This window comes from Uranotaenia lowii, chromosome 2, assembly GCF_029784155.1.
Source record: "Uranotaenia lowii strain MFRU-FL chromosome 2, ASM2978415v1, whole genome shotgun sequence".
Lineage (NCBI taxonomy): Eukaryota > Metazoa > Arthropoda > Insecta > Diptera > Culicidae > Uranotaenia > Uranotaenia lowii.
The window spans coordinates 326,015,535-326,159,713 of record NC_073692.1 but is presented as its reverse complement, the minus strand read 5'-3'; the positions used below and the strand labels follow the sequence as shown (position 1 = coordinate 326,159,713).

The 144,179-nt window shown below is 34.7% G+C and overlaps 4 protein-coding genes and 2 long non-coding RNA genes across 13 annotated transcripts in view; 1 reads left to right on the top strand and 5 right to left on the bottom strand.

Moving 5' to 3' along the window:
• LOC129746608 (uncharacterized) overlaps positions 1-33,704 on the bottom strand; it is a 372,164-nt gene extending 338,460 nt beyond the window's left edge. The window contains exons 1-3 of one of the 3 annotated variants that reach the window (XM_055740345.1): positions 33,567-33,704; positions 32,793-33,125; positions 32,270-32,583 (exon numbers count right to left, since the gene is read on the bottom strand). The gene's annotated coding sequence lies outside the window, so the exon portion shown is untranslated. The remainder of the gene's footprint in view (positions 1-32,269; positions 32,584-32,792; positions 33,126-33,566) is intronic. The other 2 variants (XM_055740346.1, XM_055740348.1) reach the window with 2 other exon arrangements.
• LOC129742940 (uncharacterized) lies at positions 318-1,037 on the bottom strand. The gene has a single exon (XM_055734878.1). It carries the CDS (start codon positions 1,035-1,037, stop codon positions 318-320), a length of 720 nt encoding a protein of 239 aa, XP_055590853.1.
• Positions 33,705-50,887: 17,183 nt separating the features above from the next.
• LOC129744131 (uncharacterized) lies at positions 50,888-135,976 on the bottom strand. Of its 6 annotated transcripts, none has more exons than XR_008736827.1 (8): positions 135,624-135,976; positions 86,094-86,166; positions 76,236-76,433; positions 75,589-75,702; positions 66,619-66,878; positions 66,412-66,532; positions 58,096-59,666; positions 50,888-52,290 (listed from the first exon to the last, which is right to left on the bottom strand). XR_008736827.1 is itself a non-coding variant. In XM_055736526.1 (6 exons), exons 1-6 carry the CDS (start codon positions 86,676-86,678, stop codon positions 58,290-58,292), a joined length of 2,655 nt encoding a protein of 884 aa, XP_055592501.1. In that variant the 5' UTR covers positions 86,679-87,625; the 3' UTR covers positions 58,095-58,289. The 6 variants fall into 6 exon arrangements, 1 of the variants encoding a protein (XP_055592501.1); XR_008736824.1 differs by lacking the exon at positions 135,624-135,976 and adding an exon at positions 101,855-101,940 and having other exon boundaries at positions 86,094-86,670; XR_008736826.1 differs by lacking the exon at positions 135,624-135,976 and adding an exon at positions 101,855-101,939 and having other exon boundaries at positions 86,094-86,618.
• LOC129744132 (uncharacterized) lies at positions 98,733-99,907 on the bottom strand. The gene is made up of 3 exons (XR_008736828.1): positions 99,336-99,907; positions 99,142-99,272; positions 98,733-99,085 (listed from the first exon to the last, which is right to left on the bottom strand). It is a non-coding gene; the product is annotated as an uncharacterized LOC129744132 (long non-coding RNA).
• On the top strand, positions 130,592-131,052 carry LOC129744133 (uncharacterized). Its single transcript, XR_008736829.1, has 3 exons — positions 130,592-130,716; positions 130,821-130,916; positions 130,986-131,052. It is a non-coding gene; the product is annotated as an uncharacterized LOC129744133 (long non-coding RNA).
• A 6,573-nt stretch (positions 135,977-142,549) lies between the features above and the next one.
• LOC129747043 (baculoviral IAP repeat-containing protein 7-A-like) overlaps positions 142,550-144,179 on the bottom strand; it is a 3,229-nt gene continuing 1,599 nt past the window's right edge. Inside the window, exons 3-4 of the mRNA XM_055741056.1 lie at positions 143,227-144,179; positions 142,550-143,159 (exon numbers count right to left, since the gene is read on the bottom strand). The exon at positions 143,227-144,179 is cut by the window's right edge and continues 380 nt beyond it. Of these exons, the coding sequence (XP_055597031.1) occupies positions 143,071-143,159; positions 143,227-144,179 (1,042 nt within the window). The 3' untranslated portion in view covers positions 142,550-143,070. The remainder of the gene's footprint in view (positions 143,160-143,226) is intronic.

The following is a 144,179-nucleotide window of genomic DNA, read 5'->3' as shown; positions in this document are numbered from 1 at the left end:
GCTTGCATGCGAGGCATCCTGGACGAAAACCATCAGTGGCCGAAAAGATGTTAACCCGAGAGGAGGATGGGATTTGGGAGTGTTTTGTTGTTTTTTCTTGTGAAAATGGTTTTGATTGCATTACCGACGTCTGTTCTGAAGATATTGCCAACGATTCTAAGGTGCGTATTTCTTGTAAGAAAATCAACCAAATTTTCAAAAGTGGGTTCCTTTCCCTCCGAAATTACTTCCTCCCAATCCTTCTGTGTTTGATCATCAACCCGATAAAGAAGAAGTTGAACAAGAAGACTACTCCAATGCATAGTAGGTTCTTCTAACTACTGTAAGATTTTTACGTGACGTTGGAAATCTTCGACCACCGCTCGTAGTGTTGAGGTTGATTTGCAGATGACCTTCGGAAAAGATGTTATAGCCTGCAGGTGTTTTTTCTTTAGAAGATATTTGTTGGAATACCTGGACAGCAGTGATTCCCAAGCCACCACGTAATTGGCAGAAGTTATTGTAAGCGATTCTACCAAAGCCAATGCGTCGCCTTTTAGTGCCGAGCGTAAATATTGGAATTTTTGGATGCTCGGAATTTCAGTGGAGGAATGTATGAGGGAGTTAAAGGAATCGTGGAACGTGAGCCAGTCGTTCAGATCACCATCGAAAGTTGGGAGAGAGATTGTGGGAAGTTTTACCGAAGGAATATTTACCGCCATTTGTGTTGTGTGTTGCGATGGGGAATTAGAGGTTGTTGGAGGAACTTTCGAGACCAATCCACCCTTTGTTCGGAAATATTGCTCTTCAATTTTTGCCCTGAGCAGTGAATTAGCCGCAATAAACGCATCAGAATCATCCATACCTTCATAGTCCGCTTGCACCTCTTCGAAGCTCTCCATTTTTAGGACCAAAGTGTGAATCCGTATGGGTAGCTCGTTCACGTCGCGTTCCGGTTCGAAGTTGTGCAAGAAATCCTCAATTCGTTGAATCGATGCTATAATATTGCGCCTTTTCAGCTCCGTTTTGGCTAGCCTCTTCTCCACAGTTGTCGCCATGTCGACTCGTGATGAACCGTACAACACTAAAACGGTATGGGAAAACCAGGAAGCACCTTTTGCTAACGGTGTAAAATATTGGACAGACACTCACCTGTGCCTAACCAAAGACAGGCCTTGTATTTTTATGATAATCCGGAACCAGGAACCAGGAATGTGATAAATATCACGGAAAATTGTTGAGTTTGGAAATGAGGTTAGGTTTTTTGGAAAACCCGCCAAAATTGTTGTCCGTCCACAGCCTTATGGGAAACCAATTCTTTTATGCGCAGGGGTACCGTAGAAAGCAGGAAATTTATCCCAATCGGGATAACCACTTGGTATTGGAGACACGTGGTAGCACTAGATCGATCCTATATCGACCTTGTCCGATGTCAGTTTTTCTAGGAAAGTAATTAAAGGAACACAGGAAGCACCTCAAAAATGTCGGGAATTTGTTGGAATGGTACTCACATGTACCCGTAATAAAACAGGCCTTGTATATTATAAAAATCCTGGAGGATTGTTCCGATTGTCCAAGTGTGGTTATGGATCCTGAGTTTTGTTCCGTCGGTTTTTAGGGACCAATCCTGGTCACGGCACCAAATTATGATACGTCTAGTTGTGGTATAGTCTTTCCCGAAACTTATTAAAAACTCCGACCACTTATTTTAATCAAAAACCAAATTTTATTGTAACAAAAAAACTGACTACTTTTATTTTAGTAAACCACGATGTTAGAGGAAACTTTTTATTATGTCCGTATTGTTGGATGGTTGGAACGGAAGAGAGGCTTACTTCTTTGCTCTCGATTTCTTTTTGACTTCTACATTGACATTTCGAGTAATTCAAATCTAGATCAAAGCATAACTGAACATAATTGGAGCACTTGAATTTCAAAGCTATTAGAACAGTTCAAATTGTGGGAAAATATAAAGTTAAGAATTAACAAGTAGAATTGTGGACTTGGGATAAAATTGTAAGGTTTTAGCTTCAGTTCTGAATCGAGATTATTTTTCTTGAATCATTTTGGTCGTTTATCAAAATTTGATAAAAAATTTGAAATTTTGAGTTTAGTGAATAAAATTTTGCTGGCATTTTTAAAACCCTCATGTTAACCCAACCCTCCCCCCTGTTCTTACGGCCATGTATTGAAATGAATTCGGATGACAAAAAATCGTTTTAAAATTGTAAAATTATTTGTATCAATGAATAAGAAACAAAATTAAAAAATAAATAAATTCGGTCCCTCAAAGAATAAACTTGAATAAAAATTTTAAAAACAGTAGTATCGACTTTTTTTGGACAATTTATTAGTGTATTATTTTTAAACATCGAATTGTTTTGTTTTTTCTACGGAATCTTTTCGAATGGATAGCATGGAATCACAAAGTGAATACTCCAAATCGAATTATGTAGGATTAGCAACTTTTTTCCAAATCTAAAAAGTGTTGATAAAAGTTACAATCATGTTTGCTAATGCAAAAATCATGAAGACTACACGCTCCTTTTTTGGTACTTAAAATTAAGTGGTTCGAAACATAGTTTAATTCTATAAACTTTAAATTGAGTTTAATTTTTCCTTATGGCGATGGTTCAAAACGGAGTTCAAACTGCTTACTCAATACTAATCCGATTTGTGCTATTATTGCCCTTCTGCATTTCGAGTAGCTGCGAATAAAGGCATAAAAATGTTCAAATTGGAGTTCGATTGTCGAACTTAGTTTTGAGAATGCCTGTCAATGCCTGTAAATCGATCTAATGAAATAAAAATTGAACTCTCTTTGTGTAAATTGAGCTGAAAGCACTTAGCGAGTTCGGCTGCCGAACTGCATTTTGAGTAGCTACGAAAAAAGGCATGAACAAATTCTAATTGGAATTCCGCTGTCGAACTAAGTTTTGTATATGCAAGTCAAAACTTAGTTTGCGGCTGCCCAGTAGACTGAGTCGATTTGGGGTCATTTTTAAATTTCTCAAACCCTGGGGTCTAAAAAGCTTCGTTTTGGTCCAACATTCATCCATAATTTTTTGCAGAATTTTTAAGTAAATTTGAACTTCTAGGTTTGTATGGGAAAATTGAATATTTTGTACTGAAAAATCACCTTAATTTTTGCTTCTTCTGTGGAACCGAGCCTGCTAATGGTTTTTGTGCCAATTTCTAAATTTCTTACAGGAAATTTTTCGCTGAACAACTTTGTCGAATATCATCACTTCGTATCTTTTTAGACAAAAAAGTTATTAGCTGTTTAACAGGTGTATGTCTTTTTGGAATGATAAACCATGAATTCAAATGACACCACTGCTTGTGCCCCACTAAGTATGGCATGAAAAGTGGTCTTGTAATACTTTGCTAAGCACCCAGCAGTGGTGTGAATTGAATTTCTTGTTTATCAATGCCAAAACACATACACCTGTTTAAGAGCTAATAACTTTTTTGTCTAAAAAGATATGAAGTTATGATATTCGACAAAGGTGTTTAGCGGAAAATTTCTTGTAAGAAATTTATAAATTGGCACAAAAACCATTAGCAGGCTCGGTTCCACAGAAGAAACAAAAATGATGTTGATTTTTTAGTAAAAAATATTCAATTTTCCCATACAAACCTAAAAGTTCAGATTCACTCATGTAAACGTTACTTAAAAATTCTGCAAAAAATCATGGATCATGGAAAACGAAGCTTTTTAGACTCCAGGGTTTGAGGAATTCAAAAATGACCCCAAATCGACTAAGTCTACTGCTACAGTCAAACTCAAAGTTAAGGGCTTCCACTGAAGTGTTGTTTTGAACAAAAACTACTTAATTTTGAGTTTGAAAAAGGAACGTGTGAGAAAGTTCTTGCCCGATCCTGTCACTTTTATTGTCCAGAAGTTATCAGTTTCTACAAAAAAAAAAACAAAATTTGAAAAACAATTTATATTAACTGCTGTACATATTAAAAACCAGCTATCATACACGGTAAAATTTACCGAGTAACTGGGGTAATTATGTCCCCCCCCCCTCTTTCGAGGTAAATACTACTTTTTTTAATTCCTCTAGCAAAAAGGTGCCGTTTTTCTTTCCACCAGATAAAAGGTAAATTTTACCTTCTTGGGATTTACTGAGCAAAGAAGTACATTCTACCGGACTCACATTAACTGTCTAAAATGGGGTTCTTAACTGTTCTGGTTCTTCCTCGAATAAGAAGAAAGTATCTTTTTTGGGGCTACCTTTTTTTTCTAGGTGATTTCTACCTTTTTTGTCTGCTCGATTCAGATAAACTTTACCTTGTTGTGAGGTGAGTTTCGGTGAGGTAAAAGTTACATTTTGATTTTTCATAAGAATTCACCTTGTTATCCATTAAATTTCAATTTTTTATTATTTTCGTGTATCACCCTTTTGAAAGTTCCGTTATTGAGAATCAGTTGGCGCTGCATGTCAAATAGTTTTGCTGAAAATCGTCAACTGATTTTAATTAGGCCGAAACAAATTTCAAATCCTTCTTTTGTCACTCGGAGCTGGAACATCGCAGGGGGGGGGGGGGGGACAATAAAAAATAATGCGAAAAACAAATAAATTGGAATAAATCGCACAAAAGCTTGTATGCAACAAAATTGCATACTATATCATTGCACAAAACCTATAAATCAAGTACTTTTTTTATCGAATAATTCAATAAAATCAAACTTGTAAAAGGTGGAAAAACTCCCAGCTCCCTAAATTTGTATTTTGGACTTGCAATCTTGCGTATATTTGAATTTTTTGTCGAAATTAACATAAAATACTTCGAACTTTATTTTTCCCCCCTTTAGGTTTTTGGAAATTTCGAAGGAGGGGGGGGGGGGTGACAAAAGAAGAAATTGATATTTGTTCCAGCCTTATTTCATTAATAAAAACCGGCCAAAATCCGCTCCGAAATGATTCGACTCAGTCGTCGAGAAAAGGGCTGTAAGTCAGGTCTTAGTAAATACCGTTCAGTCAAAACTGAGTAGGTGGGGTTTTGTCGAAACTGAGTAACTGGCGACTCAGAACTCAGAGTAGCTGAAAGTTAGCGAGAAGGCTAACAGTTGAGTGTTAAATTTCGTGATATATTTCCATTACCTGAAGTTGAGAAATTGGGCTTTGAAAGATTTCCGGGATCCTTTAAAAATGAAGTTGCCAGAATTTTTTCAGCATGTATCTGGGTCACACAAATCCAGGCTATTTTATTTGAAAACCTGATAAAATCCGGGCATTTGATTTCAAAACCCAGGAATAACTCAACAAAAATGAAAAAAAACTTAACAAAATAATTTTTCATCAAAATCTATCAGCAGATTTTCAATTGTATTTCTTTTCTAAACACCATTCATAAATTATTTTTATAAAAACTTGCTCAAAAAATTTTGATATGGTCGAATAAATAAAAAAAATATTAACACAATTTGGTTTTTCTTGTTTGATTTGCCAAATAAAGTGAATAAATCCGGGCAAAATCCGGGCTCTTTCATGATATCCTGGAAACCTGGCCGGACCGGACTTTTCCCAAATTCGGTTTCAAATAACCAGGCAATCTCGAATAGAACCGGGCAATCTGGCAAGCTTATTTTATAATAGTATTTAAATTAGAATTAATTTTTTATCATTTTTCGCTACTTAAAATGCTTCATCGCAACATTCAATTAGAACTTTCGAACAAAACATTAAAAAAAAAGTCATATTTTAATGCTTTTTAAATTATCCATACCAAACGCATTCTTTAATGAAATCTTTTTGACAAACTTTTTTTGAACAAAATATCAAATAAGATTCTGATAAACAGTTAGGATCGTTTGGTATTAATGATTTTAAAGTTTAGGTATCAACTTCCGGTTTTAACAGCAGTTAAAAGTTGGCATTACAGACAAACCTTCATCACCAATATGGTATTTTGAAATTATAATTGCCTCTACTCAACATTTAATAAATAAAATTTCATCTTATTTGTCATATCATGTTAGTTTAAATCCTGAATAAAATTTCCAATTATTTATCAAGGCTAGATGGAATTTTCAAAAAAAAAACTTGTGATGTGAGTTATTCCAGACAACAATTACGCTAAATTGTTTTACAGCCAATTTTGTGGATTTTAATAGCATTCACTAATTTAAATGATATAATGATACAATAAGCGAAGAAAACTTGGCAATTAACGATGCCAGACACTACAAACTAGCAAAAGTTAATTGCCAAAAAGTCACAAATTGTCTCTTATTGATTTATGAATTTTATACTACAAATAACCACCAACCACAAATAACCGAAATACAATATCATTTGGTTTTCTTTTGAATTTGATCCGAAAAAGCGATTACCATGTTGATGCTCCTGTTTACCGCCTGCCCATATACATTTTCCAAATCAAACGCTCAGATTCAATCCGAACACCAATCAACCGATCAAACAACTTGTTGCGAATCAGCTCCTGATTCGAACGGTTTCCCGCGGAGACTTCATCATAATCAAGCGACGAACCTTTCTCCTCGTTTATGTGCAATTTCATATGCCATTAAAATCCGATGCGCTCTGTCTTGTGGATGTGTGGAGGTATGTTTGTGAGGATGGCAAATCATCTCAGTCTCGATGATCCAGCAATGGGTTTGGGAGAAAATATAAACAGTTGTATTTTTTTTTATCTCGTTTCTCACGACTTTCCGTGTCTCTTGCCGTCTGTGGGCAGTCTCCGACTGAATACAGGAAAAACTGATTGTGGGTCAAACTTATCAAGAACCTGGTGATAGCATCGTGATTTGCATCCATTAGTGGTGATCACTCTAATTAGCAAACACTGACGGACTGTGCCTTGGACGGAACGATAAATCTGATGTCCCGGACTCAGACTGACTTTAATGATCACCCGGAGTCAAATTAGCGTCATTTTGTGGTAATTTGTCCTATCGCCGTGTTTGCTGAAGATCTATCAATTATTATCGGAAATAATCATATGGTTTTTGCAAATCTCCGAGAAACATATGTTAAACGGTAAATGATGTTTCATGTTGAGTGCCTTTGTGACCTTCTATGAAGCTTATTCATATTTTCAATTGTATTCCGGATTTGAAAATTTACATCTCAATTTTATATATTTTCTATAAATGCAATTTACTTAAATTTTTTTAGGAAAACTCTACGCATTTACTGTAATTAGCTTCGTTTCACTCTTTTGGAAAAATGATATAGATGCCTCCATCAATAAAAAACGGTTTGAAGGGAAGTGGTAAAAAGCATCGCCAATTAGTTGAAGCTCGTTAAGAAGAAACGCGCAGAAAGCAGACTACTGAAATTAATCGTGGAGAACATAATCTGCTCGAAACGTAATAATCATTTCAATATTTCGGTTTCTGGTTCAGGTGCCATGAAAGTCAGTAATCTTCAACTTTATGATTGCGACATGTGCACCTTTTATCATAAATTCCAGGAAAAATTGTGTTGCCAAAAATTGCAACCCGCGCCTTAATACAGCCATAAACAGCTTAGAGCCGACTCGAGGGAGAAAGATTAAAATAAGTATGATACACTTTTGCACTGCTGAGTCTGAGCGAAAGGTGATAGGAAGGTTGACCGAAAATGGACGGATTTAGCTCTCCGGCGGATATCACTTCCTCGTTTGTAGGTCAGTTGTGAAACTGGTTACATTACTTGATTTCGAAGGAAATAAGTGTCTTGACAGATGAATTGAAGCTGATTGGATTATGCAATGATTTTGTCTGTGTTCGCCTTCGATACAATCAATATCATATACGATATGATTTCATATATAGCAGTCGATATGGCCGCTGGATAATTATTTAAATTGAATTTATTATTTCAAAGTAGAGCGCATGTTTTTGATATAGCAGCTTCTCATGCTAATAAGTTGACGTGTTAGTGTTTCATCTTTTTGATACATCAAGTTGAGTGCCAGCGAAAATGGTTATGACGAAATTTAAAACCCGAAAAAGTTGATCTGTTCATACTTTCAGCTCAATTGGACATGATTATAGGGTGCTCAACTTAAGTTCCTCACATAAGAGAAGAAATTGCGGAGATTGAAAATTTTTGTGTGATTCCAATTGTCAAAAAATTCATAAAACGTTGAGATCTACACTGCATTTAAAGATCGATGTTATATGAAACAGAGTTCAAGTACCGGTGCGTTCGTAAAAATTTCATTCACAATTTTAAGAGAGATGAGGCGTTCCAAGATTTAGATGAGTTCCCATTCGAACTTAATTTCAATTCAGCAGTTTTTCTGTAATACGGAGAACCATGTTCCCGAGCGGGATAAAGTAATCTTATGTGAAGGTACTTAAAAAAACTTTCTCTAATAAGTTTACAATTGCTCTGAAATAAAAATCATTGTAAAAATCTTTGTATTCTCAAACGATTCATATAATGGAATAAAAATTTAAAGCATTTTTCATGTCGAAAACATTTGATAAAAACGAAAAATAATCTTCCGGTCACATTCTGTAAAATTAATCACCATACAATTTTTAATTAAAAAAAACTATGTTTTTAATCAGGGGTGAGCAACTTTTTGAACCCACGGGCCAATATGAATTCTAAATTTTGCGGCCCGCATACAAAATAAAATTCATTAATTACTAACAGAGTTTAACATATAAACAATTTTTGACAAATATAATTCTGAAAATAGATAGATTATACGATAAGGTTTAAGAAAACTTTAATTTTACATACATACATTTTATGCAATCGGACAAAACCAGCCAAATTTAATAGCTTCATCAATCTTGATCACTTTATATTAGTCTTAATTTTCAAATTAATTTGAACGTCTCCGGAATATTCGTATTTCCAAATAGAGACACATTAATAACGAAAATTTTTGATACCCAAGTAACATTTCAAGTTTAATTGCATACTACTAAACCAAGTTAAGGTTTCATAAGAGGCTAAAAAAGTCTTACAAATCAATCGGTGTTACTTGGGTATAGTTCATTAAAAAAGTTTGGAACCATTTATTGACAAAATCCTGGTTTTCTCATACCGTTGTAACTATTTGTCATCACATCCCTTAAAAAGTTCGCTGAAACGATATCACAGCGATAGCTCATAGTGAGAATAGTATATTCCAAGGATACCACTGTCTTCTCAAGGTTGAATAGTTATTGAACATTTATTCCTTTTTTGTGTGAGTATTGTCGTGGAGTTCTTCTACAATATAAATTTTTTACTTACAAATGGTGAAAAAATTGTGTTTTAAAATTAGAATTTTCGTATATGATTTTGCATTGAGATGTTAAGCAACATTTTCAAAATCATAGAAAATTACAGTTAGAATTCTAAATTTTTGATTTTTTTTCACAGATTCCGTGGATTTTTCAATACAATTTAAAAGACTTTGGGATAGGATTTAAAACGTTGATTTATGAAAGTCTCATGATTTTGGTCATGTGGATTTCCAATTTTTAAGTAAAATGACTAAATTGATCACATTTTGTCAAGATTTTTCTATATATTTTTTTAAACAGCATCACAAAAATGATCACAGACTTTTTTAGCAGAACCACAGAATTATAGGTTTATTTTGTCAAGGACCCAGAACTTTTGATGCTGGGTCATGCCAATAAGAACTCTATTTTTTTCACTCAGGCTTTATTATTAAACTTTTTTCTTTACCGTCATTATTCAAAAACAAAAATAACTTACTTGTCAATTTTTATTGCCAGTATTTGAGTGCTAACAGAACTAGACTTTTGACGAAATTTTTTCAATCCTAACTCAAATTGAAAAAAACTCTATGTGCTGAACATTTCTATCGTGCAATATTATCATTGCTTGGAATGAAAAAAATACTGACTTTACCAACAGATTCAAGAATGTCTTCCAGTTCTCGTTTGCTATTCTAACTCGCATTTTGAGATTTTCATTTTGAAAGTGGTAGTTTCAATTTTATATCAAGCAAGTATAAATAATATAAGAACACAATAAATGCTCAAAGGGGCAAATGCAGCTCCAAACAATTTTTATTCAAATTTTAAATTTATTCAAATCACTGACAAACCATTTTTTTGGTTACGTACCTATATGTACTATTGTGTCATGCTAATTAACAATCTATCATAGAAGAAGTTAAATTTAGAAAGTAAAAAAGGAAATAAATTCAATCAGAAAAAAGCTTCGCGGGCCGCACTAGAAGGTTTCGAGGGCAACGGATCGCTCATACCTGTTTAAAATCAACGTTAAATGTTTTGCATTTTTTTTTATCATTTGGGCTTTGCCAGAGATTGATGCTTCAAGGTTAAGCTTGCCAGATTTCCCAGATTAATCTGGGGTCGTTCGTAGTTGCCCGGGTATTTAATACAAAATTTTGTGTAAAAAAGTCTGGTCCGGCCCGGTTTACCGGATTCCAATAAAAAAGGCCGGATATTGCATGAATTAATTCACGATATTTTCCAAACCAAACAAAACAAAACAAATAGTGTTGTAAAAAGATTTCATTTATACGGAACAACAGAATATTTTTGATCAAGTTTTAAGAAAACAATCATGAAAGGTGTTTTGGAAGTCTAAAATACGTTTTAAATTCTGCTGATCAATTTTTATGAAAAAGAGTTTATTTCAAGTTATTTTTCTTGATTTCTGTAGAGTGATTCCAGCGTTGTCACAAAAGCGCCGATGTGGTCAAGCGGATAGGCTGGCGCGAGTCTGGTTTCGGTATGCCAGGCGTACTGGGTTCGATTCCCAGTATCAGCAAGAAAACTTTTGGGTTTTCTCTTATAACTGTCTTTATAATCAGAATGTTTAAAAAAAATTGCGAGCTAGCCATGTATATACACGGATGCCGGAGTAACTTTAAGCAAATTAGTGCACTTGATTGACTCGTTCTTTCAAAATGAACCTTCATATATTGCCCGGATTTTTGGTTGCCAATTTTGAAATAAAAAGCCCGGATTTTGCCAGGTTATTAGATCAAATAGCCCAGATTTGACCGACCTGGATAAGTGCTGGAAAATTCCGGCAACCATATAAATAGAAATGACTGTTTGTCTTTCTAACTGCCTGTCTTTTCCTTACAGACTCGAAAACTACTGAACCGATCAATATGATATTTTATATGTAAGAGTTTACGGAGTCGGAGACGGTTTCTAAAATACTTTCAAACTGCTCCAACTTAAAGAAAAAGGGGCTCCCATACAAAATTTAAAAAAATTGACACAATTCGAACATTTTTTGGATATTTCTGAATTGATTGAGGTGAAATTTGGTGTGTAGCATTTTAAAGACTAAAAATGGTTTCTATAATAACTTTAAACCTCTTAAAATCTGAAAAGAGAGAGTTTCCATACAAAATTAACAAAAAATTGACACAATTTGAACAGTTTTCGGAAATTAACCGATCATCTAGAAATTTCAGATGTTGCCGTTTCCAAGACCAGAAAGGCTTTTTATAAAACTTTTAAGCTTCTTCAAATCCAAAGAGTGGGCTCCCATAGAAAATTAACAAAATTTTACAAAATTCGAACAGTTTTCGGATTACTGAACCGATCAAGATGAAATTTGGTGTGTAGCCGATTTCAAGACTAGGAATAGTTTCTGAAATACTTTAAAATATCGTACGACGGCAGTAAAAGAAACACGTGGAAAACAAGTTTTTTCTGAGGATGGCTGAAATTCAGTAAGCCGAAACGTTAAAAACTGCAGTTATATTTATCGTCGTAAATCACCGAAAAATATCAATCAAAGAAAACCACAAGAAAGTGCGGTAATCAAAACCAAACAAAAAAAAAACTTTTAAACCTTTCCAAATTCGAAAAGTAAGGGCTCCCATACAAAATCAACAGAAATTTGACACAACTCGAACAATTTTCGGAAAATACTGAAATGGTCTACATGAAATTTGGTGTGTTACAATTTTCAAGACCGGGAATAGTTTCTTTAATATTTTCAAACACTTCCAAATCGAAAAAGGGAGGGCTCCCATACAAATTGAACAAAAATTGATAAAATTATAACAATTCTCGAAGGATTTTGGTCAAAAATTGATAAACGTAAGCGTTTTACTACAATAAGATGATTAATTGAATTGACAAAAACATTTAAATAAAATTTGCTAATACATATATTGTATTGATAAACGCTTCCCATTTTCATAAATGAAAACTCTCATATTCAATAAATGTAACATACATATCATTGACAAAACCAATTCTTTCTGTGATTTTACCCAAAAATTCTGTGATGGTTTTCTGTGATGGAAACAGCATAAATTTATTTGAAAACTAATAAAAAATGTGTCTTTTTTACATTTCACTTAAGAAAAATCAACTATCGTTACCAAACTTAGCATAATTTTCCAAAATTAAGTTAAAAATCCTAAAAAAAACTTAAGTTGACATAAAATTTTTAATTTTGGAAATTCGTACAAAATTTTAAAATAAACTTAAAATCTGTGAATAATACGCTTTTGAATAATGTTGAAGTTTGTTTTTCAAAGATTTTTATTAAAACTATAAAATAATTTTAAAGATCTTATTTTTTCCATAAAAGGAGTAGCAAATCACACCGGGTCAGCTGATTCTAGATAAAGCTGAGTAATCAAGTCACTACGTGGATCAAATGTCCCTATTTCCAATTGACTTTTAAACATAACTCACTTTCAACACTATATATACGTCAGTGACAAAAGTAACCAAGACCAATTTCCACTAATATTTTGCTCTTGTTCCATATATAATGGATGTTTAATAAAATAAACTGTACTAACTGAAACTAGGTATTTGAGTAGTCTAAAACATTAAAGTTGTTTTTGAAAAAAAAAACTAACGTGATACACCCATTTAACTTTTTATAATCTGATTTTTACGGGATAAAATTAAGTAACCGTATGAGGGAAAAGAGATGAATTTATCATAATTCAGAAGTAAAATATAGTCTACTTAAAATAGCAAAACTTATCAAATCAATCATCGAGGACGACCACCTTTGGTATCCAAACAATCCAATTGGGACATCGCATCGTTGAGTTGGAAAACTCCATGTTTCAAAATCTAAAGGCCTCTTATGCATTTATAAGTCATAACATTCCCCATTTCCCCAAAGAAAATGTAAGAAATAAATTGAAACGGTCACTTGGGCCCACGTTAATGATTTAAAAAATATCCCAAACAAGTTTCTACCCATGTTGAGAGTTAGAAATAATCTTTAAGCATAGGAAATTTGGCAAACATTATGTAGAAAACCTGTAACTGGACTTCAAAAAATCATTCGACTTCGCTTCAAAAGGTAAAAATATTTTTAAAAAAGAGATTTTGAGTGTTTGATATGCCTTAAGATCCTACTTAAAACTTGAAGTTTCTCAACTCAACGATATTTCAAGTGGATTGTTGGACCATTCTTAAACATAACCTGTAACTTTTCGTGAAGAAATTTTGTTTGCCTTGTGCGAATTCCTTCCAATATGGTATTGAAGCTTAGAAAATCGGTCGTTTCGTACGAGATTAATATCGCTAAACGCCTTAAGATACTCCCAAATCGTCAAATTTCTACTCAATCGAGCATTTTAGAGGTAGGTCAAGAATCCTCTGAAAACATTAAATAAAAGGATAAATTTCAGGAGAAAAGAAAACCGGAAAATAAAAGTTCAGAAGATCTGAGAGCGCACTCTATCACTTTGTCCAGAAACCTTAATAATAGGTGTTGCGACGATCACATGCAATCGAGACTACCAAAGGTGGTCATCCTCGATGGTTGATTTGATAATTTTTGCTATTTTTAGTACATAGCATAGCATAGCATAGCATAGCATAGCATTGGGTGACTACACACATCTTGCATTGGCTGATACATGCGGTACAACTAATTATCAAGAACAATACAAGATGCCAAAATGAGTATCTGGATTCAAAACTCATTTCAAGTGTTGCCATTGAAAATCAGTGTAGTACTACAATGCACACCTCGACAAGTCAATGTAATCATAGTGGGGATAATCTGAAACAGCTAAAGAAACTTTTTAGGTGCAGAGAACTCATACGACCCAGGATGCTGTTTTCAGATAGAGAGGGGAAAGGTTGTTTTATAGGAAATCCTACTTGGCAGATAGGATTGATGAAGAATTTAAATACAATTGCTAAATTATATAAGCTTATAAAAAAAGAGAAAACAGGAACGAGCTCACCAATCTGTAGACAATTGTAGATGGACATCGTACTATGCAAGATGCGCTGCGATACACTTTTAGTGAACCTACATCCACCGGCTTCTGATTTAATGAATGCAGATCGCATTGCCAAAAAAAATCTTCAGAGGGTAGCAGTAGTTAGAGTCAAAAAACACACTGGCGATGGCTGCGTGGAAGCACTACAGCAATTCATCTGAAGATAACAATTTTTGTATTGTTAATAATTAACTTATTTTTCGCGGTATACATTCAAATTTATTAAATGAACATTTTAAAGCTGGAATTTTCCACTACACTAAGTTTGTGATTTTCTTCGTTTCATAGTCTCGTCTGTTCAAACAACACTTCCGGTCATTTTGCTCTCACAAAACACGTGCATCGTTTTTTTTAAGACTCACATACGGCATAAAAAGCACTTTTACATCCCGTTAACACTGAATTCTGATGATAACACAAAACAAAATAAACGCTTTGCTTTCCGGAGCTAGCGGTAAGATCCGCTAATTGAAATAAATGCTCCTATTTTCCTTTCAATTTCCCGAACAACTTGCGAACTTTTTTTCTCTGCATCTTTGTTGTTAATAGCTTCACCACGTTTCACCATTATTTTGTACTTGAAACTAAAAATTGATTAGATTTTTAATCGAATTCACCAAAATTTTTTATTCGCGAAAAAACGGACGAAAAAACGCGACGTCGGAAAAACCACCATTTTTGCTATTTTAAGTACATATAATTTATTTGACGATTGAATTTTGATGAATTCATCTTCTCTTTCCTATACGGTTGCTAACTTTTGACCCATAAAATTCTGATTATAAATAATGATTGTTTATTATTTTTCCAAAGTTCAAATTGTACCAGTCAGTTTAATCTATTTCATAAAACAACCACGGCACAAGAGCAATATAATGGTGGAAAATGTTCTAGGATCCTATCTTTAGTAACTTACTGTTCATAGGTAGGCATTAAAACTTGAGTTTGAATAATCTTTTTTTATTAGCACTAGAATAAGTGGTCCTTGAATTAAAAAAGCTGAAAATTCAGCAATTGCTTCAACTATAAAAATTATCATTTTAGATACCAAAATGACAGAAAAAAAATACCAACACGTTTGACTTCTTTAGAATTCTTGTATCTTCGGAGAATTTAATGATTTTTTTAAATTTTGTAACTTCTGTTATGTATATTTGTAATTTTTTTTACTTTAGATTTTTTTTTTGTCTGTATTGTCATTTTTGTCATTTTTGTCATTTTTGTCATTTTTGTCATTTTTAGTCATTTTAGTTATTTTCGTCATTTTTGTCATTTTTGTCATTTTTGTCATTTTTGTCATTTTTGTCATTTTTGTCATTTTTGTCATTTTTGTCATTTTTGTCATTTTTGTCATTTTTGTCATTTTTGGCATTTTTGTCATTTTTGTCATTTTTTTCATTTTTGTCATTTTTGTCATTTTTGTCATTTTTGTCATTTTTGTCATTTTTGTCATTTTTGTCATTTTTGTCATTTTTGTCATTTTTGTCATTTTTGTCATTTTTGTCATTTTTGTCATTTTTGTCATTTTTGTCATTTTTGTCATTTTTGTCATTTTTGTCATTTTTGTCATTTTTGTCATTTCTGTCATTTTTGTCATTTTTGTCATTTTTGTCATTTTTGTCATTTTTGTCATTTATGTCATTTTTGTCATTTTTGTCATTTTTGTCATTTTTGTCATTTTTGTCATTTTTATTATTTTTGTCATTTTTGTCATTTTTGTCTTTTTTGTCATTTTTGTCATTTTTGTCATTTTTGTCATTTTTGTCATTTTTGTCATTTTTATTATTTTTGTCATTTTTGTCATTTGTTCATGAATTTTTTATTTCTTTTTTTCTTTTATAAAATTCCACTATCTGAATTTCAACTATGAAATAGGAACTTGGCAATTCCCTAATTTTTGACATTTTTAGATTGTAATGATATTTTTTTTGCGATACGTCCATCATCCAGTTAAATTTCAAACTTTTTTAGTTCTAGAAGTGTAAATTTCAAACCAATATCGCTGTATCTTGTTTTAAAACTTTACCTGAACAAAACTTGTAGGTTGAAAGTTTTTAGAGGTTTTTAAGAATTTTTTTTTGCTTTATTATATTTTGCTAAAGAATTTGAAGCTTAAAACTTGATTTATGGATTTCTCAGGTGCTGGCAACAAGCATTGTTTTGATTCTAAACCCATTCATGATTATTTGCAGAATGTTAAAGTATCGTTTACATGAGTAAATCTTAACTTTAAGATTTGTATAGGAAAAATTTACATTCTGTTCTGAACATTTATTCAAAAGTGGCGTAAAAAGAGAAAAAAACCATATATGATATTTTTCTATTCAAAATTAAAACCAAAATAAAATTAAGATCTAGGTACTACAAATCCCTAGTATTAGAAAGATGTACAAGAATCGTGTTTTAAATCAATCCATTGATTTATTTAAGTTGAGTCACAGTTCTTGTTTCTGTTGTTCGTGTACAGAATTTATAGATATATTTTGAAATGATCTTATTCCATAGTCGTACATGAGGATATTATCAATAATATGTGTCAAATTCATCAAAATAATAATTTATCTTCCCTATTAAACCGAATCATTGCTGTATAACATGTTTAAAAAAAAACCGGATTAGCTTCAAAAATCCTACATTTAAACTTTGGTTCTCACGAGGCAACACTGTAAGTCAGCTCATTCAGTCATTAGAAAGTAGCCAAACATTTCAAGTTTGATGGAATGTTTTGCTGACCCCAGGTTCATGTGCAAACGGCACCGGAATAAGCCTATTATTTGAAGGGGAGCCACGCCATGCCATGCGTGGCTCAGTCCAGAAAAAAAAAACGGTTCCACTATTTTTGAGAGGACCACTTATTTGAGTCGTTTGATGAATTTATCAAACCCGAAAGACAAAGTTACGGTGGCTTTTGTCGAACGGTAATTGTTTCACACTCCCCTTTGCCCAAACCATCATTAAGGCAGCGCTAATCTGATGAATCTAATGTTTCTAAACAATGTGCCAAGTGGTCTTTTCTTTTCGTTTCATTTGTTCCTCCAAATGTAAGCCGTGGGCAGTTTTCATGGTCAACGCCATTACTTGTTTACTTCTTAGTAAATAGTGGCCGGGGATTGTTAGACCTGTTTAGGAAATGTACCTTCGTTGCACTTTTTTCCAGTCTTGTAACATAAACTAGCCGTTGGGCGATTTGTTCCTTCTTTATGGACTCATAATTTGTCTGTAAGTCGCGGTTTATGACTACTAGTGTACGTTTGTTGTGCTTTTTTAATTATCGAAAAAAGCCACTGAGCTACTTTCCGGTTGTTGTTTTCCGTCTAAGACTTTTTTTTTCTACTGCTAAGGAAGAAATTACTTGGACTGGAACTAGTCCGTTTCGAGGTGACTGCTCGTTGATAACGAGAATCGATTAAACACGGTTGTGGACACTGGTTTTTGTTGATCTGAGCTACGAAATAAAAGCAGCACATTACAAGTACTCATCCGAAAAGAAACAAAGAAAACGGGTTCGTTAAAGAAAGGAATGGCGAGAATAGAATAACTTCTTGCCAGTTCGAAGCAGTTAGAAAGATAATCAAGCTTAGATTACGAGCTGGTGTGTCAACACAACACGAATTCATGAGCTCAATTCAGTCAGTTGATGTACCTACACTGTACAGTTTTTTCTTTGGACCAATTCGATATCAATTTTTGAAAAGGGCCAATGACCTCTGTTTTGAATGAAAAAAAACGCATTCAAAGTTTCAGAAAATATAATCAACTACCTATTTCGCTGTTTCTAATCATTCTCCTAACAAAGTACTTAAACTTCTTGAAAACTAGAATGATTTCATTCCGTGATAGATCTTTTCCATTATTTTTACGTGAAAAAAGAATAATTTGAATTTTGTGCCCTTTTGTTTTCTCTTTTTGTTTATTCGCAAAAATTCGAGTGCCCTTTTGAAATCCAAGATGACTGTTCGCCTTTTGGAAATATGAGAATGCCATTTTCGATCCCTAAATTGGCTGTTTTGTCCGTGATGAAATTTGAAGGGGAAAAATCTCTCCAGATGAAAATAAACAAAAATTACTTTTTGGGATGGAGATGGCAAAAAGCATTGTTATAACACACTCATGGAAAAAACTATTATCCTTATTTGAAAACCCAAATTACTATAGTGAAATAAAAAAATAAAAAAGAGGATCTTATATTCTTAGATGTCAAACAGAAAGTTCAATACGTTTATGCAAGTACCTAACTGGGTAAAAATCGATATCGAAATGTTTTGGAAGATCGGTTCTTAGCTAATTGGTGGCATTGATTGTGTCGCGGTCATTTACAGTAATTTTGTTCTACAAATTTGGCGAGCTAAGTTATTATGTTTCAAAGTTTTGCATAAACTTCTAAAGAATCAGCTATGTATGCAATGCGTGTTAGAAGATAATGTTTGGTCCAAATACCGAACTGAAAATTTTATTTTGGTTATAACTTCAATTGTGATGCGGTCTTCGGATGAAATATTTGCCTTAATTCAGAAAAAGAATTGTAAAAACAAATCGGCCAGGGAAAAAATAGTTATCCTTATAAAACCAGTATTTTTTTGCTTCTTCCGAGCAAACTATCTCAAAATCCCAATCACGCTTAAGCCTTAAGAAAACATCTTTCCATGGTCAGATCTCGCTTAAATTTGACATGCGACCTTCTGGTAATCTAATGATCAATTTTAGCTTGAGGCGTTTGGGATTTATCATGTCTAATTCTTCCAATACTAAGAATGTTCACTCTACTGTACACTGTGGTTCATTAGAATATTAAAAAAAGCAAACATTGCTGCTGTAGTAAAGTAACCATATCTTCAACGATTTTAACCTTCCAAAGCCGTTCACTAGATATCCGTTTCGGGGAAATATGAGTTGTAATTTGATTTCGTTCTCCTGGCTGTAAATGTGAACCGATTTTGATGATATTATATTCATTGTGTAGGTAATTTATTCTAATTACTCAACATTTCAAAATAAAGTCGATATGTATTACCAGATTATCAGAAACTGGTTCAGAAAGTAAAAAGGCCGAAAAATCAATTTTATTTTTAAAATACTCATAACTTCTGACAGCTTTTCTGTATTTAATTATTTCATTGATGTTTGAAATTGTCAAGAATCCATCAATGTATATGACAATGTATAGATATGTTGGGGTCCAATGAAAGATTTTACCGCTATGACAGATCTTCCGGTAGAAAAAAGTCTTACTTTAAAAAAACGACATCCAGTTTTGGCTTTGCTTAGCTGTATTTCATTTCTCAATGAACCGATTTTAAAAACTCAAATTTTAATTTTTTGGCGTTAGTTTGATCATTATTTTCATAGAACATACTTGGTCTGTTAAAACTACCAGTTCATCAGTATATTGGAATGATGATAAAGATGTTTGAAATGTGCGCTTCGGGTCATATTGACCCGAACGGCTTTGGAGGGTTAAACCGATTTTCATAAACAACCACTTGATATATTCGTTTTGTATTGATATTAAAGATCCATAGAAAATCGGATCTTTTTAAATGTTACCATCAAATCTTGAACTGTCAAAAAAAAATCCCTAAAAATGGGATTTTCACCGTTTATAATCAAAAAAATTTACAAATATCAACAATACTGTTAAACGCAGGGAAAATGAAGTTTAAATGATTGATAGCAAGATTATTTGGATTCGATATTCAAAAAACAGATTTTAAGGATCCCGCCGCTTTTTGGTCGTTTGTTCGAGGCCAAAAATATTCGAGTAGGATCCCAGCTGATGTCGCTTACTCTGGCAGAAATGCGGAATCATTCGAGGATTGTGCTAATCTGTTCGCCGACTTTTTCTAAAGTGCCTCACAGGTTACTAATAGAGAAACTCCGACGCTTGAGACTACCTGAATGGATTACAACTTGGTTTGCGTCGTCCTTGAACTCCCGCACAGCATATGTCAGAGTGAACTCCTACTGCTCTTCGAATTTTGAAATACCGTCTGGTGTACCACAAGGTAGTCATCTTGGACCGTTACTATTCATTCTTTTCGTGAATGATTTGTGCGATCGAATGACTTCATATAAACTACTCTACGCAGATGATTTGAAACTTTTTCGGTCAATTACGTCACCGCTAGACGATATTCTACTACAGAATTATCTGAACGCTGTTACGAGATGGTGCATGACAAACGGTATGCTGGTAAATGTTGAAAAATGTAAATAGTGAGTTTCTCAAGATCACGCAACTTACTTCGTCATGATTACTCTATGAGCAACCATTCCCTCGAAAGGATTGAATCAATCAAGGACCTAGCAGTTACATTTGATAATCGGTTGAGATTCCACACGTACATTACTACCATAACTGCAAAGGCTTATGCAATGCTTGGTTTCCTTCGTCGAAATACAATTCATTTCAACGATGTATACACCCACAAAACGCTTTATTGCTCGATCGTCAGAAGCATTCTTGAGTACGCAGCTCCTGTTTGGGCCCCGTACCAATCGACGCTAAGTCAATCCATTGAAGGTGTTCAACGAGCCTTTATCCGCTTCGCTCTTCGGAAACTTAGATGGAATCCTGAAATCGCTACTCCATATGAACATCGCTGCAACCTTATACATTTGGATACGCTTGCCAGGAGAAGAAAATTTTTACAGTGTTTGTTCACATACGACATATTGAGCGGAAACATCGACAATGACGAACTCTTACAAAATGTTAGTTTGTCCGTCCCTACACGGCCACTCCGACATCAGCAGTTCCTCTGGATTCTCGGTCATCGGACTACTTATGGTTTCTACAATCCTTTAGACACTTGCAACCGCTACTTCAATAAATGTGCTAGCATCTTCGATTTTGGAATCTCTAAACAGGTGTACAAAAATAGATTAAGGCAACTATTATTATAATAAGTCTGTGCGAAACATTTTTTCTCGAAGACAATAAATAAATAAAAAAATAAATAAATAAATAAATAAATAAATAAGTAAATAAATAAATAAATAAATAAAATTGATGAATAATCTGATGAACAATCTTAAATGTTTGAATCTAAATACAAGTACTTTTTATATTATTCCACAATTTTATATTTGGAGCATAACTCAACAAGTATTCTACTGAGATTTTACAGACATCATTTGATATTTTAATTTTAAGTTGAAATGTTAAACAGAAACGTAAATTTTGATAGCTGGAATGATCAAAGCTAGAGCGCTTATGGAAGAAGAAACCAAACAAGAGGTGAAAATGTGGGCAGGGGCGATTTTATTATGAACAGCTTTACTTTGTCACACTAGTGTGACTTCTTTGTCACTACTGACTGTCCTTAGTTTTGTTTAAAAGTCAATACCAGATTTGGGAAATGCTGGGCCTTTTTCTAATCGGCCAAAATGTTTTAAGCCTTAGAAAACATCATAAAATTTCTCTTTTTTTACACTTTCTTGTTAACCTGTAATAATGAAAAATATTTTAAAAAGAAGCTTAAAAACTTTTCAACGATTAATTGGAATTTGGTGTAACTTTTTTGTATAGGATTAATATTGATTTGAATATCATCGGATCTGCAGAAATTTTTTTGAATTTTCTAAGTCTTATGGTCTTATGGCTGGGGAACGATAAGTACTTATGGTAATGATCTGAATCATTGAGAACATCTTAGTTTAATATAAAGCCACAAACAAGTAAATGACAATTTTCATTACAATAAAGATTATTTTTGATTTTTGCCGCTTCAAACCCCATAGTGCGGTGATTTAATGTTTCAGTTTCAAATCAGTTTAACAGTTAGTAGAACACGAGTGGAAGTAAATATACAGGGTTCTGTATTTTTGCAAGCTTCATTGTTATTTTGGGAGGTCTCGTCTAAAGCTTTCAACAAAGTCCTTGCTTTTCTGAGGATGGCCAAAAAAGTAGACCGAAAACGTTAAAAACAGTGTATAAATTTCCTGTTACGATCACCGAAAATATCAATAAAAAATGATTATAGTTTCAAGATCACTAAATTTGACAAAGTCACATTTTATTTTGGGAACAATATTAAATATCTTTTTTTTACAGGAAAAGTTTTATCCTATTTTCTAGACCATAAACAACACAGTATTAAAAAATCTTGTACTTTAACATGTTTTAACTTGCAAATAATTAGAACAAGTTGCTTCAACTAAATTTATATGACTTATTTTAAATTCCCGATGATTTTTTTATTTAAAAAAAATAAATTTGTATTATTATTTTATCAACGTCCAGCCATCAGCCTTATAATCAAACATTTCAATGATTAAAAAGTCTTTCATAATGTTTATGTTTTCTTGAAATCAACGAGCTCCAGATTTGAATCACTATTCCTCTGGAGCATCAAATCGAACCTGCTGCTTACTCGTCGGCCTTTAGGTGTTTGTTTGTAAAACTATTCTGCTGAACATCGTTTTTGCCAAAATCATGAAAAATTACAGCAAATTTACCCGAATGAGAAAACATGGTATCTCCAGGGCTGCTTTATAATAAAGCAAATTATACAACACATTTGACCGAATTTTGAAAACATGAAAAATGTTAAGCTCAGATTTTTTGTGTGAAAATTGCATGAAAAAAACGAACTGCGCGAGAAATGCCAGTGGGTCAAACCGCTACAAATCACGTGAACAAGAGCAATTTTACAAATAAGTTGTTGCTTATTTTTTTTGTATAGTTTATGTAACATTATTGATCGCTACATAAGGTTGTCGATAAATTTCCGAAAATTGCTGAATTTTGTGGTTTTTGGTCAAAATATTGGAATAAAATTTTGTGATTTTAAGTTAAATTAAATTAGCGAAATCTAGAATCAATTTAAATGCAGTTCTACTAATTATGAGCCTGTGAGTACACTCTTAAGTATGTTTTAAATGAGCTCAAACTTGTTACTCTTTAACCTTTCCGAACTGATGCTGGTCGTTCTTGCGGTTATATTGAAAAAGTTTGTGTTGATTTTTGATTGTTATTTTATTTGATTTGTTGCAAGAAATCGTCTGCTATTTTCCCAACTTTTTTACTATTTTTTACGATTTTTTTTATTTATAGGTTCTTTCAATTAATAGGAATTTTTTAACGTAAATTAATGCGATTTGCTCTTTCCATTAATGGAGTGCCAAAATGAATGATTTCAAAAGCTTTAAAAAAGTTTAGGTAAGTCCAGCTTCTTCTGAACTGGAAAAGTAGATTTTCTGCATTTGACTCTCATGCTGAAAAACGTCAACATTCAAGACAGTTATTGTTTGTGATGCTTACGAAGAGATTGATTAACATCAGACTGAGATTCAAAAAATAATAATTTCACTCTAGAGATTTTCAACCTCATGAGCTTTCCCAAACTGAGTACCTGGCAGTTAAAACGTGGAGATTTTTTTTTTCAAAAATATGTTAAATCTGTTAAATTTTTCATTAATGTCTTGAGACTCATATTCTGCGAGGAAAATTTTGAGAAATTTCAGATTTTCTGTGATTTGACAACGTCAATCACCAAATTTCCTCTTCCTGAAATTAAACTTGTTCGTTGTCGTAGCTTTTTATATTAAGTAAAAATGCACATCTCATTCAATTTTCTACTATCATCAAATTCCACCAACCAACCCCAATCTACCTTTGCTAACAATTCCCCAATTTGGCAGATGCAATTTTCCAGCAGCAGCCATATTATCGCATCTCGAAAGCGAAAGCTGAACCAGAGTGGATAAGTAGGTAGCTAATTTAATGTTGGAATCAAGTGTGAAACCAAACCAATAACAATCGGTCAAACGGTCATCACCCGGTCAGCATCGATTGCAGCAGAAAGTTCAGAGCGAAGGTGAGAAAGGCACTCCATTCAAATGCGAAGGGATTTTGTTTCATTTGATGCTTTTCTACCATTACTCAAGGGTACCATACTAGGGAGTGACTCTGAGTTGGGTCGAGAATATTGATAAAACAAATTTTAGAAACAGCAACTTTTAAATTTTTTTGATGATGATAGATTAATTATTTTATTCATAGTCTATTTGAAAAGACTTGTAATAACATGCATATGCCAGAAACTGACGGTCGCCTTATGTTTTTTTTTCCAAAACATAACTTGTTTTGCCTACCTATAGGCAATTTAAACTATTAGGATGCGCGGCACACTTCTTAACAATTTTGCTTCAATTTTATGCAGAAACAAACAATTGCACGCAGATGATTAATGCTGTAGGCCCAAAGGGAAGAATAATTCACATTGCTCAACGGTACACACCCCGGCAAAAGTACTCGTGAACCCTACAACAAGTGATTTTGTTTGGTTCCCGCATTTGCTAATGGCAGAAACGCAGATGATTGATGTTTTGAGTGAGAGTTTTAATGGCATTTCGCCACTATTTGAAATGTGGGAACAACATTTGCCCATCATTGGCAAACCAAAACGCTCGCTGTTGAGGCTACTTCTGATGCATTCGATAGAGTTTCCCCGCGGGAGGTGTCGCGGAAAATGAAACAAGGCGGCCTTTTTGGACAATCCTCCTTGCACTATTTTCCCTCAATCAGTGCGGAAGGGGGGAGCCACGAGTTTCGGGTTTGAATCATTTAACCATCAATGGCTTGAGGTGCGGTGAATTGCAATTGAGCTATCGCCCTCCCAATGGGCAACCAGTGTCTATTCAGGTACGGTAAAGCAATTTCCTGAGGGCATTTTGAAATTGTTTTGTGTTCGCCATTCGGTAGGAAGCGATCTCGGACGGGTGGATCTTGATGGGAGTGCTAATGGAGTGAAAATGGGCTGTTATTGTTTTGAATGGGCGACAAATGTCTGCTCGGTGAAGTAATGAGATTATCATGCTATCAAGCAACAAATTAGAGGTAGAGGTGTGAAACGTTGGCTGTCATTGTTTTACAGCAAAGAAACGGGTAACAAAATTTAATTTAATTTGATCTTAGATAATGACAGTTAACCTTACGCTGTTGGTACTCATAATTTTGTAAGACGATGAAGATCATATCTCGAATATTGTCCATCATACTGTAAGACAGATATTGATTCTCTCATAGTAGATCAATCAAGGGAATTTGAAACTTTAGAAAACAAATAATAGGTATAGACGTTTTAACATTTTTGTGTCATCCACGACAGTTGGTGTACAGTTATTGAAAAATTTATCCCGTACATCTGCGATCCTTAAGGAAAATAAAAAAAATTTACGGGATCCACTAGTTATTTTTGCTGCTCTTTAAGGGCCTCATATTACATTCTGGCAAACATACACTGATGGACATAAGTAGAGAGGTTGGGAATACCTGATCCCTTTTTCTTATTTTCATCAAAGCTTTTTGAAAAAAAAAATTGTAGATCGCCTTTTGTTTTTTTTCGACAGCGTGTAACTTCAAGTTAATAAAGTGCAGAAGTAAGATCGATACATGAACCCGTAGATGAACTAGAAGCGTTATCGTGGGACTAAAAAAATTAGGATGTTTTGAAAATTAAAGTAGATTTGATCTTTTAATCAGGGTGCCCAAGCTTTGGAACAAAATCATGCAAAATCTAAAGAAAAAAGTTCCATTTTTCCACATTTAAGAGTCATATTTGTTTTCAATTCATTTGTTTTCAGTGTTAGACAAACAAAATCTAAAAGTTTGTCTTCTATCCTCTAGTCATTGCATACTTAAAGGCGCATTTTTTTTATTTTTAGATAAAAGCACATTTTCGAGTTCTTTTTATGAAGAAGTTATTGAATAAAATATAATCATTGGATGAATAGTTATAATTGCGTGCTTAGCAATGATCAACATACATTCAGAAGAAAAATATATCTTTTTCGACTCGAGGGATCAAGTGGACTCATAAAATACATTTTGGAAAACTTTTTCCTAAAAAAATTGCTTTGAAAATATGACATTAAGAAGTTCATATCATAATCTAACGATTAACATGTCCATACATTTTCTTGAACATTTGATTTTTGTAATACATTCCAGTTTTAAAATATAGCTGAGAAATCAAGTATAAACAGGGATTAAGTATCCTCAGTCTCCCCTACATATTCGATCTTTTTAGTGTTCTATTGAAGTTTTAGTAGTGTCAACTATAGACACTATAATTTCATATAGTCTGGAAAAAAAAAGAATGACGGGAGCCAATCGAACTGTCATTCGCGCGGAGCCAATCGAGCATTCTATGATAATGTTCAAACTCTTCATAACTCTCTTCAGCTGCAAAATATAACACAGCTTTTTAGATTCGTGAACTAAATGCTATTTAAATTTATTGAATTCTAAATCGTATTTGAAAAATATATTATTATCTATAGGTGAAAAAATAGTGAAAATTATGTTAAACAACTATAGTTAATGTAACTAAAAAGCCAAAAAAGCTTTGTGAGTCACAATACTTCAACTAAGATTTTCAATATTTACAAAGTTTGCTCGATTGGCTCCCGCGAATGACAGTTCGGTTGGCTCCCGCCATTCTCTTTTCCAGACTATATGAAACTATAGTGTCTATAGTTTTAACATATTCCTTCCAATGTTATGAAGAACAGCATTGGAAACTTTATAATTCACATAAGAAATGTTAATATCATAAACTATTTAGAGTAATTTTAAATTTTTAAAAAGTGTTGATACATAAGCGACGGCTTATGTCGAAAACTTATGTCCATCACTTAAATATGTAGAGTCATATGCACAATTGATACTAAGTGTCGATGTCATTCAGTTATGCAATCTTCTCTCAAATTGATATACCTAATGTACTCATTATTTTTCATTCCCATCATGTCAGTTTACAAATGAGGCCCTTGGAATCCAAAAGTACTAAAAAGCTAATATCTAGAAAATGCACTTTTAAGCTGTTGTGTTTGGTAATTTTTAATACATTTTTCGAAATGTTTTATTTCGAATTTAAAAGTTTGTAGAAAAAATTTAAAATATCTGACAAAATCACCAAATATAGTTAGACATATGAAAAATCGTTTGGCATTATAAACTCAAAATCAATCAATTGTGCGCTTATAGCCCTTTGGCTCTGAGGGCCTCCTATTAAAAATGTTTAGCGGTCGAAATACAAACTCTCATATTTCAGAAATGACCGACAATTTCTCATATTAAAAGTGCTAGTACCAAATTTGCTTGATTTTAAAGGATCTTCATACAATCACTAAGTATCACTAAGAAGTATAAGTGTATAAATGATGGTTTCGAGAAAACACGCTTTTAAGTTGTTGTGTTTGACCATTTTTCCATATATTTTTCAAAAATCTTTTCAAATTTTAGAAGTTGGAAGTTATTCCACCTTTTTGGATTCTTGATTTTATTGAATTTTTCGATAAAAAATTACTTGATTTATAGGTTTTGTGCAATGATACAGTATGCTTTTTTATTTGCATACAAGGTTTCGTGCAATTTATTCCAATTTATTTGTTTTTCGCATTATTTTTTATTACCCCCTCGCGATTTTCCAACTCCAAGTGACAAAAGAAGGATTTGAAATTTGTTACGGCCATATTCTCATTTTAAAAATTGAACATAAAAAAACACTAAACCACATATGATTATTGAACATGATAGAACGAATCTTCGAATTAAATATCACGTCATCTGTTTCTAGAGTGCAGTTTACGTTTGAATCGGTAATCTCTAAAATATTATTTTGACGTTGAATTTATTATAAGGCAGCATCCAAATGTAATGATGCGCTTAGCCCGCACAATAGTAAAATTTTATCGCGTCAACAGAGTTTTGAATACTCCTTCTTTATATTTTTGTCGTATACTATAGTTTAACCTTATCAGTGGTTTAACATAAAGAGAACCATAAATCAAATAACCTTTTTTTTTGTTCATCTCGATTGTACAATAATAAGTTAGACAAGTAGAGATTTTGTTGTTACCAAATATTAAAAAATTAAATCGGACTGTAGAGCAACTATGGTTTACTGTAATAATTATACAAGTAAAGTAAAAAATATGAAATTTTGTATTAATTATAATGTGACCCAAAACTACAAGGAATTTATATTCATGCAATATAGACTTCAGACTGCAATTCATATTCATGCATAAAAAATCTGCTCTCCAGGGTATCCCTTGAATGAACTCTAAGAGGATCAACAATATTTTTCGAAGACCAAAATTGCTTCAGTGTTAAGAAAATAGCTTTTTGTTTTCTGATTTTTCTTATAAAAATCAAAAATTTTTCAAACTTTGTTTAAAAATATTAGAGCTGGATGGAAATATGTATTCCTAAAAAGAAAAGAGGAATAAAGATTAGCAAAATGCTAGTTACAAAAAATCCCTGCCGATGCACTAACAATTCAAAAATGCATTTCTGGCTGCTTTTTTGAAAGCTGATAAATCAAACTATCATTTTGTACTACGTTTCTTTGGATTCGGAATTTAATTTTTTTTAATGATTAAAATTTTTTCCAAGAAATACTTGGCTTTAAATTATATAAACAAAAGTGACAAACGTGATCATATAAACAAAAGGACAAACATAGTGGTCAAAGAGATATTTCAAATTAATCCATTTGAATTTTTTTTTGGCAGAAATTATGTGTAAAAATTTCTGTTTCATCTCATTTTTGACAATATTACTTGGAGACCAAAAAGGGACAAAATAAAAATATGGAGCCATACATAGGTGTATCACAGTTTGTTACGGTCTCATATCTCATATTTATTCCAATACTTTAATCTATACCATCTTTAACAATTATTTTAAATTTTCATAGATTGCACAAATTTTTCCGAATTCTTCTTCTTACTTCTTCAAAAAAATATAGAAATAACTTATTTTGAAATACAGTCAATCAGCCGAAAGCACAAGTCAATTAAAAAAAATATTAGTTCAGATATTTTAACAAGCAAAGTAAGTATTCTTTGAGGATTGTTCAAATATGCATTTTCTGAAATAGTTTTTAAATCAATTGTTTCTTAAAAAATAATTTTTCAATTGATTTATTTTGGACATTTTTAATTGTAATTTTAATCGATACTCACAAAAACATCGAAATTTAGATCAGTATTCTAATAAAATAATCAAAATAGAAAAATCTTCAAAAAAAAGTTAAAAACAATAGCTAAAAATAAAAAGAGCTTTGAAAAATAACAAAAAAAAACTTGCCTGCTTTCATCTAAAGCATGGGTGGTGAAATCGTGTCCCGCGGCTGAATTTTTGTGTCCCGCGAAGTTTTTTTTTTATATAACCGAAGTCTATATTGTTCTCTATATCTTTTGGGAAAAAAAATCACCTAAATCTAAAATAACTACACGAAAAACCAAGTCTGGAGAAAACATAAAGTTTATTTGAAATTCTATTCGTTTATTAAAAAAAAAGTGTGATAAGGATTAATTAAAATTCCGTAATTTGATATTGTGTAATTCTACCAAAAGGTTACCGTCACTCAATAATGGAAGAGTTCCAAATAATTTTTTTTATGAAAACAGTGCTATATTATATATATTTTTCATCACGATATACGATTTTTTTGTGCTACTTGATACCATTATAATGGTATGCATTAGTTACTAACGTTTTCTTCACCGTTGTAGAGTGTTGAGACTTTTCAAGCGGACTTAAGTTCTTATTTTGAGGAGAATGAAGAGATAGAAGAGTCGAATCACAACTTCTATTCGCAACTTGATATCGGGTTTAAAAACTAATATTTTACAATTTTTTTTAGATTTTCAAAACTCTTCTCTGTACATGTTTCAAATGCCTTTATTAGTTTTGTTTGATTACAACAGAAAAAATCATCATAATAAGCATGAGTCATGAAAGATAAACCAAACTCAAATGGCTCAATATTCGAAATATGTTTTATATGTATGTACAGTACATTGGGATGGCAGCTAAATGAGTCATGTCAAATTTCGAAAACCTATCATATACATTTTGTAGTTTGGAAAAAAACTAACCGGTGTCAATCGAACCTTCAAAAATCATCATGGGGGGCCAAAGGAAATCAAAAAACTCAAAATTTTCATCTGGTGTTATCTAAAAAAAAAATTGTGTAAAAATTTAAATTAAATTTTTCAAAAAATCTCCAAAGGGGAAACCAAAGAAAATTTGTGAAATCGAAATTTTAATTTTGATGCCAAATGACTCAAAACGCATAAAACTTCGACATCTGGTGTTATCTCGCCCAACTTCGTCAGTTTCCTGAAAAAAAAAAGTCCCAGAAAGTCGATTTGTGGCCAAAAAAAATTTCGAGATAACACCAGATCTCGACGTTTCATGATTTCAAAGCCATTTGAGAAAAATTCGAAATTTCTATTTTGATAAAAAAAGAAATTTCGATTTTTTCCGATTTTCCATGGCCTTCCTATGTTAATTTTTGAGGGTTAAAAAACTGAAAATTTGAGCGCTTCGGCACAATTTTGGAAAAGAATTCAAGTTCATAAATCTAAAACATTGAGGATTGCTCTAAATCACGTGACGTGACCAGTACTATTTCATTATGTAATTTTAAATCCGGAAAACGTTCCAGGGAACAAATTTCAGTTCAGATCGATAGACCGGTCGCAGTTCATCTGAGCTAACATTTCAAGCTTAAAAGGGTTTAAAGGAATTAGCACCTGACGCCACGAACTCACATAAAAAGGTTCATATTGACAGTAGGATGTTTATTGGAATAAAATTCACCAAATAAGATTTCTAAGGATTTTTTTGCCTGTAGATATTATTATAGCAATGAGCATAACACGGAGAAAAAGACGACAGTTGTTCCAATGCTTTTTATATTAATCATCGAAGTTTAGTTGATTTTTACGCATACAACTATAAATATAATAGATTCAACTATAAACTGCTGGTTGACCTTATGCAATCAACTATAAATATTATAAATTCAACTATAATAGTATGATTGATTCAACTATAAATATGAAAGATTCAACTTCAGTTGAATAATTGAATTCAGGCATTCAACTATAAATAATAGATTCAATTACAAACGAATGATTGACTTCCAGCAATCAACTATAAATATAATAGATTCAAATATAATGGTATAATTGATTTAACTGTAAATATGATAGATTGAACTTCAATTCTAGGGTGGATTCTAGGTATTCAACTATAAATATAATAGATTCATCAGGTGGTTGATGTTTCCAATTGGCTAGATTTCAATTCAATTTGTGTATCTCTATACGATACTTTGAATTTGGTTTTGTGTCAAATCGAAAATGGGCGGATTCGTGCTGAATAAATTCAAGTGCGCTGTCGGATCCGGCTTCTGTGCTCCAGGGACAACTAATAGATTAAGGTCGCGAAGTTGACTGCAGAAAAAATTGTTTTCCGTGTAGTAGGTTTACATATCTGAATTTATCACGCTGAATACGAGTTTATAATCTAAATTTCTTTTATTACTGTTACTCTTATATTACTGTAGTTTAATAAATTTAAAAATTGTGTGAAAATATAAAATTCTTATGCCGAAAATATAATGCAGTAGAGGTTAATAGACAAGGCAAATCTACATACAATATCCATAGTTAGAATCATGAAATCAATCATAAAAATATAATTGCATCTATCATATCTATGGTTAAATAAACTTTACCCTTATAGCTGGATATTCTATACTTATGGTTGAAGGCAGAAGATCAAACTCACGATTATAGTTGAATCTATAATGTTTATTGTTTAATGCTTAAAATCAATCATAAACATATAGGTAGTTGAATGTATTATCTGTAAAGTTGAATGCAAAAAAAAAACAAACAGATAATCCAATGTACATATGTATAATTGAAAGCTTCATATTTATAGTTGGTCGATATTCCATCAGAAATATGATGGAATATAAGTGGATTATTGTAAGAAATACTATACTTTTCTTTCCGTGAAGAGCTATCGCTCAAAAAGAGAGCTTCAGCTCCTCATCGTTACCATTTTGGGTAATTAAAGCGGCTTAAGAAAAAGTAATTTCGATTCTAAAGTGATTTTCGTGAATAAAAAAATTTAAAAAATAAAGTTATTAAATTTTTATCTAAGGTTTTTAGCACGCATAATTAGTTAAAGTGCATGACTCCGTTCGTTATTCAATATTGCGGTTAATAAGGTTTTAAAATAGATTTTTTTTTTAAATTGAAATCTTAAAATATAATTTACCTTGATCCAACAAGCATGAATGCAAATTCCAAACCACAGGTTCAATTGTTCAACAGATCGCTCCACTCGATCCAGATGAAATCACTCAATATATTTGTAAACATTTAAAGCTGTGCTAGCTATCATTCACTCCAACTCGTTCAACAGTTGTTCAATTTTCAACGATGTTCCAGTTGTCAAGCTATTTGCAATTTTCCTATTTCGATCCAATCAGCAACTGCATAACCGATAAACACATTCACAGACACTTACACGGGAGAAACACTTCCGATCAGTCTTTTTGGATCACCAAGCTAGGGAGTCGTCATACAGTGCTGTGTATCGGAAGAGACAGAATGCACAATAAACACCTGAGTAAGCGAAAACCCGCTATGTGGGACACCTTTCAATTGCAACCGATACAGGTTGGAGCTTCCTCCACCGTTGATGGAGCTGAACACAATCCAGTTGCAACAACGATCCACAGATTGGTGCAGTCTGAGTATGAAAAAAAATAATCCGGGAAACGCTATTATGGGTTTACCTTCATTCACCAATCAGGTTTAGTTATACCTACTAGAAGAGGAAAAAACCAAAAAAAACATTCGTCGAAAAGCACTTTTCACTTTTTATCACTTGAAGTGGGCATCCACTATAAGCACAGTTCGTTATAGTGGAGTCCAGGTTTTTTTTATGATTTTATTTACCGGAAGCCACTTGTAAACCCGTAGACTAATTCCCAAAAACTAGATCACTTTTTTCGGGTTCAAGCTTATCTCTTGCCGCTCTGTCTTCATTCAAGGTCGGATGCGCATCACAACTCTCGAGTCGGGCAGCTCTTTCCTCTGACATACGACCGGTTCCGATTTCGTTTTCACTAAATTTACATATCAAAAAGGCAAATTAGCGATGCTTTTGACCAGCACCAGAAATTGATGCATTTTCTGAGCCGGCCGCTGACATTTAATCTTCCGCAAGTTTGAAATACCATAAAACGGCTTTGTGCGAATGAGGTGAGGGAAGAAAATGAAACATGCTGGACACTCACTTTGGTGCATATCACTTTTCCGCCAACTCAAACTACTAAATTCCGGTGCTCATCGAAAAGCGCGCCTCGATCCAGTTTGCAATTGCAGCAAAACATAAAAAAAAATCTGCACATAATTCGCAACTATTTTCCTCACAATAGCAACTAAGTTTGAGTTGAAGCCAATAATAATCAAAACACTAAAAAAAATAACATCGGCTTTCCCAATGTGCAGCGAAACGTGTCATGTAAGGTGGTATACGCATCACAAACAAGCCTTCAAAGCCATACTTTCTTCCACTCCAGTAAGGACACCTACTAGGCACACTTCCCAATTCAGTATATTGCGTTAGAGACTAAAGAGCGGAGCTGACACTTCGATCGAATGATCGCCACCGGAATCAAGTCCGAAAAGCACTTTCGCCCACCGTGAAGGTCCGACGGTGACTAAACTTGCTGGTGCGAAAGATTGTTTTGATTCCGACCAAGCCATCGGAAATCGCCATGCCATGTGCTCGATCGTGGATCGTCAGCCGAAGTTAGTATAACTTCAAACTTTCAACGAGCGATCAGCTGTTTCTCTATGAGGTATCTCGCTGGGGAGGAAAAGTTGGGTGGATGAAACTGGAAACCGGCTTTCTTACTTAGTTCCGAAGCTGAATGGGAAGCTTTAACCGAAGAGTTTGTTTTGTTTTGATCGGTTCGGTCGGAAAAGCTTTCTCGGGGGTCTCAACGAAACATTGGGAACTTTCGCAGTGAGACGTGAGCAAAAAAAATATAACTCACTTTGTACCGTACTTAGCAGAGTTGCCAACTGTTTTCAAATAGGATGGATGACTATTCTATTCTACATTTCTATGTAAAAGTAACACTTTTAGTTTTTTTGTGGTCAGCACAACACATAATAGGGGACAATAGCATTAATCTTCATAAAACCCTAAACGCATTCTATGCATCACCAGAACTCTAATAAAGCCAAAATGTTATCCTAGAAACGTCGTCGTGGCCAATTTTTCAAACCCCGTAAAATCATTATGCTGGTCACCAAAGCTTTTATAAAAGATGTTTGTTTTTGTTTAGCAATCATGAACATTGATGATGAAGAATGATCATCGCATAATTGAGGTACGATCTGGTAAAATTAATAACAAAAATGCAATGTTTTGACCATATTATGACCATTTTTTCTACTCCCAGTCAAGATTTTAGGAAAAATGTGTATGAAATATTTTCTTAATATAAATGCGCCTAGTAAAATCTGTAGAATAAGAAAATTTCAATGAAAAATTTGTTTAAAAATAAAATAAAAAATTTTCGTGTAAAACATTTTTCATTTAATATAATTGTAATACACGACAAACTGACATCGCAAACATGATGGAATTGGTTGAAAATAGACCTGGAAAAATATCAATCAACATGGCGTCATTTTGATCCCTTCGATTTTGCAACCAGCATGGCTGTCGTGGACTTCAATATGTTAAATCGTTCTATTTTTCGCTTATAAAAGTCTAATTTAAACTTTTTTGGAACATTCTTTCGCGTCCAAATTAGTAACTAGAATGAACGTTTATTTTCACTTCCCTTTATCTTTCGAAACTTCTCTCTTTCTCTCATCTCTTCGTGCTTGCTAAATTAGACGAGTTAAGAGAGTTGTGTTTCGTGCACTCTTAAGTCAATGTAGCAATGTCAAAACTAACGTACACTTGATATCTGATGATCTTGATATTCAAAATTTGATCATAATCATGATTATTATATTATATTCAATTTCACGAAAGGCCAATGTTTTCTACTTCAATTTCATAAATACCAATATTCTCTACAGCAGCTTTCACTTAACTTTGAAATGATGTTAATCATTGAAAATCGCATAAAATCTTCACAATATTGGTATTGGGTGAAAGGGCTCAACTAGAAGAAGTGGAATTTCACTATCTGACGCCATCATGAAATCCAAGATGGCGCCTCCCTAGTAACTGTTAAATGCTGTAAACGACTAAAAATCACATGAAACCCCCACAATATTGGTATTGGGTGAAAGAGCTAAACGAGTAGAATTTGAATTCCGTTATCTGACGCCACCGAAGATGGTAACTTCCCCTGATCTTTGGAATGCTGTAAATGGTCGGAAATCTAATTAAAATTTCACGCGGTTTTCAGTTATTTACGGTATTATCAAACTTAGCGGAAGCCGCTATCTTTGATTTCAAGATGGCGTCAGAAAGCGAAAGTCGACTTCCACTCGCTTAGCCCTTTACCCAATACACATATTGTGGATGTTTCATGCGATTTTAAGTTATTTACAGCATTTTAAGTCTAGCGGAAGCCGCCATCTTGGATCAATGATGGCTTCAAGCAACAATTTTTTTTCCTACTAATTGGGCTCTTTCACCCAAGTAACAATTTTAGTTTTATAAGAATCTACAAGAGATCTATAAAACCTCGCCTTAAATCAACACCAAATTTTATAAGTTCCTTCAAAACATTTATAAAACGCTTATATATACAAAAAGGCCCACCTACAGGAGGTTTTCCAGACAGGAATTAAAATACTTAATAAAACCATGGGAATATATAAGGCCATTACCAAAAACTTTTCTAAGACCATGAATTCTCGTGATAGGAAAAAAATTCTTGATTGAATCAATTCTCTCCAATAGATGGTTTAAAAATGTTTATACCAAATCAAATCATTGTGACCTTAATGTTTTTATATTTTCTGTATCCAATAATCAAAAATCATAAAGTTACATTCGATTTTTTCAAGTTCTTCTCGCATAAAGATATTGCGCATCTGATTTGATCGATTATTTTTTTGAAAAACTAGCAATGAAAATACGCCCCACATTAAACCTTCGAAATTAATTAAAACAAATCAATTAATTTTCTTCATAATAGCATTCCGTTTTGTGAAAATGTATTTTTCCTTGTCTTCTTCGTCATAATTTGATTTAACATTCTGCGAAATTTTTTTTTTCAATATACGGTAAAAAATTGCTTTTGACGCAATAAAATTCAATAAAAAAAATATTTTTTTTACATTTTCTCTTTAAAAAATGGGGTATGAACAATAATTCCTATTTGATTTATAAAAGTCAGTTATAAAACTAGATTGTCTAGATAAATTCCTTTTCTGGAATGATTGGACTTGGTTGAATCCCTTATGCAACTTATAGAACATTTCATCTACATTTTTTCTTGAAAAAAACCATATCCGGAGAAATTTGTTGGCTATAAAACTATTATGTTTTATGCAAAGCTTCCTTTTTTAAGGTAATTTGACGTTTAACTAGAGCGTACGGAAGAACCCAGATGGGTTTTGGTGATTTATCCGGGAAAATAATATACCAAAGTCCAGCCTTTACTACGGCAAACCGGATACTCATTTCGGACAAGTGAAGCTGAACGAACTCGGATCTTGGATTGTGCGCAGCGAAAAGAGTCCCAAAGCCGAAGCCGTCCCGGTGGTCACTCGCGCCTTGTGGCGATGATAGCACAAATAGTGGACACCAAAGCGGATGGGATCCGCTTTGTTTTTCAAGGTCATCGTTTAAAGAATGGTTTTACGGTACTACGGTAAGCTGAAGCATCATCGGAACAACAAGTACCTCTAAGAAGGAAGAAATGGAACACAGGAATGTACCAGTGAATGTGGGTGCTGTGGAGTCGATGTGTTATGTAAGATCAAGAACGTCACAGCCTTCCGGCGGGCATTTTCGATTCAAAAAATGCCTGATGGAATCAGAGTTAGCCATAATTGAAAACGAACGAACTCCCTAAAAGTTAGATTATACATTTTGTAACTGGTGTGAAGATAAAAAAGGAAATATTGACAATAAATTTTACAATATATCAAAATGCAAATAGTTTGTTTACATTCTGTTTGGCGTTGTTCATTTTTTTCTTGACGAAGACTTCATACGGAGTATTTTGCTACCTATTAAACTATTAAGTTTTATTCAAAGCTTTCTTTCTTTAAAAGAGTTATTTAATGGTATTTTAAAAGTCAATTTGTAATACTATTAAACTATACGGTTTTAATCGAGACTTTCTATATTCATAAGGGTTGTTTAAGGGTATTTTGACTGTCAATTTGTAATACTATTAAACTATTAGGTTTTAATCAAAGTTTTCTTTCTTTGTAAGGGTTTTTTAAGGTCATTTTGACAGTAAATTTCTGAAACTATTAAACTGTTAGGTTTTATTCCAAGTTTTATTTTTTTTATAAGGGTTATCGCACAGTCAATTTGTACTATATCAAAGCAATTATGATTTTTTTCGGAAGATATTTCAGGTTTCATAAGGAAGTGTGGAAATGGTTTTATAGAACTCTTGAAATCTCTTACAAAAAGCCTCAAAAGAAATATAATTGACACTTTTGTAAAAAGTTTTATAAAGGTTTTGTAGCTATCTTGAAGAACGTTTTTATAGAGTTCTTATTGAAATAGCTTAAAGGATAACTAAGACTTTTTGAATCTTTTGTAAAACACCCTCATTTGCTTACAAAGCCTATTTGAATTTAAATTGTTACTTGGGTCACTCTACACCCATATAGTAGCGATTCATACCACTTCCGGTGATTTGAAGTTTTTCAAAGATTTTTTATATTTCTATTTTTTAACTCAAAACCAACACACATAGCTTATCAAAAATATGTAAAACTTAAAATTTTGATTCAAATCTAAGCGTTTCCTCGATTGACATCCCGATCAAGAACTGTCACTAAGTATGATGAAGATTTTATAAACATGCACTGAGTGCTGTTACTAAAGAATGCTTGGAGCAAACTTTTGAGTATGTGTTTTATTGTAGTTTTAACAAGGCATTCCGAACTCTTTCAAAACAACTAAAACAGTATGTTTCGTAAAATCCTCTTTAGCCTTTTCAAAACTACTTAAAAAAATGCTTCCTAATGCTAGTTGGTTTAATCTGTGTTACTTGGGATATACATAATCAAATAGAGATGTACTGAATATTCAGCCGGCCGAATATTCAGCATCGAATACCGCCCAAATGTTCCAAATAGTTGAGCAAAGTATTCGGCCGAATAGGCCGAATAAGCTGATAATTTATTTTTAAAAATTATAAAATAACTGACTTGCCAAATTTTTCAAACAAAGCTACACAGTCATCAAAAAATTATGGATTCAGAAAAACATCTTAGGTGAATCCGTGTTACTTTCACAATAGATTGTACAAGAGAATGTTGACAAGTATTGCGTTATACTTTGATTATCGTTTATTCCAGATTTAATATGATAAATAAGTTCAGGTTTCCCCATAAATCTCATTTGACTGGGATGCCTGGATATTGTTCAAAATTTAGCCAGGATTTAGCCTGGGTTTATTCAGATTATTAGTTAAATCAAATAAAAAGCTCAAATTTATTTTTGAAATTTTTCACATTTTTTTCAAAGACGGTTTCTAAAAATTTCGAAATAAACATAAATTTTTGTTTTATTCTGAGATACGGTTTAAACACCATTGCTCCAATAGAAACTTATTAATTTCAATAATTTTTTTCTTTTTCATCTTTTAAGTTTTAGAATAAATCTTAGATTTTGTTCAGATTGCCGACCGTGTGGATACGTGTGGTAGAAAATGCAGTATGCTTAACCCTTTCCTTCCCATGGTAGCACAGGTGATCCACGACTTTGCACAGCTCTCATTTGAACTGGGCGCTTTGGATCAACACCATTTTTTCACCGAATGTGTAGATATGAGTGAAGAACCATTGCACAAAATTTGAAGAAAACCGATCCGCTAGGTTTTGCTTGGCAGCTCAAAAGCTGCAAAAAAGTCGAATTTTTTTCGAATTTAAATCAAGTCGTCATTTGTTGTTCAATAACTTGACAAGTTTTCATAATTTCCTTCAAATAAAAATACTGAGGTGCAGAAGGTTGCTTATGCAAACAAAATCAATCGATGGTTTACTTAGATTTTAACTAAAACATATAAATTTTTGAGTAAGTAAAGTGGATCACTGGTGATACACTGAGAACAAAACGTACTTTTCTGTTTGTGAAGCTTCTTATCAATACTCGTGAAAATCATTTTGTCAACAAAAAAATCGCTTCAGGATAGTTATTTCATCTGCTTAAATGACCACATGTCTCGAAATATTTGTAAAAACTCGTGATTTTCTCGAAAAGGCATTTTTTTGTTTTCCTTGCGCAAAGTGTCATGGCGGCCATTGTTCAAGGCAAAAATGAAAATTTCAAATATTTCAATAAATAGACTTTCGAGGGATGTGTATACCAAAGAAGTTTTTTATCAAATAGGATCGTTTTAGTTTGTGATCAATGAAGTGATGAAATTCCATATCATTTTGCAATTATTTCCTGTTTTTCATTTGCGCCCTATGTGTTGTTATCTTCCCAATGGAGCACATATGATCCACCTCAAACCCCAAATTTATCAAATGGATCATTAAAGTAGGCTTAAATTATGCATCTTTTGTTCTAGAACTTCAGCTGTAAAGCAATATTTCTATTTTTAAAACGTGAAAAACCTCGTGGGAAGGAAAGGGTTTAGGTTAAAAAATATCGTTTTTGTTAACTATTTTGAAGATATCTTGCTCAAATGCGACCTTCATCTAATTCGATATCAAATAAACAAATTCAAATGGCTTTGCACCTCTTTCGTCATGTTTTGTCCCAGATTTCAAAGAAACCCAATTTCTTTGGTAATAAATGCCCTAGAGTAAGGTTTCCAGAATTTTCTCAGCACGTATCCGTGCCGGACATATCCGGGTAATATTTTATAAAAACCTTTCGAAATCCGGGCATATTATTTCAAAATTGACGATCATAAATCCGGACAATATACGGGAAACTTTTACAAATCCCAGAAAAAACTCAACAAAAAATTTAAAAAAATAGAAATTTTATTCACCAACAGCTCATCGACAGATTTAAAAACGTATTTCAGGCTTCCAAAAAAACCTTTTTTATTTTTATAAAATTTGCACAAAAAATTTCGTTATGGAGTCATGATTAAAAAAAATTTCATCACAATTTGTATTTTTTTTTTTTGTCTTGATGATTTTTTTAAATCAGAGAAACCCCTACTTGAAAAAAAGATCTTGTAACATATCATCTGGTTGAAAATAATCGGCTCAAAAAAATGACGGACATGAAAATGGAAGAAATAGAATGAAATTAAAATAATCGCTTTTGATTTTTCTTCATTGAAAACTCAATTTAATACTCGACCGAATATTCGGCCGAATAGTTGAAAAGTTCGGCCGTTGGCCGAATACCTCTATTTGATACATAATCATGAGTAACGTTTGGCAGGGAACTTCATGCTCCATTCTCCTGTTACTGTTTCTTTCGCGTTTTTCATTATATGGTTGGCCTAGCCGTAGTAGTATTTGCAATGCATGTTCTTTGTACCAGATATTATGTAGGAAATAAAAACGAGGAACGCAAGTTTTTTCGAGAATGCAAACAAGTTTTGGTCATTTTGGTTTTAGACGAAGAAGAAGAAGAGAAGTCAAATTAGTCTTCATTATCTTGTAATCTAAAAAACAATTTTAAAAGGGAAAAAAGTACCTTCCTCAGTAGAAAATTTTCCTGAATGATCTATCTTGGTATAGACAGACTAGAGCATTTTACACCACCACTTTTGAAATTATATGAAATATCTTATTTTCATGTTTTTTTTTTGTTTTGGAAAAATACTGGTTTTACCAGTTTTATCGGTCTTCTCATTTTCAAATACCAAAATACCGGATTTCCAAAAAAAACCGGTAAAACCGACCACCGTATATGGCCCAGTGCCAAGTAATGTTGATTGTTCAGAACTGAATATTTAAATAACCCTAACCTCTTATAAAAGTTACTTTAAATTTCTGCGAAAAAATCGCGGATGAGTTTTGAATCAATACAATAATGTTTTAAAGACCTCAGACCCTGACAAATAAAAAAATGACCCCAAATTAACTCAGTCTATTCAGGTACTCCAGTGACACTCCAGTTGTTGCTACAGTTAACAATTAAACTTCAATAAATGACATTTCAGAGTTATGTAATGAGAGAACATGAACATCGTTTTATTCAAATCATTCGCTCATAATTGTCACCGCTCATCAGCATTACACGATCTTGGCACATTTAAATCGATGATCTGTGTCAAATGATGCGTGATCAGCAAGATGCATGCGCTGCTGCATCGCTATTTTCCTTCTGCTTACGACGGATACCCGTTGGCCATCTGATAAACATCCGATAATATACAGTGACACACACTTGAAATCAAGATAGAAGGAAGGAACGGCGCAACGAGAGATGCTGCCAAAGATGACATACCTCAGCTATGTAGTTCAACATGGCATGGTATGACGCAGAGTAGTGTCGTGGCCAAGATGTTATTATTTATCGGCCAAGAAAGGTCTGGCAGACAAAGTTTAACCTATATATGCGTCCACCTTCTTCCCGGTGCCCGGTTCATGGTGCCACATGGAATCCGTACCAGTCTACATCATAGATACGTGAAGGGCTGCGGAATCATTTCTAGCTGCAGTTTTTTCATCATGTAGCATCATGATCATCTGTAGACCCATTCTCGATATTGGACGGGGTCCTTTGGAAATGGCAAAGGCGAGAAAACTTGTTTCCCCCCACTCGGCGGGCCATTTCAAATGTATAACTTTCCAAAGGGGTTCTGCGATGTTTGAGCTACTGAACATCTTCAAATGATCTACCGCTTCCATCGTTAGATGGAAAAATGTAACAGAAAAATAATCTAGTGTATAATGTGAACGCACTTAAGACGCTCGTTGAGGAAGATTGCAACCTAGTTTTCTAAATTCAGCGTAGCATATTTCTAAATGGTAATTTTTTCAAACTTTATCTCTTCCGTATATTTCCCATGGGCTTTTAGCGTGTAGGTACCAAGGCATGATTATACTTTTCAATGCGGGTCCTGACCCAGACGTTTTCATTGATTTATTTATCAAATCCCACTTGCTCGCTTCTCTTTTGGATTTGGCGGCTGCAAGTGCTAATATCTTTCGAATGCGTTCCGACTAAAGTGTGAAATTCCTGCGGCACTCTTGAAGTTGAAGTTTAGTTTGCAATCAATTCTGGAGCCAGGGCAATGTATCCAAACCGTTCCAAGTGTGCCTATAGGACCAGTTTTTCCGCTCGATTAAGGCCAATCGTTGTGGGACGACCTGGCTGGCTGAAGGTTGGTAGTTTCCTTTCATTAAAATCCAGTTGAAAGTAGGTTCGGGCTTGCAGTTGGCCCAGGCAAGATGCAGATTAGAAGTGGGAATTTCGCGAAGACGACGACGACGAAGACGGTTTAGAATAGGCTGCGGAAAACTGGCTCTACAGTGAACAGGGATAGTTTCGTTTTCAACGAGCGTCTTCATACAGTGGTTCTGGTTAATGTAAAGGATCAGAAATGCCGGTTTCTAGTGAAAGTTGTTAAATGATTTCCAGATAGTAAAAGTGAAGTTTATTTAGTTGAATGAGGTTACCATACGGGTTTATCAAGGCAGTAGTCCTGAAACCTATATTTATCACATTGAATATATGCTAAAAGTGTAGATGAGCTGAAACACTTAACCAAATATTATAAATTAAAAAGCCATTTTGGAATTGTTCTTTGCCTTACATCAAACGAAAACCATTATAGTTACTTTTGATATCTGAGCTTAAGACAAAGTGCTGCTGACAAGGCTCCAAAAATATGATGATTTTCAACAAAGACGTTTAGTGTATTTATTCGAATAATCAAGTATCGCAATGCCAGCGGAATTTGGGTAGGAATAAAGATGTTTCAGGAGTACTGAAGGTGTTAAGTTCTAAAGACACTTCTCTTTCATTTGAACTTTAAGAAAGGCTGAAAAAAGCTTCAAATAATTATCTCTTAAAAAAAACTTTTGTATTGAGTTATCAAAATAGGCGTATGAATGTTTTTATTTAAAAATCCATAAATCGATAAAAAAAAATTGCAATTACGTACATTACATCCCCGATTTTGCCACCCTCATGTTGCATTTAAGGGTGATAATTTACAGAACAGTGAAAAAATCGGGTAATTTTACAAAAGCATTTTTTAAATCCTGATGAAATTTATCAGAAAACATAATAACTTCGTCATTTAAAACTTTCATGTCTTTAGTAAGGTAACAGGAAACCGCAAGACACATTTCGCCTATAAAAATGCCTGGATGACTCGAGTGATTTTCCAAAGCTGGTTCCATTCAGAATTTAGTGCCAACACACAGTGGTTTAAAACTCGAAAAACGTGATCATGGGCTTTTTGATGCCTTAGATGTCAAAATAGCTTAACGACATGTTCTACAATGTTTCATTATTTTTAATTGCGCATATTTTGTCATTAGTTTTTTATGATCGATCCACCTAAAAGTGAGATATTTTTTTTTATTTTTTGAATTTGTCGTCCAATCAAAATTATGTCTACAGAAAACTTTTAGACAATACAATTTTGAAAAACTTTGTAAAAGACTTCAAAGCTCTGTCTTTTGAATCAATAGATTTATAGACATTTTTCTAAAAAATAACCTCAAAAAACGAACTTTTCATTTAACTTCAAAGCGACTTTCGAGTCTTACTTTATATGAGAGAGTTGTAACAATTGTAAAAGTACACAACTTCATTTAAGGTGTCTAGTTTTTATCTTGACGTTAAATGGTACTTTTTGTGTAATTACGTTTTAAAAATGCATATTTTCAATGCTCTATATCTCTAAAAGTTGCAAACTTATGAAAACAAAACTATATGCATTTGAAAGGGACATTCTTAAGCTTTAATGAACATATCATTTGTATGTATCAGGTTTTACTACTTAAATCATTTATCTGAAAGTTGGTAGTTTTGAAGTTTTTGTTAAGCCAGCCTGGCAATCTCTTGCTGTTCAGCAAAAGGAAGGATGAAATATTCTTTTTTTTATATTCCTACCGTTGACAAGTGAAAAACACAGTTCTTAATTTGTTAAGATTGAAGAGTTGGCCCTGTCTAAAAGCATTAGTTCCGCAGCACAAATGAATATGCGGTCTTCAGGAAGGAATGATGTTGCCTTTATTATGAAACAAGCCATACTAACTACACCAACGAGATCACCAAAACTCCGAAAACATATCTTGCAGAACCATTGTGCTTTGCTGCGTCGAATTTTCTGTCTCAAATTTTGGTTTGTATTGATGATGGTTGCTGCTACCATCAAATCCCCATTTGACGAATAACGTCATTTTATGAAGTTACAAAACAAGAAGGTTTGCAACGTCAGCTGTATGGGTTTCCAAACCACGTCTTGCTGTTTGATTTAATGATGATTGCAACGGACACTTTACATATACTTCTATAATTTAATATTATGGTGGACAGATATTAGCATATCTCTCTTTTGCATAGGTTTAAACCCTTAAATATTGTGATTTAGACATATCGGTATCCATGATCAAGGCTAATACTTCTTCTTCCGAATATGGAATCAATTTCAACAAATTAATAACTGTCGTCTTCACTTGTCAACGGTAGGAATAGAAAAAAAGAAGATTTCATCCTTCCTTTTGCTGAACAGCAAGAGATTGCCAGGCTGGCTTAACAAAAACTTCAAAACTACCAACTTTCAGATAAATGATTTAAGTAGTAAAACCTGATACATACAAATGAAATTATATGTTCATTAAAGCTTAAGAATGTGCCTTTCAAATGCATATAGTTTTGTTTTCATAAGTTTGCAACTTTTAGAGATATGGAGCATTGAAAATATGCATTTTTAAAACGTAATTACACAAAAAGTACCATTTAACGTCAAGATAAAAACTAGACACCTTCAATGAAGTTGTGTACTTTTACAATTGTTACAACTCTCTCATATAAAGAAAGACTCGAAAGTCGCTTTGAAAAAAGTTAAATGAAAATTTCGTTTATGAGGTTACTTTTTAGAAAAATGTCTATAAATCTGTTGATTTAAAAGACAGAGCTTTGAAGTCTTTTACAAAGTTTTTCAAAATTGTATTGTCTACAAGTTTTCTGAAGACATAATTTTGATTGGCTACAAATTCAAAAAATAAAAAAAAAATCTCTCTTTTAGGTGGATCGATCATAAAAAAATTAATGGCAAAATATGCGCAATTGAAAATAATGAAACATTGTAGAACACGTCGTTAAGCTATTTTGACATCTAAGGCATCAAAAAGCCCATGATCACGTTTTTCGAGTTTTAAACCACTGTGCAACAGTACGTTGTTTTCCTCCGAAAGCTGGAATTTTACTTGATAACACTAGTTTACAAAATTTTTAAAAAACCGTGAACTGCATTGACTGACCCGAATTTTTAATGTAAAATCGGGCGCTGAATCCGAAAATGAAATTCAAAAAAATCTCAGTAGAACAGTTTATGTGTTATGCTCCATATATGAAATTTTGGAAACATAAAAAAAGTACTTGAAGGTATATTCAAATATCTCGGACTGCATAACATTAATTTGAAATCGCTTTTTTGTATATTGAAGGTGAGTAAATTTGCTATGAATCAACTCAACTTCATTTTTCCGTATGATCAACCGTATTGTTGATATTAGTGAAGTTATGATGGAAAAAAATAATAAAAAATGAATTTTTAGAGAGAAAATTTGTTTTGTCGACAATTTTAGACTCGATTGTAACATTTAAAAATTGATTTCCTATGGACCGTTAATGTCGATTTAATACAAATATTTTGAGTGGTTGTTTATCAAGATCGGTTGAAAATTGAAGAAGTTATGGTAATTTCGCTAAAGCAGTAATATTTGCATTTTTGAATAATTAAACCACAGTGTACTAACCTTCATATAGGAAGAATTTAACATGATAGATGTCACTCGCTCCAAGTTAAAATTGATCATTAACTTACCACAAGGTCACATGCCAGATTTCAGCAAGATCTGACCATGGAGAGGGGTTGCTTGAGTCTCAAGCGTGAATGGGATTTTAACGTATTTCGCTCGAAATCACTAATCACTAATCGTACTTCCACAGCCAGAACTTAAATCTGAGTCCCAAAGAATAATAAAAGTGAATGATTATTCTTCTTGACTTTGTTCACGCGTTTCATCACTTTAACATAATACTAACATTAAAATGATAAAAAAAACATAAAATGGTTGAGCCTACCATGGAGCAGAGAACGCAGAGACATCTGGAACACAGGAACAGAAGAAACGTGAACCACCAGTACCATACGTTTCAAATGGGTATCTTGGAAGCATGCTAAATGAAAATACTGCAACACGATTCAACTTAAAACAAAAAAGTTATTGTGGTTCAAAGATTATATATTTGCTGCAAATTGTCGTCTAACTCGTAATGCGTACATTTTACGCATTGCGTTGTAGACGACAATTTGCGGCCAAAATACAATCTTCAAACTGCAATAACTTTTTTTTTATAAGTTGAATCGGGTTGCAATCTTCGGGTGAAATATTTATCTTAATTTAGGCTTTATGAAAAATATTCACAAAAAGCAAACAATCAATGAAGAATAAAATTATCAATAAAAAACCAGAATGTTTTGCTTCTTTCGAGCAAAATACCTTAAAATCCCATTCACGCTTGAGACTCAAGCAACCGCTCCCAATGGTCAAATCTTACTGAAATCTGGCATGCGACCTTCTGGTAAGTTAATGATCAATTTTAGCTTGGAGCGAGTGGCATCTATCATGTTTAATTCTTCCTATATGAACGTTAGTACACTGCGTTTAAATTATTCAAAAATGCAAATATTACTGTTTTAGTAAAATTACCATAACTCCTTGAATTTTCAACCGACTTTGATAAACAAGCCCTTGAAATCTTTGTATCAAATTGACAGTTACGGTCCAATTATATTTTTCAAATGATACAATCGAGTCTTAAACTGTTGATGAAAAAAAATTCTCTCTAGAAAGTTTTTATTATTTTTTCCATCATAACTTCACTAATATCAACAACACTGTTGATCATACGCAAAAATTAAGTTCAGATGATCGATAGCAAATTTACTCACCTTCAATATACAAAAAAGAGATTTCCAATTTATGTTATGCAGTCTGAGATATGTATAAAATTTCATAATTGGAGCATAATTCAAAAAATGTTCTACTGAGATTTTTTTTGAATTTCATTTTCGGATTCAGCGCCCGATTTTACATTAAAAGTGATCTTCAGCTTACCAAGTTCAAAAATGCAGTAAACTAGTGCAATTATTCTGCACATCATATGAATAATGAACTCAAAGGCGATGATGATTTGATGTTTCATGCTTTCAAATGTGACATTTGTGATTTCACCTATGGATCAGAACGTTGTAACTAAAAAATCGTCAATAACTTTTACTGCATATCATAACTTGTGAAACCGATACAGGTCAAATTTTGAAGAACATTTTGGTGATAGTTACGTTACTAGAGCTCGGATATGCAAAACTTTAGCAGCGTTGTGTTGGTTATGAAAAGAACTATCTTGTCTATTTTTTCAGATTTTTAAGTTAACGTGTGTTTGAGATATTTACGATGCAAAAAGACATGGTAAAAATAATTTTCACAATCGGCTCAAAAATTCTTCATTGTCGACTTGAAAACTCACGAACTGTTGTTTTTTCGGATTTTTTTTTTTGCCCAAATGGTTAAGAAGTATAAGGAGCCAGTCTAGGATGCTTACGAAGTTCAACCCAAGCATCGGAGTGGAACCCTTGATCTCAACTATGGAAAAAAGTCCATAGTTATTGGGGATAACTTAGGCTTACCAGATACTTTCAGAAAAAAAGCGAGATATCGCCGAAAAAAGTGGGAAATTTTGGACATTCTTGAAAACCTGATTTTTATGACCATTCATATACATATGTGTAGGGATGAGATGAAAGACTTGCCGAAAATAAATCAAATTTCATTAAAAATAAAATAAAATAATAGTTTTATTCGGCAACACTGAAGATAAATAAAATGAAATAAATTTCTATGGCAACGTTTGCTATTTTGGCAACACTAGACAAACAAACAAAACAAAGTCAATTATTGACCTATTCTTGTGAAAGACAGACGTGTTCAAGTGAATCTCTTAATTGAGATTCGCAAAATCACGACAATGACGTAGTTGGTAGAATAAGCACAAATAGCGCAGATATTTAAGGCGCTGCTGCTGAATGTTTTGATTTGGCCTTTCGATGGAATAAGACATCATTGGCGTTACAAGCGCAGATATTTAAGGCTGCTGCTGCTGATTGTTTGCCTTCCAGTAGAATAAGGCGGAATTGGCGTTAGAAGCGCAGATATTCAAGGCTGCTGCTGATGATTGTTAAGGCTGCTGCTGATTATTGTTTTGGTTTGGCCTTCCGGTGGAATAAGACGGAATTGGCATTAGAAGCGCAGATATTCAAGGATGCTGCTGTTGATTATTTTGGTTTGGACTTCCGGTGGAATAAGGCAAAATTGACTTAGAAGCGCAGATATTTAAGACTGCTGCTGCTGCTTCTGATATGGTCTTCCGGTGGTATAAGACGGAATTGGCTTAGAAGCGCAGATTTCCAAGGCTGCTGCTGCTGATTGTTTTGATTTGACCTTCCTGTAGAATAAGACGGAATTGGCGTTGGAAGTGCAGATTTTTAAGGATGCTGCTGCTGATTGTTTTGATTTGGCATTCCGGTGGAATAAGACGGAATTGTTCTGTTATGTTTATTGTGATTTGTCTTTCTGGTGAAAAAAGACGGAATGAATTTGGAAGCGTAGATTTTCAGGCAGCTTCTTCTGATTGTTTATTTTAATTTGGCCTACCAGTGAAAAAAAGGTAAGGAAGCGCTGATTTTTAAGGCTGCTGCTGGTGGTTGTTTGTTTTGGTTTGGTATTCCGGTAAAAAAAAGACGGAATTGGCTTAATAAGCGCAGATTGATCTATTCTTGTGAGCGACAGACGTGTTTAAGTAAATTTTGTTTAAGAAATATAATTCTCAAGAAAACTTTCTTCTTTGTATACTGCGAAAACTCAAGTCGAAAATGTTTTAGTCTAAAGCAAGGTTGCTGAAATCACAGAAAAATCTATAATTTCACAGAACTCTGAGATAATTTCTATATCTCAGAATCTGTGTCATAGAAAACAGAATTTTGGGTATTCACAGATTTCGTGGATTTTTTAAATTTTAAACGAATTTTTATTTTTGATATCAATATAAATTTCGGAATTCTAAGTTTTGGTTGGAAAGGTTTAATAAGAAAAGTTATTTGATTCTGCACAAGTAAAATGTAAAAAAGACCCAATTTTTCAACAATTTTTAATCAAACTAAAAGGAAATTGCGTCGCAGAAAACCATGACAAATATTGAGGGTTATCCCAAAGACAATTTTTTTTTCGCAAAAACGTGGATTTTTTTGGAAACCTTGGTTCAGACTAATTTTAAATCAGAATTTTGCAGAAAGTTTTAATACTGCTAAGCAGCCGTTTTTGATCATCTAACAAGTTTATTTAATCTTACTCGTCCATTCATTCTTTGTTTTATTGAAAAAAAAAAAGGTTTGCCGTGTAGTCCTGGTCTATTTTATCAGGAATTAGAGTTTTTTCTTAAGTTCTACATTCAAAGGATTCTAGGAATCAGAAGAAACATCTGGAGCCATCATCATTTGAAAGCAACTTAAAGAATACTATCTTCAATCGAAAATTTTGACATCGTTAGAACGTGCTCAAAGAACGCTTAACTGAACCAGGTTGTTATGGTGATGTATGAGTGAGTATACCACCCAAGCGGTTATTCTGCAAGATGAAAAATAAATACTGAATGCGTTACCAATCCAAATAGCCAACATTTCAATTCATCAAAAATGTATTTCTGAGCTAGGTCTGGAGGAAAAATGGTAGCTGATGGGAAGTGATGTTACCGGGTTCGTCGACTGGATTCTTATTTAACAAATTCGTTCCGATGACCACTGCCTGGGAACACAGCACGTTCTAAATTCCTCCACAGACTTTCTGCATGCAATCTCAATCCTCAACGAATTCAATCACGGCCAATATTGATGCATGCACTGAGGTCGTCGAGTGGTTCCCCTTTATGTGATATTCGATCACAACGATATTTGGTTATGCATGCAACCAACGACGGTGTTTAAACACAGGACCAAACTGTTTCACGGTATGTTTACTGATTACACTGGACCATAGTTAAACTTCACAAATTTTATTTAAACAGAACTTTTTACAAACAAAAATAGACCTTTATTAACACATTAAAAAATAATCAAGTTTTATTCTCTTAAGAACCGAAATGGATGCTAGTTCGGAGGGCACTGACCTGCCGGATTTATTTGAATAGGTTCATAGGTTGTTTTGTTGTTGTTTCTTATCTCTAGGTAGTAGCTATGAGCGAGAGAGTTTGTACCTATCTGCTTACTATAAAAAGGGGTGTTCAAATCTACTATTTCAGTATAACAGATATGAGATGAGAGAAGATTAATCGCGAACAGGAAGATTTAGACGTACATCGAATTTTGACCATTCAATTTCAACACCGTCATAGCTTAAATAGATTGCAAAAATCTCTTAGAGTTCACAGCTCAGTTGAAAGAATTATCAATAACCAGTTTTAATTTGTTTAAGAAATTTCGGATAAAACATAAAAAATACATCATTAAACTTTTAACGTCTATATTTCGTAAATGTCATTTTTTTTCTCCTACATCTCGATCGGTCTGTCGCGCCAGGGTTACCTGCACGCCTATTTATTCTTTCTTAACCTTAAATAAATCAGCTGACTTTCGAGTTGAGTTGACTTTGTATCTGTGTCTGTCTGTGTTTGTGCTCTATTTCTGTGATCAGCAATTTTTTTTATTTCTTGATAACTATTCATAGTATTGTTTGAGCGTACAGTGTGTTTTTGTGTAATTGCAGTTAAGCATTCATTTAACTATTTAAACTTTTATCCATGGACTGGGTTCGGGTGTATGCTGCATCTTTAATAGATTTCGATAAGAATCTGAACTTATTCCGGTTGGTTCTACGCTTCGTTTAAATTATACGGAAATAGAACATCTTTTCTTTACCAACAGGATCTGCTACCAAATTCTCTAAGATCGTTAAAACAACGGAGATTTAAAGATATGTCGTTATTGATTCGCTAAAGTAAAAACCGAAATGTCTAACATACACAATATTTTTTATGGACATACAATAACAAGCTACCAACATGCATTTGGGTCGATAAGTGGGCAACTTTTCAAAAGTTTCCCATTTTGTATGGAGTTCTATATACAGTGAATGCAAACATAAATAAACAGTTGAAGAAAGATCGATAAAATCATAGAAAAAGTCACCTAGCACAGAGATCACACTTATTCAGTTTCCAGGGTAGAAAACTTTCACCTAATCAGTTCCACTTGTTCACAAGGATCAGTGACTTAAATTTTTCACAATTTTTGCTCTAGGGTTTGGCATTTCTTACTCTGTATTGGTAGTTTAGCATTTAACGTTATTCAGTGTTTCGTTCGAGGAGAATAAATGCTTATTTTTTCTGTTTTCCCGAAACAGGTATTGTATGTTGAGTTATTATTACCTTACAATGCTACTCACTACAGACAAGTGGGAGTTTGCTAAACAGTTGTTGATTGTTGAATAATGAACCACTATCAAATATCTGTCATAGGTTTTGAAGCCAACTGTATTGCGATGCGGTTAAGCTCATGTTTTTTTCTTGATCGCAATCCGCACGTCGTTTATCAGGATATCACCTTAATAAAAGCACCATTTGGAACAGTTCGAACTTAACCATAGAAAGTATTCTGTTATTTAATGAAAACAAAAGCTTAATCTAAGCATGGAACTAAAGATTTATCTTATCGCAGAGGCAAACAAAACTGGGTTTGACTATTTTACTTCTGGTCTACTGAAGAAAACTGGCTTCGAGTTAGGGTTGTGATGGTGTTTCCTGACGATGAGCTTTCCATTTGTTTACTTTTCCGTCTTCGAACGTGTTTTGACCACCTTATCCGGCTTCTTCGAACGAGGTAATGTAGTGCAGCTGGCGGACATTTTTTCCTGGAAAAGAAAGTTTATTTTAGTTGTTTTGATTGATTTTGATGCGAACAATAAGGAAGGTATATTATTCACACAAACTATTAAAGTTTCATTCAATAAATCGAGCTACGTTTCTTTGAACCATGCTTAACATTAGTTACCAAGACTGTTTGAATTTTTATTCGGTTTTTGAAGATTAAGATGAAATACATGAATTATGATATCATATTCTGTATGGATGTATTACAAAAGATGCCTTTTGAATTTGTCACGTTAGTGAAAAAAGTATGATCGACAACGATAATCGTTGCTTAAATAATGCGCCTCAGATATAATAACAAACAGTTGAAAACATAAAATGATCAAACCAGTTGAATTCAACGGTTGTTGATAGACTACAATTCCTTATTCGAAACTCTGGATATTAACTCTTGTGCAGTAGAGCTGTGATCGGAAAATTATTCTTCTAAAAATAAGAGAAGTAAAAAAAGAAAATAGGAACCAGTTTACTTTACAATGTTTCCAAAACATGATCAAAAATAATTTCATTTATAATATCTTTATTTGAAACGGCTCGACAAAAATAATTTTAAAAAATGACTAAAATTGACAAACGTCGACGAAAAATGACATTAAAAAATGTTTATTTTTAACAACAAATGAAGAAAAAAATTGGGAAAAATCCGTTCAATTTAGGCAAAGTGGGACAAAGTGTTCGGACGTGTTGCCAGAATCGAGTGGAGTCTGTACTTATGTATATACATATGTACATTAGTCCAAAAATTTTGAACTAAATAACATCAATTTAAAATGTGCTATCGATCACCTGAACGTCCCTTTCGAGTAAGAATAACAGTATTGTTGATATTTGTAATTTTATGATCGAAAAAAAACGATAAAAAAGCAAGTTACAAGAAAAATTTATTGACGGTTTTAGACTAGCTTTTTGCATTTTCAAAATTTGATTTTCATGGACCTTAATTGTTAGTTCAAAACAAAAGTATCAAGAGATTATTCATCAGAGTCGGACGAAAATTGTAGAAATTATAATAACTTTACTATAGCAGTTATGTTTGCATTTATAAATTCTACAGATTACAACTATTAGCTTTAACTTGGGAAAAATAGAACATGAGGGTGGTCAGCGAGTTTCCATTTTCAAATTCCCGTTTTTTTTCTCGGTTGTTCGATTGATATTTTATGATCATCCCAGTTTTAAAATACACAAATTAAAATGTTTATCAGGGTTTTTATTTAACCAAAATAAGACATTTTTTAAAAGTGTGAGAAGACTTGAAATTTTTAGTTATTCGAACTTCAAATTGAAAGGTTATTCAGATAACGAAGCTGAATGTTGGGATTAAAATGCAAAGGAGTAGGGAAATAAGTAACTTTGTGGAATTTGGTTCAACGATTTCTAAGATATAGAGAGCCAAATTTCTGTGTTTCTCGGCTATGATATTTTCGCGGTCCCTAAGGTGTTAATACTGTTAATCTGGATTTTGAGCCTGAATTTGCAATCCAAACTGAAAAAAATGCAGGTACATCGTAGATTGAATTTTAAATTTTAAGTCTTGATTCAAATTTTGAAAATTATTCAAAGGCTTTAATTTGCTTTTCAATTTTGATGTTTATATTTTGATAAACGCGCAAAATGTTTAATAGAATCATACAAAAATTTGGTGATTTGTTCTACCTTTTGTGCATTCATTGATGAATTATGTATGCATGGCCATTCATTTTAAATTTTTCTGGTTTTTTCGCATTTTTCTCCTCTCAAAGCAAGGCCGTGCGATTTTTGATAAATTGTTCCCTTTATTACCCAATTAAAAACAGTCAAAATTCTCAAAATATTTTGGAACTGGAACACGTTAGAGCACTACAATGCACTTAACTCAAAAATCACGATTTTTCAAGAAATTTTTTTTCTATGGAATTTGGAATTCAATTTTATACCACTTTTGAAAAAAAAAAATTATATTGTGATTTCAATGAACTTTAGAATTCAATAGGTTTATTTAGGGGAAAATGACTCATTTACATAGAATTTTCCTGGTTTTGATTTGAAATTCCAGTTTTTTCCCGGTTTTTCCGGTCCCATTTCCAATTTCTGGTTTATTTTTCCCGATTTTTGCGGTTCGCTGTCCACCCTGAATCATGCGCGCTCCAGGCAACAATTGATCTTTGAATTATCAGGAGTTCACATGCCAAATTAAAGCTTTATGGTAAATAACAATTAAAAAATGCAAAGATCGATTTCAAAATCGTCGATAAATTAACCGGTTCTTCGATCATAAAATCACAAATAACAACAATATTGTTAATCGTACACAAAAGTTAATATTAGACGATTAATAGCTAATTTATCCACTTCAATTATGAGAAAAAGAAAGAAGGGTGAAACATTTTAACACACAAGTTTCTTTTCCTTTTAGTAAAATTTTATATTTGAAGCAAAAATCAAAACTGTTCTATTTTTTTCTATTTTCAGTTTTATGTTTAGCGCCCGATTTTACAATTAAAATGTGGGTCGATCAATTAAGTTCACGATTTCTTTAAAATTCTGTAAACTAAAGATCTAACAAACCTAAATGAAAAACAGAAACTGATTTTGATTTTGAATCATATTGTTATCCTCCACTAAATTAAGGGTAAAATCTTCTGGCAGGATATTCTAGTTTCAGAGATACTAGGCCTTAAATAATAAAAATTTGAATATTTAAAAACAATTGAATAGATAACATTTTAACTACTTCTGACATCACTAAAGAAAGTGTTTGAGTATTTGATAATAAAGATTAATTTTATGGCTTAAAACAACTACCTACAAAATTTCATGAAAATTCCCGATTTTAACAGAACAGTTTGAAAAAAAAGGAAATATTAAATAGCTTTTTCCTCTGAAGTTGAAATTACTCGTCGCAGAACAATATTTTTGAAAACATACTATAACTTTAGCAAAAATTGCAATGTGAATTTTTGCGAGTTTACAAAAGTTATCAAAAAAAATTTAGTATTAGGGTTCTACTCCCCCAACCAGCTTGTCAATCTATCGAGGCAAATCGAGATATGTTCATTAGACCGCTGTAGAGTGTCCGTTTCCCGGGGATTTTCCCGTTCCCGGGAATCGGGAAATCTGATGGCCTGTTTCCCGGGAATTCCCGGGATCCCGGGAAATGTTCAAAACAATGTAAAATATATGCACTTTGATTCAAATATAGCATACAAACCCATAATTCGTTCAGAATTTACACTGTATAATGTTTTTTTTTTCTTATTTTTAATCAAATTAATCAAACTGTTTTCAACAATGATAAATTAAAAACAGTCAAATTAACTATAAATTAACCTGAATAATTCAAATGAAGAATTCATTCATGCAGGGGGATCGGGAATTCCCGAATTTTTCAAATTCCCGGGAATGTGTTGGGACAGACACTCTACGCTGCATGCTTTGTATGAAAATTTCAAATATATACATTTTTACACCTCCCATAACACTTTTTGGTTGATTTAATGCCACACATAGTAATAAAATTTTTGGAAGGGATTCATTCAGTCAAGAATTAGCGTAACGAATTTTGATTTTGTATGGAAATTTGTATGGGATAACAAAATTTTTCATTCAAAAATCGCCAGAGATGTACTGAATGTTCTAAAAAAAATATATTTTTGGATTTTAAAAATTTCTTAATTCTGGTAGTACAACTTTTACCCCAGTAAAGATATTCAATGCAATATAAAAAAAATCAAAATGTATTTTTTATTTAAGCGATCTTGACTGCTCATTTTAAAGCTGTTTAACCGTAGGATGAAAATAAAAAATAGCAAAAAACTGCTTTGCATAACAAAAATTTTACGTATGAAATGTTACATTGATAATTCGTTATAGCCATACGAAACCATAATACTCAGGTCTTTTTTTTCTCACTACCTATCCGTTGATTATTTTAAATGTTTTGTTATTTATCTTTGAATGTCTTTGAATTAATAAAAAAAAAATGCTGGTTCAACAAAATTTATAGACAATCAATTCAAACAAACATGCCGCCAAAAACACTAAATCACATCATCGTAAAGATCGTCTCAATTTTAGCTTTTTATCACAACAATCTTTTTAATTGAGAAATTTATAAAAACAAAAACGGAAAGTGGCGCGTTGTGATACCACGATTTAAATCCAACATATTTCGAAAATGACTTTATCAAGAAAAATCTTTAAAAATCAATATGAGGCGCTTTAAATAATGAACTTCTGGACAGTTATTTTCAGTGATAGACACAACCAACTCTAAATTTTACAAACGATTTACAAAAAAAAACAAAAAAATTTATCGCTTACCGCTGAAATGAGCTTTTAGGTTAGTTGACAAATACAGTTAAGTTTTATTTTAAAAGTACTTTGCGTTGAAGCATAGATGTCACAATTTTGAAAAAAATTGAAAAAAAAACCTGTCAATTTCTCAAAGAATAAAAATCGGAAGATCTTACAAGGGGAGGGGAGGGGTTGGTTTTGAAAAATTTTACTTTGTCTAACCTGGAGGGAGGGTGGCTTAAAAACTTCATACAAATTTCCATACAATATTGAATCGCGTTGCGCTAATTCAGGAATCAACCAAATCATCTCAAATTTTACACTGATGCTTGATGACCCAAAAGAAATCGAAATAACATTTGGAAGCAAAAAGTCATTTTTTGCAGCGGTCTAATTTTCATTGTTGTGTGAAAAATATGACTTGAGGTCTCTTAAGATAATCAGATGAATTTATCTACTTTAATTTTTTTTTTCTGCCAAAATTATTTAGGGGTCCGAGATTGATCTTTGCGGACGAAAATCCTGGAAAAAAAATTGGTACAGGGCTAAATATTAGAACCTTGAAATTACCAGATGCCATAGTTTCGCAAAAATATTTTTGGATGAATTTTTTTTTTCTTCATGTTTTTTGTAGGTTTTGTCGTAATTTCTCGATCCATTCTGAAAAGATTTCAGGATTTTTCGGGATCCTCCTTCGAAGATCCAAGGTTTGCCGTTTTTTGGAGGATGTTGGAAAAATTGCTTTCTCAAAGTATGTTGAAGGAACCGTCTTCTCAGCCATTTTAGAGGACTCTGGGGGTACGGACTGTTTGTCTATTCTGAGGATGCTTTCACTTTAAGAATTGTCAAACGAATGAGCACAATCGAGCTGGGGGAGGATTTTTCGTTCAGAACCTTTTCCCCATTGAATGCATATGGATGATCTGTTCCATTGAAAAACTTATATTTTACGCCCTCTTCTATATTCCCTACAGGTTTCAAAAGCGACTCCGAAAAAAGCTTCAAACCTGAATCCGCGTACTTGAATCTCATTTTTTTAAATGTAAAAACAACATGTAAATTTTAACCAAAAATACTTTTTTAACACCATGTATTTCTAAATTTGAAACACCCCAATGTTCATTAATCGCCAAAACTCTTCAATAACACTTTCAACCGTAAAACACAAATATGATTTTTATCAAAATTCAACTCAAAGTCCAAAGCAGGTTAAAATAAGCACAGGAGGATTCGCATTCTTATCCGATAAGTTTTGCCAATCCGCAATAACAATACATAAACTAAGTGATGAATTGGATATGAAAAGCATTATCATATCAGGTGAAACGATACTATCGAAATGATAAATGTATGAAAAATAAAATTCAAATAAAGCGAATCAAGCATCAACCACTCAATTTGTAATCACAAGAAGTTGCTCGGGTAAAAGTTTTTAAACTGAAACACAAAACAATCGAACTAAACGAACAAATGGAAAACTATATGAAAAAAATAAGAAATTTTCTACGTACAACTGAGGCAAGACTCCAAAACTAAAAAGTGAAGGAATATCCTGGTCACAACGGCCTTCAATCACCCACATCATTCGAGGGCCTACAACTTAAGAGGCGCGAATTGCAACATGATTTGCACTTGTTAACAGGGGTTCTCAGGTTCAGATTTGGCAGGGAGCTGTGGAATTTGGTAGTGATTCTTAGATGACCAATTAAATTTCAGTTTCCTTAGGAAGACCGGAATCGACGGATCGGTTTCCGGTGCTAGAGCTAGACGCCGATGATGAATGATCATGTTTGAACATTCCTGTAATCGAACTCATCAGTTTGTTCGATTTGGTCTTTTTATCCTTTTCTTGAGCTGGAACATCTTGGGTTGAAGGCTTTTTGGGCCTCGGAGGAGCCGATACCGATGGGCTTTGCTTTGTGGCCCTTTCGGGGGGTTTGGGTACGACCGTTGGCTCCGAGGTTGTAATTACGGGTTCGATTTTTGAAGCTACAGGAACGGGAGGTGCCTTTCGTTTTCCATGAGATATTGGTTTCTTAGAATCATCCGTATGGACGCTGCTAGCTTCAGAGTTTGCCAACGAAGTAGTGGAAGCTGTCAAATCAGAAAGTGATACGTGAATTTCTCCAGCTGGTGTTAAAGGTACAAGAGCATCCTTTTGAGTTTTCAAACCTGATGGCGTGTCAACTACAATAATTGGCTCAAGTGCTCCAACATTGTGTGATGGTTTGTCCTCTGAAATGTGCAATTTACTTTCCAGAAAAGTTGCGTCTTCTGAAATATGTAGTTTTTCTTCCAGAAAAGATGTGTCTTGAGCTTTTGGTTCAGTGTCAAAATTATCAGTTATTGATTCTGGAATTATATCTGGAACTCCCTCATTGATTTTGTTTTCCGAAATACTCGCATTTTCTTGGGAAACATTCGAGTCAACTGCATTTTCTTTATTCAGAAGGGGTTCATCTTCTAACTCTTGGAACTGATCTTCCCCTACAATAGCTACATTTTCCGATAGACTTCCATCAACTTCGAGTTCCATAAATTCATCATCGTCACTAGCGACTGATATGGTATCTCGGAATAAATCTTCAGAGAAGCTATTTTCAGACTGTTCCTGTTGCTCAGTTTTGGTGTTCTTAATGGAACTAACTTCATCCGCAATCTTCTCTACATCATGAGCTTCAATAACTGGAGTGTTCAAAACAGCCGAAGCAGTTTTATTTTGCTCATGAATCTTCTCCACAGGTTTTTCCTCCAGCACTTCAATCGCCTCTTCACTGTCATGTTTGCTCTCGGGTTCATCTTTTTTCTGAGATTCCATCCACTGCAAAAATAGCTCATATTTTTCATCGATTTCCGGTAACCCAGAAAGAGATCCCGTTCTTTGAGGAGTATAAATTGGCGCAGAAGGGCCCCTGGTATCGAATGCATGACTTTCCTGGGTAATAGCTGGCAGAGGGCTTGGAGGTAATTCGTACAAAGTAGCCGATCCACCGACTCCACCGCCAAACTGAGAACCACTGCCCCCGTTGGCATTGTAGACAATTCCCGAGGAACCGTCATAGAAGACATCATCGTAGTCCTCCTGTAGGGTGATTTTGCGTTTCGTTGCAATCAGTCAGACACAGGAACACAAAATAAAATAAAACAAAACTGCTATCGTAAGGTGCACGTAGAATCATAATGGTGTAATTTTTATTCAATATCACTTAACTACAACTAGATGTTCTAAAATAAATCGATTGCTAGTTTTAACTTGACACGATCACTTTTTACTTAGAACTTAAATGAATCATTTGAGGATCCCTGTTGGAAGCGCGTGTACTTGGGATATTCAAGGGAAGTTAAAAACACTATTCGAGGATCAGCTGAAAAAATCTGAACATTCAAGAATCTTCAGTTATTGGCTCTGAAGACAAAAACAACATGCGACAAACGAAAGGTTTAACACTGGTGCATTAATGCTTTAAAATTATTAAGTTGTTATTTATAACACAAATAAAATCTAAACCGAAAGAAAGTTCTTGGTCAACACATTAAGGACCGCGGAGAAATCTAAGCTAAGAAACACTGAAATTCGGCATTCTATATCTGGTTATTCACTGGAAAAAATTTCAAAAATTAGTATCTTTGAGTTACCGAAAGTGTTTTGTTCAATTTTGAAGAATAGGATTTTTTTTATTTAAATTGATAACATTTGAGATATTCTTCAAGTAGCATAGTCGAGAAAAACAAGAATTCTTGAATTTGGTCCGCTATGTGGTAAGTCGTTGAATACTGAATTTCCACTGCTTTTGAAACTTCTTTTTTACACAAATCGATTTAGATTAGTTGGTTGGTCAGGTTCTGTGCAACACGAAATCTAGCCAATCAAAAATATTGAAACTTTATATGTTTCCTGAATAATGAATTTGTTATCCATGTCACATTGACGGACCTTTAGGTTATCGAATCAATGTTCGACCGTGAACTAAAATAGAGGGTGATACGGTCAAAATTTGGTCAAGGGAAAACGCGTGTAAATCGCTGAAATCGTTTATTTAGAAAATCAAATTAAATTTCTTATTCAAGTTTAATTAGTATAAAATTAAAAAAAAAATATTCAGCTAGGCTTCCGCTTTTCCCAAACCGAATTGCCGGGCCTTACGCTTATCCCCTGCCATAAGATTTTGTACAGCCACCTTGTCCACCTTCTTCGCCGCAGAAAGCCAGTTGCCTTGAACTGCTGCTCGTCTTTAGCAGTTTTTTTTGTTCTTCTTTAGGTTCCGCTTAACAATAGCCCAGTATTTCTCAATTTAGCGGAGCTCTGGCGTGTTGGGAGGCTTCTTTTCCTTGGGAACCACCTGCACGTTGTTGGCGGCGTACCACTCCATGGCCTTTTTACCGTTATGGCAAAATGCCAAATCCGGTCAAAACAGTACGGAACAACCGTGTTTCTTCAGGAAAGGCAGCAGACGTTTATTTAAACAGTCTTTCACGTGAATTTCTTGGTTGACAGTCCCGGAAGCTATGAAAATGCTGCTTTTTAAGCCACAGGTACAGATGGCTTGCCATACTAGATATTTCTTCGCAAACTTTGACAGTTTCATGTGCTTGAAAATATTTGCTACCTTTCCCCTTCCTTTTGCCGTATAAAACTCCTGTCCCGGAAGCTGCTTGTAGTCGGCTTTGACGTAGATTTCGTCGTCCATTACCACGCAACCACGCCTCCGGGATCGCGCTTTGGCCGTCGTATTTTGTTTATCATCGCGATTTGGAGTCACTACCTTCTTGTAAGACGATAGTCCGGCTCGTTTTTTGGCTCGATGCACGGTTGTAGACGATACACCCAGCTTATAAGCGGCATCTCGAGAGAGGTTAGGGTTTCGCTTGAAACTACCGGCAACTCTCTTTGTCGTCTCAGCGGCTTCCGGTTTTCGATTTCCCTCCGATCCAGACTTCCTGGCTGTCGACAAATGTTCCTAAACACTATAATTACATTTGTAACGGTTGATTTGACAACTTTTAGCGATTTTGCCAGCTTTGCGTGCGAGTAGCTCAGATTTTCGCGATGCGCGAGCAAAATTTTGATACGCTGCACTTCTTTCTTGGACGGCATTTTGACAACTGAAGAGTGAATTCCAAAATCAAAATAGGAGCAACATTCTACACACAAACACCTTCAAAATGAAGGGTGTTCAGGTTTTTCAAATACAAATTTGAAAGAATTACGTCAAGTTGATATTAACCAAATTTTGACCGTATTACCCTTTAAACACGCTATAATATGCTATTTTTTATCACGCTGGATATAGCGCGTCACTCCCAAATGCTGAACATCGCTTCAATTTTTCAAAACGGTTTAACTTACTTTGGTCTGTTTAAATGCCTTCAAATCAAAATATCTTAAAATTTTAGTAAGGAGAATGAGGATACTTGATCCCTTCACCAACAGGAGAGGTTGCAAAAATTCAATGTTCCAATTCAATGTTTGCAGGTGTATTGAAATAAGTAAATGTATTTTTTTTGTTTTTGCCACATACACACGCACAGCGCTCGGTTATGGATAGAGAGGGATGTGAAAACGTTTTTATTTTGTTTCTTTCAGTCCTACACAATGCGGTAGCGCTGATAGGTTAATCGAATCATCGCCGCTCACGTTTTCTTATGCCAATTACGCTGTGTTATCGGGAAATCATGATTGGAGTAGTGAAATTTCAGCTATATTTTCAATTTTTCTCTCAAACTAAAAATTCACTGTCAGTTTTTTCGTAGTGAACAGTTCAAGTTAATCATTTTTCAATGTTTTCTGACAAAAGAAAATAACATTTCCTACAAAAACACAGCAAATTAGAGCCAAAAACGCCCCGTGTGCACTTTTGCGTAGAATCAAAACACATGCCGAAGCTAGTTCTACGAGAAACTGTCACACGGCTACAATTTTTCTTTTTTTCCTAAAATCTCAAGATAAACCGTAATTTGGAAAATACGTTCCTCTTTGGTTATAAAAATGTATAGTTGAGAATGGATCCTTTAAGTAGTGCCTACCGAAAAATGTTTGTGAATATTTCTCTGAATAAAACACTCAAGGCTTCTCGCTCCTCCTCCGCCCTCAATTTTAGTGTTTTTTTCGATGAATAACATTATATTCAACAGTTTAAACTTATCTTAAGAGAATTTTTTGATAAAATTTGCATTTTTAATAGAATTTTCTCTAGTGTGACATTCTTGCGTAAAAACATCAACATAGAGACAACCACCTTGATGAAAATTTCGTATAAGTTCAGAACAAAGTACCTATACTTGTTTGTGTTTTTATGAGAAACTTAACACTAAAAAAGAGTGTTTCCAGCAAAAAAGTGAAAACGACCCAAAAGTCACATGGGACAGTCTTGCTTAGAACGGCAGTAAATTTATCAAAATATTCATTCCAATATTTCAATCGTTGAGGAATGATACAATCACCATTATTCACTTATCATTCCAGAGCAAAGGTTAACTCTTAATTACGTAGGTTTTTTTAAATGTTACCTCTGGGTTCAATTTATCACTTGAGTTCAAAAAGACATGTCGCTCTTAATGATTCGTGATCACCATTCAGAATGAAATAACGTATATTTAATTTATCTAAAGTCTCGGATTTGCAAAAAATCACCAGCACAAGAATAAGAGTGTCCTACCCGGGCTTTCCCGGTCGGCAATAAAAAAAATCGAGAATTCCCGAATCCTGGGAAACACCTAAAAAATCCCGGAAATTCACGAAGCCAATAAAAAGTGGTAAATTACTAAATATTTACAGGATCTAAATTGGAAAAAATGAATCCGATTTAGCAAGGAAAAAGATAGTTCTACCTTGATGGCTTAGTCTTAGATATTATTTTTTCTTTAATTTGATTAATACATTGAATATGATAAAAAATGCTTTTCCATCGAAAGCTTAGTGTAAAAGTGAAAAACGAGGAAGAATCTATAAAACCAGACAATTTCTATAATGAAACTCTCCGGAAAGAATCTGAATGTTTTATTTTGTAAAACACATAATTAAGAAATTCCGTTTCGGATATTGTTTACAGTAGAAAAATCATGAGCAAAGAAATGACACATTATGAAACAAAAGGATAGTTATCTGAAAGTTTACGATATTTGATGAACAACCTGCAGTCTAGCTTAAATAATAATTTTTTTCGATAGTGAAAAATCGTTCTCAATTATATCAAATTTTTGCAGTTAGAATCAGAGCAGTTTGTCTGTTAAAGTACTTTGCTTCTGGGCCTTGGGTTCGCTTATTAAAATTTTAAGGCATTAAAACTACCTAAACTACCTACTACCTAAAATTTAAAAATACCATATCGATAAGGATTCGTACGCAGTAGATGGTTAAGATCTTCATATTGAAACCTTCATTTTCAATTTTTCCAGAATCCCGGGAACGCTACAATACCCGGGAAATGGACACTCAAACAAGAATGTACAACCATCTTAATTTCTGCTCATCTCAACTTCCAATTCCGGTTCCAACTTCCAATTCCAAATTGCAAATCACACCTATAATACTGCTAGCCGTGTGGTACATCAAGCTTCATTGGAAAGAACAACATTATTCTGATTATCGGTCCAAGAAATCCACTTTTAGTGACCTTGATCAGGCGCTTTCAGCTTCCACAGAATTCTGGCGACAAAACACTAGCGCCAAATGAGGGTTGACGGGTTGAGATCCACTCTCGAGCTGGGTTGCCAGCATTATTTTTCAAAATTCAGGGACATGAGAAATAAAAATCAGGATACATGGTTTAACGGAAATTCGGTCTAAGTTGTGACCTTTTTTTGAAGTCTTTCCACATTTTGACCCCCACCAATAAAGTCTTTAATGAAGTTCCGTACAATCCATTTTCCATCATATTCACAAAAATCAGGAAGATTACGGTTATTTCCAAAAATCAGGGGTAAACGGAGGTTCATCCAGTTATCAGGTTGGGCGTCCAAAACACAGGCACATTGGCAACTCTGTATGAGAGTTTATCGTAACATCAACAAAGCTAGCAATCGCTAGCACAACTAAATAGCCTCTCTTGTATCCAGATCGGTGCCGTGGATCTTCAATGAAGGCCGCTATTCTTGTAAGCTGCAGACGTTCTTAGAAAAATAAAGTCCACTTAAAAAAAAGTGTTAATTTTTTGCATTCAACAACAAATGCTTAAATCAGAGGCGAACTAACCTCGAGTTTGAACATTCTTCACGCACACACATGCATCAGTGCAAATTGCATTGTTGTAAACAATATAAACATAAACATTGTGTGAGTGAAGTTACGTTTGATTTTCAAAGTATTAGTGTGATGATGATGACTCAAAGCTTGAATGTAAAGCTGTAATGCTTGTGTGCAAAGCTGCAAATCTTGGATCCCATATCGCAGGGCGGCAGCACCATAAACATTGTGTAGGTGACGCCAGCGATTTCTTCGAAAAAACAACAGCCCGACTATCTTGATTCTTGATACTTGGAGATCTTTGCCTTGATGCAATTCTAATTCTTTGATTTAGTGATCTTAAAATTTCCAAGGCGTTCACACAGTACCAAGTACCCATTTCTTGAACAAAATCATCCAGGACACCTGAATTAATTCCGGATATTCGAAACTGAGCATGAATTCGGTTTAATTGCAAGAAAGTGCTGCCATCTATGACTTAAAACTAGAGAAATTGTGTTTGATTAAAAAAAAAAAACATAAGTAATTTTGATTTTGAAGCCTGTTTTTTGGATTCAAATTCAGCCTCAAATCTATGTGTCACGTCAGTGACCTTCAGTTTTGCAACACTTACTACGGGGTCAATCACCCTAGAGCTGAGAGTGATATTCGGACGCCTCAAGTCAGAGGAGCCAAGAAAGACACAACCTGTTGCTTGGACTTCAAAAGTATATCTGTCTTTATTTTGACTTCAGCGATAAGCTTACTATTAACTACAAAGGTAGACATGGAATTCTCTCCTCTCACTATGTTTCATCATTTTGCATCATACTAATGAATGTTAATAAAGAAATCAAGCTGTTTGATAAAGTATTCTAGCTCAAATATCAAATTCTTTAGCGCTAGAGGAGCATCTCTTAAAACTATCTTTTAAAACCTTTGAAAACCTTCGGAATTCTAGATATCTCCTCAAAATGCCGCTATCTATTCAAATAATTCGTAGAAGCATTATTATTCACTTTTACACAGTAAATTTTTGGGAATAATCTTGTTTTTGTTGAAAAACACAAATGGTACTATTGTTATTTCGCACCCTTTTTTCATAGTTTTGGTCCTCAACGCCAATTGCTACGTCCAAAAAAAGTAAACTTATACTTTATCCGTAAAATGATTCGAAACAAATAGCAGAAGAAAATTTTGGTGATTTACAATCTTTCAGTTATTTTAACAAGCAAAACACATAGTAATACTATTCTTATTTCACTCACTGTATTAGTCTGTGCCTCGATTTCGATTGCGTTAGAGCAAAATTTTCAGGACATGCTTATTAACAAGAATTTAGTTTTTTTATCCGTTTTGATTACAAAAAAACCAAAATGATTATTTCGTTTAAATTTTGCTCGGATTAGTATGCTGATAGAACATTCTTCCATGTTTATTTTCATCACTAGCCTGATAAAAGTAGATTTTATTTGGCGTTTTTTCTCAAAAAGTGTTTTCTCGTAGCGGAAAAGAAAGTAGGACAGGTTATTTACTCATGGATATAGAAAATTCTTTAAAACTTAATAAATTTTTAGCTGTATCTCGTTTTAAATTTCAATGGTGATCGTATCAAGTTAAAACACAGCATACCCTACACTACATATAATAACGTAAAAAGACTCACCTCACGCGTTTTGGATTTCACCCTCGGTCGGGCCGCAGTATTACTCATCGAAGCCGTTCGACTCAATCCGGGCTCGGCACTTGAATATCCTGAACTGATATCGTCTGAGGAACGAATGTAGCTAAAATGAATAAATTTGTTTTAATAATGTTCATTAAAAGGGTGATGAATCTAAAAGGGGAGGGGGCAGGGTCTTGGGAAACCTACTTGTAGGGCGGCGGCGGTGGCTGGTGGTGGTGTGGTGTCCCCGCCAGTTCCACCTCGGGAAAGTACATGTCCATGTGGCGACCACCGGAAGAGGACCGGGCGCTCTTGGAACGCAACACCCGCTGGGATGGGCGCTGGGACGACGACGCTGAGGACATCATCAACTCCTCGATTTCCTCCTGGGTGCGGTGAGTGTCCGGTTCCGAGAGGTCGCTCAGGCTGTAGCTTTTGCGTAGCGTCTGCACCAAACCGCCTCCACCCTGCCACGCACCCACGCAACGGTCAGAATGGGCGGAGTAGACAGGTAGCCAGGCAGGCAGTGTGATGGGTGAGTGTGAGTGAGATACAGAAGGCGACAAAGAACCAAAGAGTTACACGGGTTGAGATCCACCGAATCCACAGTGGCAAGGGTTGGAAATCAACGGACGACCAGCAGACAAAATGATTCGATCGATTTCGGACGAGGTAACAAAAGAGACAAAAATAAATAGAATTAAGCTCTGTAAAAAATGGCTGCAGATGCTATTCCTGTTTCTTGATTTTAAGGTTTTTGGAGGATTTAATAGGCGATTAAGTTTTATACAAAGCTGAATAGCTGGCATTTGATCAGAAGGGTATGATAGAAATTTGTGCGTGAAATCAATTATTGAAATGAAAACAATAAGTTAGTATGGGAAAAATAAAAGAAATAACAAAATGAATACATACCAACCTATGGTGAAATAAGACCAGGAACACATCAAGTCAGGGTAACTAAAACTATAGTATGTGCAGGGCTTTCGAAACGATTTTTATAAGCTAATTTTACATCAACTTCAAAAGTTTTTAAATTCTTTAATCGAAAAAAACCTAACGAATACTAAGTTTCATATAAATCCCAGTTGACATTGATATTTCCATAAATTTCATGAATGAAATAATGTAAAACTAATAAATAATCGTAAAATATATTTGAAAAATACGTACTTAACAATAAATTCACTGAATGCTGATATTCGTAATTCAACATTATATTTATAGACAATTAACATGTTTTTCTCCAAGGCGTTGCAGAAAACAAAAGACAGTACTTGTTCGTTTATCGGACGCATTGGGACCGAAGGGTGCATCCGACTACCGGAAACGTCCGATTACCGAAGGTGTGTTGACAGAAACATTATTCTGGTAAAAAATTTTGGCTAAAGACACTATTTTTAATTATAATTGTTGTATTATTGAAGATTGAATAATAAGGCTCGAACAAATATCAATTTCTTCATTATCTTTCATTTTCCTCCCCTCGCGATGTTCCAACTCCGAGTGACAAAAGAAGGATTTGAAATTTGTTCAGGCTTAAGTAGTGAAAAAAACTGAATCGAATGAGTTTTAAGAGCAACAAATATTTGTAAACAAATTTATGGAATTAATAGGAATTTGCTGATGTCATAACCGAGCACAAAAAAAGATCAATGAATAAACAGGAAAAAATCCGATTTGCGAAATATTCTAAAAAACTAGAATTTTCGCAATTATTTCAACAGGGTGACCATTTTCAAATTCTCGATTTTTTCCCGGTTTTCCCGATTGAGATGATTTAATGGTTTTCTCTGTTTCAAAATGTGAACTTATATGTTTAACAGGTTTTTTGACCAAGAATGAAGATATTTTTATGCAAGATGAACGTAAAAGTGAGTGAGAGGACTTAATTTTTTTAGTTTAATCTTGAAACTCAAAGTTTATTCACGGTAATACGGTAAGAAAATAATTCTAGTTGCCCTACTCTTAACCGAAAATTGTTACCTTCTTTTCAATCTTTCACACAATCTTTGCCTACTAGAAGGAAAAATGCTTTACTTTTATTATTTGCATGAGATAAACTATAGTTTTGATATGATGCCATGTATATAATACTTTTAAAATATCAAGTTTAAATACTGAATTTAACTGTTGCAATCTTGCTTCTGAATTCTGAAATTTGAAACACAATCAAGCGCGATAAATTTCGTATTGAATAGCCGATCCATGAATCAACTCAATTTCAAGTTTGGATTCATTATTCAAATTTCATTTTTAACTTCTGACGCTTATGACGGAAAAAGAAATCAAGTTTTATTCTATACAGTGAGCGAAATAAGAATTGCACCACTATGGTTTTTGGTTTATAAAATATGAATAATTGAAAATTGCGAAAATTTCCTTCCACAGTTTGTTCTGAATTGCTTTACGGATAAATCAAGCATAAGTTTACTTTTTTTGGACGTAGCAATTGGCGTTGAGAACCAAAAATGTGAAAAAGGGATGCGAAATAACAATAGCACCACTTGAGTTTTTCAACAAAAACAAGCTTATTTATAAAAAATTACTGGGTAAAAGTGAATAATAACGCTTCTATGAATTATTTGAATAAATAACTGCATTTTAAGGAGTTTCCCAGAATTCCATAGGTTTTCATAGGTTTTAATTAGGGGGTTTTAAGAGATGCTCCTCTAGCGTTAAGGAATTTGATATTTGAGCTGTAATTGTTTACCAAACTACTTATTTTCTTCATAAACGTTCATAAGTATGATGCAAAATGATGAAACATAGATTTGACGCTGAGTTTGAATCCAAAAAGTAGCTTGGAATTCAAAAATACTAATGTTTTTTTAATAGTCAAACACTATTTCTCTAGATTTAAGTCATAGATGGCAGCACTATCTTGCCATTTAACCAAATTCATGCCCATTTTCGAATATCCGGGATTAATTAGGAAGTGCTGAATAATTTTGATCAAGAAATAAATACATGTACCGTGTGCACGCTTTGGAAATTCTAAAATCACTTAATTCAAAAAAAATTAGAATTGCATCAAGGTTGCTAAAAGTGAGTTTTTTGGACCGATTATCAGAATAAAGTTATACTTTGCGATGGAGCTTGATGGACCAAGCGGCTAGCAGTATTATTGGTATGATTTGCAATTGAATCGGAAGTTGAGATAAGCAGGAATTTTTGCGGTTGTACATTTTTGTGGTGGTGATTCTTTTGCAAATCCGGAAAAGCTTTCTGCAGCGTGAACTTCCACAAAACTGTGATGAGAAAATACCTCAAAATGATGAATATGGGCCTCAATAAACCTGGAAAATCAATATTGAGACTAAATTTGGTTTTAACTGCAAGATAGTGCTGCCATCTACGACTTGAAATGAATAAAGTGTGGTTTACTGAACAAAATCTAAGTTTTTGATTTCCAACCTATTTTTTTCTGATTCAAAATTAATCCCGAATGTTTGTTTCATCATTTCACTTAATTTTTATGCAGAAAATAAGTAGTTTGCTAAAGAATTACAGCTTAAATAACAAATTCCTTAACGCTAGAGGAGCATCTCTTAAAACCCCCTAATTAAAACTTATGAAAACCTCTGGCATTCTGGGAAACTCCTTAAAATGCAGTTATTTATTCAAATAATTCGTAAAAACATTATTATTCACTTTTACACAGTAAATTTTTAACAATAAGCTTATTTTTGTTGAAAAACTCAAGTGGTTCTATTCTCCCCTTTTCCACATTTTTGGTTCTCAACGCCAATTGCTACGCCCAAAAAAAGTAAACTTATGCTTGATTTATCCGTTAAACAATTCAGAACAAACTGTGGAAGAAAATTTTCGTAGGCGCAAGTTTCTAGTTTTTAGATAAATACAGTATTTTCAATTCTATTTAATGATAATTACTGTATAAACAGGGTTATCCAATCTTCTGGAAAGGATCGATTCCCCAGATCGATTCAGCTGAATGGTTCCAGGATCGATCCACCTGAAAAATCGAAGCAAAAGGATCGATTTCTGCAAGATCGATCTTTTAAATTTTTGCTAGGAGTGCTGCATGAGGGCTGCTTAAAGCTGAAGTAAATAGTGATAAACTATAGGAAAGCTGGTACATTTCAACTGATTATGAGCAATAAAAAATGTGTTTTCAAATTCAACTTCATTATGTTCAACTTATCGTGACTTTGGTTGAATATATATAAAGCTTGCCAGATTAACCAGTTTTTTAGGGTTTGCCCGAATATATAACACAAAATTTGGGAAAAGTTCGGTCTGGTCCGGTTGTCCGGTTTCTTTGAAATAGCCCAGATTTATTTACTCTATTTGCCAAATAAAAAAAAGAACAATTGAGCATTTTTTGAGAAAGTTTTATAAAAAAAAAACATGAAAGGTTTCTTGAAAACCTTAAACACGATTTAAAATCTGCTGATAGGTTTGACGAACAAAATTTGTTCTTGAGGTTCTTTTTTTATTTTTGTTGAGTTATTCCTGGATTTTGACCAAATTTGTCCAGATATGACCCGGATTTTCGGTTGACAATTTTGAAATCCAGTGCTCGGTTTTTGCCAGGTTTTTAGATAAAACAGCCCGGATTTGTCCAGCGGATACGAGCTGAAAAAGTTCTGGCAACCTTAGTGTATATGACATATCAAAAACAGATAAAAGAATATTTGCATTTTTCCATACGACATACTTTCAAGTCTAAATTATAAGCAAAATAGATAAGAATAAGTCTTAATGATGTAATTTTACTGATCAAAACAATTCTACCATTTTAAGTTAGTTTATTTGCTAATGATAATGCTAATTTTGAAAAGGCTCCGGATTTTTATTTACGCTGGTGTTTTTAATACCCAACTCAACCGCAGGTCATGGCACAAAAGTATTTGGAAGGCTAAATTTCAATTCTTCCAAATTTTCAAGTATAGTTTTCATAAATAGTAGAAGCAATATTAAAATATTAATTTCAGGAATGTTATTATTCAAATTTGAATGATTAATTTTTCAACAAATGATTTTTTTTATTGTGGTCTCATTTAAATGCTGAACAGCCTTCTGCCAAGTTTCAACAAGGCTTCTGTAAAATTTTCAATATTCTGTGATCTCTAACACAGATTCTGTGACGAAAATTTGGCAAAATTCTTGGAGATTTCAAATTATTCTGTGATTTCGGCTATGAGACTTGAAAGTATCGATAAGAAGTTGGATCTTGAGCTTAGTAAAATACTGAAGCTTAATTCAAGGCTGAATAAGCTTTCAAGTGACCGTTCTATGGGACCTTCGATTACTTGAGTTTTTGATAAAAGTTCTGGTGTACCTCAAGAATATAGAGGTAAAACGCTGCCTATTAGTAGGTCTCGATTTAATTGGCATGAAAACACCAATAACGAAGCAGTCTTTAGGATGGTGTAGGAATCTAAATTCAACACGAAACTTAATCTTAAGATCTCAGAAATAAAAAGAAAAATAACTTTCAAAGATCGAAAGACCGGATCGAAAATAAACCGATTTAATCTATTTTTCAACGGCTAAAGAATCGATCCAAAAAATCAGAAATTTGAGTTCAAAAGATCGATCTAGAAAAGATCGATCCAAGATCGATTAATCCTAGTATGAACATTAATTATAAGAAATTTTATGATAACCAATGATCACAATGTATTCAAAAGAAAAATATGTCTATTTTGACTCTAGGGATCAACTATTATACCCATAATATACATTTTGGAAAACTTCTTTAAAAAAAATGAGAGTTTACTATTGCTTTGAAAATACGGCATTATGAAGATCATATTATACTCTAACGATTGAGATATTGGAATAAATATTTTTATCATAATTTTGTCGTGTGAGAAACATTTTTAAGTGGTAATAAAAGATTTTAAAATCACATTTTGTTAAATCTTTCAAACAAAGTTCAATAACTCTAAAAATAAAATGTTTAAAATTTGTTGAGATAGAAGCATTGTTGTAGCTCCTGATGCAGATTCGAACATCATCAATTCTGAATGAATGACCATATAATAATTCTAGTTATAAGATAGATGTTAAGGTTAAATCTAAGGTTTCGAGATGTGGATGTAATCGAAAACATGTCTGATTTCAACGTATGAATTTACATCAGAACTAAAAAGTCGAAGCAATTCGATTTTTTTTAATTCCTGCTGCCTATATCTTTATTCAGGTTTTAGAGGTATATTTTTCCAGATATTCGTAAAGAAAGTTCAGAACGGTACTTTTCTTTTAATTTATTAGCTCTATTAAAGTTAACTAACTTAACGTATTAAAACTTCACAGTTGTGAAAAGTTTATCTAATTTAAAAACTTTTTTTACATTCACAGCAGTGCACAATATGCGTGAGCTAAGAAATAGTCTATGATCGAGAATTTTTCTACGACGAATCTTTGCTCGACAAATGTAAATATGCGCTGAAATCAAATATCTTTATTTTCAATGAAATTCTCGACTATTCCCGGCATTTTACTGATCAATATAATACCCCGACATTTTCCCGCTCTTGCTTCACAATCCTGAAACAAACGACCATGGATTGTAAAGTTTCAGAAAAAAAGTTTCGTCATGATGAAATGAAGAAATGTATGGGACAAAATAACCCATAAATAATTTTCCCGGTTTTGATTTGAAACTCCAGATTTTTCCCGGTTTTTCCGGTCCCATTTTCAATTCCCGTTTTTTCCCGATTTTCCCGATTCGCTGGCCACCCTGTTTGAACAAAACGTCCGATTATTGAGTAAAACTTACTTTAGAATCGGCACCCAAAAACGTTCGATTACCGAGCGTGTCCGATCAAAAATCGTCCGATTAACGAGTGAGTACTGTAGTTGTGAATTATGGTTTTCTGAGGATGGCTGAAATTCAGTAAGCCGAAACGTAAAAACAACCGTACTAGTAGTTTTGTCGTAAATCATCGAAAAATATCAATCCAAGAAGACCACAAGAAATTGCGGTGTTTAAAACCAAATAAGGTTTCTCAAAAATAAAACAACAATTTTTTCGTCATGTTGTTATGAAGATTGATGAACCTTTTTTTTGTTTTTCTGAGGATGGCTGAAATTCAGTAAGCCGAAACGTAAAAAAACAGCAGTTTCATTTTTCGGTGTAAATCACCGAAAAATATCAATTGAAGAAAACCACAAGAAAATGACATAAGTAGATCTTGAACCTTAAAACCTTAAATTGATGGAAACATTTCATGAATTTGTCATCGAACACTCAAGAGTAACCACAATAATTCTAAATAATTAAATCAAACAAACACAAATCGGCTAAAACAAAAAAGGATTTTATTGTTATCTGATTCTAGTCTAAAACATTCATTCATTCATCCTCATACATATTTGGACAGTTCGCGAAAAGGGGGTTAACATAAACGGGCAAAAAAAATGTCATGATGTGCATTTTTTTTCTCTACTTTGGCTGATTCTTGTTAAAATAAATGTGCGTGTGATTTTTTGTTTCCGATTTCAATTGTGCTTCATTGTGATGGCTGCTAATGGCATTTTATGTAGATTTTATGATGTTAAAGCACGCTCTAGTTAGAGGGATTCGCTACATGGCAGTTGTTGGTAGTTGCGCTGAATATATAGTCGAAAAAGTCCTTTCTAAATGGTCTTTATTTTTTTAGGTTCTAATGATAAATTTGTACGGATCAGCATTGTTACTTTTAGGTTTTTGGTAGATATCGAGGCTAGTGTTGTCACGTTTCTTAGCTACTAACACTTGGAGGTATTCTAAAGGATGGTGTTTTCATGATGGATTCGTTCTTAGTTTCTTTTACACAAAAACTGACAGTACAATACAATCTCTAAAAATGCCAAACTAATACGTAAGGTTATCCTGAACTGAAGCTTCATTGCTCAATGGAACGAGTATTCTGAAAAGTTTCAAGATGAAATTATTTTACTGTTTTGATGTTGATTTGGTTATTGTTAGCTCGATCAAAACGTTTACAAATAAACGAATACAAATCTGAACCTATTTTCACATTCTGGCCAGACACGGGTACACTAATTGAGTAAAGAAACTTAAAAAAAAATCTAGCTTAAATTTGTTAGTTGCGCATGACACGTAAGTAACGAAGCTAATCAGTTCTTGGTATTTAAAAAATAAACTTGAGCACTTCAACTATTTTGGAGAAAAGTAAGAAACTTGTCCTATCATGAATCTTGATTTCTTATTCCCCATCAACGTCCATCGAGTCCGAGTCCTTTCGGATTTTTTTACGACCTCGGGTAGTCGCAGCAGGTTTTGAGGTCACACCAGTAGTAGTTTTTCGAGCAGCGCGTGTATTACTGCTGGCGCTACTGCCACTACTACTACTGGCAGTGCTGCCAGCAGTAGTTCTCCGTTTGGTAACCACCCTAGACTTAACGGAACCATCGTCGGTTTCGACCGAGCTTTCCTTATCGAAATCGCCTGCCAACGCAGAATCAATGGCGTCCGTCGCTAGTGACAATTGATTCTGCTCAATGGCGGCCTGAGCCTCGGCCAGCATCTGCTCTTCCTCTTCTGAATCGATTTCGTAAATTATACTATGGTTAGCAAGAGTGTTAGCGCGTCCAGAGCTAGCGACCTTATTCAGGGCAGAATCGGCCGAATGCGAACGCCGAACTCTGGAGGATCCCCTCGAAGGACCATCGACCTGACTACCACTTCCTGAACCCTCCTCGGAATGATCCCGCAGGAACAGAGGGTGCCGCGAATCGCTGCCGGCAGCAGCCGATACGAGTATGTTATCCGAATGGCTTTTGGGCATTAGACTCGGCAGTGCAGATGGATTGTTAAAAGCCTTCAAAAGCGAGCACAGGTGGATACAGTTACATGTGTTGGTAGTTTTTTGATTGAACATTTTGCCAATGGAAATGAAACGAAAAGAAAAACACACAAATCCAAAGATGTTAGGTTGACTTAAGTCTAATTTTGATTTCACTGCAAACTAAATCGGTATCTGACAATTGTGCTGCTCAGAATCAAGAAAAAGGTGGTTGTTGTATTTGAAAAATAAAACGAAACTTAAAAATTGAAATTAGTAAAAAAAAAATAAGTTAAAAAAACTCAACGATTGATGAGCGTGATATGAGGTCAGATGGGTGTTGATTTTGTTTCAGATAGAGGCGACAGGCAACAATTGCAGAACACAAGGAAAGATTTCAAGGGACAGAACATACCTTGATTGCTGTCTGCATAATCACGTTGGTGGCATAGTTGACACCCTTGGATCCGAGCTGAAGAACGGCTGTGTAGCCTTTTTCTTTGGCCTGATTGATGTAGTCATCGATTTCCTGCAAAAATTGAGAGTATTGATTAGTGAAAAAAAAACGCAAAATATTTCATTGACATACATATGTGCATTAGGGAGGCAGCGAGAAGGGTTATTTCGAATTTCGAAAACCAACCATATACATTTTGTAGGATGGCCCTAAAACTGCCCTGTGCAATATTTCAGCTCAATTGAACTTGATTCAGAGGTGCCTCAAACCGCTCATTTCGATTTTTAGATTCATATATAAAATGCACAATACGGACGGTTTTCAAAGTTCGATCATGAAAATTTTCCCCTCAATCTAGTGCTACCCTAATGTAAAACTATTTTCACGAAACCTACATCTTCTACAGACACACAAAGCCATTGGTAAAAATCTTTCAAAATATTCTCTCATTGCACCACACTAGCTTGATGAGATAATTAGTAATATTTTGAATGTGCAGCAGCTTCGCGAGCGAGTCATAAATCATCGCAAAATCCCTCCCTCAAAACAAATTTCGTTAAATGCCGCCCATAATACGATAATCACAATCATCGGTCTGTACCCACCTGTTCTCGCCTGGTCAGCATCGGATGGACGAACTTCCGGTACAGGGTCGAGCTTCCGCGGGTGGCCGGCGACAGCAGCCACAGCACCAGGATCACTTTGATCTCGTAGTAGAAGGGAAACCATGACAGCAGTATATCGGTGAACGTTTCGATGCAGGTGAAGAGCGCAAACACGATCCAATACATCATCCATTTGACCTGGATTTTTTGTTGGTTGATGGTGATTTTTATTTGTTGGCAGATGTCCACGTGTTACATAATGTGAGCCATCGGTGAAGCAGCAGACGATGGGGTGCCATGAAAGAGAGAACATTAATGCAAATGCAATTAGAATCGAAATTCAACGGTCATAAACGATTAAAAGGTTGTTGATGTAATTTATAATTTTATGATGGGAATAAATGTCAATCTTTCATATTGATCAGTCATATTGCAAAATTTATAATTCTTACGTTAATTTACGTTATTTTCAGGGTCCCAAATACTAACGTTTGTATCCACGTAGCTTTTTGAAGAATTTTCCGTGCGCATAATTCGATTTGGTTTGAATGGGATATCCAAGCAATTGTTCAAACTCTTACAACGGAGGACACAAATTTAACCTGAATGTCCTTAATCCTCTATAAAGTGGAGTCGTTCAGCTTGAGTGATTTTAAAATAGCATGATGTATTCGAGAAAGATAACACAAGGGAATAGCATTTTTGGTGCCTATGTTTTGTTAACTGATTTGGGAAGATTTTGACTTCCTGATTTCAAATCATTCGTCAGGCTTGGTCTATCATATCTAGTTTTGGTGATATGGAGTGTGGGAATTTAATAATTGATCAGTTCTAAGTATTCACTGATAACTGATATACCTACTAATGAGCTTCAGATCTTGCCTAGATATTTTAGTATACGAAATACATCGCTTTAAAAAAATTAAAATATTCATTAATTTTAAATTTGAAAAGATAAGATTACAATTATTTCAGGAATCATTGAAGAAAGTTTTTGAGTATTTGATGTTGAATATTTCAACACATTTAACAACTGTAATGAAGACTGCAAAACGATGACTTATGCTTTGGGGATATAAAAAATGTCGTTTGTTCAAAATCTTCTTCAAAACTTCGTCAACATTCCCATATTTTGAAGAATGGGAAAAAATGACATAAATACAACTTCCATAACTTTATTCTCAGAAGTCAAAGTATTTTTCCTTGTTGGGTTCCTACCACTGCCACCAGATGTTTGTTGTTAGTTATTCGCGGTCTACGGAAAAGTTAATCCCTGATTTAAAACCTTTATTTTTTTAATCTTTGTAATTTTCTGTAGTAAAACTTGCTTCATTTAGAATGGGAACAAACTTTTGCTCATATTGCGACGCTCCTGGTGGACGGATTCGGAAGTTTTGATTTTGATTTCAAACTTACAAATTACTGGCTTTCGTCCATACTAATTTGTTCTGGCTCAGTTTGTTTTGGTTTTCGTTTACATTTGTGTGTCAGTGTCTGTGTTAATTTGGAAATGACGGGGTCGTATGCTGTTTTAAAATTACATGAATCTCGTTGTCTGTTTACAACATTGTTGTCCCCTCTTAGTTTTATGTAAAAAGTTTCTGTAGTTATTCTTGCGTTGTATCCTGCTACTCTTTCTAAAATTTTGGTGTTTTCAAAATCAAAAACATGACCAGTTTCTAAGCTGTGTTGTGCTAAACCAGTGCTCAAATTCCAAAAAATAAAAACATTAATGTGGTCTACGAAATAAAATGTCGAAAGTGTGAGAAATCATACGTTGGTGAAACTAACCAGTTTTTAGAAAAACGAATCAAACAACATAAAACAAATGTATCAACGAAACAAATGAGCACTGGTTTAGCACAACACAGCTTAGAAACTGGTCATGTTTTTGATTTTGAAAACACCAAAATTTTAGAAAGAGTAGCAGGATACAACGCAAGAATAACTACAGAAACTTTTTACATAAAACTAAGAGGGGACAACAATGTTGTAAACAGACAACGAGATTCATGTAATTTTAAAACAGCATACGACCCCGTCATTTCCAAATTAACACAGACACTGACACACAAATGTAAACGAAAACCAAAACAAACTGAGCCAGAACAAATTAGTATGGACGAAAGCCAGTAATTTGTAAGTTTGAAATCAAAAATTGTAATTGTAGCATTAAATTGTAATTTAAAATATATTTTAGTGTCCACTGAAGAGGAGCGAACGCCAAAGTAGCTCGAAACGTCTGGACAACTGGTAAAAAACAGTTTTTAATTTGTAAAACTCGAAGAAAAACGTCGATTAAATTCAACAACAATCTGTCGGATCGCGATTTGACCAGAAAATTCGGTGCTGCCCATAGTACCGTAAGGAGAATTCGATTCCGGGAAGGAATCAAGCCGTCTCGAGCTAGCAAACAGAAAATCGCTTTCACAAACTTGTTACCCGGTATAAAATCATGACAAATATTTCGACGTCTTCTAACACGTAGCCTTCTATCATCAAATTGACAGATTTTCATGAAATTTTGGAACGAATCCAACGACATTAACATCTATTCAATGTTTTGCTCCTCAGTTTCAAGAATTCTGCAAATAAAAGTCCGGTTCACTTGATATTGAAAAGTTTTGTGGTCTACTGGAGCTTTTGTGAAAATTTCAATTTTTCTAAAATTTGTACAGAGCTGTAGAAAAAAAATGTATAGTTTCTATAGAAACTTATAGTTGTAATTGAAGAATAATACCAAATCAGCTTCTTAACTTCAATGGGTATTTGTCTTGAGATTCTTCTCGTCAGAAAAAGCTAACTCTGCTTAGAAACGAACAGTGAATCATTTGTCGTCGAATACTAAAAATGGTAGTTGGAAACAAGAAAACTAAAACATTAAGGATTACGATGTTTTTTTGTTTGTTTTTCTGGATTTTTCTCCGTGGATTGTGTAAATTTTATCTAAGACCGCGAAGAAATCTACACCGAGAAATACAGAAATTCGACACTATACTTAATCAATATTTACCACAGTCGATTTCTCCACACGACGAAAAGGCGACAGCGTCAGCATCCTCTAGCGGACAAAATGGAAATACTTATTCGAGAAATTCGTGTAACTGTGATATACATTTCATAATATTCATTTAATTTGTATTTTTTGGCATGTATCCCTAATTTCTGTATACTAGATGACGGATGAGTTATTTTAGTTGAACTCAAGTAAGTTAAACTTCATTAAAATATTCCTTTTGTGAACTATAGTATATACAAATGTATAAGGTATATGTTGATTAGCGGCAGCAAAAATAGATATGAATTATATTTTTCTATGAATGGGTAAGACATAAAATTCCGGAAAATATCCATTGATACATTTAAATGCTACTAACAATGTTGCGCTATCCAATCTAGTCATTAATGGGGTTTTTCGACGGTTTTGAATTAAAAAAATGGTGTTGTTTATAAACTGTACTAGGTTTTTCTTGTTAACATCTGGGAATTTCTAAACAAAGTGGATAATCATCATCAAAATATTAAGTTTATTAGACTATTTATCAAATCTCTATCATGAATAATAGAAAATTATACGCAGCTTGTATCCAACATGGAGGAACGATAGGAAAAACTTATGTTAATGCACATAATTTTCTAGCCAAAGCCAAAAACTCAATGCTTACAAAGCACTGCCGAATATTCCATACCCAAAAAAAAAAGCAAAAGGCTATCAATCCTACTTAAAAGAAACAAATTTGCTTTACTATTTTTATAAGGACGTAAATTCATCAAACTTGGATGTGGATTTGAGAGATGAAATCATAATTAAAATAAATTAATTTTTGTTTTGCAATTTAAAACAGCAAATTAATCTCCAACAAGCATAAATCCAAATAAATCCTTCCCCGATTATTGTAAAGTTAAATAAAATCGCTTCTGACTTACGTCAACATATATCTATCGATTACTATTGTTTATGTCTAATATCAAAAGATTTCTAAAAATTCTCGTGCTGACTAATGAAAACTCGAGATTAAATCAGATTTCGCATATTATGTTTTTTTTGTATGTAAATTATAGGAAAAAAAGCGATGAAAATTTATTCGGACGGCAACACTGATCAACACTTTTTGTGATTTTCCATCAAAGGTGCCAGGTCGTTTCATCAAAAATCAGTAAATCGCGAAGAAAAAAATCTGAATTTTTCAGAACACCACTAGATTACATAAACAAAGGTGAAGTATAGGTGTTGTCAACGCCTTCATCTTTTGTAAACGTCATTTATCGAAGAACATCATATAAATATCATCGAAACCGAAAATTATCATCCGTTAAATTAAAATATTTTGTTGCAGATTTTGTTCGATGTTATCTTAACTTAACAACAAATTCGATTCTTATTGCGATGTTTTTTCCTAAATCAGGACAATGTAAGATATCTTGAAGACCAATTTTGAAACTCAGGACAATACCCGAGTTTAAAAAAAAATCAGGACGGTATTTTGAAAATCTGGACTGCTGTTTGTAAGGGGCTGTCTGTATGGGATGAACAAACCAAAGAGGCTTAAAATCCTTAATGAAAAACAAATCAAACAGAAAATCAGAACAAATCCTTAAAAATCAGGACACCTGGCACCTCTAACAAAGCTCCGAAAAAAATCACAGTGTAATACTTCCGTTTCTGTCGCCAGATAGCGCTATTCGTGTCTCCTGTTTTCTCGTTAAGTGGTGTACATCGGTTAAAGTATATCTGGTTTTATGTTCAGTTTTGTCGATTATAGTTTCATTATCAAATTCATTACATTTGATTCACACAGAAATTGTTTTTGACTGTTATGTGTCACTGAAACTGCAACCTTTAAAATAAATCGACCTGTAATTAACAAAACCTGTAGTTTTCAATTGTTTTCCTGGAAAGTTAACGAAGATTCATTTACTATTACAGCAAATGTCCTGTAAAAAAAAGTTGTACACTGAAAATTGAATGTCACGTAATTTGTTTTTCGACCTGTAAAATTACGGTCAATGTCCTGCTCCTTTTTGTTACAGGACATTTGCGTAATTTTACAGAAAATAAAAATAATTTTTGCTGTGTATGTTGGTAAGTGTAGCACACTTGCGTAGACCGAAAAAACGAATATCTCATATTTGGCTCGCAATGTGTTAAAAAAGCGATTAAAACTTCATTTGTTTAATAATGAACTAAAATAAGTGTTTATGAGGTAAATCTGTATCGCGACTGCGGAAAACTACTCTTAAATTTAGAAATTAATTTAACATTATTTTCAAATTCTGTGGCATGGCATATCTCCCGGTAATGTGCCGAACTCCCCGGATTTTCCCCAGTAATGCGCTGAAATTCCAAAGTTTTTCCCAGTTCGCTAGCAACCCTGTAAATTTCTCACCTAATCAAAGAATTTGGATTTTTTTTAATCCGGTTTTTATTTTATGTGTTCTAATTCTGTGCACTGATTTTTATGTCCAAATATTTAAAATTTTCGTTTTTTCGTTTTCTGGTGTTTCGAAAATATTGACTTGAAATTTCTGGCTCCGAATAAAGATCATCATTTTGAATTATTTATTCAAACTTACCGGAAATAACATTGTTTTGAAACTTTGATTCTGTTTTATTTTGAATCATACTAGTATAGTTTTTTTTTATTTATGTGATGATCATGAGTAAGAAAATGGATTTAAAAATCAATTTACTTACTTATTGTGAAATTTTGAGGTTGTTATTGTTTCTTACTAAATTTGAATTTTGAAACTCCTCCACACCCAGGCACAGTGGTCAAAAATGTGAAAAACAAGATCGTCGCTTATACAGCTTTACAGTAGAATAAGCTCTTTAAGAAAATGTTATGAATTTTTTGATTGATCACTTAAATCTAATTTCTAAACCGTAGGTTCAATCTCTTTGCTGTCTTCCACAAACTTATTTAAAAAGCAAATTTATGAAACTTTATCTTGAACGTCGAGTTTCTAAAATATTCATCTTCCGAGTTACAGTGTAAAATATGAAATTAATCTTCAAAATTAAGTTTTCTACCAAATTTTTCTTCTGGAAATTTAAAAATCTTAAAAACATTCTACAATTTTTTATAAATAAACCAAATACATAATTTTATTGAACATTGTAAGCATGATAAATGTAAGCTTTTAGAGTTATACGGAGAAAATGCATAAAAGTAATGCTATTTCAGCCTCAATTTTACAAAGAATAGCCAACTTTCGGCAGCTCACACTGTATGCGAATTAATCATCAAGGTTTTGTCTATGAAACACCGTAAAAGTCGTTTCCAGTTGTATCTAAGCGAGATACATCTATTTAGCTTTGCTCTGTTTGTACACGATCACGTTTTTCACTTTTCTTTACAACTGTGCCATGGGTCCGATGCAAGCGGCTGCCTGGTGATATTGCTAAGTTTTATAAAAATAAATTGTCTCCATATGTTTTTCCTATTATGAAAATATTAGCCGTGAATATAAAAAAAACATATCTTTTAGGGGGGGAGTAGGGTGAAACGGGTAAAAAAAACACAATTTTCACGAATTTTTTTTAGATCTATAGTTTAAACAAATGTATTTAAATTTTTTGCATTATACAAAGCATTGTTAAAAGAACATTTACTAATTTTTTCGTAGAAAAATATTAAAAAATGAGGCGGTGATGGAGCACTTTCGAGGATGCCTTTTAGAAAACAGGATTTGCGGTGGACACTGTATCTCAGCACAGAATCATCTGAAGTCAAAAAATCAGAGCAAAATATTTTTAATAGACATTTTTCTGGACCCCAACGTTTTTGTTTAACTTAAAAATATTTTTAATGAAATTTTTGTGGCTGTTTGAAGTAAAAACTACGATTTTCCCGAAAAAATCCGCCATTTTTTATCTTAAAAATCTCCCCAAAGTAAAAAAAAAATCGTTGGGGTTTGGTATTTTATATGAAGAAAATATGTTCCAAATTTGAAAAGAATCGGTGAAGTAGTTTTCAAATGACGATGTCCACGGACTTTAAATGTGCTTTCAAGAAAAACGCATTTGAAGTTTCTGCTTGCAGTATTCTTGCAGTATTAGATAAGAGGAGATAAATGCCTATAATTTCTACAGTTCTGCTTCGATTGACTTGAAAATTTTACACAACATTCTTGAAATGTTTTACAATAAGAAAAAAAATTAAAAAAAATCTATTTTTTGAAAGTGTTAGACCCTACTCCCCCCTTAAAAAAATTATCAGAAATCAGCTATCAAGTTCTGGGCACCACGGAAACAAACAAATTTTGTGGACCTGTGTATCGTAGCTACTCGCTAAATTTGAAATACTCAGAGCACGGCTACCTTTTACTCAGACGTCGCCACATGTATGAAGCAGCCGACGTCTGATCTTAATGAACTCAAAAATCAGCGGAAAAATTACTCAGACGTCAGAAAATTCGGCACTCAGAGAACTCGAGTGCTTGAAGGCGACAACTGAGTAAATGTTGATCAGTTTGTGTGCGGCGGTCAGGCTTGGTTGTTTTCGTGCTGCAAAACTTGAAAATTTACAAGGTGAATATTCATTTTAAAGATAATTTCTGGCTATTAATCCAATATTATTTTTATTACAGGTTTCTGTGACGAAGTAATCATGGTCCAAACACAATTATTATGGAATATTACGGCATCATGGGTCCCGGCCCAGGAGACGAAACCCGACGGGCAAAAAAATTTCTTTAAGTTTGTGAATATTTTTTAAATAAATGTGTATGCACAACATTTGGACTTTTGTTATTCATCAGATCAACTAATCCATCATTTGTCTGAAAAATAATACAGGTTTTAACTATACTAGCATGGAAAAGCGGCCAAAAACCGCTTCAGAATTATTCGCGCATTCTGAGTAACCATGACTCAGTTGTCGCGAAAAGGGCTGTTAGTCAGTTCTAAGTAAAAGCCGTTTAGTCAGAACTGAGTAGGTGCGGTTTTGGCGACAACTGAGTAGCCGTCACTCTGAACTGAGTAGCTGAAAGTTAGCGAGTATAACGTATAGCGCCGATGTGGTCTAGCGAATAGGCTTGCGCAAGCTGGTTATGGTATGCCATGCTTACTGGGTTCGATTCCCGGTATCGGCAAGAAAAACTTTGAGTTCGAATACTATAAGTGGCCGAAAAGTAAGGTGTGTTTCCACTTTTAACTGACTATATGATAAGAATGTTCAATCAGTTGCCAGCTGGCCAGGTGCATACACGGATGCCGGAATACCTGTAAGTAAACTAGCCCACCAATCAGGTGGACTTGTTCTTCCAAAATATACCTACATATGTACATCAACACAATACATTCTTTTTTTCTGTTGGGGAGAGAGTCCACCATTATGTTGATCTATTGTGGTTTACCCCGCGTTATTATTTTTACTTTGCTATGCTACTTGACACCCTGCACTATTGGTTGAAGTTGCAGTTGTTTACCGGCAGCACTACGAGCACACACATAACTAGGTTGAATCTCCAAGTGCAATCTAAGTTCCCTTGAAAAAAAAACCATCCACATGCATGTGCTGCATCATTGAGGCGGACAATTCTAAGGTATACACGGCTAGCATTTCATCAATGCTTAAACCGCCAACCTCCGTCATACTATGTGTACCAGGGTATGTCACGACCGGGATTCGATCTCATGATCGTTGGCTTAGAAGACAAGGATGCTATCCTCTAGGCCACGACCTGCTGTCACACAATAACAGTTCATACGGAGTAATAAGTAGTATAAAAGTAATGTAACTTTTTTTAAATCACATCATAAATCGGTTTTTGTTCTTAAACGCTCCAAAAAACACACTCAAACAGAGTAAAAATGTTAAATTAATTATGGAAAAATAGTTTTTTCATTTTAAAAATATCAACTATCACGAACCTGAAGTAGGTAGGGTAAGAACACTATTTATTGAACACCATCTTTGGGATTCAACGTATTTGTGGCCAATAAATAATAACAAAAGGTTTTTCGGATAACATTTTGATAGAGAAGCTTAGGCTTGTTTCTCAGCTTCGAATCGATATATTTTGTTTCACGGGAATATGGTTTAAAAGCATCATTTAAACCTTTTTATTCAAAATTGCTTTTATACCAATGATTGAACGCAATGATTCTAATATTGAACAGACAATGTTCTAATTATTGAACACGTATACGTTGAATATCATTGTATATATTTAGGGGTATGTCTCTAGATAGTATGCTTTGCAGGGGCAATTTAGTTGAGCTAGCAACCAAGAAACAGTTTGTTTATATTTCCAAGCACCAACCGATGTTTGTTCAAAAACTGGTACATGCATTTTTTTACGAAACGAGTACTACAAGATTGAACGTTCAATAATTGAAAAATTGGCATTTTCTGTGATCCAAAGATTGAACAATTTTAAGAAAATAGAGATAATAAAGGCTACCACTCTTCCAGAAATCATCTGAAAAGACTTTGTTGAAAACACTCATATTATTATTTAGGATTTTATTTGTCATTAATCCAATTTTTCTTCTTACCAAAAAAAAATGCTGTTTTCTTCATCCAGTCGAAAAATTAAATCAAAATTTGAACACATATTTTAGTTTCGGAGATTGTGGCTTTAAGAGTTTGGAATTTCTGATAAAAATGAGAACAAAGGTAGAAAATGCTTCAACAGAGGCACAATGATTTTTAATTCATTTTTTACTGTTCATTATTGTTTTAATTGGTTAGTGTTTTACTAGTGTTCAACATCTGGTACCTGTTCAATAACTAGTGCTTCTACCCTTTTTGAATAAAATTGAATCTCATCTCAACACAATTCACTGATTTTTATCTGTTGCTGCAATTTTAATCTAGGACAAGATAAATATAAAATCAAAGGGGTACTTACATATTCTTTGACATTTTTGGTCCGCACCGCTTTGTAGGACGCATAGGCCGGGTAGAGCGTTCCGAACAGCAATCTGAAACCGGGAAACAGAACGTTGGCACCGATTGTCCTGGGACAGATGAAGATTGCGACCAGGGAACAGAGTCCGAGTCCGGTGACGGACAGGCGTGGGAATGGAATTTTCGACAGCATCTGCAGAATGGCTCCGAAGCGCGAAAGGGAGCTTGCCACCTGTTGCTTGTTTATGATTTGTGGAGGCTCTTCCGACCGATATTCATCGATCATGGGTTCGTAGCCTCCATAATCGGACTCGTTGAGCGACGAAAGCGATTCATTGAAGGTGTAACGGTTGCGGAATCGCGTTTGTGGTAAGCCGTCGTTACTTTCGTAGAACACACCCGAATCGTTGACGTAAATCGGAGGATCCCGGGAATTTCGACGTCTTGCCCGGACGAACACTTCACTATCGTCGAACTGAGGCATTACTGCCATTTTCCTATTCTTGGGATAGTTGCGTACCTCGAACTTATTGATTAGCAAGCCGACATTATTGTCGTAGCCCAAAAATGGTTTCGGTCTGTCCATGTTGATGGAAAAGACCGATTAAGGGACCATTAGCGATGGATTAAAGCAACTTGAGGCAATGGGTTCAAACGAAGCTAATCAAACCAAACGGGCAAACACCCCGAAGTGTTTCAAAACGATAAAGCTTTTATAATGGGCAAGCGGGAGAAAATGAGTGGTCCAATTTTCCACCAAGCGCAGAACGCTCTAGAACGAATCAACTAGTCGATGAATTGCACTACACTAAATGGATTCAGCAATGAAAGTGAAACTGCCGGCAAATCATAGAGCACACTAGTCCAAACACTGGGGCAGTAGTATCTCAGTTGCATTGCACTTTAGTCCTGTCGGCCTAGCTCTAGCTGTTTGGCATTATTCCTTCACGATTGGCCTGATTTTCCCGCAACAAAACCACACAAAACACAGAACACATACGAGTGTAGATGTAAACGGATCCCGGTTTTTTCTCTTCATTGGTCGAGTTTTCCCAGCTGGTTTGCATCGCACATTCCCGTTCGACGACTTTTCATTTTCATTCTTTATTTATTTTAGACTACAGACAGTCACGGAATGCAATCATCTGTGTTGGATTTGTTTTCCTCCACATTTTCTTCATAGCCGACATAATGTTCGAAGATCTGGGAAAACTCAGCCGGCACACTACTGTGGTGAGGAAATTATATTTTGTTTTCCTTTTTTCGATCGTTTTCTAGTCGTTCTGTTGTTTTTTCTTTCGTTTACTTCAACGCCGAGCTAGCAACACATGTGGGAAACCTGTCATGGCATATTCATCTCCGCTTTTCAGTTAACCGGATTTACAGGCAGCTGAAGCGCAGACTGACAGGGCCAAACTATTTAAGCACTAATTTTAGCAACCAAACAAAAGAAAAAGCAGGAAAGCATTTTTCGATACATGAACGACGGATGAGCTGCCTGCCTGCCGGATGCGATGGATTCTGTTTATTGCAATTCCTGTCACATTTTACAACAAACTAACGAGAGAAAGAATGATTGAAAATTTTAAATATATCCCATAATTCTTTATTTTGAGAAAAAGATAGAAATTTTTTTAAACATCAATTCCGAAACTTCCAGACAATCATGATTGTTAATTATAGATTTCGTCTATTTCAAACCGAAATCAAACTTCTTAATTATTCCCCAGAAACAGAATCTGCCTCGTAACCACTTCACATTGACTAATCAATCTTAATCAACGCGGCAGACTCGTGTGTGGGTGTTAAGAGCTGAGAAAATGCGAAAGCCGCACACCAAAGTCATGTTTGATTTTCTTTGTTTTGTTTTGTTTGGCTGGCTTGAAGATAGTACCCGAAGGCGCCGGCCTTTTCCAAAGGTTGGGAAATTATTAAAAGCTTTTCCAAGTATATGTTGGTTTGTTTGTTTCTTGTTTCCAGTCTAGTTTGAAATTAGTTTAATCATGGCATTACCGCGGGTAGCCTCTTTTTGCAGGAGAATAGCAATATGGGGATTCCTTCAGTGGGTTTTGCAAATGATGTGAACTTCAGCGAAAGGGGAATAAGAATACTTTGAAAAGGTCTAATTTTTATAAATTTAACGAATACAAATAAATACTATTATTCAGTTTAAAACATCTGTAAGGCAATTTATCGATATTAATAAGGCAATTCAATGATATGAGAAGAACGAGTGCATGAATTGTTAACAAATCAGATTATTAGCTGAGTGAAACAGTAAGCTTAAAGACCAACATTTTGTCAAACTTAAAACGCGATTTTCTGGAAACTAAATTGCTAGATTCAAGATTTTAAAGGAAAATCAACAAATTCGTTTTTATTTGAAAACTATAATATTTTTAAAAAATAACAAGAAAGAAACCAAATTGAATCCCAAATTTCCAAGAAACTCTTCAAAACAATTTTTAAAATCATACGAGTTTGCAATATCTAGAAATCAATTATTGTTAACACAATAGGGGGCAGTAGGGGAACTGGGGGTAAGACGCCCACGTTAAGAAGAATCTTCCATTGCTCGTAAATGAAGAGTGCAATCCAGTAAATTCGACAATAGTTTTGAAAAAGAGACTGTTCTTCACCAGAAATATACAAACAGGAACACCTTTACCGATTATTTACGTCTTAATCGTTAAATTTTAAAAGGCTTTCTAAAGTATGATTTCCATTTCGTTTGGGGTAAAGGGCGCATATGTGTGTACCCAAACGCGCCGTTTAACGTTAAATAAGTGTTTATTAATTCAAGGGCCCCCGGACGTGTTTGCCAGGTAAAAACACTTCTTTTCTATTTCACAGATGATGAAATGTATTGCTTCGCGCAGTGCTGCCAGATATACTGACGTTCTTGTGAATAGTTAATTAAATCTATATTAAATTTAGGAATTTTGAATATATTCGTTCATATTCAAGTTATTTTTTCCAATTCAACATATAAATATCCTTAAAATTGTTGTTATGAAAACTGCATATAAATTTAAACAAACTTGAAACATGGTTAAAGATAAACGGACATGGCGCGTTTTGCCCTGCCTAGACATGTTTATTAAAAATCGTTTAAAATAACAGAAAAAATAATTGAATAAGGAAATTTTTCGTTGTGTGATGATTGTCAAGACCTTTGTTCATCATTGGAACAGATGCCAGGTAAATGTTTTGCTGATAGATGCCGTAATTCCTTACTAGAAAAGTTGAAAAATTGAAGGAAAACTCCTAAAAAATTTTTTTTTTCGTTTTTCGTCAAATTTACGCAATATAGATAACTTAGAAGGTCCGCAAATGTTAATAAACGCATAAAAGTGGAAATAGAACAAACTGGCATTTTCAGAATAAATGTTGAACAATGTATGTTTAGTGAAATACTGATGGTGGCGCATCTTGTCCCGACTGCGCATTTTATACCCAATTCCCCTATAAATTATTTTGCATACATTCATAAATGTTAGAGCCAAATTAAGTATTTTTTAGTAACATTTAGCTTTATGATAAGAAAAACTAGAAAATAACTTAATCAAAGCAATCGAAAGATTCCCTTTAATTCAACCACGGTAAAAGAAAGGTTCAGATACCGGTATTTCGATAGCAACCTACTTTCTTCTTCAAGGAGCGTTTTCGATTGATTGATTGATTGAAAATAACTTTAAGGTGCCTTGCGTCGTTGTAGCACCTCGAAGATGCCGCCTAATTTTCTGCTTTTTCAATCACCATCAAGTTTTTTATGCTTCAAAAAATTTTCTTTAAATTTCTATTTCTTCAATTCAGTGTTGCTAGCGATTTTTCGATTTGAAATTCTAAAGTTTCTCCCGGTTTTTCCGGTATAAATTATGATTTTCCCGGTTTTTATTATACTGGTTTTTTGGATATAAAACCATGTGAATAAAAAAAACCAATTTGAAACCCCATAAATTACTAACAATTGATTCCCAAAACTTGTTTACTGGTATTAAATCATGAAAAAAACTGCATCGCCTTCAGACACGTAGTCTTTTCGCACCAAATTGAAAGTATTTCATTAAATTTTGGGACGAACTCAACATGATTGATATCTAATGGATAAATGGATAATGGATGGATGGATTGCTTTGTTCCACAATTTAAATATTTTTTTTTAAACAAATCTGATTAACTTGATATTGATACTTCAATGGTTTTGAAAATTTCAGTTTTTCTTGAATATTTACAGAGCTGTACTGCCCCTATTCGCATATGAGTCCCATGTGTAAAAACTGCAAACCGAGAAAAACGCTTGCAAAGATTGAAATTTGCTTTCATAAAAACAATCGTATGCATCATTTGTTGGCAAAACCTAGCAATAGTTTTGATAGAAAACACTTCAAAGAATACTTTTGTTTGCTTTTGCGCTAATACTAACTAATAATTACGGAGAAATTTCAATAAAACACTCATGTGACTCATATGCGAATATTCTTAACCCTCGAACAGAGATTATTCACAAATGAGTCTCTGGTGCTAAAGTTATCGGCAAGTGGAAAGTACTTTTCTAACATTTGTTTACCATTCTTTTTGATGACAGAAAAAAGTTATCGAAAGATCTTTATTCAAAACTGATTTCAATCGAGGTTTTATCGCCAAGTGGGATGTGTTTTCCAGTGTTTTTTTTTTCCAAAACTTTGTTTTCATTCGTGTGAAATTGCTGCGAATTTATCAGACAGCATCATCATTTAATTCAATGCGTGTTACGGATACGTGGATAACAGCGACCAAAAGTCTGCTGGATTCAAGACAAAGAAGGAATTTTTTTTCCGGGAATATCTTCCTGGGTAATAAACGGAAACAGTGGTACTGATATTAGAAAAAAGTAATGAAAAAAGTTTGTTATTTTGTTACCGAAACAACACTTCAAGTACCACCCACCGATCACATATTAGATCGTTGAAATTAGCCATGAAGGATTCATCCTGACCGAAGGCTGATCTATTGAGCGTTGTTCATCGGTTGATTTTTGTCGAAACAATAATTTTGGTAGAATTTACCTGTTAATGTTTTTTGTGACTAAGAACCAGATTTCTTCGGAATCATTTTGCTACTATACGATCATGATCAATTTTTATGTAAATTAATGTTTTAGGCATTAAATAATTGATTTACTTTATTTTCTGTCTATCCTTTCCTTCAATTGTAAGCTCTGGCGCTGAATTTTGGTCATGGGACTCATATGCGAATATTTTTCACATGGGACACATCAGGGGTCATAATTTTTCGAAATTTTGGGAACAAACTTCGAACAAAAACTTGTTTTATAGGTAAATTGGAGCACAAAGAAGCGTTTTCCATCGATAACTCAAAAACGATGAAAATGCACATGGGACTTATATGCGAATAGGGGCAGTATAGCAAAAACAATCTACAGACCCCGTTCGTTTTTGGCAACATTCGTTTTTGGAAACATTCGATTTTGGCAGCATTCGATTTTTGCAACATCCGATTTTGGCAACATTCGTTTTTGGAAACATTCGATTTTGGCAGCATTCGATTTTTGCAACATCCGATTTTGGCACATGTGCCAAAATCGAACGGTTTTTAGAATCAACATAACCTTTTAGTTTTCGTTGTAACATTACCAATTTAATTTAGACAAACAGCATAAATACGTTTTTATGTTCTGAAATGGTGATAAAATGCAACAATAAAAACAAAAGTTTAAAAAAAATTATAAAGTACTCAAAAATGACAAAAAGATGAAAAATTCAAAAAGTTAAAAAACTAATTCAACCAAAAGACTGAAACTGACAAAAAACAACTAAAAATTATGAAGAACGACAAAAACTGCAAATATGACAAATGAAAACAAACATTATAAACAAAACAAGAAAAGTGGAAAATGTATCAAAAACATGAAGAAAAAATTTAAAAAATGACTACAAATGGTCGAAAATTGACCAAAAATAACGTGTTTGATAATTATAACAGTCATTTTGTACAAATAACTGGGAAAAAAATAGAGAAAAAAAACCGATCGATTTTGGCAACACAAAATGTAAGGGCGTGTTGCCAAAATCGAACGGGGTCTGTAATAGCAAAATCGGTGAATGTGGCGGAATCAACCGTCACCAAAGTAATAAAAGTGTTCGACGAACGCATTTCGACAACTAGGAAGCCAAGATCTGGGGGAAATCGAAATCCGGGATCCGCAGTGACGAACAGAAGGGTGGCTAGCACTTTCAAGCAAAACTCAAATCTCTCCCTTCGAGATGTCGTCAATAAGTTGGGATTATCGTCTACAACAGTGCATGAAGCTTGAAAACGATCCGGATTATCGACTTATAAGGAGGTAGTGACTGCTAATTGCAATGAAAAGCAAGCAAACCCTTACGGCAAAAACAAGATCTCGGAAGCTGTATACGACATTGTTGACAAAGTTCGATTGCGAGGTAATGGACGACGGAACCTACGCCAAGGCAGGCTTCAGACAGCTTACGGGACAAAAGTTTTATACAGCAACCGGATGAAGAAAGGCGGCAGACATTTTCAAGAATGTTAAACTATCAAAGTTTGCTAAGGAATGTCTCGTTTGGGAAGCTATCTGTACCTGAGGCTTATAAAGCCACATTTTCGTTGCAGCCGGTACCGTCAACTAGGAAATTTACGTAAAATAGTGCCTTTTGCGTTTTCTGCCTTTTCTAAAGAAACTGTTTTGGCCAGATTTCACATCCTGCCATTATTAAAAAAAAGGAGGCCATGCAATAGTTTGCCGCTAACAACATTCAGGTTGTGCTCAAGGATGAGAACTCTCTCAACACAACAGAACTTCGCCCAATCGAAAAATATTGGACGATACTTAAGCAAGACCGTAAGAAGAGCTAAGAAACTGTAACCAAGGAGAAACAGTTCAAAGCGAACTGGCGTTTGCGCCGAAGATAGTGGATAACGTGACTATACAAAATCTGATTGCAGGCATCAAACAAAAGTCTCGTAAATTTGGACTAGGTCGACCGGAATCTTAACTGAATATTTTTTCCGTCTATTTAACATATTTAACTTCAAAATGAAGGTGCTTTGATTTTTTTAATAAACAAGTTGTTGTGGAACGGTATTAATTTGTTGCTATAAAATAAGAGCCACCCCAGCGACTAAACGCGAGGTGAGTTCTCTCCCGAGAACTCACTCTCAAACCACCGATCGTGTGATCGTGATGGTCCAAAACCGATTTGATCCAGCCAGCATAAACCAATAAATCAGTTCGTAGCAAACTCCACCAAGTACACATCGGTAGCACTTATTAATTACCCCCGTCGGCTCGGTCATAGAAATAGTTGGGAATAAAAGTTGAATTTCCCTAAACGGTCGGTTGTTTTGTGCATCTAGTGGAAGAAAAACTCCAACTGTGATCATATCACAGCACCATTGGCGGAATCAGTGTGGGTTGCCTTAATTGCACCCAAATGGTGAAGAAGTTGTGCTGTTTTGAGGTGTTCCCCGGTCGTTCCCAAGAGTGTTAATTACAGTCCACTCTTTCGAACTTTTTACTTGGGACGATCCGGAACATTTTTGGTCCTTCGAACCGGATGTGTGGCCAGTAAAGCCTACGGACAGTGCGGACGGAATCGGATTCGTAACCCACCAAGCGGCTTCAGTGCACGGCCATCGCACTTTGATAGCATCAAGCCACCGCTGCCATCGCTGTTACGCCATCGCGCTGATCAGCGCTATTAAAAGCATCACGACTGCACCATTTTGCTACAACACGGAGCATTCACGGAGCATCGGTCGGAACATTCCCTGAGACCTACGGAATCGGTTCACGGAAACCAGGGAAGTACAAAGTGTGCATGATTGGTGGTGTATGTTTTTGTGGTAGCTTGTGGGTAAATGAATTGCTCAAAATAAAATTGAAAACTTAATTTCACGAAGTTATTATTTCGGAACTGTGTGCAATCCCTGAAACTTCAAACATTCTTCTCTGCTGCTTACTGGTTCGGTGTTGGCAAATGTTTCATTGAAAACTTCCCCAGTCAATCGAGTGCATTGGGTTTATATTTTTCGGTCAAATAAAGAACGTTGAGTTGAGTTGAGTCAATTATCGATCAGTCGGAACATAGTTACCTGTCGGTGAGAGCAAACAAGGTGCGTTTCATGAGCAAAGGTCAGTCAATGAAATTTGGATGAGTCAGTATTTCGGTTATTACAGTCAGCATCATTAATTCATGATCTACGTAGGCCCTTAGGACGTGTCGGTGACGAAATAATTATTTCTTGAATAATTATTTTCGATTATTCTTGAACTTGGTGAGTGAATTGGCAATAATTGTGTGCAACATACAAGCGGACGTATCAACGTGCAATAAAATTACTGTCAGATTGTTCGGAATTCCAATTTTTATTTGAAATTGGACTTAGTCGGTTTTGTGTCAGAATATTTGTCGGATTTTTAGTCAGTTTTGAGTCAGTGAACGTTTTTGCTTCAACTTTATTATGGAGGACGTCGACTTCAACGAGCTCAAGGAGCAACAGCGGCAACTAAAGCGGACCATCAACAGTGTAGCGAGGTTCGTTGAAGGTTTCTCAATGGAACGGCACGAAAACCAGATCGACGTTCGGTTGGAGATGTTAGAAGATGCGATGCGGAGGTTCTACAACGTCCAGCGGAAAATGAAGGTGATCCTCGACGAAGAAGATATCGAAACCAAACCAGATTCAAAGGAATCCGAAAATCAGAGGGAAAAACGAGTTCAAGCAAAAATCGCCAAACGTGAGGCTGATTTTGATGAGGCTGCATCCCAGGTCGAAGAGGTTTACTGCACAGCGAAATCTTCCCTGGTGGCTTTCAAGCGGAAAAGGCAAGTGTCAGTCGAATTGTCAGAATCTTCTACAAGTTCGGTTGTGTCTCGCGTGAAGCTTCCTGAAATCCAGCTGCCCCATTTCAGCGGAAGAATTCAAGACTGGGTCACCTTTCGCGACATGTTTCAGAGCCTGATACACAACAACGGTCAGCTTTCCCCAGTCGACAAATTTACCTACTTGAGGTCATCGGTGACGGACGAAGCATTGCAGGAAATCGGTTCAATCGAAATCACGGCCGCAAACTACCAAGTGGCATGGAGTTTGTTGGAAAGGCGCTACGAAAACAAAAAGCTGATTGTCAAAGCGCATTTGGACGCGCTTTTTAGAATCGAGCCAATTCGCCGGGAACACAGCGAGTCGCTGAACCGCCTCATCGGTGACTTCGACAAGAACCTGCAAATGTTGAACAAAATTGGGGAAAACACTGAGAGTTGGTCGACGTTGATGGCCCATATGGTCTGCATGCGTCTGGATCCCGTAACACTTCGGCAATGGGAAACGCATCACAATTCGAAAGAAGTGCCAACCTTTTCCAACCTGATGAACTTCCTCCGAGATCAGTGTTTGGTTCTACAATCTCTAGTCACCAACACTTCGCCAGAGCCTCACCATCCAAGGTTCACGAGATCACCGGAACCACAGTATCGACGGTTGAGGAGCTCGCCTCAGCGAGACTATCGACATAACACTACAACATTTTTGGCATCGCAGCCCCAAGAATGCTGCGTCATTTGTGGAGATCGTCAGCATAACATTTTTCATTGTCGGACTTTTAAGAGTTTGTCTGTGTCAGAACGGTTTTCGGAAGTGAAAGAACGTCGCTTGTGTTTTAAGTGTTTGCAACATGGACATTTTGCCATAAATTGTACTAGAAGTCCCTGCCAAAAATGCCATCGAAATCACAACACACTCTTGCATTTTGAAAGTACTCGCTACTTCTCTCGGCCTCACTCACCATCTTACTCCTCCTCCGTTCCTCCAACGTGCAACAGACCCGATAATGCCAATCAGTTTGAAACGAACCAAAGTAGAGAAGCTCAGCGCACACCAAATCGAAGAACTCAGCAATCCACCAATTCATACCCAGTTGTTCAAGCACCCGACCCACAAAATTACCCACAGTACACCACAGATAACCTTTCGCAAACTTTGGAATCAGTCAGTAACCCATACAGAGTTTGAGTTTGTCAGTTTTTGTTGTCGATTGCTATCATTCGAGTTGGTTTGAAAACACACGGTTGCATGAACGGTGTATGTTCATACTTTTGCTACGCCTCTAGTAGTTTTTGCCATCAACTAAATCTCCAGAAATGTTGAGATCACTCAGAACAGGTTATGTCTCGGTCTTTTCGGAAATTGCATATTTTGTATTTATTCGATTGTGTCTGGACTAATGGACTAAATTACTCAGCAAAACTGTCAGTAAATCATTCAGTTATTGAGTCAGAAAAACATTCAGATTACCATGCGAAAAACTTGTCAGAAACTCATTCAGAAATCCATTCAGAAAAACATTCAGAATTTTATTCAGAAAAACAGTCAGAAACCCATTCAGTGAAACAGTCAGAATCTGTGTCAGTTTTTATGTCAGAAAAACGGTCAGTCTGGCCTTTTTTGAAGCCACACGCATTATTTTGCCTTTTTTGGAATGTCTTCAGCTCACTTTGAAGATTTGCGAGTACAATAACGTCATCGGAGGCCAACTTAACCATTTTTACATTGGTTTAAATTTCAGATCGCTTCTTATTTGCAACAGTACATCGTGCTAAAGTCGGACAGCACAACTGCAAAATTACTTGAAATTTTGCCACATCGTGTCGTGCCTCAATCCTCGTTTGTCGAACGACAAATTGACGGTAGACCCAGTTGGTCAGAATGACTAAATGTCCCCCATTCTATGCCTCCGTCTGCATCGATAATCTATTAGTGCAGACGTCGAGAAGAATCATCAGCACACAACATATTCTGCGAAAAACGGTACAACTCGCGGTCTAAAATCGACGAAAGGGAAAGCGTTGGAAAGAGTCGAAAGCAGGCGATGTCATAGGTGACAATGTAACGGTTGTTGGAGCTAATCCTGAGCTCAAAGTATTTGGTTAAATGGTTTACTTTATGCAAAGTCAGTGAGCAATATATCGATAACAGTTAACACGAAAAAACAGAATATTAGACCGAGACATCTAAATAACCTTCCCACTTCTCATCCGCGATAGCAATTATGTCGACAACATATGTCAGTTGATTAAGAATGATCATGTCAGAATGAGATGAAAGTTGAAACATGTCAGAATTTCATAAGTCAGAATCTGTCAGAGTTTTAAAAGTTAGAATATGGCGTCTGAAATCGTCAGAAAATGTCAGTTTTTTGAGGCTGTATTTATGTCTGTTTATGTCGGAATGTATTTGTCAGATTTGAGGAATGGTGAAAAGCTGCATGTCTCTGTGAATATTCTAAAAACACACTAAAGTCCTTCCGAATATTTTTCATGAACCCTCATGGACCTCAAAAGGCGCCCGTGAACCAACAACGGCTTCTTCCGGTTTTTTTTGAACGGCCCATCAACACACTACCGCATCGGTACAATTGCGAACAGCACCAAATCACGGCATAACCACGACATCAACGGTCAAAAATTGGTCCAAAGAAGCGGAAACTGCGACTTGAACGTTCGCCCGATCATGTGTCAACTTCTGGTCGAAATCGACGGGCTGACACATTGATCACTTCGGTTATCGGAAATTTGATCATCGGTTTAACATTCAACGATAAACCAGTCGAATAGCAATCTCTGGTCGAAAGTCGACAGGTTGCTGTATCGGCTTAGCATCGTTATTCGTCACCCACAAATCAACGAGCATCATCAGCATGAACTATGTTGAACAAAAAAAGAAATTTTAAAAACTTGTTACAAAAAAAAATTAGAAATTGACACGGTCTATAGTTCGTCACTGCTATTCATCCACCAGCAGCAGATAGTCCAACAGCAACGAGAATTTGTTTTACCACCCACCGATCGTACGCAGCGAGAAATCTGACCAGCTGATCGCACTTTTCAACACCTCAAGCAAAGCAAACGAAAAAACGATCAACAGCCGTCCATCCTACCAACGGCTATTTTCGTCTTTGCTTTCGTCCTTACGGTCCTCAAGCTGAGCCACCAGCTAGATGAAAACGGGCTACTTCCGGTTTTGAGCGGCCCAACACAACACATTGGCTCCGGTTATCGCTTGGTCAGAACCCATCCACGAAAAAAAAAAAAAAACGACGGTTTCTTCAGCGGTCAAAGCAAACCCCCAACCTCCTATATGTACCGCTCATGTTCTTTTATCGGTAACTTCCGGTTTAACCAAGCATCGTAATTTCCGGATCGGCCCAGCATCGATCAAGCGCTGTCAAGTTCAGTACAGGCTAGCACACAAACTTCGGCATTCTTGCATCTCGAAATTAAAAATCAATTTCGGATCGTTAACGGCATCATCGGTTTCTAAATTATTTCACAAGGTACGCCTGGTTATGAAAGAAGGTTCAACAGTTCCCTGATAAATCTCCAGTGTCAGATCGGAGAACATCGTGTGGTTATTGGTCATCAAAAATCAATCATCGGCTCATTCCCTATGCCATCATAAGCCTTAAATCCGGAAACACCAAGAAATCAACATCTTTTATCGAGTGAACAGCTGTTTTATTGGTTAATTGGTCAACTGATACAGTGAACATTTAGCTATCAAACATACGGTCGAGGACAACCCCTGGTCGAAAGTCGACGGGTTGTATTTTCGGATAAGCACCGGTCACAACGCAACACCAATACTCTTCGGGTGGGTGAAAACAGCAGCGGTTTCTAGCTTCAGTCATCAGTATGAACAGTGACACAACATTCTTCGGTGAACCACACGTTGCGTGAAACATCGGCCCAGCACATACTCTGTATCAACCTCTGGTCGGAGATCGACAGGTTGATGCACGGTTCAACGGTAAACGAACGGTCGAACATCAGCCTCTGGTCGAAGATCGACAGGCTTAGAATCGACTTACTCAACATGCTCAACCTGCTGCACTGAACGGTCTACAGCAGATTATCGGCGTCCGGTTTCGATCATGCATCACACCCACCAACCAACAAGTTTCATCGTCACCTACAAGAGAGGAATTAGATCAGTTTTTAAAACTTTGAAAAGCTTTGAGATAATACCTTTACTCGAATTCGACACGGCCTATGGATTTCGCTGCTGTTCGCCAGCCAGCATAATTATCCAACAACAGCGACAAAACTAAATCCACCACCCAGCGAGGGGCACTCAGCGATTCCAACAGCAACAGCACCTGAGCGATTAGAACGGAGAAACTCATCAGCTGCAACCCGTATGTTATAAAATGTGGACTTACCTTCGAAAGTGTGATGTTTTTACAACGAAATTTTGTGATTTTGATTCCCGTATGGTCCAACATTCTCGAACTGCTAATCATCTGAAAACCAGCCAGCCAAAACAACAAGCAAATGCATGTGTTTGTCTCATCCGTTCCCTCAGTGCCACTCACCACGCATAGCATCGAGAGGAGAGAGAGCAAATGCGATCCGGTTGTTGAGATTCCAGTTTGTTTAAGAAGCGTATACACGGACATAGTGTTTGTCGACTGAATGTTTGATGTTAATTTTAACGAGTTGTAAAAAATATTTATATTGTACTGTATAACGTTAGTTGATAAGCATTGCAAATAATTGTTAGCACTTAAGTTTTGATGTGTATAATGTTTTGTTTCGAAACCCGTATGGTTTCAAGGGGGCCGGCATGTTGTGGAACGGTATTAATTTGTTGCTATAAAATAAGAGCCACCCCAGCGACTAAACGCGAGGTGAGTTCTCTCCCGAGAACTCACTCTCAAACCACCGATCGTGTGATCGTGATGGTCCAAAACCGATTTGATCCAGCCAGCATAAACCAATAAATCAGTTCGTAGCAAACTCCACCAAGTACACATCGGTAGCACTTATTAATTACCCCCGTCGGCTCGGTCATAGAAATAGTTGGGAATAAAAGTTGAATTTCCCTAAACGGTCGGTTGTTTTGTGCATCTAGTGGAAGAAAAACTCCAACTGTGATCATATCACAGCACCATTGGCGGAATCAGTGTGGGTTGCCTTAATTGCACCCAAATGGTGAAGAAGTTGTGCTGTTTTGAGGTGTTCCCCGGTCGTTCCCAAGAGTGTTAATTACAGTCCACTCTTTCGAACTTTTTACTTGGGACGATCCGGAACACAAGTTTAATCAATTTACACGCAATTTAGTTTTACCACTTTTTGATCAGAACACCCCTTAATCGTTCTATTGTGTTGTGAGCCTATATACTTGGTTGAACGAATCAACTGAGTTAAAGCAATCGAAAGATTCCTTTTAATTCAACCACAGTAAATAAAAAGTTCAGATGCCGGTATTTCGATAGCAACTTACTATCTCCTTCAGTGAGCGTTTTTGATTGATCGTCTTATTTTTTCTAGAATTTTATCTTCCGTGACATACAAAACAAAGTCTACATATGTACGATACCTATATGTTTCAAAGAAGACAATAAAAAGAATTTTGGTTAATTCACAGAAATCAAAATCGGAAAACAGAAAATTAATTTAAAGGAATATCTTCTTTTTTTACAGCGGTGTAAGGGAGAGTGCATAAGCTACATAAGGGATAAGATAAGATGCTTCAACTAAAATATAATTGAATTATGTAAAATTCGTTTTATAATATAATAGAAATTGATTTACCAAACAATGACCTCATTCGAAAATGAAACCAAACTTCGCAAAAATAATCACCACAATGTCCACCTACCGCAAGCAGCTTGTATACATAGAAGGATGTGTATAACCTTTAAAGTAAATATTTTCTGTTTTCGATGCACCAAACGCTCAACAGTCCAACAATATGAAACGCACTGGAAAACGAATATTTCATATCGCTAGCTCACATTCGCACCTTCAATTTTATTTTCTGCCAATTGTGTAGACAGTAAAAATATCTATTGCAGCTGTCAGGAGAAAAAACAAATTATGACCGAAAATGTATCAACACGAGCCAAGTCGTTAATTTTAAATCACACGAGATTTTTCTTTTACTCATCCACATTTTCGTTCTGTAATACACAGCAGCATTGTTACCGATGAAGACTAAGTAAGAATTTTAAAACATATGTAGGTGGTTCACTGTAAGACAAATATTATCGGATGTCTTTTTCGCTAATTTTATTAAAAACTTAATTTATCCTCTTTTCTTTTGAGTCGTTTGAAATTAATTCAAAAAACTTTTTATTTTAACACCGTCATGATGTGTTCAAATCTGCGCGAATTTCCGAGTGCATCACAATTCTATTCTACTCTCATTAAAGGATCCCACAGCAGCAACGCCACAGAGTGCCAAAGTAAATCTCCTTGAACAAAACTATTTTTAACCTCCTTCTTTTCAGACGGGTGGAGCCAGGAATTGCCATCACTTGACACACGGCAGAAGAATGTAGGCAAAAGGCTATTCAAACTAATCGAAAACGAAAAAATACTCGTCTGTCAGACGGTCTAATTGCTGCTACTAGCCAGCCCAGCCCTGGCGCTCATATCGATAAACTTGGCTGCGTGATCGTGATTCAAGCACCAGGATTGAGACATCGGAACTTCCGAATGCTTTAATCGATTTTCTAAAATCAGCATCACGCCGCGCGCTGCAATTTCGAAACCAGCCACAGATCATCGTAGCCTTTTGCAAGAATGATGATGAGCAACGGCACAAAGCATTTTCCACGCACACACGCGTTAAGAAAATCAAACGAACTTGAACAAACAACAAGCGTTGGGGGAAAATTCACTAGCGAAAGAAGTAGGCGTGTAGGTATATGCAAAGAAGAAGAACTGAACGCACGATTTTCTTGCTCAACTTTTCCGAACGATGAAGCGACGGCAATCAAACCGAACAAACCAAGCGATCGAATCCGAACCGAGGCGAGTCGAAGACTGATCGCTCCCGAAAAAATCTGCTTTTCGTTTGGGGTGGAAAAGTCCCGGGGCGAAAAGTCCGATCTATAGCGAAGTCGTGCGTTTAGCCGTTTTTCCGGGTGGATCTCGAGGAATCTCGAGGAAAAATATTTTAAATAAGAGAGTGAGAGTTTATTGTGTCTCATAGTTTTGAGATTGGCTTTTTTTTTAATATACGACGACACTGATCATATGTTTTCGCTCCCTAGAACATAGACTTGATAAGAAGGTGGTTGGTCAGAAATAACGCACCAGTTCTATCAATGCAGCGTGGCCAGCGGATTGCCATTATCAAAATTCTGGTTTTTCCCCGGTTTTCCCTATTGAGATTATTTACCGAGATTTTTTTTTCGACTTAAACATACCCAGATAAATACGTTCAAAAATCGATTATGAACTGAAAATGAAAACATTTAATAGATGTTTAATGCGAAAGTGTGCGATGTTTTTCAATTTATCTGCGAAACATTCTTGGGGTGCAAAAGAAATGCAAATCCTCACAAAAAACTTGAAATTTTTTTTTTCTGAAGTAGAAAATGAAGTATCACCACGTTGTATAGGAAAGAAGTAAAAAACATTTAAGGTTTAAGTAAATTCCAGTACTCCTTAATAAACTTTATCCTGCTGAATCCCTAGAACCTTTTTAATAACATTATTGAATATTAATTCTGCATTAACACTAAGGGTCCATCCATTCATTACGTAACGCTCTTAAGACGGGGGGGGGAGGAAGTGAGCTCGAGCGTTACGAATTGTGACATTGAGGAAAAGGGGAGGCATGATTAACGTTACGCACCGATTTTTTCTTTCGAAAATTTTATTCTGCTGGCAACTATGTTATACCACCAACAACTTTTGCCAGATCTGAAATGATGAACAGATCAAGGTCAGTATGAAAGTTCATTGGAGGGTAAGAAAAGTGTTTTACGTAATTTATGAATGCCTCCTAACTAAACTTGTTTATTCCAGCTTTGAAAAAAACCTTAATACAAGTGCGTGAACACATTTTCAAAGGTGATGGGAAGTATTAGAGAAACATGAGATATCAAAGAAAGGAAGAACATAAGCCGTAAATATCATAAATTTCTCAAAACAGATACGACGGCTCACCGGCACACAGGGGTCCAAAACCCAGAAAAGCTGGTAGAAAGTCGATTTTTTAAGCGTTCAAATATTTCATCGTGTTCCGGCATTTTCAAGCTACATGAAACCATGAAAATGATAGTCATGAGTAGTCAACCCATTTAGGAGTTCTCGAAGAAATGCTGAGAAAAGTTAATATTTTTTGAAAATTTCGCAAAGATTTGCTTACATTGAAAAGCGAATATATTTTCAAATCGGGAATATATTTTGCTTTATAATTATTTTTATATTTTTGTCAGATAATATATCTACACCTTACGTAATGAAAATTTTTGTTTTGGAATAAAGTTGAATTTTTTTATATGGACATAGTTCCAAAAAACGATAAATGTTTAAAGTTTTTTAACTTCAAATAGTGATAAAAAAAACACCACATAACTCCACTCCAATCTTACGTTGGATAGATTCCCACATTTCTGGACTACAAAATATTGCAAATTGGGTTACCTGTTTTTGCCATTTTTGGAGAACGATTTCAAAGAGCTGAACCACTTTTTTCTTCAAATTTGACTTCTGAGCCAATAACTTCCCGGTTCACGTACTATATTGATATTTAACTGGATCTCTAGGTTGAGTTTTCTCAAAAATCTATCCATAAATCATCCTTTTTATATTTCGAAGCACTATCAGTACGAATTTCTGTGTTATTTTTTCCATTAGAAATAATTCCCAAAACATAATCAAATTACGGTTTCTCAAATATTCCTCTGATTGTTGAGCATAACATAGAAGCTTTTTTGCTGGTCAAAATTCATGAAAACCAATTGAAACTCGAAAAATAGTTAAAAACTTTTATGATATTATTTTGAAGATATGCAATAATGCTATAAAATAAAATCAAAAATAAAAACTAAAAGTTGAATTGAAAAACTAAGAAAATATGAAGCACAAAGTTTGTTTTTCTTGTTTAAAATGTAAATTGAGTGTCTTGTGTTAAAACAACTATTGATAGAATAACAAATAGTTTAAGAAAAAGCCAACATACTTCAATTTCGAAATTTTGATCAGTATTGGCGAAAGTGTTAAATAATTCTCATCTGTCATAAAAATTGTATGTTGACACGTTTATAAATGAAAATTTAAAAAGTGATTAGCCTCAGAGCGTTGTCATGTCAATCTGTTTTGATTTAATTTCATATGTATTGTAATTTTTGGATAATTTGAGATTCAATTAACCTTTCTAGGATGTGAGACGTTTTGCAGCAATCTAGTGGAAAATTTCAATACAAGAATTTACTTACTGAGCTTTTAAATTTTTTTAACTTTTTAGAGGAGATGGGGGCATAATGGCCACCTTAAGGAAAACGCTTATTTAGCCATAGAGAACAGCTGTAATATGTGAATTACATCATTGTTTCGTGTTCAGACACTCGAATAGTCTATTGCCTAAATGGATGAAACTTGAAAAAGTAGATAAAAACGTTTAAAAATGCATTTTAAAAATTTTTGCCGAAAGCAGAAAACCAGTCACTGTAGAGGCATAATGAGAAACCTCCCGAGGCAGTATGAGCACCTTTAATGAAGGCATAATGAGCGTTTTCTGCCGGGGATTCTAGCAGCAAATTCGACTCGATGAAGTCAACTGAGTAATAGAGCTACAGCTTGACTTGTATCGTCTGACGAGTTGGTCTATTGGTAAGATGTCGGAGAGGTAATCAGTAGGCTCGAGTTCGATTCCTGGTCGAGGGGATTTTTTTTTCATTTATCATTTATGATCATGATTGCACTTAACGGTGAGGCGTAGATTCATCAAACAAAGCAATAACAAAATAATCTAGGTCTGTGTGTAAAATTCAAAGGATTAACACATACATTATGTTTCTGGTGTTTTGTTTGACGGATGATGCTTTGATGCTATTAGCCGTATAATGTAACAATAAAAAAAATCAATCATGAATGGTATATGCAAAAAAAAAATCCCCTCGAACAGGAATCGAACTCGAGTCTACTGATTACCTCTCCGACACCTTACCAATATGCCAAATTGACAGACGAAACAAGCCAAGCTGTAGCTCTATTATTCAGTTGACTTCATCGAGTTGAATTCGCTGCTAGATTCCCCAGCAGAAAATGCTCATTATGCCTTCATTGATAGTGCTCTGTTCGCCTCTAGTGAACAAATTAAAGTAAGAAGGCGTTTTAAAATTGATTAAAGTGAAAAATTAAAAATTTTATGATGTTGAAAATTGAGAAACAATGTGTAGATCATGTTGCAGTGCGTACATTTCAGATCAAGATGATTTAAAGGTCATAAAAGCTAATTTGATGGTGCTCAAAAATTATAATATTTTCGTCACTTGAGAACCTAGCTGGTTATTATTTAATATCTCTGTAAAGATGAAAAGCATATTTCTTTTTGGTGAAAAATTAATACTATGGGTAGTACGAAACAAGTCCTTATGAAAATTTGTTTAAGAAAAAACGTACTTATGTAGAAAAAAGGAGTGCTCATTATGCCCTGGGTGCTCGTTATGCCCTCATCTCCCCTACAGTAACAAAAAAAAAAGGAATTTTACAGAAAATATGAAAATAATATGTTATTTTTAGTGAAATTATGATTATTGAACAAGTTTAAAAGGTTTAGTGAAATTATGATTATTGAACAAGTTTAAAAGGTTTCAGAGCGAAAAATGTAGAAAACAGACTTTTTGAGAATTGGACCACTATGCGGCAGGGACTTGAACCCGCAATTTCCGCTTCAGTACAACGGCGCGTTAGCCAATTACACCCAGGTGAATGTGACGAAATAGGCTCCAATATCACTCGACATGTACGCATACTGGAGCCTTTTTCGTCACGTTCAAGAAACAAACATTCACTTCCACTTCCGTACCGGCTTGTGATACTAGAGTGAGTCGTATTTGTCATATCTGAAAATATGAGTTTTTATTTTATATCGGAGGACGAATTTTCGGAATTTGACCAAATCGAATTTAACATCATCAGAATTTTTTTTTTTTTGAGAACTTGGTTGAATAAACAAATCATTCCTACAGGCTACAAGAAACCAAATTTAAGAATTTTAATGACCAGAATTGATAATTTTGAATCCAAGAAACAAATTTCCGTCGATCATAGTTGCTTTTTCGGTCTTGTAAATGAGATTCAAATTCTGTTGTTTCAAAATTTTCTCATGGTGATGGTGCTAAGTTTGGCCTGGTCAAGCCCAACCAAATATTCGTTCAAAAGTTCACTAAAGATTCTATATGTTAAATTCTAAAAATTATTAGAAGATAAGCCCCAAAATTCGTAACTAGACTACGCATTTGTTTAAAGTTAATTCATATAACAAACTTTTTTTCGTTTCATTATTTAAAGATTCAACGATTCAACAAAACTCTCTAAAGTAAACGACGAATCTCTGATTTCACTCCATATGCAGTCTGCATATATCGTCCGGAGTTCCATTTTCTAATGCTATTATTACATACGTGCAACTTGTAATTTCAATTAGATGCTTCATTAGTTGATGCTCGGAATTTTGGATTAAACATTCCGTTACTTAAGCAAAAAAGAGGATACAAGTTCAATGGGATTTGACATATTAAAGACCGCAAAGAAATTCAAAGGGAAAAAATATTATATCTACACCAGCTTTTTCTCGATAACAACTAGAATGAAGTACCTATATATTTCTATGATTTTTTAGTTGCTCGAAGTTTTGAGTTAAATTTTTTATAACATGGTTTGAGAGTCAGTTTCCTTATTTTTAGTGACTCTGGAGCATTGCAAACACTGAAATATATGCACTGAGTAGCTGAGCCAAAAATTTCCGGTTTCTTGAAGGAATTCCTGAGTTTTTCCCGCTTTTTACCGATGGATTTTAAATCCCGACTGTTTCCTAAATGAGTGGCCACCCTGAAAAAAGCACGCCTATCATATTGATTTACCAATCGTGTTCCCTGATTTGTTTGTATTTAAAAATTAAAAATTCTACTAAATTTGGAGGCTATCCACTAATATCCTAAGTTCTTGTCAAGAAGTTATTGCAACACACGCTTATTATGGAACACACTAAAAATAATCGACTAAGCAAGGGTGAGTAACCTTTTCAACCAACGAGCCTATTTAATTCAAAAACTTCTCGGCGGGCCACACTAAAAAAAATATTTCTACTATTTTCAGAACTCTTTGGATGATAACCAAAAGATTTGCTAAGTAAAAATAACTACAAATTTTTGGCATTTTTTTTAATCAAACGAATTTATGGGTCATTTATTTGCCATTGTTTGAAAAGAAATTTAACATCGTTAACAAACCGGACAATATTGATTATGTCCGTCAATAAATCAAAGTCAGGGTGTGTTGTCGTTTTGGAATACTTTTTTTTTTCATTTATTTGTATCACATTTTCCCCTAAAAACCGGAAATTTTTAAAGACGTATCTACGATGCATAAAAACGTTTAACTCGTTTCCATATAGAAATATTCATTATCTTTGAAAACGTTTTTTCGGCGTGGGCTGTTCGGTATCTGTGGTTCGGTTTTCTGTGCGTATTTCCGAAAAAGTTAAAATTTGCCCTCGAAGCCCTGAATTTTTCCTACAGTTGGTGAGAAAATATATTTAACATAAAATGTTGACGAAATTTGCTGAAATCCTGGGAATAACAATAATTTCACAGATTCCCAAGCAAATTCTGTTTATAAATCTCCATGTTTATTATCAAAATGAGGAAAGTCATATACCTACGCTTATCTACGCAAAAGTTCTACATTTGTTAATGATTCAATTTTTCTCCCAGGATTTGATTACCAACGATATTAGCATTTTTGTCCAATTTAACCCTTTAATGCATAGTGTTGATTTAAAACAACACTAATCCAAATTCAAATATCTCGAAAACGCGTAGATACTTTTGAGTGATGTATTCACAAAAAATATTCTAGAGATTAGAAGAAATTATCCCATGGAATTTATATTACGATATTTCAATTCCTATGTGTGAGATATTGAACAAGGTATGAAAAAAGCAAAAATCAAATTTATATATTTTAATGAAAAAAGTAGTTTTTGGAAAATCGCTTTTTTTTCTTCAGATTTACAAATTCTAACATTTTTTTTAATTTCAATCAATCACAAACACCTTCCTGCACCAAATTAACAAGGTTTTTGCAAAGAAATTTGCAAAATGGTATTGAAATAAACACAAAATTTCGAAAATTATTTTTCCACTTTGATGGGTCATAACTTTTAAAATACTCAAAATAACGACTTCAAACCTGTTGAGTTTTGTTATTCGAATAAAAATGTTATTATTTCAATTCTCATTTAAAAAAGTCATGCATTAAAGTATTAATAAAATAATCATATTTAAAAAAAAAGTCTGCTGAGATAATTTATCAGGCAAGTTTACCTGTGACAGAAATTTAAAAAAATTCATCATCATGTGCTAATCAGTGGTCTTCCGATTTTTATATTTGCCTTCATCGACTTGGTATAAGTTATTGATTATCAATAGAAAAACCTTGAAGGAAAAGTTAGAAAAATTGCATTTTGAATTAGAAAAAAAAACCCTTTATCACGTTTCTGATTTAGAAGTTGCATTTAACCCTTGGAAAAAAAAAAACAGATTAAATGCATAAATTCCTGACTATTTTTTGACATTAGTTGCCAGATACGATTTTGTATGCGACTAAATATTATGTAATCGTTTATTCTCGACAACATCAATGATCATGGGAAATAAGCAATATTATTTGTGTAATACTTGATAGACACGTTATTTCAATATCCAACTCTTCAACAACAACAAAGGAAAGTCACTAAATTGCAATAATTTACAACAACTTTTGGTTTATCCCCTAAAACAGATTAGGATAACCGCAAACAAACAATGCGATAATTGCCGGCAAAAAATATGGCAATATTTGGACAAGCGCTGAAAAAATTTGGTGACAGGCAAACGCGCAATATCAGACACCAAAGCTCACACATATCATGGGTATTTTTCGGTTCCGTCATCGATAGGCCAAGTAGAAACTTGACCGAAAATAGCGCTCTGCTCATTGTGGAATGAAGCGTTTAAAGACTTTTATTGAGCCATTACTCGGATGGATGCATTTTGGACAGGTTGAAGAATGTTTTTGCTTTTGTCTATTGCATAAATAACGAATTAAGAGAACAGAAGAATAACAAGAAATTTCTTACCTTTTGAATTGCATATTAACATTTTTGAATATTATGCTGGGAATCAAATGTATAAAAGTAATTCATTTTACTTACTTACTTATCCACATCTAGCTTTGAACAAATACGAAATTTAACAGCCAACTTATGACATCCTACATAGGTACTGATGATCATAAGCTAGATAACTAATTTGATTTTTTTTCCTAATTGCAACGAAATTGATACATTCGGTCATCGCTGAAATTTTAATAAAATCCGAACACATTTCTAGAAATGATGAGTAATCATTTGCATTATTATTATTTATTCCTCTTCTGTTATGACCGGTTAAGTGAAAGATCTTCCGGCGTTTAACTCCATCGTTTCCTCCCACGGAAATAAAGAATAAAAAGGCAACACACCAAGCGTACGTTCGTTTTTTTATCTTGTTTCTTTTCCAACCATATAGAACGAAACTACCACAGGGCATGAAAGAACAACAAATCATTGAACCGCAAACGCCAGACACATGCAAATCGATGGTGGTGGATACATTATTATAGCGTACACTGACTGTTCTAAGAATAATATAATATGTAAACTGTACATTGTGTAGATACAGATAATACAGTCATGCATCATTAGTCGCATGAAACAGGGGATCTTGTCCCACTGCCACGGTCATGGTTCTTTGTGAATCTACCTCAAAGAGCCAACAAGATCAGAAAAAGGCGGAAAGGTGTGAATCAATTATCATACCTCTCCGATGTAGGTCTTTTCGGTTTTCGCTGAACCAACCGCTCCGGAAAAGGGGGTTTCATGCGAACCGACTGAACGATTCAACAATCGGAAACCCATCGTCGTCGTTCACAGCCGCCGCATATGAAGAATGCGGAGGAGGAAGTTTCCCAAAAGGAAAAAATCAGCTGAAGTTCAAGACTATACGTCTCATTGTGCTCTGCCACGAGTTACTCGTTCCGAGAGTGTTCCGAGTGAAGGTCGATCAACATGTGAACCAGACTCCCTGATTCTTGTCTTGTTCTACGCCAAAACTCGAGACTACCTTTAGCGTCGTGTATCTATACAGTTCGATGCTAATGGAACATAACCATATAGACACATCATACTGCACTTCACCAGAGTTAAAGCCGAGACTAACGAACTTGTTGTCCGCAGCGAGAAAAAAATCAATATCAGCCAGGTTTCCATATATGGAACATATTCCGTCCGACTCAATGCCGGGTGGCAGAGCGCTGAGGATGTACCGACTATATGTAGTAAGAAGGGAAACAACAATCAGCTGTTTGGAATCGGTAAAGGTCCGGTACAAGTTTTTAGTAACAAAAAGGGAACGTGAGTAGAGTATGTACAGTAAGGTAGATCCCCATGTAGGCCTACGCTTTGCAGCAAACTCGGACAACCGGATCAGCAGCCCGGGATCGATTATTCTGCGGCAATGATGTAACTTCCTCCTTCCAGAACTAGCAGTAATTGTAACTCAAAAAGTTATGTTTCTCGTATGGTAGTTGAAAAATGCTTTGTCTGTTTTTTTTTCATAAAATATAGAAACTTGTGCATAAAACAAGTTTATATCTGCATATTATCCTGTTTTCAGATATAACCACTGTGTTATTGATTTATTTATAAATTACGTTATTGCGATAGAGTGTGTCCAGGTCCACAATTCGGTTATTTGTGTACAATAAAAGAAAATTATGTTTGAATACATTCTGAGTTCCTTTTGAATAAATTTTGACTGAAGCCCTGACGTATACAAATAATATGTTATTTTAATGTACACAAACAGTCCACCAGGTGATAAAGAAATTAATTTTCTGTTATCCGCTAGCTTCAAAACAAGACTCGTTGGTCAAAAAAGTCTTGACCACCCTTGATTTAAATGCTCAAATGCAAAACTGAAAGAATTCGAACTAAGGAGTTGTATAAAAATGCCTTGGAACATAATGGATTTTTTTTAAATAACGTAAATTCCGAAGGGTTCATGATGCCAAAATTTAATAAAAAACATATTTTCTGTTGTCCGCTAGCTTCAAAATTAGGCTATTTAGGTCGAAAATTTGAATAAAAAATGGAACTTAGGAATAATATTTTTAATTTTTAAAACAGTTTTGCAATCTAAATCATCATCTAGCAATTTTTTTTCTTTATAAAAACGCGAACACCCTAAATTCAGCCTTTACTCCATTTATGAGTTCTCAATATGTCAACGCCACTGACATAAGATGTGAACGCCAGCGGTGGTGGCAGCGGCCTAAAGAATACTGCCACTGGGATACTGGTCCATGTCGTACGAGGCGACTTATCCAGTACTTCCCAGATACGTTTTTCTCATATTTCTGCCTATTTATTGCAAAATCAATGAGGCTGTATCTGGGAGGGGGAGAAAATAGGTCAAGGTCAATTATTGTAGTTCAAAAGTTTTTCAAGTTCAAAACATTGGGAGAAAATGTTTTGAATCTGAATCAGTTTTCAATTCTTGCTAGTATTTTTGAACTTTTGTACGTATTTTCACTCGAGAAGGGTATGCCAGTAGTGCATATGTAGTACACATGCAATTGCACAAGCTGTATGCTTTCATATTTTCTTGTTTTGCCAATTTGGAATATGATTTTTCATCTAACTAATTTCGTTGCTCTCCTAGTAACTCCGTTTAATAAAATCTCTTCACAAGTGTTCAAATGTGAATCGTAAACGCATCGCTTACGGTCCAATTGCTTTTGGTAATCTGTTAATATTAATCGATTTGAAATCATAGAAGAATTTGATCAAAATTACATCAGTTATATCTGTTACATCAAGCGCAAAATAAGTGTATATATCTTATAATAGAGAAGTGTTCAGTCCCTTCTATCTTTGGATTGGTAACAGAATTTTGTGGAGGTAAATGTCCCTTCATATAAAGATATTTAATTTTTTTTAAAAACGTTATGGTTATTCAATCATTCAAGCCGTACAACAATCGTTTCCATGGAAAAAATGTTAAAAAAAAATTAAAATTCCCTATTAAATCAAGCTTTTGATCAAAACTTATATCGCATGTCGACAGTCATATCTGTTTCACCTAATACATGTCACTTCTCTTGTATTGACACATGCTCCATTCGTACAAAATTCTATAGAAATCACATTTCTAGGTTCATGCCTGAAATATTACACCTCGCGTAACTTTTGATCTCATCGATAGAACTTTTTGAAAACTTCAGACATGCTAGCTTTATATATTAACAATCACTCTGGAAAATTTCAATAAAAAATGTAGCGTAGTTTCGGAGATATCGAAGTTTGAATGAAAAAAGTCCAAAAAGTCCGATTTTCGTAGAATTAGTGTTTCTCAGGCCACACAAACTCCAGAAAACTCAAATTTTGTGGTATAATAGTGTGATAGTTGATCTATCCAACGCAAAAAATTTGAAGATATCAAAAAATATCGTCAGAGTAAAAAGTTATGGAAGTTCAAAGTCGAAGTGACAGTGCACTTGCTTCCAATTTCTATATAATTATGAACGGTACTGTATGTACATGTTTTCAAATCTTTAACGCCTTTGTTTAAAAAATCGATTTTACCGTCCTGAACTCGAACCATTTGTCAGATTCTGTCAAATCTAGTGATATTGGGTTATAAAATTTAAAAATTATGAAGTTTTGAGTGAAATCAATCATTGATAACTAATAAACAGACAATAGGGGATTTTTTTTATTATCTGACAATTTGCGCCGGGGGTCTTCAGATTTTCCCCAAAATTGAAAATTTGGTTCATTTTTGCGACTTAAAAACACATGTATTTTTTCAGATTTCTGACATTTTTATTTTTTGAGTTAGCTTCGGTTTGATTTTTTTGTAAATAAAAAATAACCATTTTTCAAAGCTACATGACTCTGTTATTTTTCAACGGAAATTATAAAATAGCACATCAAAATGCATTAAAATTTTATCAGCTTTCCAACTAAAATAGTTGAAAAAAAATTAAATAAAGACCTTCAACATGAAAAGTTTTAAATAAACTTTAAATGGCGTCTAAAAGTACCGTCTGCACCAACGAATGTTTTGCAAAACATACCATTGTATAGCTCAATTTGTGATGCAACTTTCATCTGAAGACACCAAAGTGGGCCATCAATTCCTTGAAGAGTTATGAATGAAAAAATGACAATAAATCTCTTTTTTGCGACGAAAACAAACAATGGTCGAACAACTGCACTCACATATGGAGGTAGCGCGCACTTCTAACAACATGGAAACAAAAGAACTTATCAAAGCAGGTAAAAAACACTACTTTTTTCGTGCTTTGTAGACTGCCTCTACTCTCATAACAGTCCCATACGAATTTTCGTCATTTTAGGTCAACATAGAGCTTCAAAATAAAACACTATAAAAAGAGGTTTTGTTCTAGAAATTTCGTAAAAAAAAATATCAATTCTAGCGTAACATTTCAAAAGGGCGAAACTGCCAAAGGTACACAAATCGAGTTAACGGTCATTCCGGATGTACGCGGTTGCACTTTACCTAATGAACGCGGTTTCATCTTAAAATCGCTTAAAACTTTCAAAAACTTGATAAAATTTAATTGGGCGAAACTTCATGTTGATGCATTTTCGTAGGAACGTGAAGTTACGCCTATTCAAAATGGGGTTAATTTTTCTATTCGTGTAGGCTCAATAGGCGTAACTGAGTTGACCGTGTGTGACAAAAGGGCCTAATAAGTTTTTGCGTGTAGGGCCAAAGGGCTTAACTTCAAAACCAAAACAAAAACGGCCGATCAATTGGGCGAAACTTGCAGGCGTAACTAGAATCGAAAACAATAAAGGGCGAAACTCGAAAATCTCTGAAATTCAGCGGAAAAAGTTAAAGGTCTTGATAACCAACGAACAATAAGTGAATATAATGTACATTTTTTGATTTTGTTGTACAAAAAGTGGTCGATTTTTTAAATAGGATTTGATTAGATGTTCCGAAATTTCAAATGCGTTTCTCTCGATTCGAGCTAACTGCTAGTTTCGCCCTTATGAAATGTTACGCTAGAATTTGTGGCTGTCCTATATGAAATATACCCGAATAACAGTCTCATATGTGAAATACCACGGGTTTGGGTACTTTTTAATGCTTCTTTCGGCGAAATAGTCTTTGATTTATTGCTTTGAATCATTTAAAAAAAATATAACTCGCTTGATGTCGAATGATGCACACTAGTTTTCGAAGGCAGGTCTGACTTCCTGAGCGAAAAACTACCGGATGCAATCAAAAATCGTAAAAAGATTCAACTTACAATGTGGAATTTACGATATTTTTCCAAAAGTGTGTTTCTTTTTCTGAAAATTGCATTCAGAAGTTCAAAAATGATCAAATTTAAGTCTTAGAAAGTAGCTTGGTGAGAAAAAAAATATTCTGTATGGGACTGTTCTGCGAGTAGATTTGAAAAAGGTTTCAAATATGGTCGATTAACAGTCCCATAATGAATAAAAATGGTGCTCTCGACCTTACCAATACCCCAATTTCGAAAATTACAGGTCTTGCGATTTATTATGATAACCTAGAAACGATTTTCGTTTATGCTGAAAGTGATGGTCATAAATTAAGAATATATCCCAAAACAGAAACATCTGATTTTCTCGCTTGCTTGTTTTTGCATATGGAACTGTTATGAAAGTAGGGGCGGTAGAGTGTTGCAGCTAAACTGACTTCATGTTATATTCAAAAATCTAATAACGTATTCGTTTATACCCAGTTTTGCATCAGGTCACAACAAGTTTTGCGAATTTTGCTGTCATTTTTAGAAGTTTATGCGCTCAGTTTTGCATCCGTAATTCCGGAAGAAGATTTGATTTAAAATGGACGGTGGAACACTGAAGATTCGTGTGCGAGCGATCGAGTTAGCAAAACACTGACGACGAATTATGTTCGTTCTAGTATGGTAAACCTCAAAACTGGGCGAATGTAGATAACGAATACGGTAAAAGTTCCATATTTTCATCATTTTACAGCCTGGGCTGGCCATACTGAGCTCTTTGATTATTTCTACAACGTTTGTGCCACTTTCTCATACTTTTTTGATCAATGGGAAAGGATTTTGGTGTCCAGTGCTTAGCTAACGATATAAAAACTATGTAAAGCACGCCTATATTTCATTTTTTTAATCACATTTTTGTGATCCCAAACACAGGGACTGAACCTTCTATTATTGGCATTGATTATGCTTCACAATGATGATTGATCGAAAAATTAATAAGTTATATAGTATATGACCAGATTGTAAAAGCAACATTCCCATCATTAGTTATATCACTTAAACAATACGACCCAAGTAACCAAAAGTCACAAAGCTACTTAATCTTGTACGTTTTAAGTTTACATTTCGCTGAGTAAAAGGTACTCGAGAGAAAAAAAAATCCGTTTTCCTTAAGTGCTTTATTTGGACTTCTGAACGAACATAAAAAGTCTGAACAAGTAGCATATAACATATTTGTGCGTTCTAAGTACCTTAAAAAGTCCTGATATCAATTCGGCTTATCGTGCTTCGTTACGAACTTCTTGCGAACTTTTTGATTCCATGTGGAACTCCTTACGAACTTTTTGGTTCCATGTTGAACTTCTTACGAACTTTTTGGTTCCATGCGGAACTTCTATGGAACTTCAATGCGAATTGAGTTATGTCAAAATTTTCAAACAGTTTGTTTACATTCTCTTAGAAAATTTATTACCGTCGCCGGCTATTGGAAAAAATGGAATGAGGAAAGAACATTACATAAGTAAGTTCATAAGAAAATAATATTAGGAAAATATTTTACTAATTAAAAGTTAAATTTCAGCACCAGCTTTCCTTGAACCAGAGTTGTCAAACGCAAACCCTTTAATTTTGGAACATCAAAGAACCTTTCTTAATTGGCAACAGTTCGATCTATCATGTTCATTCAGAAGTTTTCCCAAAAAAAGTTGCTTTATCCCTACGTCGATGGTGAATTGGGCAAAAATAAGTGGAGGGAGAAACATAAATAAAGTTAAAATTATTTGGGAAATGCATATTAATCAGAGATTGTATATTATTACGTTATAAATTCGAATCACATATAAATATTCACCATCAGACTACATTTCATAGTTTTTTACGTTTTCCGCATTAGTAAATACATAGTTATTCCGATTCTTCTTATTTCCCTTTTCAATGAATGTAACTCTCACAGCAACATTAACTACACATCCAGTACCTAGTACATTCGAACAAACATCAAAGGCAGATTATTTCGACGAGTCGATGGATCCTTAGGAAATGTGGGTCGATTTAGCTTATTATTTTTCCATGTTGAATGCGACGATTTGCCGTAAAAATCGAACAATTTTGATAATTTTCTTAAATTTTGTTTTCTGGTATCAGCCAATCTAAAATATACATAAAATGTGTTTTAATTTAGGAAAATATTAAAAAAAAAACTAAAAACAAATTACAACTTCCTCCTGTAGACTCTGTTTCTGCAGTTCTTTAAAATTGGATTGTATTGTAACAGAAATTGCAGCGGCTTGTTCACGGTCAACATATTTTGTAGGTATATTCCTTTTTTGAACTGCAAATAAACATTTTACAATGAGATACAATTGTCACAAAAAAGAATACAGTTCGTGCACTTACGTTCAAATTTAAATGTTGCGGATACGACTCACACGGAGATTATCAATTCATGGTGTGCAAAATTGATGGCAAGAATAATTTATTTCGTACGGCAGCCTTCGTTTCACAACTTTTGTTTAGAAGCTGATTACTGATTACTATTTTTCATCCAGCCTACTTTTAAAATGATAACCCGTAAATTATTTCAAATAGATGTTTTAAATACCATTGAGTCAGAAAACGGCCATGGTTCAAAGGTCACGTGCTCAGCTTTCATTCCACAGGTTCAGGTTCAAGTCTCCATGCAGGAAATTTTTCAAGTAAGTTTAAAATTGTTGAAAATAGAAACAAATAAAAATAATAAATAAATATTAAAGATAATCATAATTAAAAGTATAAAACGACTTTGGAACGCTTTATTTTTGCAAGATTTTTTTTAAAGTTTCATTTGAAGCTGAATAGCCTTCTACTCAGCTTTGTTTATGGAACTTGAAAGAATCAATAAGAACTTAAAATTTCAGCTGAGTAGAACGCTATAAAGCCTTCAATCAGGGCTGAGTAAGCTTCTAAGAGACCATCCTATGGAACTTTTGGTTACTTGGGGATACTCAGAATTTTGGTTAAAATTTAAAGTCAGTTTTGCTGCAAACACTCTACAAAGCACGAAAAATTAGTGTTTTTTACCTGTTTTGGTAAGTTCTTTTGTTTCCATGTTGTTAGAAGTGCTTGCTATCTCCATATGTGAGTGCAGTTGTTCGACCATTGTTTGTTTTCGATGCAAAAAAAGAGATTTATTGTCATTATTTCTTTCATAACTCTTCAAGGAATTGATGGCCCACTTTGGTGTCTTCAGATGAAAGTTGCATCATAAATCGAGCTACACAATGGTATTTTTTGCAAAATATTCGGTGGTGCAGACGGTACTGTTAGACGCCATTTAAAGTTTATTTACAACTTTTCATGTTGAAGGTCATTCTTTAATTTTTATCAACTATTCTATTTGGAAAGCTGATAAAATTTCAATGCATTTTGATGTGCTAATTTATAATTTCCGTTGAGAAACAAAAGAGTTATGTAGCTTTGAAAAATGGTTATTTTTTATTTACAAAAAACCTAATCGAAGCTAACTCAAAAAATAAACATGTTAGAAATCTGAAAAAATACATGTGTTTTTAAGTAGCAAAAATGAACCAAATTTTCAATTTTGGGGAAAATCTGATGACCCCCGGCGCAAATTGTCAGATAATAAAAAAAAATCCCCTTTACAGATATTTTGAAATTCATGAATTCAATAAGCAAACAGGAGCTTTGAGGCTTGAAAAGAAATTCGAGGGAATTTATCTAATTTTTTTTCCGTGGATTTTTTTTAATTATCGAACGGTTATTCTTATATGAAGTGATTTGAATCCTGAAAAGATTCTGCAACTCAACATTTCAGTGTTCTAACATATTTAAAGACGCAATATGTTAGAAAAACTGTTATAAACATCGCGTATCATTTCTACCAGTAAGAGCGGAATCATTCCGTGCAAATAAATCAAACGGTACAGATACAATCTTTCAGTTTAAAAACGTACGCTACGTACGACGTACGGAGATTATAATTGGAGATCAAATAGTTTGTGCCCGTTTACTGGGCATACGATTCTACACAACCGTCCAACGACGAAGTTCTAACGTCGCTCGTCATCGTTGATATCGGTACATATTGCGATACAGAATAGGACAGCCTGTCCGTAAACACAAAACTCGAAAAGAATCGCACAAATATCCCATGGCCCATTTAGCACGTCAAATGGGCTGTCAACCTACGAAGTTGTCGGAATTTAATGGAAAATTTACAAATGGATAATTGCACCGGTACATTTATATCGCCAATGATAATTGATCATCGTTGAGAATCGTTATTCAAGTGTTACCTAATCAAACTCAAATGCATTTATAAACTTGTCAGTAGAACGCCGTAGCACTAATAGGTGTAAGTTCATAAACCGATAAAAGCAGACCTTTTTCCAGGCATTCTAAACATCAAAGCTAGTACTGATAAAACGCTTAAACGTTTTCTAGCTCAATTCTGTGTCTCCAAGCAGAACGTCAATTTATCAAAAGAGGTCATAACGGTTCTTCTTGGAACCATTCATTTCGTTTCAAACACCATGTTAAAATTATTGAAATTAAACACGCACACGCTAAGCGGCAACAAGCGCCTTATTTAACCGGCGCGGCCTATCAACAGAGCAAAGTAGAAGCAGCAGACAGCGTGAACCCAAACAACAATCAAAGGGGAGACATATTCAAAAGCAATAACAACGCATTCAGAACATAGCAAACTGCCATAGATAGATGAACACAGGCATGGTGAATCTGTTGAATTCGTTCAATGGTCGGCTGCACGTGGTAGCAAAACAAAAGCCCACGAAAAGCCGGCTGGCTGACTTTAAAAGCTAATATGAGCTAAAGGGCCCAGCTGCTGGTCACAACAAAACAATAAATGCACGGTGGCTGTAAAATCTGCTTCACCAGCATTTTCGAGGTACCCTCGACCGACCCAACAAACCAAAATACTAACCGACCAACCAAATAAACAAACTCCCCCAACCGTGCACCTGATTTTGATGTTGATGTTAATGCTTTGGTTGCTGTTGTTGTTGTTGTTGCCATTAACGATGTTGATGGGCTGCCACCTACGCGTGCCCTGGGACAGATGATGCAATTGTCTTTGGACCGTAGTGGTGGCAATGCCGGAGAGGTTTTCATTTATCTAGACTGAGAATTCAACTGATTGTCGATTTTTCTGCAAGTGAAAAAGCATACCGGCATTAAGGGAGGAACGAATCCAATACGATCATTAGGGAGATAAAAAAAAAGGTGTATGAAGTTCCATACCAAATATCAACTCATTTGGTTAACTATAAGGGGTTTTGTATTAATATTTGATACCATTTGTTTAAGCGAAACTAAAAAAAATACTTTTTTTGGCTCTAACTTTTATGCACATGCATCGATTGGTCGACAAATTTGGTTTTCTTAAACAAGACATAAATTTTACACATTTCCTCTGAAGACTGTAAGATGATACGAGCTTCGACATAAAACTTTGATGATAGAAGATAGGTAAGACATTCTAAAGGGTACGCTATACCAACATCGAGAGCTCCGTTTCACGTTCAATGTGGAACAACAACGATATTTTACCGCTCGTTCTTGAGATTGACATACCTACCTTTTATCATTTACCTTTAATATTTTTTTTTGTCTTAGATCGTATCATCTAACAATCTTCAAAGAGAGTTTAAGACATAACCTCTAGAAGAAAAACCAAATTTTTAGAGCAATGTACTCAGAAGTTGCAACTAAAAAATTAGATTTTGCATATTACCTGAACAAATGATGTCGAATTCCTATGCAAACTTGAGCGTCGTTGAGCAATCCTTCAGATTTAACGAAATGAGCTGTTGTTTCTGAAAGGCCAATGAACGAAATTAGCCCTCAAGGTTTTGATTCCGGATTATATCACCTTTTTGGACCACCCCTATTTCAGCCTCAATTTTACGAACACCTGGCAAATTTCGGCTGCTCACAATATATGCAAATTGACCATCAAAGATTCGTCTTTTAAACACTGTAAAAATCGTTAAATCCACTTGTATCCAAGCACGATGCATCTATTTTGTTTTTTTTGGGAATTGGGTATTTTGACGCTTTTCGAATGGTTGACATACACAATATCTTAGGTAAACATCAGTATTTTGAGTAGGAGATCAAAATGAAGAGACAATCTAGGCAAGGAGTAATTCAGAAACTGTACTTCTGTACAGTAATAGTTATTCATGTTTTCGTGTATCCAACGCTACTAAAGTTTGAAAAACAGATATTATTGACCAATATCAAGTAAACGTCATTCGTAATAGGTTATAAAACTCATTTATTCCGTATTAAATTATCAAAAGTTGGGAGAAATTTTAACTGCATCCCACTTGCAATCATGCAAAACTATCCCCAAAACTCGGCAGCGCTTCCACCATCTGTTGCCTAGACTCAAAAAAGAGATTGCAAAATTTACATGTCGATCGGAGCTAACTATGTGCCGAAAATACACTGAAATGTGAAATTTCCGTCATTGACATGAAGAAAAGAGCTCTCGGGCAAAATGATGCAGGACCACTACAGACAAACATTCAGGCGAAACTAGAAACTTATTTTATGGGATTATCATCCTATTGAATAATTCATCCCAGAAACAAGAAAAAAAATTGCCGTCGGTGAGAATCGAACTCACAACAATTTCCTACCTGCATCTTGTCCATCCGACAGCTTAACCCGTGTAGCACCTGAGCCAGATGGAGAACGAAGGTTACTCATCACCGAAAAACGCAGTATCTGGCATTTGGTCTGGGATTTGCCATTCTTTTGATTGGAAAGGGCATTGGAAACGAGAAACTTTTTTGCTTTCCTACTGCCTGCTTACATTTACACGAACATCCGGGCAGTTTGGCCGGAGGTTGTGCTGGGCAGATAAAGCCGGTGATCAAAACGAATCATTGCCGCCAGAGTTCACATTTTAAACCAATGGCGTTGAAATATTGAGAACTCATGATTGGAGTAAAAGCTGAATTTTGTAGGTAAATACAAGGTCAGGCAATTGAACTGCTATATATTACTTCAACAGTAATTATTTCGTTGCACACGAAACAGTATTGAACGACCCCTCGTCGCTTTGTTTACATTAAGTCATAGCTATCATTGGATGTAAGTGTCACTTTTGTAATCAGGTGGTATCCGGAAAAATGGATCTCGAACAGAAACGTAGCGCTGTGGTTGCCTTGTTCCTAGCTGGCAAACGGCAGAAGGACATAGTTCGTGAGCTGTCCGATATAAGTGTGTGCAGGAGTTTTGTATACCGTACAGTTAAAAGATACCTGGAGACCGGAAGTGCCAAAAAAACGGTATGGTGGGGGACGCCGACCTACTGTGGTGACACCTGTCATGGCGAAGATCGTCAAGAAGCGCCTTAAGACAAAACCTGGTCGTAGTGCCACTAAATTGGCAGAGGATCTCAACATATCGGATCGAAGTCTCTGTCGGATCCTGAAAGATAAACTTCAGACCAAGCCCTACAAGATCCAAAAGGTTCAAGACCTTACGGTGAAGCAGAAACAAGAACGGGTAAAAGAGCGAAGGCTGCTGAAGAGGGCCGCGGAAGGAAGGTTGAAGAATATCGTCTTTACCGACGGAAAAATCTTCACCGTACAGCAGTTCGTGAATAAGCAGAACGACAGAGTTTAGTTGCCAGACAGATCACGAAGCCATGCCGACTTGCTGACGGCCACCCGGCGACAGAAACCAGCATCGGTGCTGGTTTGGGCCGGAATCACCCGTGAAGGTCGGACTCCGCTGGTTTTTGTCCCTGAAGGAGTTAAGATCACCCAAAATACATATCGGGAACTAGTTCTACAGAATGTCGTCGAACCGTGGGCACGTCGACATTTTGGTTCCAGGGATTGGGTTTTCCAAAAGGACTCGGCGCCGGCTCACAAAGCGAAGATAACCCAACTTTTGATTGCGCAATATTTTCAGGGTTCATTTCGAGCTCCAAGTGGCCGGCGAGTTCGCCAGACCTGAACCCTATGGACTTCGCTGTTTGGAGTATGTTGGGCCGAAGTCTGCTCTAAGAAACATGAAGATGTGGAGGTACTGAAGCGACATCACGTGGCAGGCTGGGATGAAATACCACAAGAACACCTGCGGACCTCATACGATGCGTTCCTCGACCGTCTGCGGCGAGTGGTAAAACTCAAGGGCGAACAAGTCGAAGTTTACCAGTGAATTTTTAAAAAGTTATTTGTTTTCAAGAGAAATTGAATGAATTTGAAATAAAAAGTTGTTGTTTTGATCAATTTATATGTTAATTTATTTATATTTAGCACTTCAATTGCCGGACCCTGTAATCAGACCATATTGGTTGAGAGATATACAGCCATTTTTAGTCTTTTCCAAATGAGAATTCCTCATGGACTGTTTTGATACTGGAAAAACAACCCGGTTATACCGGTTTTCGGTTTCGGAATTATCGGTATTACTATCCTTAGCCGCAGATGACGACAGAGAACATGAAACGGTATCATTCCGGTGAGCGAACTGAGCTTTTGTGGCATCACATCGATTCTACGTGAGCGCTGTAGTAATTACTGGACTTACATATGATAGACACATGAATTTCACGTAAAGTCGAAGTGGGTGGTTACAAATCCGTTTTTTGCAATTTTTTCAAGTGTGCGGTAGAAAATTCTTATTGGAAAAATGACTTGTTGTCAATCAACTTGCGTGATTTTATGCTGCAAAAACTGCGGCAACTCAAAAGCTTTCAGCGTTGGAAGACGAAAAGTATACCACTCTGGACATCTTTCGGAACCCAAGGAGGTAAGTGTATTGATTTACCTGAAAATTTATTTAATTTAACTTGAGGTCTGTGTTTGTCTCCAGCTTCGGAAAAAAGTGATAGTGATTGGTATAGTGGTAGTGTTTTATCTATAAGATGATGATATAGGTGAGGATGTTTCTTAACCAGCTTATCTTCTTCTATATATACACTGCCGGCAAAAAGTTTGGGATCACCCACTAAAAAACATGCAAATTTTGATCGTTCATATCTCAGCCGTCTTAGGACATATTGCGAATCTTCTGATCTCATTTGAAAGATAATGAGCAATAGCTATTTCGGAGATATTTTGCCCAACTATAATGTTTTATTTTTGAACTTAAAACTTAACCTTAAGTTATAACATTTTCCAAAAATCACACTCAATATTCAAAGCCGATAATCTCGGGACAAGGTGGATCAAATCTCAAAATTTGAGTGGCATTAGAATCCCTATTCTTTACTTCTCAAAACACAATCAAAAAATTTTGTGAAAAAAAAACAAAAATTTACTTTTAATTAATAAAATAGACACTTGAGTTATCGTCCAAAAGTTTGGGATCACACCTTTGTATGGTGAGTTTGGGATCATTCTTATAAAAACATGTAAATTTATTTTATTCATATTTTCCTCATCTAACATCGTTTTGCAGATCTGAAGGGTTCATTTGGAAGCTTAGAAATTGTTGTTTTTTAATAAATTCATTCAAAAATTATAGGTATCGGCAAAAGGGATCGTCCATGTTACTTTTCAATATATTTGTGATATTGACGTAATTATACATCGGATTGAGATGTAAATTTGCACATAGGAGTAATGAAAGACAACCAATTGATTCCAATTATTCAAATCTTGGTCAGAGGTCGGCCAAAGGGGTCGTCCAAAGGGGTCGTTCATACTAAATATACACTGTGTTTGCAATATTGACGTTATTATACATCGGATTGGAATGATAATTTGCACACGGGAGTTTTCAGGGACGGGCAATCGATTTCAGATATCAGAGACTGTAAAAGAGGCCACCAAAAACGGATTTTTGGCAAAAAATGCGTTGTTATGCAACGATCGAGTCGAAATTTATATACGGGGGTGGGACGGTTAATTGATTCCTGATTTCAAATTAGTAGCAGACGACAGAAAAAGTGATCGTCCAATATTTTTGCAACTATTGCTAAGCAATGCATCCGGAAATGCATCTTGAAAATGCTTGGTAATTGACATTCATACAAACTGTTCATGGAATATTCCAAATTGAAAGCCAAACGGAGTTCGTACGGGATCAGCTAGTTTGAAAATAAATTCAAATTTTGAATTTTTTTTTTATCCTTATTATTAGAAACAACAACAAAAAAGGGAGGGAGAAATAAAAATCGATTAAAATTTCACACAGCTTTTATCATCACATCGTGTTGAACTGACCAGAAATTCACGTAATTTGTAGATAATTCTCTTTAAGCATCAATTCCTATAGGGACCCGTTTACATATTCAGTTCGTAGCACTTGCGTGAAAATCATTTGAATAAAAATTATGTAGTTTTTCACGCAGCCGCCACGTGGAGATTATTTTGCGTGTACTATTCTACGGTACATTTTAAGATGTCTTGCTAGAGGGCAATCATGAATAAATATATCATTGGTAGACCCAGATGATTTCCCTGAGGAACTTCAGAAGAAATGCTGAGATTTAATATGTCCCTGACTGACCAATGTCAATTATATCTCCAAGATAGCTTACTCAGCCAAATGTGAACTTTGAACGCTTATTAATATAATATGACTACTGATAACTCAAGGAAAGAGTAACTTATGCGTGTACTATGCGTAGTGAGCTTACTTTCAAAGCAAATTTTTTTAAATATTTACATTACTTAATGATCAGTCTCGTGAACAGATTAGGCATTATGAAAAGCTTTGTAAAGGGGATCAGCCAAATCTGAGGCCCAAGCAAACAAGAGTTACATATTAACTTAAATCAGGGTTTTGCAAGTTCCATATTGGCTGACAAAGAAAAACAACTGCCCTATTCCCTTGAGTGAACTATGTGTACCCATTAATGAACTTGAAAGTTGCAAAAGGGATTTATATGTACGTTGTAAGAGACCTTAGTCACATAAAGGGCCTAAAAGTGCACAAATGTACTCAAAACGGGAATTAGATAATAAGTCACAAAACGTGCATTTAGGTTCTTCCTTCCTGGCTGGCTGGCTGTCTGGTTTGACGGGTGCGCCTGCTGGTATGCTACAAAATTATATCACCATTTTGGGGCTTAGTTTCAGTGAGAACAACATCTAGGCGTGGCCTTGTGGTAGCGTGTTCGATTGTCACCACGAACGTCGGGGTTCGATCCCCAAGTCAGGCAAGTTTTTTAAAATAAATAATTTGATAACTTGAGTGACCTTTCTGTTGTAATATATCAAGGAAATGTAAGAAAGAAGCAATCGAGCAGCGAATTGAACAAAACTAACACCAGCTGACATGAAATCGTAATGGAAATGATAATCCAAATTGGATATTAAGACATTTTCAATAACCATCGTAAACACGTTGGTATTGAGTGATTTTCCATCATTCATTTAGGACAAGCTTTGCCTAGAAAAAGTTGGATCGGATAGCAGTTTAGTCAATTTGAAATATGTCTCCAAAACGTTGAGAATATGCTAACATTTAAGATTTGAGTGAACTGATTTACGATAAATGGGCGGTCCTTCAATTAACACTCTTTCCGGTTTCTTCTCATAAAACGAGAATCTCACCCATAGAGCTATAGCGTGATCATATCAGTTGATGAGTTTATTTTGCTTTTTGTGGGAAAATCGATTCGTTGGAATCTTGTCGTAGTAGATATACTGCCTAGAATTTTGTAGCTATATGCTATTTTGGTAAGTTTAATACAATCTTTTCATCTGGTATATTTGTTGGAATAATTCTGTTGTTCCTGTGTTATACCTTCATAAATGTTTGCTGGGAAACCATCATTTGTCGAGTTTGGAATCCGGCGCGTGGCATCATGACGGCACTTGTACTATAAACATAGTGAATAATCAAGAAAAAAGGTGATAGAAACTGATGTCTATGGTGAAATTTAGACAAAGGGAATTTTATTGCTCATTTTACGTTATTTTAGAAGCTGATTAGAAGGTCATTTAAACTTGTTCGGTAACTTGAAAGTATCAATGAGAACTGCATAGCAATACTTCAGATCAATGATAGGGTTGAGTGAGCTTTTTCGTACCAGTTTTATAGTACTTTTGGCTGCTTGGGATGTTCAAGAGAAGGGCTCAAGTGACTTATAGAACAAAACCTTGAAACCTGACTCAGCTCAAAGGCTCCTTATAGCATTGGATTCAGCTTAATTTTAAATTTCTTGTGATCTCTAATGACTGAAACCTTTCATCCTTCCACATTGAATGATAAGTTAGCTCTACGAGATCTTTTCCGTCATTTGAATGATTTCCCCTAATGCTAGCTGATATTGTTCGCGATGTTGCTTGATTGTGAGCAGTTTTAAATGTGCTCATTAGACTGAGTCGAATTAGGGTCATTTTTGAATTTCTCAAACCCTGGGAGCTAAAATGCTTTGTTTTGGTCCAAAACTCATCCATGATTTTTTGCAGAATTTTTAAGTAACGTTTACATGAGTAAATTTGAACTTTTAGGTTAGTATGGGAAAATTGAATATTTTGTACTGGAAAATCAACATAATTTTTGTTTCTTCTGTGGAACCAAGCCAGCTGGTGGTTTTTGTGCCAATTTATAAATTTCTAAAATGAAATTTTCGCTGAACAACTTTAATGAAGACCGTAATTTCGTATCTTATTAGGCAAAAAAGTTAATAGCTGTTTAACAGGGGTATGTCTTTTCCAATTGATAAACAATGATTTTTCTTGTGATAAGAGGTATGGTTTCATGATTATTTGTTTTTGTTTCGAAAAATTAACTGTTTTAATTTTTTACATTTTCAGTACCAGCACTCAACACCGAAATATTCGATACAACACAAAGTGTTGTATCGAATATTTCTTATGAATCTTATGAAGTGGACGAAGTAACAGCCCTCAACCGTATCGGGTAATTTTTTTTTCTGAATTTCGGTACGACCTGTCAGCCCGCCAGGTGACCATCGGATTGGAACGGAAATGAGCTTTTGAGTTCACCTACAATCTTGCTTGGCGTGCCAATTCGACTGAATTCTTTAAACGGCTGTGTAATAGCCGACCCTATCTCTGCATCCATCCCATTGCTGTATGTCTGACAGCCGGGCCATAAACTTCGCATGCCAAATAGGGCAATTACGGTGGGTACTTCGGGAACATTTTAGGTTTGATACGACCAGAAAGTCGTTAATTTACTCAGAAGCCGAACAATGACCGGAATACTATGACTTAGGTTGAATAATTTTAAGCATAGTGTTTTGCCAGAACGGACTCTATTTTATTATCTGTTCATGTTGATATCTGCGTTTACTCTTTGTTGGCATCCTTGAAAAATACTCTTTGTACGATAAATATCAAGGTTCTTACCAATTTTTCGATGATTTGTTTAGTTGAAATGATTAAAACCAATCGAAATTATCTTGTATCTGATCCGTATTTCAATCATATTATCATTTTTTCCCAAAATACCAATCGCACTTGAGGAATACAACGTCGTCACAACGCAGCGTTTGTTGAACTGCAGCTGAAAGAGGTCGCTGATCGAAAACCCAGTCAAAGTTGGTTCTGCGCCACAATCAGTTCCTCTGTTTATGGCAGACTGTATAGTTCATTTGAATATTGCGCTCAGCACAAACACAAAAAAAACAGAAATATTCTATTTTCCCCTAATAGCTTCCACGACGTACAATATCGTTTTGGTGGAACCACTTGACTGACACAAGTTTTCAGGTCCCATTGCAAGTGACCGATATGGAGAAGAAAGTGACCGAACAGAGCTTGGAAGTCGAAACGAAAGTCACTATGGCTGGATTAGGAAACTTGTTGCTAAAATTAAACATATTACGTAGCCATGGTCCAGACCAACTGTCGCCTGGCATTTTGAATAACTCCTAAGGTAAGCGATGGATCGATCGTCGGGATATAAGGAAGTTTAAGAGTTCTTGATTAACGATTTTCGAACCATTACAACCGTACTCAAAGTTCGTCTTAAGTTACTAAAACAATTTAAACGTCAAGTATAATTTATTAATAAAAATATGGACTCGTGTCCCATAAACTACAAGACAATATTCCTGATCGTTTGTAATCCACAAGTGCAAGTGAAGTACATTGCCAAGCCAACTACAGGAACACTCTGCCTAAACACTTGCAGAACGATTGTCTTTGCATCTTGGCGTACGAAATTTACCGGCCAGGCGAGGCAAGGCGTGGGATGACCTCTATTGAGCTAATAATGTCGAGGACTGGACTCGGAGCTGAATCCGGCAGAGTTTATTGGCTTTTTTTATTATAATAATATTACTGCGGCGGCAAGGAATCGTGACAACCCCAGTAGCACCAACTTTTGTTGTTGGAGACGAGGAAACTGACTACGTTCATATTGCTCAGACTTTTCGAAAGGTTCTAAGACATAAATTTGGAAAAACATTCTTAGATGAGTTTGATCACACACACACAAAAAAACTTTAGTTCTTGAAATCGATTGATGGTGTTTTTTCAAAAAAATATACGTAAAATTAACATTATAGTTAAGTGCACCTAAGATAGCCTTCACGATTGCAACAAAAACGTTATAGACTTTTTCTCATTTTTTGTGAGGTTTTATTCGAAAAATTTGAAAAGATATCAACGAAATTCGTTACAAATAAAACATGAAATGCCCACAAAACAAATAATACTAATACAAATGGACAAATGCTTATAAATACTCTTCATTAATTAGAACAGTTTCTTGATGATACAAAGAGTGGTGTTTTGTGGAAAAATAAATTAATTTAACCTTAATGTTAAGTACAATAAGAAGAGCCTTATACTAACACCCATTTTAAAATAATCATGCATTAAAGGTTCAAACAATATGGGATGAATAAACCCTACACACAAAAAAAAAGTATAGTAAATCCGTGGTTTAAATGAACAACAGGCCACCATATTTTTGAGTCAAATATGTTTTGTTGTTTATAATACCTTACGCATAGCTTTTCTACTATGTGCTCAATTTGGCTGCGCATAGTAAATTCGACTGCGTTTTAGTAAAATTGTCAATGAAATGATGCATTGTTTTACTTCGTCCATAGTAAAATTAATATGTTTCATGATGAAACTAGTATGTGTTATGATAAAGATTAGGAGGAGCGAGGAGCTTGATTTAAATAGTAAAATTACTATGTATGTTTGTTTGTTTATTTGCATGCATGCATTATGACATTATTTGAAACATTAAAATTCACACTTCCGACACACGTCGGTCGATGTTAGTGTGTTCTCCCGATGCTCTGGAATGATTTTCAAAGTTATGAAACATTAATGCAGCTGAAAATTAGTTTTTTTTTCTCACGGGTTTGATGATTAATGCTCCTGAATTAGTGTAAACAACAAGAATGTTTTGCATGGTAAAATTATCATACGCACTGATGTTTTTGAGTCAATAATGTTTTGTTCTCAAAAGTACCATGTGCGTAGTATTTTGTTGATATGAATTGGTGCCACAATGTCTAAATTACTATGCGGACGCTAGTTGTAATAGAAATTATGGTGAAATTATCATGACCATAGTATTTTCGACAACAAACATTGAGAGTTATCGAAAATTACCAGGTACATAGTAATTTCAATATTGTTTCATGCGCACTTTTACAAAATCGATGTTAAACTTTTCGTGGTTGAAAATACTATAGTGCTGAAATGGTAAAATTATCATGACAGCGTCTTTGAGATAACCACTCAATTTTTTTCCGTGTAGAGGCTTAAAATCCCAAATAAAACAACAAAACAAACGGTTCAAACAATCTGGCTTGGTCGATTAGTGCATTTTCTCATGTTTCCCTTTGTGTGTATCCTGTTTTCCGTTTGTGTCTTTATAAGAAACTACATCAAAGAAGTTCTATAAACCGAAAAACGATACCAGGAAAGTTTTGAAAAAAAAAATCACCGACTGCGTTGTGAAGGATTCCTACACCCAAAATAATTTTGAAATTATTTCTACGGTATTTTTCACGTAAACTATGATTTCGATGCATCATATCGATTCTACGTGAATTTTGTATTAACCCCAGTGTAGCAAAGACGTCCCGGTAGCAACTACTTTACTTCAACGTAATTGCATCATGAATTTCACGTAAAATCTAAGTGGATGCTTTAAATTGGTTTCGACTATTTTTTTTCTCAAATTCTTATAAGAAAAGGTCCTGCAGCAGACTTTGTTCGTTCTGGAAAAAAGCAGTTGGAAAAGTTATGTCTAGTTTTCGCTAGTACTACACCGAAGACCGCTACTTCTGCCAGTTGTCTCAGGATTATTTATAAGGTGAGTCGACACAATATTCGGGATTCGTGGCCAAATAGATTTACCGTTGATTCGGACATGGTGAAATTGAAATTTCTCTCCAACGAAATTATTTAATTTTTCAGACCTCGAAACATCGGAAGGTTGGCGTTAGGTTTGCGGATCAAGTAAATCCGGGTGTCTTCCAGGAATTATAAAAGAACGAATCCTCGACTGATCCGGTAAAGCAAACTTGTTTACTATTCAAGATATTCCTTTTTATTTATTCAATTTTTTATTTTATTCTACAGGAAACCCCAACCGAACCAGGCACGGAACACGGGTTGTTGCTGATTTTTTTTGTGATTAAGTGTTGGAGTAAAATTCAAATGTAAAATGAAATTTAGAATAAAATTCTTAGTAAAGAAACTTCTTGTTTTTTTAAATAAAAATGAAAAGAAAAACAAAACAAAAGCAACGAGCAAATCAACCATAATTACATTTCAATACTAAACGAATTTCACAAATCATTCATTATCACATCATGTTGTACTCACTAAAAATTCACGTAAATTTTATTTGATCTTCATTATGCACCGATTCTTATAGCGACGCGTTTAAATTTTTATACCGTAGCATCTACGTGAAAATCAATTGGATAAAAACTATGTAGTTTCTCACGTAGCCGCTACGTGCAGATTATTTTGGGTGTATTTTTTACAAAATAACTAAAATGGGAATTGTCCAGAATTATGTTGACCTTTTGATCTAAACAAATTAGGTAACATAAAGGGCCGCGATTAAATTGAAACGGAAGAATTCATAAAATTCATGCGTTGAATGATTCAACAAACCTATTTTAATCTCGAGAACCACTTAGAGTGTCCTACCTGGGATTTCCCGGCCGGGAATTCCCGGGAATTAGAAAAATTCGGGAATTCCCGAATCCCGGGAAACGCTTTAAAAATCCCGGGAATTCTCGAAGCCAATAAAATGTGCTAAATTACTAAAAATTTACACGTTCAAAATTGGAAAAATGAATCAGATTGAGCAAGGAAAATGATAGTTCTACTTTGATGGCTTAGTCTTAAATTTTATTTTTCTTAAATCTGGTTAATATATTGAAATTAAAACTTAGTGTGAAAGTGAAAAACGACAAAAAATCTATAAAACCAAACCATTTCAATAATGAAACGCAACGGAAAGAATCTGAATGTTCTATTTTGCAACACTTATCATTTAGAACTTACGTTTCGGAAACTGTTGACAGTAGCAAAATCATTAGCAAAGAAATGACACATAATAAATTAAATGGATAGCTATCTGAAAATTTACGATATTTGATGAATAAAATGAAGTCTAGCAAACTAACCTCTATCGATAGTGAGAAATCTTTCTCAATTGTTCAAATTTTTGTCAGCTAGTTTAGCTAGTCTAAGAATCAAGCCAATTTGTCGGTTAAAGTGCTTCGTTTTTGGGTCTTCGGTGTGCTTATTAAATTTTTGAGGCATTTCAAAAGTTTGAAATGTTTTGCAATACTAGGTACTACCTTAGATTTAAAAATATCGTAAGAAAACGTACGCAGTAGAGGGTTAGATCTTCATGTTGAAATTTTCATTTTTTCCCGGGATCCCGGGAAAAGAGTCGTCAGATTTCCCAATTACCGGGAACGCTAGAGGCCGGGAAATGGACACTCTAGAAAAACTATATCGAATTCTAAAAATTTAGTATTTCTGTTCTGGGTGATCGAAAATGTAGTGTTCGATTCTATAGAAAATGATTTTTTATTGAATTATATTATTTAAAAAAAAATCAGAGTTTACGATTAATTCCTCAGTTTAACTTAGAGTACGTTCAAGAAGTGTAGAATTACGACAATTCACTTATGTTATTGTACTGCTAATATCGGAATGGTGCTTTATTCTTCAGTTTGAACATTTTAATCTTACATGTCACGTGATATGCGAGGTTACCGAAAAAAAATTCTGTGTTTTTGCAATAAAAAAAAATCTGACTTTAAGTGATTTGACCCAGAAATCGTTATCGATCATGATGGTACCATAAATTATGGATTACTAGACCCCTTTTTATAGGTATCTGTCGATTTATCTCGATATCATGAAGAAATGGGTTAGGTTTAATAGTGGTACGTTATCCAAGCATGCGGGAAAATTGTGCTTTAAAAAAGTAATCAACGACCGAGTTATTTCACCTTTTGAATTCTTAATTTTATAGTTTTTCGATAAAAAATTAATTGATTTATAGGTTTTGTGCAATGATAATATACAATTTAGTTGCATACAAATTTTCGTGTAATTTATTTGTTTTTCGCATTATTTTTTAATTGCCGATGAAAGGTTTTTTTTTTAATTTTTGTACATTGATTTCCGGCATATCGGTGAAAATGTATATTTTTGGAGAACGAATATCGGAAATGAAAATTGATAAAGATGGATAGAAAAGGGAGAAAATTTACAGATTTTGAAAAGAGCGAACGATGAGCAGGTTTGATATTTCTTAAGAATAATGTCCTTAAATTAGGCTATTTTCGTGACGCCGGATCTGATTGCGAATTTCAATTTACCTTCTATAGTGTTGCTTTAAGACGTAATTCTATGTCAAAAACCTTTCACATAAAATACCGTTTATAATTGTATTGAAATCGGACGCCTGCACACTGTCATTTCGACTTTGAACTGCCACTGAACTTTCTATTATTGTAAGATAAATCAACTATTTTTGTCAAATAATAGTGTGATAGTTGATCTATTTAACCCGGAAATTTGATTAATGTTATAGAAATACAAAGTCGAAGTAGATGTTTGTTTGTTCATTATGCAACATTGGTGATATCGCTTTATTTTATTTTATTTTGACGTAGAATTACGTCTTACGGCAACACTATAGGGGGCAAATTGAAATTATCGCACGGATCTCGCGTCACGAAAAACGCCTCTTTCACAGACATCTTTTCCATACTTCATACATCATTTTGGGTCAGCTATGTGTTGGTACACCAATACTAATGAAGCGCTTAAACAAATTGGTGCTCAAAACACCCGAGCGAAAAAAACCCGACCGTCGACCCAAACTGCACAGATCCGAAGTTATAAAAGGGCAAGGATTGCTCCGTCCCGGTTTCATTTGGTTTTTGTGCATTCTCCCGTGTGATCGGTTGGAGTGACCAAAAATGTTGTGAGCGCTGCTATTTGCTTTGTCGGTGCTGCGTATGTGCGACCAATTTTGCCGTTTACTATCCACAGTGCGCTATTCTTCATGGAGAATGCGGGGGCAATTTGCTAAGTTGCTGGCGCGGCTTAAGGTGCTGCTCACCTAGTCAAGAAGGAGCGCAACGAGTCGTTTCCATGTATGACGGTTTTTCTAGGATTTTGACTTGTAGTCCCCCGATTAAAGATTTTGAAGCGACCAAATTTCTAGGCAAATAGCCATAACAAATAAAACCAGTCCTTCTCAGGACTGTATCCTTTTAATTAAAAGAGTTTAGAATCCTATTTCGATCGTTTTATGTGAATAGATTCTGGGAAATCTTCTCTATCTAAAGGCATAAAATTTCCTATACTCAACTTTTCTTCCATAAATAGAAAATTTTGTTGAAAAAAACGAACATTTCAACAGAACACGAAATGTGTCGAATGTTTATCCAATCAGTGTAAGTAGCTATTTTGATAATTTGAAGTACAAGGCAATCAGTTGCTCCAAATTTAACGAATGTGTTTTGATAAGTATATTTTCATGTTCTAGAAGGGGTCATCTACAAACTTTTGGCCGGCAGTGTACTTTCAATTGATCCGGATAAAAACCCAATGGATCAAAGCAAGCTTTTGTTCGTCGATACTCGCACGTGTGATCCACCCTTTTTCGTTATTATGCTTTGAACTTTACCTTCATTTCGCGTGCGCTAAGATATTTTCGGCATATAAAATAAAAATTTAGGCGAATTCGATTAGTTGCTCAGCAACTTTTGAACTAAATACTTGCAAGTTCAACTAGGGCTTGGCTCTATCGCTTAAGCCAAAATTATTCAAATTCGACAAATTTGTATAATTAATAACAAATCAAGTTTTCACCGTAATTCTACGTCAACCTTGTGGTTGTGTCTGATATACAACCTCTTCAACTTTTTTTTTAAATTCAAATGAATGTCGCTCAAGAAAAATGAACAAACCCATTTCTATGAAATTTTCTACATATGACTGCCATGAGGGTTAAATATTAGAATTTAATTTCTAATTTGGGATCCAAAAATTTCCGATTTATTTTTAAGAAAAAAAGCTTATTTCCAGCAATTGAGATTTTAATTTTCTTGAAATTATCAGTCTTCTTGTTTAGTATTCAAATTGCGCAATTTTCAATATTTTTTTTAAGTAGATACTTACTCTCAAGATGTTGATTGCATTGCAATGCATGGTTATAATTCGATATATTCCAGCCTAACTATGAGCAACATATCAAACATTTATCAAGCCACCATAAAACAAACAAACCATCACATGAAATTCAAAATTTAACGACTGAACAAAACCTGTTTCTAGAACCAAACATGCACCATCGGCTTGGTGGAGAAAGAAACATTCGCCCAGGCCAGAGGTTCTGATACGGAGGAATCAACGGCTCCTGCCTGAAGCTTCGCGAGAGCATTAGGGGTATGAGGGGCCATAGAGACCTATTTCCCCGTTCATTTATCGATCGATTGTGGGCTCCATTCTTCTTCGCTGTTCCATCAGAAGGATAGCCAATGACTGGGCTACCATTAGATAAAATTCATCCTGATTTCGCCGAAAATTCCATTCCACACAGCCTTCACGCCATTGTATTCCATTTATTCGGGAAGATCCAAACTCCATCGCAATCTTCATCGAATTTTTTTTTCGATTATTTTTTCACACAATTTTTGGATGCTTATCGCACCAACCAAAAACATTACTCACATCACAACACGCGAAACGATCGCCGTAATCATTTTCACTAACGACAATTGTTCATCGATTAACACAAAAACGCAATAACTTGTTAGTTACAGAAATACCCGACTCGAAACTGCGACGAAGGACCAAAAAATCCTTTTTTCACCGCGAAAAAAAATCTCAAAAGTATTGCACCAAACACTCCTTCCTGTCGTCGTCGTCGTTACCCGTCGTCAGCATCAACATCAGCAACATAACAGAGAACAAACGCTTTTGCACAACGCTTGCTTGCTTTGAAAAACACCAAGAGAGAGAGGAACGAAATACCGCGCGGCGCCCGGGGAATTCCAGTGCAAACCGAACCCGCTCACGATGGAAACACAACTCAGCTCTGGCAAACAACAAAGCAAAACATCAGCTTGCAGCCAGCGTTACCACATATACAGATTTTTCAGTGAACATACAGATTTTTTGAAATTTTCAAACCAAGAATCTGTATATACAGATTACAGATTATTGGAAATTTATACAGATTTTATACAGATTTTCAGCAAATGAAAAAAATTCTATGATATTTTGATTATGCTTTGAGTTAATCGAGAATAATCTCCTTTGGTGATCCAACGTTCAAGCCATCAATTGCCACAAATGAGAAAAATCTTCCAGATTATAGTTCGGAACTGCATCAATGCAACGTTAAGAAAACAGTTTTCAAACCTGTGTCCGAAAATCATATACCAAGATCAGACATTGCATTACACGAAATGTAACTTTTAATGGTACCTAGTTAAATATCATTGAGTTACTTCAGCTGCTGTGAATATTTTTCTTGCAGTATACAGCGATTACAACTAAATACAGAAACTGATCAGAGACATTTGACACAATTTAAAACTCCCATCTGATTGTTAAACCCCGGATGGACAAAGATCGTTGCATTTTACGAAACATATCCACTTTAAAGTTGGCGTGACCTTATTTTTTACATGTAGCGGTAGCGGATATGTATTTTGTTCGTTGTACAGGAAATTGGATTTCGTGCAATGTTTCGAAGTCGCATTTATTTGTACAAACAAACCAAACAGCGGATTGCATGTAGCAAAATCACAGAATTAACACTGATTTGAAAGATCGCACAAATGTCGCAGTTCGCAATAATGAAGAGTTCAACTAGATTAGTGCGCCACGCATTTATAAAAAATGTCACCGTAGTTCAATGTTAATATCCGGAATCAAAATTTCGAATGCAGATTTTGATACAGATTTTTGAGATTTTATACAGATTAAAAAGATTTTTTGCCTCGAAAATACAGATTTAAATGTGGCAACGCTGCTTGCAGCTGGTCTGGCTTGACGCTCTCATGCATGCTCATCAGGCAGGATTCTCTCTTAAAACTGACGTAACGATCGTTCTAGTTTGAGGGTGACCAACCACACTGGCCAGTATTTGTGCAGCTCATTTGAGTTGTAATTTTTCTAGGGATGCCTTCAAATCAATTTATTAAATAGTTGCAAGTCGAGTCATTTCAGAAACCAATTCTGGAATATTTCATTTAGAGCCTTATATCCTTTTGGGTCTGAAAACATATCTTTTTGTTTAGTTTTATAGGTAATTCCATAGTACATGGAAAATAACAGGTAAGCCATTGCGCTTAACCTCACTTCAAAGCTCCGTGTATGCTTGCATACCAAAAAAAATAGTTATGAAAATGTGGCAGTTTTAGGTATTTAGAAGTGAAATCAACATTATTTATTGCTCCGACGATCATCGTTTGATTCTTTCGAAAAGTGCGTAAGATGACTGATTCTTCGAGTTCATCGGAAACAAATTTTTGAATTGATTTTTTTGTTCCGGACCATCAATAATGAGCATTAAGGGCCAATTTTCATCGCCGTCCCTCTTTGTTGTTGATATTTTCTTGTATTTATGGTTAAGATTTGATGAATGATCCAAAAAGACTTTATATTTTTGTGATGAGAAGTCAATTTGAACGAGTTTTTATTTATTTAAATCGCACAAGAAAAAGACCACACAAGACAAAAATATCAGAAAATTTTGATTTTGGATCATCAAAAAAGCTCATTGCACATTACTTTTAGCTGTGCTGAAAAGCAAAATATTGTTTGTTACATTAAAATGCATCAGTGCATATTTCTCTCATAATTTCAATGATTACCAATTCGTAGAAAAATTCGTTTTTTCTGAAAAATTCCATACATTTGCCAGTTTTCTCCATAACTTTTTCCGGGGCCTCTTACCAATACGTTTAAAGAGAGCGGAATAGCCTACCTTGTATGGGCGATGGGCGCGCTCGCAACGAGGGTATACCATTTCTCGTGTGTTAAACAGAGAAAGCAATAGCCTTCACTCCAATTTCACTCCGATTAGCTGTCATTCTTATGGAAATCTGTGTAAGAGTAAAGAGCAAGCTTTATTCTTTTTAGCAGGCCCAATCCCAATATTTAAAAAAAAAAACTATGAGGTAATTCTGTCTTTTTTTGATTTTTTTTTTTTTTATTTTATGATTAGGGTAAATGTACCCGACCTTGGCACCTAAGGCATGGTTTACCCTTTTTTTCGACATTCCTACCTTCCTGTTGAGTGCACCATATAACATCCTTTGAAAAATTTACTTGCTAACTTCCCGAATAGCAAAGACCATGGTATTAAAATAAACGAACAATGAATTTCAATTTAACACTTAATTTCATCGTAATATCTAGATATCTTTCGACCGCGTTTAATTTTGAAACCACCATAATTTTTAAAGTCACCGTGAAAACCATTGTTAATTCAAAATATTTCATAGTTTACGAAAATGACAGAAGTACAGTATCACTGTAATTTTCTTGTGATAATGATTGTTACAATGTACTTCATGGTAAAATATAAATCCAAACCAAAAAGAACATGGTAAATTTTTGCTTTTTTTACACACTTTCAATTCATCGTGTAGAGATTCGTGTTTGTGCGCGCCATTTTTAGAAACAATTTTTGCGGTCAATTCTTGATGATTTCGAGCAGAATATCTTATAGATGGTGATTAGTTTTTTCAACTGATAACGTTTTTTCGAATTGTATTTTTTAAATATATTTTCTTTCTCTAGATGCTGATCCACGGCTTTAACAAAATACCCGGTAAAGTCCTCCCGATCGGCGGAGCCAGCAGGAAACGAGCCGCCGAAAATGTGCTGTATCCGCCCATCTACGTGAAGGAAGGACAATTTCGCGAAGGATCCGGTTCGACTGTCGCATATGCAGGCTGCATGAAAAGTGGCTTCCGGTCCACCAAGGAAAAGAACTTTGGGACACACAGCACTTGCGGCAGGTCGGAGCCGTGCTGTTTACACATAGAACGGGTTCCGATCGAGGTGCAGGTATTAATCAAAGTGTAAAAATATAAGCGGAAAATTGTGAAAATTTTTAGAATAAGTTTTCAAAATAATAGTGATTTCTTTACAACTTCAATACATATGCATATAAGTATGTTATATATTGTTTTGAATTTCATTTTATTTTTTTAACAAGGGACTTTGCAATAATTCAATCTTATTAACCAGTTTGCTAAAGTTATTACTCTTTTTAAGGAATATTGTTCATAATTGATCGTGCTTTGTAATAAACGTAAGCCTAGTTTATTAAATGCACAACTAATCATGAATAAAATTCCTTGAAACGAGTGATAACTTGTGCAAACTATTCCAATTAATCATTAAAAACCATGAAATTTCACGGTTAGTTTATATTTACATACCATAGAAACACCTTGATTTCCATCTTCTTTAGAAAAATGGAAATAAACGTATTTTCATGGTTTTATTATGAAAAAGGGGAAGCTGTTATGACAATGAACTTCATATTTTTGAGCTTCCGAATGTATGGGAAATCGCCATTTTTTTCATGGTCACGCTGCATAACAATACCCCTTTTTCATGGTTATTTTCGCCAAAACAGTCAAATGTATGGTCGGAAACTATGACTTCCAATGTGCATTCACGGTATAGTGGACGATAATAAGCATTGTGTAAACCATTAAATTTATGGTTTGTGAATATGGATTTCATGGTTTTTTTCATTGTACAATTCTATTCGGGTTGCTTAGAGTTCAACAAAAATATGTTTTCTTTATGGAACTTTCATAAATGTGAGTAAAATGCATGCAAAGTACACACTGCGGTGCTCCAATTACTTGGCCGCCGTACCAATTGTTTTCCGTTTCGATGATCCGATTCTTGGCCACCAGCAAAGTGCAATAGATCTTTACCAACAATGCTCAATTGACAGTTAACAGAATCGTTGGCTATTCTGAATATAAGGCCACTGACAGAATGACGTCAGCTGAGCGTAAAGTTCTATGCGACGAAGGAACACCGGGCGCCACTCATACAACAAAAAGGCTTTTGAAAACATTGTTGAAATTTGGTTGAAAGGGAAGCACAAAATAAGCTTTCATTTCAAAAAGTCGGAAGTCCAGAAATTCCTCAATGCGATTGCAACACATAGGGTTATTTTCACTATTAAACAACTGTCTTCATATTGTGGAGTTCGGCTTCATAAAGTAAGAAATTGAAAAATTTCTTGAATTGTATTTTAAAACTTTGCCCTTTTGAATTTGTTAGCTGAGATTATGAGCTTCTATCAAGAGCCATCTCGAATGCCCGGGGCGTTGCGCAGTGGTTTGACACGCCAAATAGATATTAAAATGTAAACCTTGCTAAAATATTTTTTTTAATTCGACTCACATAAAATATTTTAAGGAATAATTGGAAAGCAAACTATATTTTCCTAAACTTCCAACTTCTGTTTTCATGGAAAAAATTAGAACAAAAATCCAAAAAATTAAATCTAAGTAGGTATATGGTTCCCAAGCAATAGAAAACGATTCCAAAACTCAATTAATTATGTATTTTATATACTAAAGTCATAAATTGCCACTGATCTAACAATTTTAAGATAACAAAAACATCTTTAGTCTTGTGAGATGCTCAATTTAATTAAGTTTTTTTTTTAATATTTCGAACCACTGTGTTCTGTAGGAGACCACGTGGCTTTTGCTCGGCAGACTGCAATGCAAATGCTGTTCGCACGCATACCAATGTACCTTCGATTCATGGTTCCCAAATAGCGATTTTTGCATTTTCAATGCTTGGATATGACTTTTAGTTAGTCGAATCACTTATGTTCTCCAACTTATTTCAAAGCTTAAGTTGATAGCAACGGTCTTATCATACAATCCAATTAGTATGAAAACATTTGTGCGTAGTTTTAAATGAAGTTTTAGGGAAAACATCAGCCCAAAAATACCTCTTTAATGAACATGTATTTTTTCCAGCTTCCAACACTGGTGGTGTATTTTGATTGAAGTTGCATGCCAAGAAAAGGAACAAAATTAGTTTTAAACTTTTATTCAAAACCCAAATAAATATTCACTCTTTAGTCTTTCGTGTATTTTTTGATTTTTTGCCAAGTTCAACTGTAAGCATGAGTATTTATTGCAAATTTTTCAAGTGAATGTCCGCGTTTGAAATCGCATGTGAATTTAACAGTTGCACTAGAAAGGTGAGTTCATCTGATTTTCATACGGTGATTTCCAACATAATTTCCTCGGATGCAGATTGAAAAAAATTAATTTCTTTATTAAAGTACAAACAATCAAAAAAAATTCGGTATGCACAGATTTGAAACAAATTATTCTCTTCGCAATGAAAATATATTCAAAATTTTTTAAGCTCAATTTGGACCTGAAAAACATGAAAAGACATGTTGGCATGCCAAGAAAAGGACCATGCCAAAATAGGGCTCACTTACCCTATGTTGTTTTTTCACGTTTGCAATTTTAAATTTTTGTCCTTTAAACATTTGATCATTTTGGTCATTTTATTATTTTTGTAATCGTAATTGATTCTTTATGTGACTTGAAACAAATATAGAAAATATAGGACGTTCGACCTCTTATCACTGATATAAACTCTTATTACTTTTCAGTAATTTTCACTTTTGTTATTTTTATATTTTTTGTAATTTTGGTCAAAATTCTTTCTTTATTTCGTTTTTTTAAATAATTTTGAAGAACAAAATTTTAATAAAATGAAGAATTAATCAAACAATATGATTTTTTCTCCTCAAACTCGTTATTCTGGTCACTCCATTCTGTGTGTCCATCTCGCTCATTCTTTTGCGTTTCGTCTAAAACGAGAGAAGAGCGTTGATTGATTGGTCGTTTTATTGAGTTTCGCTCTCGTAAATAAAAGCTGAAAATCTGAGAGCGTTTGTGGAAATAACAAAAACAAAACAAATTTCAGAGAATCTCAGCTCGCAGCATTCAGCCAGAGGAAAAGAGACGGAGAGCCGAAATACAAGAAACGTCAAAATATGGCAGCTGGCGTGGTGTGTTTAAAAAATTAGCAAATGGAAGCGGGGTTGCCAAATCGACGGATTTTGTTTTTAAGTTCTTCGGTTAAGGGAATCTATACCAAAAAAAATCAAGTTGAAAAATCGTGATTTAATCAGTAGCGGTTTTATATTTACAATTTTCAAACTCGTTTACGAGTAGAAGATGAAAAACTACTGATTGAATCACGTTGATTTTTTACAAGATTAAAGGAATTTTAAACAATTTTAACCAAACAACATCAAAAATATTTGATAGCTAGAATTTAATAAGATTTCGAATTTGACAATAGGTATTCGATCATCAAATCAAGTCAGTTGTTAGTTTTATAATTTTTGTGTTTGCGTCATCTGTAGAAAACGCAATCAAAAGGTTCGAACGCCATTCTAACGTTTTAGAAAATAATGTTAAATTGGTCTCTCTTGCAAGCATTAGCGTTGATTTAGTTTAAGAAACCTAATAACAATTATTGTTAATGCTTGAGACTCTTTCTATGGGTGTCAATCTACAATTTTATAGTAGGACTATTATCTCTATAACAAAACCACGCTCAGTTCGTAATAGTTTTACAATTGTTTATTGTATTCGCATTTCAGCCATCAATAGTGTTTTAATACTATTCAAACAGCACAGTCACAGGAAAAGAAAATGTGTTTGCCTTCTTTCTAACTACTAGGGGGTACTCTGTTCAATCAATAAAACGGTTGCATTTTTTTTGTCCTCGAATCTACAACGACTTAGTCGCCTAAAACTATACTCCTTTTCTACATCAAACTTATTCAAACTAGCTTTTGAAAGAAACTATCGATCCTGGATTATCTTTTTTTTTTGTTATCTAGGTACCTTGAACTAACGATAAATAAATTTCTTATTTTTAGATTACGCTTTCCATACTTTTTTTTGTTGATTTTAAATAGATATATCAATTGTACACGTAATGCCGGGGTGATGAAGTGCTTAACACTGTTTTTTTTTCAATCCTGGTACACGATCCATGTGTTTTGATAAACCGGTGCGCAAAAATCCTTTCACCAGATGTGAACATATACCAACCAAATGAGAGGTTCGTCAGCTCGGGCTTAGGATAGGAAAGTTCGAACACGTCCCTTGATGGCCGCACGACAAACTGGGCAGCTGGAAACGGCCGGCGCACATTGAACGCAGGAAACTAAAAGTTGAAGATTTTTTAATAATATTGACATCTATCGGGATATGATTGATATTAAAAGACTTACCAAGATGACCGCATGGGCAAAACACGACACCCACTTCGTCGGACATACAAATTTTACATTCACGTGCGTCTTTTAATCGTTTGTTTTCTTCCGCAAGTCGCAGAGTATCATTGAGCTCCCCGGTGCCACTGGTCTGGCGTCCGTCGGCAGGTTTTGTTGCCGATGGATCAGGTACGATGGTTTTATGTTCTGAGGGTCGAGAATCCTCTACTAATCTACGAGATGTTGTAGTTGCTAGGAAATTACTCTCTGAGTTGGAAGGTGTTTGATCTGTTGCATCTTCAGCTGGAGGTGATTCGGGGGTCGTATCTATGTCGGTAGGAAAGGTGGATTGGAAAGATGACATGTTGGGATTAGCTGAAGATGAGATTGCATTCCACAAGAGTCGAGACACTTCGTTTTCGATGCGTCGATCCATACGAGAGGAAGTTGTGGGCTCTAGCTCCTCGTCTTGAATTTGACCATCCAAAACAGCTTCGATGAGGACTTGTGAGTCCGTAAACGGTCGTCCTGTAGTTTCCAGTTGTCTTTTGGTAACTGCACGGATACGACCGGCGTTAAGTCCCATTGAAAGAGCTAGCTGAACCGGTTCCGTTGAAAGAGCCTCATCCAAGGTTATCACATTAGAAACTTGACCCGAAACTTGTAAGTGTTGCTGCTGCTGATTGCTGCCGCTGCTGCCATCGTTAATCTGTTTTTGTACGTTTTCTATGAAAAGTTGACCTTTGACCAGCTGGACAAACTGGCACTTTGGAAAGCACCGAGCATGCTCGAACCAGGGATCATCATCTGCCAGCCAAAACCGTAGCCCTCCATCACAGTAGAAGCAGTGAACCTCGTCAGCCCTTCCTAAATAATAAAAGCCAGCATGAGCCAAATTCTCCGGGTTCTGGATATGCCCCATTGTCCACGTTTCGAAAGATCTAATCCTCGAATCTAGGGAGCTAAACTGT

Bases quoted from the DNA above. Each gene is read 5' to 3' on its own strand.
- LOC129744131 (XM_055736526.1), bottom strand. From the start codon at position 86,678: ATGGACAGACCGAAACCATTTTTGGGCTACGACAATAATGTCGGCTTG. The intron at 75,703-76,235 runs GTGGGTACAGAC...CAATTTTTGCAG, and splicing joins TGCTGACCAGGCGAGAACAG to GAAATCGATGACTACATCAA. The intron at 66,533-66,618 runs GTAGGTTTCCCA...TATTCATTTTAG, and splicing joins CCACCGCCGCCGCCCTACAA to CTACATTCGTTCCTCAGACG.
- LOC129742940 (XM_055734878.1), bottom strand. From the start codon at position 1,037: ATGGCGACAACTGTGGAGAAGAGGCTAGCCAAAACGGAGCTGAAAAGG.